Source organism: Mytilus californianus, unplaced genomic scaffold (assembly GCF_021869535.1).
Source record: "Mytilus californianus isolate M0D057914Y unplaced genomic scaffold, xbMytCali1.0.p SCAF_14, whole genome shotgun sequence".
In the NCBI taxonomy this organism is placed as follows: Eukaryota; Metazoa; Mollusca; class Bivalvia; order Mytilida; family Mytilidae; genus Mytilus; species Mytilus californianus.
In genome coordinates, this window is record NW_026262626.1 from 5106012 (window position 1) to 5250190 (window position 144179).

At 41.6% G+C, this 144179-nt stretch overlaps 2 protein-coding genes and 1 long non-coding RNA gene across 3 annotated transcripts; all 3 read left to right on the top strand.

Moving 5' to 3' along the window:
- Nucleotides 1–18376: 18376 nt before the first annotated feature.
- LOC127724875 (serine-rich adhesin for platelets-like) lies at nt 18377–106949 on the top strand (the record flags this gene model as incomplete). The annotated part of the gene is made up of 24 exons (XM_052231880.1): nt 18377–19580; nt 74415–78218; nt 78543–81760; nt 82648–82947; nt 86336–86531; nt 87020–87246; nt 88410–88626; nt 89741–89983; nt 90607–90729; nt 91483–91674; nt 92574–92816; nt 93274–93472; nt 94107–94276; nt 94559–94732; nt 95914–96039; nt 96500–96588; nt 97481–97551; nt 99994–100202; nt 100866–100977; nt 101413–101598; nt 102019–102233; nt 102791–102837; nt 103846–103896; nt 104757–106949. Coding segments are annotated over 24 exons (11628 nt in total), but the record flags the coding sequence as incomplete, so codon positions are not given.
- Nucleotides 106950–107363: 414 nt separating this feature from the next.
- On the top strand, nt 107364–109121 carry LOC127724066 (uncharacterized). Its single transcript, XR_007992316.1, has 2 exons — nt 107364–108309; nt 108985–109121. It is a non-coding gene; the product is annotated as an uncharacterized LOC127724066 (long non-coding RNA).
- A 12093-nt stretch (nt 109122–121214) lies between these two features.
- LOC127724067 (uncharacterized) lies at nt 121215–140117 on the top strand. The gene is made up of 14 exons (XM_052230856.1): nt 121215–121309; nt 127070–127162; nt 127842–127973; nt 128707–128779; nt 128938–129048; nt 130018–130137; nt 131441–131520; nt 132261–132325; nt 133054–133194; nt 134146–134218; nt 135531–135655; nt 136186–136242; nt 138105–138270; nt 140002–140117. The coding sequence occupies exons 1-14, from the start codon at nt 121266–121268 to the stop codon at nt 140084–140086; spliced, it is 1365 nt and encodes a 454-aa protein (XP_052086816.1). The 5' UTR covers nt 121215–121265; the 3' UTR covers nt 140087–140117.
- Nucleotides 140118–144179: the final 4062 nt, after the last annotated feature.

The window sequence follows — 144179 nt, forward strand, 5'->3', positions numbered from 1 at the left end:
AACCGTGTCTCAGACTACTGGCACAACAGTGTCAAGCACCGAAGGTACAACCGTGTCTCAGACTACTGGCACAACAGTGTCAAGCACCGAAGGTACAACTGTTCCTCAAACTACTGGCACTACAGTATCAAGCACCGAAGGTACAACCGTGTCTCAAACTTCTGGCACTACAGTATCAAGCACCGAAGGAACCACTGTCTCACAGACTACTGGAACTACAGCTGAGACAACAACAGGCACAATTGAAACTACGACCTCGCCAGTTACAAGCACCGAAGGTACAACCGTGTCTCAAACTTCTGGCACTACAGTATCAAGCACCGAAGGAACCACTGTCTCACAGAATACTGGAACTACAGCTGAGACAACAACAGGCACAATTGAAACTACGACCTCGCCAGTTACAAGCACCGAAGGTACAACCGTGTCTCAAACTTCTGGCACAGTATCAAGCACCGAAGGTACCACTGTCTCACAGACTACTGGAACTACAGCTGAGACAACGACAGGCACAATCGCAACTACCATCTCGCCAGTGACAAGCACCGAAGGTACAACCGTGTCTCAGACTACTGGCACAACAGTGTCAAGCACCGAAGGTACAACCGTGTCTCAGACTACTGGCACAACAGTGTCAAGCACCGAAGGTACAACTGTTCCTCAAACTACTGGCACTACAGTATCAAGCACCGAAGGTACAACCGTCTCTCAGACTACTGGCACAACAGTGTCAACCACCGAAGGTACAACTGTTCCTCAAACTACTGGCACTACAGCTGAGACAACAACAGGCACAATTGAAACTACGACCTCGCCAGTTACAAACACCGAAGGTACAACCGTGTCTCAAACTTCTGGCACTACAGTATCAAGCACCGAAGGAACCACTGTCTCACAGACTACTGGAACTACAGCTGAGACAACAACAGGCACAATTGAAACTACGACCTCGCCAGTTACAAGCACCGAAGGTACAACCGTGTCTCAAACTTCTGGCACTACAGTATCAAGCACCGAAGGTACCACTGTCTCACAGACTACTGGAACTACAGCTGAGACAACGACAGGCACAATCGCAACTACCATCTCGCCAGTGACAAGCACTGAAGGTACAACCGTGTCTCAGACTACTGGCACTAAAGTATCAAGTACCGAAGGTACCACTGTCTCACAGACTACTGGAACTACAGCTGAGACAACGACAGGCACAATCGCAACTACCATCTCGCCAGTGACAAGCACCGAAGGTACAACCGTGTCTCAGACTACTGGCACAACAGTGTCAAGCACCGAAGGTACAACTGTTCCTCAAACTACTGGCACTACAGTATCAAGCACTGAAGGTACAACCGTCTCTCAGACTATGGGCACAACAGTGTCAAGCACCGAAGGTACAACTGTTCCTCAAACTACTGGCACTACAGCTGAGACAACAACAGGCACAACTGAAACTACGACCTCGCCAGTTACAAGCACCGAAGGTACAACCGTGTCTCAAACTTCTGGCACTACAGTAACAAGCACCGAAGGTACCACTGTCTCACAAACTACTGGAACTACAGCTGAGACAACGACAGGCACAATCGCAACTACCATCTCGCCAGTGACAAGCACCGAAGGTACAACCGTGTCTCAGACTACTGGCACAACAGTGTCAAGCACCGAAGGTACAACTGTTCCTCAAACTACTGGCACTACAATATCAAGCACCGAAGGTACAACCGTGTCTCAAACTTCTGGCACTACAGTATCAAGCACCGAAGGAACCACTGTCTCACAGACTACTGGAACTACAGCTGAGACAACGACAGGCACAATCGCAACTACCATCTCGCCAGTGACAAGGACTGAAGGTACAACCGTGTCTCAGACTTCTGGCACTACAGTATCAAGCACCGAAGGTATCACTGTCTCACAAACTACTGGAACTACAGCTGAGACAACGACAGGCACAATCGCAACTACCATCTCGCCAGTGACAAGCACCGAAGGTACAACCGTGTCTCAGACTACTGGCACAACAGTGACAAGCACCGAAGGTACAACTGTTCCTCAAACTACTGGCACTACAGTATCAAGCACCGAAGGTACAACCGTCTCTCAGACTACTGACACAACAGTGTCAAGCACCGAAGGTACAACTGTTCCTCAAACTACTGGCACTACAGCTGAGACAACAACAGGCACAACTGAAACTACGACCTCGCCAGTTACAAGCACCGAAGGTACAACCGTTTCTCAAACTTCTGGCACTACAGTATCAAGCACCGAAGGAACCACTGTCTCACAGACTACTGGAACTACAGCTGAGACAACGACAGGCACAATCGCAACTACAATCTCGCCAGTGACAAGCACTGAAGGTACAACCGTGTCTCAGACTTCTGGCACTACAGTATCAAGCAACAAAGGTACCACTGTCTCACAAACTACTGGAACTACAGCTGAGACAACGACAGGCACAATCGCAACTACCATCTCGCCAGTGACAAGCACCGAAGGTACAACCGTGTCTCAGACTACTGGCACAACAGTGTCAAGCACCGAAGGTACAACCGTGTCTCAGACTACTGGCACAACAGTGTCAAGCACCGAAGGTACAACTGTTCCTCAAACTACTGGCACTACAGTATCAAGCACCGAAGGTACAACCGTGTCTCAAACTTCTGGCACTACAGTATCAAGCACCGAAGGAACCACTGTCTCACAGACTACTGGAACTACAGCTGAGACAACAACAGGCACAATTGAAACTACGACCTCGCCAGTTACAAGCACCGAAGGTACAACCGTGTCTCAAACTTCTGGCACTACAGTATCAAGCACCGAAGGAACCACTGTCTCACAGAATACTGGAACTACAGCTGAGACAACAACAGGCACAATTGAAACTACGACCTCGCCAGTAACAAGCACCGAAGGTACAACCGTGTCTCAAACTTCTGGCACAGTATCAAGCACCGAAGGTACCACTGTCTCACAGACTACTGGAACTACAGCTGAGACAACGACAGGCACAATCGCAACTACCATCTCGCCAGTGACAAGCACCGAAGGTACAACCGTGTCTCAGACTACTGGCACAACAGTGTCAAGCACCGAAGGTACAACCGTGTCTCAGACTACTGGCACAACAGTGTCAAGCACCGAAGGTACAACTGTTCCTCAAACTACTGGCACTACAGTATCAAGCACCGAAGGTACAACCGTCTCTCAGACTACTGGCACAACAGTGTCAACCACCGAAGGTACAACTGTTCCTCAAACTACTGGCACTACAGCTGAGACAACAACAGGCACAATTGAAACTACGACCTCGCCAGTTACAAACACCGAAGGTACAACCGTGTCTCAAACTTCTGGCACTACAGTATCAAGCACCGAAGGAACCACTGTCTCACAGACTACTGGAACTACAGCTGAGACAACAACAGGCACAATTGAAACTACGACCTCGCCAGTTACAAGCACCGAAGGTACAACCGTGTCTCAAACTTCTGGCACTACAGTATCAAGCACCGAAGGTACCACTGTCTCACAGACTACTGGAACTACAGCTGAGACAACGACAGGCACAATCGCAACTACCATCTCGCCAGTGACAAGCACTGAAGGTACAACCGTGTCTCAGACTACTGGCACTAAAGTATCAAGTACCGAAGGTACCACTGTCTCACAGACTACTGGAACTACAGCTGAGACAACGACAGGCACAATCGCAACTACCATCTCGCCAGTGACAAGCACCGAAGGTACAACCGTGTCTCAGACTACTGGCACAACAGTGTCAAGCACCGAAGGTACAACTGTTCCTCAAACTACTGGCACTACAGTATCAAGCACCGAAGGTACAACCGTCTCTCAGACTACTGGCACAACAGTGTCAAGCACCGAAGGTACAACTGTTCCTCAAACTACTGGCACTACAGCTGAGACAACAACAGGCACAACTGAAACTACGACCTCGCCAGTTACAAGCACCGAAGGTACAACCGTGTCTCAAACTTCTGGCACTACAGTATCAAGCACCGAAGGAACCACTGTCTCACAGACTACTGGAACTACAGCTGAGACAACGACAGGCACAATCGCAACTACCATCTCGCCAGTGACAAGCACTGAAGGTACAACCGTGTCTCAGACTTCTGGCACTACAGTAACAAGCACCGAAGGTACCACTGTCTCACAAACTACTGGAACTACAGCTGAGACAACGACAGGCACAATCGCAACTACCATCTCGCCAGTGACAAGCACCGAAGGTACAACCGTGTCTCAGACTACTGGCACAACAGTGTCAAGCACCGAAGGTACAACTGTTCCTCAAACTACTGGCACTACAATATCAAGCACCGAAGGTACAACCGTGTCTCAAACTTCTGGCACTACAGTATCAAGCACCGAAGGAACCACTGTCTCACAGACTACTGGAACTACAGCTGAGACAACGACAGGCACAATCGCAACTACCATCTCGCCAGTGACAAGGACTGAAGGTACAACCGTGTCTCAGACTTCTGGCACTACAGTATCAAGCACCGAAGGTATCACTGTCTCACAAACTACTGGAACTACAGCTGAGACAACGACAGGCACAATCGCAACTACCATCTCGCCAGTGACAAGCACCGAAGGTACAACCGTGTCTCAGACTACTGGCACAACAGTGACAAGCACCGAAGGTACAACTGTTCCTCAAACTACTGGCACTGCAGTATCAAGCACCGAAGGTACAACCGTCTCTCAGACTACTGGCACAACAGTGTCAAGCACCGAAGGTACAACTGTTCCTCAAACTACTGGCACTACAGCTGAGACAACAACAGGCACAACTGAAACTACGACCTCGCCAGTTACAAGCACCGAAGGTACAACCGTGTCTCAAACTTCTGGCACTACAGTATCAAGCACCGAAGGAACCACTGTCTCACAGACTACTGGAACTACAGCTCAGACAACGACAGGCACAATCGCAACTACCATCTCGCCAGTGACAAGCACTGAAGGTACAACCGTGTCTCAGACTTCTGGCACTACAGTAACAAGCACCGAAGGTACCACTGTCTCACAAACTACTGGAACTACAGCTGAGACAACGACAGGCACAATCGCAACTACCATCTTGCCAGTGACAAGCACCGAAGGTACAACCGTGTCTCAGACTACTGGCACAACAGTGTCAAGCACCGACGGTACAACTGTTCCTCAAACTACTGGCACTACAGTATCAAGCACCGAAGGTACAACCGTATCTCAAACTTCTGGCACTACAGTATCAAGCACCGAAGGAACCACTGTCTCACAGACTACTGGAACTACAGCTGAGACAACAACAGGCACAATTGAAACTACGACCTCGCCAGTTACAAGCACCGAAGGTACAACCGTGTCTCAAACTTCTGGCACTACAGTATCAAGCACCGAAGGTACCACTGTCTCACAGACTACTGGAACTACAGCTGAGACAACGACAGGCACAATCGCAACTACCATCTCGCCAGTGACAAGCACTGAAGGTACAACCGTGTCTCAGACTACTGGCACAACAGTGTCAAGCACCGAAGGTACAACTGTTCCTCAAACTACTGGCACTACAGTATCAAGCACCGAAGGTACAACCGTCTCTCAGACTACTGGCACAACAGTGTCAAGCACCGAAGGTACAACTGTTCCTCAAACTACTGGCACTACAGCTGAGACAACAACAGGCACAACTGAAACTACGACTTCGCCAGTTACAAGCACCGAAGGTACAACCGTGTCTCAAACTTCTGGCACTACAGTATCAAGCACCGAAGGAACCACTGTCTCACAGACTACTGGAACTACAGCTGAGACAACGACAGGCACAATCGTAACTACCATCTCGCCAGTGACAAGCACTGAAGGTACAACCGTGTCTCAGACTTCTGGCACTACAGTAACAAGCACCGAAGGTACCACTGTCTCACAAACTACTGGAACTACAGCTGAGACAACGACAGGCACAATCGCAACTACCATCTCGCCAGTGACAAGCACCGAAGGTACAACCGTGTCTCAGACTACTGGCACAACAGTGTCAAGCACCGAAGGTACAACTGTTCCTCAAACTACTGGCACTGAAGTATCAAGCACCGAAGGTACAACCGTGTCTCAAACTTCTGGCACTACAGTATCAAGCACCGAAGGAACCACTGTCTCACAGACTACTGGAACTACAGCTGAGACAACAACAGGCACAATTGAAACTACGACCTCGCAAGTTACAAGCACCGAAGGTACAACCGTGTCTCAAACTTCTGGCACTACAGTATCAAGCACCGAAGGTACCACTGTCTCACAGACTACTGGAACTACAGCTGAGACAACGACAGGCACAATCGCAACTACCATCTCGCCAGTGACAAGCACTGAAGGTACAACCGTGTCTCAAACTACTGGCACTAAAGTATCAAGTACCGAAGGTACCACTGTCTCACAGACTACTGGAACTACAGCTGAGACAACGACAGGCACAATCGCAACTACCATCTCGCCAGTGACAAGCACCGAAGGTACAACCGTGTCTCAGACTACTGGCACAACAGTGTCAAGCACCGAAGGTACAACTGTTCCTCAAACTACTGGCACTACAGTATCAAGCACCGAAGGTACAACCGTCTCTCAGACTACTGGCACAACAGTGTCAAGCACCGAAGGTACAACTGTTCCTCAAACTACTGGCACTACAGCTGAGACAACAACAGGCACAACTGAAACTACGACCTCGCCAGTTACAAGCACCGAAGGTACAACCGTGTCTCAAACTTCTGGCACTACAGTATCAAGCACCGAAGGAACCACTGTCTCACAGACTACTGGAACTACAGCTGAGACAACGACAGGCACAATCGCAACTACCATCTCGCCAGTGACAAGCACTGAAGGTACAACCGTGTCTCAGACTTCTGGCACTACAGTAACAAGCACCGAAGGTACCACTGTCTCACAAACTACTGGAACTACAGCTGAGACAACGACAGGCACAATCGCAACTACCATCTCGCCAGTGACAAGCACCGAAGGTACAACCGTGTCTCAGACTACTGGCACAACAGTGTCAAGCACCGAAGGTACAACTGTTCCTCAAACTACTGGCACTACAGTATCAAGCACCGAAGGTACAACCGTGTCTCAAACTTCTGGCACTACAGTATCAAGCACCGAAGGAACCACTGTCTCACAGACTACTGGAACTACAGCTGAGACAACAACAGGCACAATTGAAACTACGACCTCGCAAGTTACAAGCACCGAAGGTACAACCGTGTCTCAAACTTCTGGCACTACAGTATCAAGCACCGAAAGTACCACTGTCTCACAGACTACTGGAACTACAGCTGAGACAACGACAGGCACAATCGCAACTACCATCTCGCCAGTGACAAGCACTGAAGGTACAACCGTGTCTCAAACTACTGGCACTAAAGTATCAAGTACCGAAGGTACCACTGTCTCACAGACTACTGGAACTACAGCTGAGACAACGACAGGCACAATCGCAACTACCATCTCGCCAGTGACAAGCACCGAAGGTACAACCGTGTCTCAGACTACTGGCACAACAGTGTCAAGCACCGAAGGTACAACCGTGTCTCAGACTACTGGCACAACAGTGTCAAGCACCGAAGGTACAACTGTTCCTCAAACTACTGGCACTACAGTATCAAGCACCGAAGGTACAACCGTCTCTCAGACTACTGGCACAACAGTGTCAAGCACCGAAGGTACAACTGTTCCTCAAACTACTGGCACTACAGCTGAGACAACAACAGGCACAACTGAAACTACGACCTCGCCAGTTACAAGCACCGAAGGTACAACCGTGTCTCAAACTTCTGGCACTACAGTATCAAGCACCGAAGGAACCACTGTCTCACAGACTACTGGAACTACAGCTGAGACAACGACAGGCACAATCGCAACTACCATCTCGCCAGTGACAAGCACTGAAGGTACAACCGTGTCTCAGACTTCTGGCACTACAGTAACAAGCACCGAAGGTACCACTGTCTCACAAACTACTGGAACTACAGCTGAGACAACGACAGGCACAATCGCAACTACCATCTCGCCAGTGACAAGCACCGAAGGTACAACCGTGTCTCAGACTACTGGCACAACAGTGTCAAGCACCGAAGGTACAACTGTTCCTCAAACTACTGGCACTACAGTATCAAGCACCGAAGGTAAAACCGTGTCTCAAACTTCTGGCACTACAGTATCAAGCACCGAAGGAACCACTGTCTCACAGACTACTGGAACTACAGCTGAGACAACAACAGGCACAATTGAAACTACGACCTCGCAAGTTACAAGCACCGAAGGTACAACCGTGTCTCAAACTTCTGGCACTACAGTATCAAGCACCGAAGGTACCACTGTCTCACAGACTACTGGAACTACAGCTGAGACAACGACAGGCACAATCGCAACTACCATCTCGCCAGTGACAAGCACTGAAGGTACAACCGTGTCTCAAACTACTGGCACTAAAGTATCAAGTACCGAAGGTACCACTGTCTCACAGACTACTGGAACTACAGCTGAGACAACGACAGGCACAATCGCAACTACCATCTCGCCAGTGACAAGCACCGAAGGTACAACCGTGTCTGAGACTACTGGCACAACAGTGTCAAGCACCGAAGGTACAACTGTTCCTCAAACTACTGGCACTACAGTATCAAGCACCGAAGGTACAACCGTCTCTCAGACTACTGGCACAACAGTGTCAAGCACCGAAGGTACAACTGTTCCTCAAACTACTGGCACTACAGCTGAGACAACAACAGGCACAACTGAAACTACGACCTCGCCAGTTACAAGCACCGAAGGTACAACCGTGTCTCAAACTTCTGGCACTACAGTATCAAGCACCGAAGGAACCACTGTCTCACAGACTACTGGAACTACAGCTGAGACAACGACAGGCACAATCGCAACTACCATCTCGCCAGTGACAAGCACTGAAGGTACAACCGTGTCTCAGACTTCTGGCACTACAGTAACAAGCACCGAAGGTACCACTGTCTCACAAACTACTGGAACTACAGCTGAGACAACGACAGGCACAATCGCAACTACCATCTCGCCAGTGACAAGCACCGAAGGTACAACCGTGTCTCAGACTACTGGCACAACAGTGTCAAGCACCGAAGGTACAACTGTTCCTCAAACTACTGGCACTACAGTATCAAGCACCGAAGGTACAACCGTCTCTCAGACTACTGGCACAACAGTGTCAAGCACCGAAGGTACAACTGTTCCTCAAACTACTGGCACTACAGCTGAGACAACAACAGGCACAACTGAAACTACGACCTCGCCAGTTACAAGCACCGAAGGTACAACCGTGTCTCAAACTTCTGGCACTACAGTATCAAGCACCGAAGGAACCACTGTCTCACAGACTACTGGAACTACAGCTGAGACAACGACAGGCACAATCGCAACTACCATCTCGCCAGTGACAAGCACTGAAGGTACAACCGTGTCTCAGACTTCTGGCACTACAGTAACAAGCACCGAAGGTACCACTGTCTCACAAACTACTGGAACTACAGCTGAGACAACGACAGGCACAATCGCAACTACCATCTCGCCAGTGACAAGCACCGAAGGTACAACCGTGTCTCAGACTACTGGCACAACAGTGTCAAGCACCGAAGGTACAACTGTTCCTCAAACTACTGGCACTACAGTATCAAGCACCGAAGGTAAAACCGTGTCTCAAACTTCTGGCACTACAGTATCAAGCACCGAAGGAACCACTGTCTCACAGACTACTGGAACTACAGCTGAGACAACAACAGGCACAATTGAAACTACGACCTCGCCAGTTACAAGCACCGAAGGTACAACCGTGTCTCAAACTTCTGGCACTACAGTATCAAGCACCGAAGGTACCACTGTCTCACAGACTACTGGAACTACAGCTGAGACAACGACAGGCACAATCGCAACTACCATCTCGCCAGTGACAAGCACTGAAGGTACAACCGTGTCTCAAACTACTGGCACTAAAGTATCAAGTACCGAAGGTACCACTGTCTCACAGACTACTGGAACTACAGCTGAGACAACGACAGGCACAATCGCAACTACCATCTCGCCAGTGACAAGCACCGAAGGTACAACCGTGTCTGAGACTACTGGCACAACAGTGTCAAGCACCGAAGGTACAACTGTTCCTCAAACTACTGGCACTACAGTATCAAGCACCGAAGGTACAACCGTCTCTCAGACTACTGGCACAACAGTGTCAAGCACCGAAGGTACAACTGTTCCTCAAACTACTGGCACTACAGCTGAGACAACAACAGGCACAACTGAAACTACGACCTCGCCAGTTACAAGCACCGAAGGTACAACCGTGTCTCAAACTTCTGGCACTACAGTATCAAGCACCGAAGGAACCACTGTCTCACAGACTACTGGAACTACAGCTGAGACAACGACAGGCACAATCGCAACTACCATCTCGCCAGTGACAAGCACTGAAGGTACAACCGTGTCTCAGACTTCTGGCACTACAGTAACAAGCACCGAAGGTACCACTGTCTCACAAACTACTGGAACTACAGCTGAGACAACGACAGGCACAATCGCAACTACCATCTCGCCAGTGACAAGCACCGAAGGTACAACTGTTCCTCAAACTACTGGCACTACAGTATCAAGCACCGAAGGTACAACCGTGTCTCAAACTTCTGGCACTACAGTATCAAGCAGCGAAGGAACCACTGTCTCACAGACTACTGGAACTACAACTGAGACAACAACAGGCACAATTGAAACTACGACCTCGCAAGTTACAAGCACCGAAGGTACAACCGTGTCTCAAACTTCTGGCACTACAGTATCAAGCACCGAAGGTACCACTGTCTCACAGACTACTGGAACTACAGCTGAGACAACGACAGGCACAATCGCAACTACCATCTCGCCAGTGACAAGCACTGAAGGTACAACCGTGTCTCAAACTACTGGCACTAAAGTATCAAGTACCGAAGGTACCACTGTCTCACAGACTACTGGAACTACAGCTGAGACAACGACAGGCACAATCGCAACTACCATCTCGCCAGTGACAAGCACCGAAGGTACAACCGTGTCTCAGACTACTGGCACAACAGTGTCAAGCACCGAAGGTACAACTGTTCCTCAAACTACTGGCACTACAGTATCAAGCACCGAAGGTACAACCGTCTCTCAGACTACTGGCACAACAGTGTCAAGCACCGAAGGTACAACTGTTCCTCAAACTACTGGCACTACAGCTGAGACAACAACAGGCACAACTGAAACTACGACCTCGCCAGTTACAAGCACCGAAGGTACAACCGTGTCTCAAACTTCTGGCACTACAGTATCAAGCACCGAAGGAACCACTGTCTCACAGACTACTGGAACTACAGCTGAGACAACGACAGGCACAATCGCAACTACCATCTCGCCAGTGACAAGCACTGAAGGTACAACCGTGTCTCAGACTTCTGGCACTACAGTAACAAGCACCGAAGGTACCACTGTCTCACAAACTACTGGAACTACAGCTGAGACAACGACAGGCACAATCGCAACTACCATCTCGCCAGTGACAAGCACCGAAGGTACAACCGTGTCTCAGACTACTGGCACAACAGTGTCAAGCACCAAAGGTACAACTGTGTCTCAGACTTCTGGCACTACAGTATCAAGCACCGAAGGTACCACTGTCTCACAGAGAACTGGAACTACAGCTGAGACAACGACAGGCACAATCGCAACCACCATCTCGCCAGTGACAAGCACCGAAGGTACAACCGTGTCTCAGACTACTGGCACAACAGTGTCAAGCACCGAAGGTACAACCGTGTCTCAGACTACTGGCACAACAGTGTCAAGCACCGAAGGTACAACTGTTCCTCAAACTACTGGCACTACAGTATCAAGCACCGAAGGTACAACCGTGTCTCAAACTTCTGGCACTAGAGTATCAAGCACCGAAGGAACCACTGTCTCACAGACTACTGGAACTACAGCTGAGACAACAACAGGCACAATTGAAACTACGACCTCGCCAGTTACAAGCACCGAAGGAACAACCATGTCTCAAACTTCTGGCACTACAGTATCAAGCACCGAAGGAACCACTGTCTCACAGAATACTGGAACTACAGCTGAGACAACAACAGGCACAATTGAAACTACGACCTCGCCAGTTACAAGCACCGAAGGTACAACCGTGTCTCAAACTTCTGGCACTACAGTATCAAGCACCGAAGGTACCACTGTCTCACAGACTACTGGAACTACAGCTGAGACAACGACAGGCACAATCGCAACTACCATCTCGCCAGTGACAAGCACCGAAGGTACAACCGTGTCTCAGACTACTGGCACAACAGTGTCAAGCACCGAAGGTACAACCGTGTCTCAGACTACTGGCACAACAGTGTCAAGCACCGAAGGTACAACTGTTACTCAAACTACTGGCACTACAGTATCAAGCACCGAAGGTACAACCGTCTCTCAGACTACTGGCACAACAGTGTCAACCACCGAAGGTACAACTGTTCCTCAAACTACTGGAACTACAGCTGAGACAACGACAGGCACAATCGCAACTACCATCTCGCCAGTGACAAGCACCGAAGGTACAACCGTGTCTCAGACTTCTGGCACTACAGTAACAAGCACCGAAGGTACCACTGTCTCACAAAATACTGGAACTACAGCTGAGACAACGACAGGCACAATCGCAACTACCATCTCGCCAGTGACAAGCACCAAAGGTACAACCGTGTCTCAGACTACTGGCACAACAGTGTCAAGCACCGACGGTACAACTGTTCCTCAAACTACTGGCACTACAGTATCAAGCACCGAAGGTACAACCGTGTCTCAAACTTCTGGCACTACAGTATCAAGCACCGAAGGAACCACTGTCTCACAGACTACTGGAACTACAGCTGAGACAACAACAGGCACAATTGAAACTACGACCTCGCCAGTTACAAGCACCGAAGGAACAACCATGTCTCAAACTTCTGGCACTACAGTATCAAGCACCGAAGGAACCACTGTCTCACAGAATACTGGAACTACAGCTGAGACAACAACAGGCACAATTGAAACTACGACCTCGCCAGTTACAAGCACCGAAGGTACAACCGTGTCTCAAACTTCTGGCACTACAGTATCAAGCACCGAAGGTACCACTGTCTCACAGACTACTGGAACTACAGCTGAGACAACGACAGGCACAATCGCAACTACCATCTCGCCAGTGACAAGCACCGAAGGTACAACCGTGTCTCAGACTACTGGCACAACAGTGTCAAGCACCGAAGGTACAACCGTGTCTCAGACTACTGGCACAACAGTGTCAAGCACCGAAGGTACAACTGTTACTCAAACTACTGGCACTACAGTATCAAGCACCGAAGGTACAACCGTCTCTCAGACTACTGGCACAACAGTGTCAACCACCGAAGGTACAACTGTTCCTCAAACTACTGGAACTACAGCTGAGACAACGACAGGCACAATCGCAACTACCATCTCGCCAGTGACAAGCACCGAAGGTACAACCGTGTCTCAGACTTCTGGCACTACAGTTACAAGCACCGAAGGTACCACTGTCTCACAAAATACTGGAACTACAGCTGAGACAACGACAGGCACAATCGCAACTACCATCTCGCCAGTGACAAGCACCGAAGGTACAACCGTGTCTCAGACTACTGGCACAACAGTGTCAAGCACCGACGGTACAACTGTTCCTCAAACTACTGGCACTACAGTATCAAGCACCGAAGGTACAACCGTGTCTCAAACTTCTGGCACTACAGTATCAAGCACCGAAGGAACCACTGTCTCACAGACTACTGGAACTACAGCTGAGACAACAACAGGCACAATTGAAAATACGACCTCGCCAGTTACAAGCACCGAAGGTACAACCGTGTCTCAAACTTCTGGCACTACAGTATCAAGCACCAAAGGTACCACTGTCTCACAGACTACTGGAACTACAGCTGAGACAACGACAGGCACAATCGCAACTACCATCTCGCCAGTGACAAGCACTGAAGGTACAACCGTGTCTCAGACTACTGGCACAACAGTGTCAAGCACCGAAGGTACAACTGTTCCTCAAACTACTGGCACTACAGTATCAAGCACCGAAGGTACAACCGTCTCACAGACTACTGGCACAACAGTGTCAAGCACCGAAGGTACAACTGTTCCTCAAATTACTGGCACTACAGCTGAGACAACAACAGGCACAACTGAAACTACGACCTCGCCAGTTACAAGCACCGAAGGTACAACCGCGTCTCAAACTTCTGGCACTACAGTTTCAAGCACCGAAGGTACCACTGTCTCACAGACTACTGGAACTACAGCTGAGACAACGACAGGCACAATCGCAACTACCATCTCGCCAGTGACAAAAACTGAAGGTACAACCGTGTCTCAGACTTCTGGCACTACAGTATCAAGCACCGAAGGTACCACTGTCTCACAAACTACTGGAACTACAGCTGAGACAACGACAGGCACAATCGCAACTACCATCTCGCCAGTGACAAGCACCGAAGGTACAACCGTGTCTCAGACTACTGGCAGAACAGTGACAAGCACCGAAGGTACAACTGTTCCTCAAACTACTGGCACTACAGTATCAAGCACCGAAGGTACAACCGTCTCTCAGACTACTGGCACAACAGTGTCAAGCACCGAAGGTACAACTGTTCCTCAAACTACTGCCACTACAGCTGAGACAACAACAGGCACAACTGAAACTACGACCTCGCCAGCTACAAGCACCGAAGGTACAACCGTGTCTCAAACTTCTGGCACTACAGTATCAAGCACCGAAGGAACCACTGTCTCACAGACTACTGGAACTACAGCTGAGACAACGACAGGCACAATCGCAACTACCATCTCGCCAGTGACAAGCACTGAAGGTACAACCGTGTCTCAGACTTCTGGCACTACAGTAACAAGCACCGAAGGTACCACTGTCTCACAAACTACTGGAACTACAGCTGAGACAACGACAGGCACAATCGCAACTACCATCTCGCCAGTGACAAGCACCGAAGGTACAACCGTGTCTCAGACTACTGGCACAACAGTGTCAAGCACCGAAGGTACAACTGTTCCTCAAACTACTGGCACTACAATATCAAGCACCGAAGGTACAACCGTGTCTCAAACTTCTGGCACTACAGTATCAAGCACCGAAGGAACCACTGTCTCACAGAATACTGGAACTACAGCTGAGACAACAACAGGCACAATTGAAACTACGACCTCGCCAGTTACAAGCACCGAAGGTACAACCGTGTCTCAAACTTCTGGCACTACAGTATCAAGCACCGAAGGTACCACTGTCTCACAGACTACTGGAACTACAGCTGAGACAACGACAGGCACAATCGCAACTACCATCTCGCCAGTGACAAGCGCTGAAGGTACAACCGTGTCTCAGACTTCTGGCACTACAGTATCAAGCACCGAAGGTACCACTGTCTCACAAACTACTGGAACTACAGCTGAGACAACGACAGGCACAATCGCAACTACCATCTCGCCAGTGACAAGCACCGAAGGTACAACCGTGTCTCAGACTACTGGCACAACAGTGACAAGCACCGAAGGTACAACTGTTCCTCAAACTACTGGCACTACAGTATCAAGCACCGAAGGTACAACCGTCTCTCAGACTACTGGCAAAACAGTGTCAAGCACCGAAGGTACAACTGTTCCTCAAACTACTGGCACTACAGCTGAGACAACAACAGGCACAACTGAAACTACGACCTCGCCAGTTACAAGCACCGAAGGTACAACCGTGTCTCAAACTTCTGGCACTACAGTATTAAGCACCGAAGGAACCACTGTCTCACAGACTACTGGAACTACAGCTGAGACAACGACAGGCACAATCGCAACTACCATCTCGCCAGTGACAAGCACTGAAGGTACAACCGTGTCTCAGACTTCTGGCACTACAGTAACAAGCACCGAAGGTACCACTGTCTCACAAACTACTGGAACTACAGCTGAGACAACGACAGGCACAATCGCAACTACCATCTCGCCAGTGACAAGCACCGAAGGTACAACCGTGTCTCAGACTACTGGCACAACAGTGTCAAGCACCGGCGGTACAACTGTTCCTCAAACTACTGGCACTACAATATCAAACACCGAAGGTACAACCGTGTCTCAAACTTCTGGCACTACAGTATCAAGCACCGAAGGAACCACTGTCTCACAGACTACTGGAACTACAGCTGAGACAACAACAGGCACAATTGAAACTACGACCTCGCCAGTTACAAGTACCGAAGGTACAACCGTGTCTCAAACTTCTGGCACTACAGTATCAAGCACCGAAGGTACCACTGTCTCACAGACTACTGGAACTACAGCTGAGACAACGACAGGCACAATCGCAGCTACCATCTCGCCAGTGACAAGCGCTGAAGGTACAACCGTGTCTCAGACTTCTGGCACTACAGTATCAAGCACTGAAGGTACCACTGTTTCACAAACTACTGGAACTACAGCTGAGACAACGACAGGCACAATCGCAACTACCATCTCGCCAGTGACAAGCACCGAAGGTACAACCGTGTCTCAGACTACTGGCACAACAGTGACAAGCACCGAAGGTACAACTGTTCCTCAAACTACTGGCACTACAGTATCAAGCACCGAAGGTACAACCGTCTCTCAGACTACTGGCACAACAGTGTCAAGCACCGAAGGTACAACTGTTCCTCAAACTACTGGCACTACAGCTGAGACAACAACAGGCACAACTGAAACTACGACCTCGCCAGTTACAAGCACCGAAGGTACAACCGTGTCTCAAACTTCTGGCACTACAGTATCAAGCACCGAAGGAACCACTGTCTCACAGACTACTGGAACTACAGCTGAGACAACGACAGGCACAATCGCAACTACAATCTCGCCAGTGACAAGCACTGAAGGTACAACCGTGTCTCAGACTTCTGGCACTACAGTATCAAGCACCGAAGGTACCACTGTCTCACAAACTACTGGAACTACAGCTGAGACAACGACAGGCACAATCGCAACTACCATCTCGCCAGTGACAAGCACCGAAGGTACAACCGTGTCTCAGACTACTGGCACAACAGTGTCAAGCACCGAAGGTACAACTGTGTCTCAGACTTCTGGCACTACAGTATCAAGCACCAAAGGTACCACTGTCTCACAGAGAACTAGAACTACAGCTGAGACAACGACAGGCACAATCGCAACTACCATCTCGCCAGTGACAAGCACCGAAGGTACAACCGTGTCTCAGACTACTGGCACAAAAGTGTCAAGCACCGAAGGTACAACCGTGTCTCAGACTACTGGCACAACAGTGTCAAGCACCGAAGGTACAACTGTTCCTCAAACTACTGGCACTACAGTATCAAGCACCGAAGGTACAACCGTGTCTCAAACTTCTGGCACTACAGTATCAAGCACCGAAGGAACCACTGTCTCACAGAATACTGGAACTACAGCTGAGACAACAACAGGCACAATTGAAACTACGACCTCGCCAGTTACAAGCACCGAAGGTACAACCGTGTCTCAAACTTCTGGCACTACAGTATCAAGCACCGAAGGTACCACTGTCTCACAGACTACTGGAACTACAGCTGAGACAACGACAGGCACGATCGCAACTACCATCTCGCCAGTGACAAGCACCGAAGGTACAACCGTGTCTCAGACTACTGGCACAACAGTGTCAAGCACCGAAGGTACAACCGTGTCTCAGACTACTGTCACAACAGTGACAAGCACCGAAGGTACAACTGTTCCTCAAACTACTGGCACTACAGTATCAAGCACCGAAGGTACAACCGTCTCTCAGACTACTGGCACAACAGTGTCAAGCACCGAAGGTACAACTGTTCCTCAAACTACTGGCACTACAGCTGAGACAACAACAGGCACAACTGAAACTACGACCTCGCCAGTTACAAGCACCGAAGGTACAACCGTGTCTCAAACTTCTGGCACTACAGTATCAAGCACCGAAGGAACCACTGTCTCACAGACTACTGGAACTACAACTGAGACAACGACAGGCACAATCGCAACTACCATCTCGCCAGTGACAAGCACTGAAGGTACAACCGTGTCTCAGACTTCTGGCACTACAGTAACAAGCACCGAAGGTACCACTGTCTCACAGACTACTGGAACTACAGCTGAGACAACGACAGGCACAATCGCAACTACCATCTCGCCAGTGACAAGCACCGAAGGTACAACCGTGTCTCAGACTACTGGCACAACAGTGTCAAGCACCGGCGGTACAACTGTTCCTCAAACTACTGCCACTACAATATCAAGCACCGAAGGTACAACCGTGTCTCAAACTTCTGGCACTACAGTATCAAGCACCGAAGGAACCACTGTCTCACAGACTACTGGAACTACAGCTGAGACAACAACAGGCACAATTGAAACTACGACCTCGACAGTTACAAGCACCGAAGGTACAACCGTGTCTCAAACTTCTGGCACTACAGTATCAAGCACCGAAGGAACCACTGTCTCACAGAATACTGGAACTACAGCTGAGACAACAACAGGCACAATTGAAACTACGACCTCGCCAGTTACAAGCACCGAAGGTACAACCGTGTCTCAAACTTCTGGCACTACAGTTTCAAGCACCGAAGGTACCACTGTCTCACAGACTACTGGAACTACAGCTGAGACAACGACAGGCACAATCGCAACTACCATCTCGCCAGTGACAAGCGCTGAAGGTACAACCGTGTCTCAGACTTCTGGCACTACAGTATCAAGCACTGAAGGTACCACTGTTTCACAAACTACTGGAACTACAGCTGAGACAACGACAGGCACAATCGCAACTACCATCTCGCCAGTGACAAGCACCGAAGGTACAACCGTGTCTCAGACTACTGGCACAACAGTGACAAGCACCGAAGGTACAACTGTTCCTCAAACTACTGGCACTACAGTATCAAGCACCGAAGGTACAACCGTCTCTCAGACTACTGGCACAACAGTGTCAAGCACCGAAGGTACAACTGTTCCTCAAACTACTGGCACTACAGCTGAGACAACAACAGGCACAACTGAAACTACGACCTCGCCAGTTACAAGCACCGAAGGTACAACCGTGTCTCAAACTTCTGGCACTACAGTATCAAGCACCGAAGGAACCACTGTCTCACAGACTACTGGAACTACAGCTGAGACAACGACAGGCACAATCGCAACTACAATCTCGCCAGTGACAAGCACTGAAGGTACAACCGTGTCTCAGACTTCTGGCACTACAGTATCAAGCACCGAAGGTACCACTGTCTCACAAACTACTGGAACTACAGCTGAGACAACGACAGGCACAATCGCAACTACCATCTCGCCAGTGACAAGCACCGAAGGTACAACCGTGTCTCAGACTACTGGCACAACAGTGTCAAGCACCGAAGGTACAACTGTGTCTCAGACTTCTGGCACTACAGTATCAAGCACCAAAGGTACCACTGTCTCACAGAGAACTAGAACTACAGCTGAGACAACGACAGGCACAATCGCAACTACCATCTCGCCAGTGACAAGCACCGAAGGTACAACCGTGTCTCAGACTACTGGCACAAAAGTGTCAAGCACCGAAGGTACAACCGTGTCTCAGACTACTGGCACAACAGTGTCAAGCACCGAAGGTACAACTGTTCCTCAAACTACTGGCACTACAGTATCAAGCACCGAAGGTACAACCGTGTCTCAAACTTCTGGCACTACAGTATCAAGCACCGAAGGAACCACTGTCTCACAGAATACTGGAACTACAGCTGAGACAACAACAGGCACAATTGAAACTACGACCTCGCCAGTTACAAGCACCGAAGGTACAACCGTGTCTCAAACTTCTGGCACTACAGTATCAAGCACCGAAGGTACCACTGTCTCACAGACTACTGGAACTACAGCTGAGACAACGACAGGCACAATCGCAACTACCATCTCGCCAGTGACAAGCACCGAAGGTACAACCGTGTCTCAGACTACTGGCACAACAGTGTCAAGCACCGAAGGTACAACCGTGTCTCAGACTACTGTCACAACAGTGTCAAGCACCGAAGGTACAACTGTTCCTCAAACTACTGGCACTACAGTATCAAGCACCGAAGGTACAACCGTCTCTCAGACTACTGGCACAACAGTGTCAACCACCGAAGGTACAACTGTTCCTCAAACTACTGGCACTACAGCTGAGACAACAACAGGCACAATTGAAACTACGACCTCGCCAGTTACAAACACCGAAGGTACAACCGTGTCTCAAACTTCTGGCACTACAGTATCAAGCACCGAAGGAACCACTGTCTCACAGACTACTGGAACTACAGCTGAGACAACGACAGGCACAATCGCAACTACCATCTCGCCAGTGACAAGCACTGAAGGTACAACCGTGTCTCAGACTTCTGGCACTACAGTAACAAGCACCGAAGGTACCACTGTCTCACAAAATACTGGAACTACAGCTGAGACAACGACAGGCACAATCGCAACTACCATCTCGCCAGTGACAAGCACCGAAGGTACAACCGTGTCTCAGACTACTGGCACAACAGTGTCAAGCACCGACGGTACAACTGTTCCTCAAACTACTGGCACTACAGTATCAAGCACCGAAGGTACAACCGTGTCTCAAACTTCTGGCACTACAGTATCAAGCACCGAAGGAACCACTGTCTCACAGACTACTGGAACTACAGCTGAGACAACAACAGGCACAATTGAAACTACGACCTCGCCAGTTACAAGCACCGAAGGTACAACCGTGTCTCAAACTTCTGGCACTACAGTATCAAGCACCAAAGGTACCACTGTCTCACAGACTACTGGAACTACAGCTGAGACAACGACAGGCACAATCGCAACTACCATCTCGCCAGTGACAAGCACTGAAGGTACAACCGTGTCTCAGACTACTGGCACAACAGTGTCAAGCACCGAAGGTACAACTGTTCCTCAAACTACTGGCACTACAGTATCAAGCACCGAAGGTACAACCGTCTCTCAGACTACTGGCACAACAGTGTCAAGCACCGAAGGTACAACTGTTCCTCAAATTACTGGCACTACAGCTGAGACAACAACAGGCACAACTGAAACTACGACCTCGCCAGTTACAAGCACCGAAGGTACAACCGCGTCTCAAACTTCTGGCACTACCGTTTCAAGCACCGAAGGTACCACTGTCTCACAGACTACTGGAACTACAGCTGAGACAACGACAGGCACAATCGCAACTACCATCTCGCCAGTGACAAGCACTGAAGGTACAACCGTGTCTCAGACTTCTGGCACTACAGTATCAAGCACCGAAGGTATCACTGTCTCACAAACTACTGGAACTACAGCTGAGACAACGACAGGCACAATCGCAACTACCATCTCGCCAGTGACAAGCACCGAAGGTACAACCGTGTCTCAGACTACTGGCACAACAGTGACAAGCACCGAAGGTACAACTGTTCCTCAAACTACTGGCACTACAGTATCAAGCACCGAAGGTACAACCGTCTCTCAGACTACTGGCACAACAGTGTCAAGCACCGAAGGTACAACTGTTCCTCAAACTACTGGCACTACAGCTGAGACAACAACAGGCACAACTGAAACTACGACCTCGCCAGTTACAAGCACCGAAGGTACAACCGTGTCTCAAACTTCTGGCACTACAGTATCAAGCACCGAAGGAACCACTGTCTCACAGACTACTGGAACTACAGCTGAGACAACGACAGGCACAATCGCAACTACCATCTCGCCAGTGACAAGCACTGAAGGTACAACCGTGTCGCAGACTTCTGGCACTACAGTAACAAGCACCGAAGGTACCACTGTCTCACAAACTACTGGAACTACAGCTGAGACAACGACAGGCACAATCGCAACTACCATCTCGCCAGTGACAAGCACCGAAGGTACAACCGTGTCTCAGACTACTGGCACAACAGTGTCAAGCACCGAAGGTACAACTGTTCCTCAAACTACTGGCACTACAATATCAAGCACCGAAGGTACAACCGTGTCTCAAACTTCTGGCACTACAGTATCAAGCACCGAAGGAACCACTGTCTCACAGAATACTGGAACTACAGCTGAGACAACGACAGGCACAATCGCAACTACCATCTCGCCAGTGACAAGCACCGAAGGTACAACCGTGTCTCAGACTACTGGCACAACAGTGTCAAGCACCGAAGGTACAACTGTGTCTCAGACTTCTGGCACTACAGTATCAAGCACCGAAGGTACCACTGTCTCACAGAGAACTGGAACTACAGCTGAGACAACGACAGGCACAATCGCAACTACCATCTCGCCAGTGACAAGCACCGAAGGTACAACCGTGTCTCAGACTACTGGCACAAAAGTGTCAAGCACCGAAGGTACAACCGTGTCTCAGACTACTGGCACAACAGTGTCAAGCACCGAAGGTACAACTGTTCCTCAAACTACTGGCACTACAGTATCAAACACCGAAGGTACAACCGTGTCTCAAACTTCTGGCACTACAGTATCAAGCACCGAAGGAACCACTGTCTCACAGAATACTGGAACTACAGCTGAGACAACAACAGGCACAATTGAAACTACGACCTCGCCAGTTACAAGCACCGAAGGTACAACCGTGTCTCAAACTTCTGGCACTACAGTATCAAGCACCGAAGGTACCACTGTCTCACAGACTACTGGAACTACAGCTGAGACAACGACAGGCACAATCGCAACTACCATCTCGCCAGTGACAAGCACTGAAGGTACAACCGTGTCTCAGACTTCTGGCACTACAGTATCAAGCACCGAAGGTACCACTGTCTCACAGACTACTGGAATTACAGCTGAGACAACGACAGGCACAATCGCAACTACCATCTCGCCAGTGACAAGCACCGAAGGTACAACCGTGTCTCAGACTACTGGCACAACAGTGTCAAGCACCGAAGGTACAACCGTGTCTCAGACTACTGGCACAACAGTGTCAAGCACCGAAGGTACAACTGTTCCTCAAACTACTGGCACTACAGTATCAAGCACCGAAGGTACAACCGTCTCTCAGACTACTGGCACAACAGTGTCAACCACCGAAGGTACAACTGTTCCTCAAACTACTGGCACTACAGCTGAGACAACAACAGGCACAATTAAAACTACGACCTCGCCAGTTACAAACACCGAAGGTACAACCGTGTCTCAAACTTCTGGCACTACAGTATCAAGCACCGAAGGTACAACCGTGTCTCAAACTTCTGGCACTACAGTATCAAGCACCGAAGCAACCACTGTCTCACAGAATACTGGAACTACAGCTGAGACAACAACAGGCACAATTGAAACTACGACCTCGACAGTTACAAGCACCGAAGGTACAACCGTGTCTCAAACTTCTGGCACTACAGTATCAAGCACCGAAGGTACAACCGTCTCTCAGACTACTGGCACAACAGTGTCAACCACCGAAGGTACAACTGTTCCTCAAACTACTGGCACTACAGCTGAGACAACAACAGGCACAATTGAAACTACGACCTCGCCTGTTACAAACACCGAAGGTACAACCGTGTCTCAAACTTCTGGCACTACAGTATCAAGCACCGAAGGAACCACTGTCTCACAGACTACTGGAACTACAGCTGAGACAACAACAGGCACAATTGAAACTACGACCTCGCCAGTTACAAGCACCGAAGGTACAACCGTGTCTCAAACTTCTGGCACTACAGTATCAAGCACCGAAGGTACCACTGTCTCACAGACTACTGGAACTACAGCTGAGACAACGACAGGCACAATCGCAACTACCATCTCGCCAGTGATAAGAACTGAAGGTACAACCGTGTCTCAGACTACTGGCACAACAGTGTCAAGGACCGAAGGTACAACTGTTCCTCAAACTACTGGCACTACAGTATCAATCACCGAAGGTACAACCGTCTCTCAGACTACTGGCACAACAGTGTCAAGCACCGAAGGTACAACTGTTCCTCAAACTACTGGCACTACAGCTGAGACAACAACAGGCACAACTGAAACTACGACCTCGCCAGTTACAAGCACCGAAGGTACAACCGTGTCTCAAACTTCTGGCACTACAGTATCAAGCACCGAAGGAACCACTGTCTCACAGACTACTGGAACTACAGCTGAGACAACGACAGGCACAATCGCAACTACAATCTCTCCAGTGACAAGCACTGAAGGTACAACCGTGTCTCAGACTTCTGGCACTACAGTATCAAGCACCGAAGGTACCACTGTCTCACAAACTACTGGAACTACAGCTGAGACAACGACAGACACAATCGCAACTACCATCTCGCCAGTGACAAGCACCGAAGGTACAACCGTGTCTCAGACTACTGGCACAACAGTGTCAAGCACCGAAGGTACAACTGTGTCTCAGACTTCTGGCACTACAGTATCAAGCACCGAAGGTACCACTGTCTCACAGAGAACTGGAACTACAGCTGAGACAACGACAGGCACAATCGCAACTACCATCTCGCCAGTGACAAGCACCGAAGGTACAACCGTGTCTCAGACTACTGGCACAAAAGTGTCAAGCACCGAAGGTACAACCGTGTCTCAGACTACTGGCACAACAGTGTCAAGCACCGAAGGTACAACTGTTCCTCAAACTACTGGCACTACAGTATCAAGCACCGAAGGTACAACCGTGTCTCAAACTTCTGGCACTACAGTATCAAGCACCGAAGGAACCACTGTCTCACAGAATACTGGAACTACAGCTGAGACAACAACAGGCACAATTGAAACTACGACCTCGCCAGTGACAAGCACCGAAGGTACAACCGTGTCTCAAACTTCTGGCACTACAGTATCAAGCACCGAAGGTACCACTGTCTCACAGACTACTGGAATTACAGCTGAGACAACGACAGGCACAATCGCAACTACCATCTCGCCAGTGACAAGCACCGAAGGTACAACCGTGTCTCAGACTACTGGCACAACAGTGTCAAGCACCGAAGGTACAACCGTGTCTCAGACTACTGGCACAACAGTGTCAAGAACCGAAGGTACAACTGTTCCTCAAACTACTGTCACTACAGTATCAAGCACCGAAGGTACAACCGTCTCTCAGACTACTGGCACAACAGTGTCAACCACCGAAGGTACAACTGTTCCTCAAACTACTGGCACTACACCTGAGACAACAACAGGCAAAATTGAAACTACGACCTCGCCAGTTACAAGCACCGAAGGTACAACCGTGTCTCAAACTTCTGGCACTACAGTATCAAGCACCGAAGGAACCACTGTCTCACAGAATACTGATACTACAGCTGAGACAACAACAGGCACAATTGAAACTACGACCTCGCCAGTTACAAGCACCGAAGGTACAACCGTGTCTCAAACTTCTGGCACTACAGTATCAAACACCGAAGGTACCACTGTCTCACAGACTACTGGAACTACAGCTGAGACAACGACAGGCACAATCGCAACTACCATCTCGCCAGTGACAAGCACAGAAGGTACAACCGCGTCTCAGACTTCTGGCACTACAGTATCAAGCACCGAAGGTACCACTGTCTCACAGACTACTGGAATTACAGCTGAGACAACGACAGGCACAATCGCAACTACCATCTCGACAGTGACAAGCACCGAAGGTACAACCGTGTCTCAGAATACTGGCACAACAGTGTCAAGCACCGAAGGTACAACCGTGTCTCAGACTACTGGCACAACAGTGTCAAGCACCGAAGGTACAACTGTTCCTCAAACTACTGGCACTACAGTATCAAGCACCGAAGGTACAACCGTGTCTCAGACTACTGGCACAACAGTGTCAAGCACCGAAGGTACAACTGTGTCTCAGACTTCTGGCACTACAGTATCAAGCACCGAAGGTACCACTGTCTCACAGAGAACTGGAACTACAGCTGAGACAACGACAGGCACAATCGCAACTACCATCTCGCCAGTGACAAGCACCGAAGGTACAACCGTGTCTCAGACTACTGGCACAAAAGTGTCAAGCACCGAAGGTACAACCGTGTCTCAGACTACTGGCACAACAGTGTCAAGCACCGAAGGTACAACTGTTCCTCAAACTACTGGTACTACAGTATCAAGCACCGAAGGTACAACCGTGTCTCAAACTTCTGGCACTACAGTATCAAGCACCGAAGGAACCACTGTCTCACAGAATACTGGAACTACAGCTGAGACAACAACAGGCACAATTGAAACTACGACCTCGCCAGTTACAAGCACAGAAGGTACAACCGCGTCTCAGACTTCTGGCACTACAGTATCAAGCACAGAAGGTACCACTGTCTCACAGACTACTGGAATTACAGCTGAGACAACGACAGGCACAATCTTAACTACCATCTCGACAGTGACAAGCACCGAAGGTACAACCGTGTCTCAGACTACTGGCACAACAGTGTCAAGCACCGAAGGTACAACCGTGTCTCAGACTACTGGCACTACAGTATCAAGCACCGAAGGTACCACTGTCTCACAGACTACTGGAATTACAGCTGAGACAACGACAGGCACAATCGCAACTACCATCTCGACAGTGACAAGCACCGAAGGTACAACCGTGTCTCAGAATACTGGCACAACAGTGTCAAGCACCGAAGGTACAACCGTGTCTCAGACTACTGGCACAACAGTGTCAAGCACCGAAGGTACAACTGTTCCTCAAACTACTGGCACTACAGTATCAAGCACCGAAGGTACAACCGTCTCTCAGACTACTGGCACAACAGTGTCAACCACCGAAGGTACAACTGTTCCTCAAACTACTGGCACTACAGCTGAGACAACAACAGGCACAATTGAAACTACGACCTCGCCAGTTACAAGCACCGAAGGTACAACCGTGTCTCAAACTTCTGGCACTACAGTATCAAGCACCGAAGGAACCACTGTCTCACAGACTACTGGAACTACAGCTGAGACAACGACAGGCACAATCGCAACTACAATCTCGCCAGTGACAAGCACTGAAGGTACAACCGTGTCTCAGACTTCTGGCACTACAGTATCAAGCACCGAAGGTACCACTGTCTCACAAACTACTGGAACTACAGCTGAGACAACGACAGGCACAATCGCAACTACCATCTCGCCAGTGACAAGCACCGAAGGTACAACCGTGTCTCAGACTACTGGCACAACAGTGTCAAGCACCGAAGGTACAACTGTGTCTCAGACTTCTGGCACTACAGTATCAAGCACCGAAGGTACCACTGTCTCACAGAGAACTGGAACTACAGCTGAGACAACGACAGGCACAATCGCAACTACCATCTCGCCAGTGACAAGCACAGAAGGTACAACCGTGTCTCAGACTACTGGCACAAAAGTGTCAAGCACCGAAGGTACAACCGTGTCTCAGACTACTGGCACAACAGTGTCAAGCACCGAAGGTACAACTGTTCCTCAAACTACTGGTACTACAGTATCAAGCACCGAAGGTACAACCGTGTCTCAAACTTCTGGCACTACAGTATCAAGCACCGAAGGAACCACTGTCTCACAGAATACTGGAACTACAGCTGAGACAACAACAGGCACAATTGAAACTACGACCTCGCCAGTTACAAGCACAGAAGGTACAACCGCGTCTCAGACTTCTGGCACTACAGTATCAAGCACAGAAGGTACCACTGTCTCACAGACTACTGGAATTACAGCTGAGACAACGACAGGCACAATCGCAACTACCATCTCGACAGTGACAAGCACCGAAGGTACAACCGTGTCTCAGACTACTGGCACAACAGTGTCAAGCACCGAAGGTACAACCGTGTCTCAGACTACTGGCACAACAGCGTCAAGCACCGAAGGTACAACTGTTCCTAAAACTACTGGCACTACAGTATCAAGCACCGAAGGTACAACCGTCTCTCAGACTACTGGCACAACAGTGTCAACCACCGAAGGTACAACTGTTCCTCAAACTACTGGCACTACAGCTGAGACAACAACAGGCACAATTGAAACTACGACCTCGCCAGTTACAAACACCGAAGGTACAACCGTGTCTCAAACTTCAGGCACTACAGTATCAAGCACCGAAGGTACAACCGTGTCTCAAACTTCTGGCACTACAGTATCAAGCACCGAAGCAACCACTGTCTCACAGAATACTGGAACTACAGCTGAGACAACAACAGGCACAATTGAAACTACGACCTCGCCAGTTACAAGCACCGAAGGTACAACCGTGTCTCAAACTTCTGGCACTACAGTATCAAGCACCGAAGGTACCACTGTCTCACAGACTACTGGAACTACAGCTGAGACAACGACAGGCACAATCGCAACTACCATCTCGCCAGTGACAAGCACTGAAGGTACAACCGTGTCTCAGACTTCTGGCACTACAGTATCAAGCACCGAAGGTACCACTGTCTCACAGACTACTGGAATTACAGCTGAGACAACGACAGGCACAATCGCAACTACCATCTCGCCAGTGATAAGCACCGAAGGTACAACCGTGTCTCAGACTACTGGCACAACAGTGTCAAGCACCGAAGGTACAACCGTGTCTCAGACTACTGGCACAACAGTGTCAAGCACCGAAGGTACAACTGTTCCTCAAACTACTGGCACTACAGTATCAAGCACCGAAGGTACAACCGTCTCTCAGACTACTGGCACAACAGTGTCAACCACCGAAGGTACAACTGTTCCTCAAACTACTGGCACTACAGCTGAGACAACAACAGGCACAATTGAAACTACGACCTCGCCAGTTACAAACACCGAAGGTACAACCGTGTCTCAAACTTCTGGCACTACAGTATCAAGCACCGAAGGAACCACTGTCTCACAGACTACTGGAACTACAGCTGAGACAACAACAGGCACAATTGAAACTACGACCTCGCCAGTTACAAGCACCGAAGGTACAACCGTGTCTCAAACTTCTGGCACTACAGTATCAAGCACCGAAGGTACCACTGTCTCACAGACTACTGGAAATACAGCTGAGACAACGACAGGCACAATCGCAACTACCATCTCGCCAGTGATAAGCACTGAAGGTACAACCGTGTCTCAGACTACTGGCACAACAGTGTCAAGGACCGAAGGTACAACTGTTCCTCAAACTACTGGCACTACAGTATCAAGCACCGAAGGTACAACCGTCTCTCAGACTACTGGCACAACAGTGTCACGCACCGAAGGTACAACTGTTCCTCAAACTACTGGCACTACAGCTGAGACAACAACAGGCACAACTGAAACTACGACCTCGCCAGTTACAAGCACCGAAGGTACAACCGTGTCTCAAACTTCTGGCACTACAGTATCAAGCACCGAAGGAACCACTGTCTCACAGACTACTGGAACTACAACTGAGACAACGACAGGCACAATCGCAACTACAATCTCGCCAGTGACAAGCACTGAAGGTACAACCGTGTCTCAGACTTCTGGCACTACAGTATCAAGCACCGAAGGAACCACTGTCTCACAGACTACTGGAACTACAGCTGAGACAACGACAGGCACAATCGCAACTACCATCTCGCCAGTGACAAGCACCGAAGGTACAACCGTGTCTCAGACTACTGGCACAACAGTGTCAAGCACCGAAGGTACAACTGTGTCTCAGACTTCTGGCACTACAGTATTAAGCACCAAAGGTACCACTGTCTCACAGAGAACTAGAACTACAGCTGAGACAACGACAGGCACAATCGCAACTACCATCTCGCCAGTGACAAGCACCGAAGGTACAACCGTGTCTCAGACTACTGGCACAAAAGTGTCAAGCACCGAAGGTACAACCGTGTCTCAGACTACTGGCACAACAGTGTCAAGCACCGAAGGTACAACTGTTCCTCAAACTACTGGCACTACAGTATCAAGCACCGAAGGTACAACCGTGTCTCAAACTTCTGGCACTACAGTATCAAGCACCGAAGGAACCACTGTCTCACAGAATACTGGAACTACAGCTGAGACAACAACAGGCACAATTGAAACTACGACCTCGCCAGTTACAAGCACCGAAGGTACAACCGTGTCTCAAACTTCTGGCACTACAGTATCAAGCACCGAAGGTACCACTGTCTCACAGACTACTGGAACTACAGCTGAGACAACGACAGGCACAATCGCAACTACCATCTCGCCAGTGACAAGCACCGAAGGTACAACCGTGTCTCAGACTACTGGCACAACAGTGTCAAGCACCGAAGGTACAACCGTGTCTCAGACTACTGGCACAACAGTGTCAAGCACCGAAGGTACAACTGTTCCTCAAACTACTGGCACTACAGTATCAAGCACCGAAGGTACAACCGTCTCTCAGACTACTGGCACAACAGTGTCAACCACCGAAGGTACAACTGTTCCTCAAACTACTGGCACTACAGCTGAGACAACAACAGGCACAATTGAAACTACGACCTCGCCAGTTACAAACACCGAAGGTACAACCGTGTCTCAAACTTCTGGCACTACAGTATCAAGCACCGAAGGAACCACTGTCTCACAGACTACTGGAACTACAGCTGAGACAACGACAGGCACAATCGCAACTACCATCTCGCCAGTGACAAGCACTGAAGGTACAACCGTGTCTCAGACTTCTGGCACTACAGTAATAAGCACCGAAGGTACCACTGTCTCACAAAATACTGGAACTACAGCTGAGACAACGACAGGCACAATCGCAACTACCATCTCGCCAGTGACAAGCACCGAAGGTACAACCGTGTCTCAGACTACTGGCACAACAGTGTCAAGCACCGACGGTACAACTGTTCCTCAAACTACTGGCACTACAGTATCAAGCACCGAAGGTACAACCGTGTCTCAAACTTCTGGCACTACAGTATCAAGCACCGAAGGAACCACTGTCTCACAGACTACTGGAACTACAGCTGAGACAACAACAGGCACAATTGAAACTACGACCTCGCCAGTTACAAGCACCGAAGGTACAACCGTGTCTCAAACTTCTGGCACTACAGTATCAAGCACCAAAGGTACCACTGTCTCACAGACTACTGGAACTACAGCTGAGACAACGACAGGCACAATCGCAACTACCATCTCGCCAGTGACAAGCACTGAAGGTACAACCGTGTCTCAGACTACTGGCACAACAGTGTCAAGGACCGAAGGTACAACTGTTCCTCAAACTACTGGCACTACAGTATCAAGCACCGAAGGTACAACCGTCTCTCAGACTACTGGCACAACAGTGTCAAGCACCGAAGGTACAACTGTTCCTCAAATTACTGGCACTACAGCTGAGACAACAACAGGCACAACTGAAACTACGACCTCGCCAGTTACAAGCACCGAAGGTACAACCGCGTCTCAAACTTCTGGCACTACAGTTTCAAGCACCGAAGGTACCACTGTCTCACAGACTACTGGAACTACAGCTGAGACAACGACAGGCACAATCGCAACTACCATCTCGCCAGTGACAAGCACTGAAGGTACAACCGTGTCTCAGACTTCTGGCACTACAGTATCAAGCACCGAAGGTACCACTGTCTCACAAACTACTGGAACTACAGCTGAGACAACGACAGGCACAATCGCAACTACCATCTCGCCAGTGACAAGCACCGAAGGTACAACCGTGTCTCAGACTACTGGCACAACAGTGACAAGCACCGAAGGTACAACTGTTCCTCAAACTACTGGCACTACAGTATCAAGCACCGAAGGTACAACCGTCTCTCAGACTACTGGCACAACAGTGTCAAGCACCGAAGGTACCACTGTTCCTCAAACTACTGGCACTACAGCTGAGACAACGACAGGCACAATCGCAACTACCATCTCGCCAGTGACAAGCACTGAAGGTACAACCGTGTCTCAGACTTCTGGCACTACAGTAACAAGCACCGAAGGTACCACTGTCTCACAAACTACTGGAACTACAGCTGAGACAACGACAGGCACAATCGCAACTACCATCTCGCCAGTGACAAGCACCGAAGGTACAACCGTGTCTCAGACTACTGGCACAACAGTGTCAAGCACCGAAGGTACAACTGTTCCTCAAACTACTGGCACTACAATATCAAGCACCGAAGGTACAACCGTGTCTCAAACTTCTGGCACTACAGTATCAAGCACCGAAGGAACCACTGTCTCACAGAATACTGGAACTACAGCTGAGACAACAACAGGCACAATTGAAACTACGACCTCGCCAGTTACAAGCACCGAAGGTACAACCGTGTCTCAAACTTCTGGCACTACAGTATCAAGCACCGAAGGTACCACTGTCTCACAGACTACTGGAACTACAGCTGAGACAACGACAGGCACAATCGCAACTACCATCTCGCCAGTGACAAGCGCTGAAGGTACAACCGTGTCTCAGACTTCTGACACTACAGTATCAAGCACCGAAGGTACCACTGTCTCACAAACTACTGGAACTACAGCTGAGACAACGACAGGCACAATCGCAACTACCATCTCGCCAGTGACAAGCACCGAAGGTACAACCGTGTCTCAGACTACTGGCACAACAGTGACAAGCACCGAAGGTACAACTGTTCCTCAAACTACTGGCACTACAGTATCAAGCACCGAAGGTACAACCGTGTCTCAAACTTCTGGCACTACAGTATCAAGCACCGAAGGAACCACTGTCTCACAGAATACTGGAACTACAGCTGAGACAACAACAGGCACAATTGAAACTACGACCTCGCCAGTTACAAGCACCGAAGGTACAACCGTGTCTCAAACTTCTGGCACTACAGTATCAAGCACCGAAGGTACCACTGTCTCACAGACTACTGGAACTACAGCTGAGACAACGACAGGCACAATCGCAACTACCATCTCGCCAGTGACAAGCACCGAAGGTACAACCGTGTCTCAGACTACTGGCACAACAGTGTCAAGCACCGAAGGTACAACCGTGTCTCAGACTACTGGCACAACAGTGTCAAGCACCGAAGGTACAACTGTTCCTCAAACTACTGGCACTACAGTATCAAGCACCGAAGGTACAACCGTCTCTCAGACCACTGGCACAACAGTGTCAACCACCGAAGGTACAACTGTTCCTCAAACTACTGGCACTACAGCTGAGACAACAACAGGCACAATTGAAACTACGACCTCGCCAGTTACAAACACCGAAGGTACAACCGTGTCTAAAACTTCTGGCACTACAGTATCAAGCACCGAAGGAACCACTGTCTCACAGACTACTGGAACTACAGCTGAGACAACGACAGGCACAATCGCAACTACCATCTCGCCAGTGACAAGCACCGAAGGTACAACCGTGTCTCAGACTACTGGCACAACAGTGACAAGCACCGAAGGTACAACTGTTCCTCAAACTACTGGCACTACAGTATCAAGCACCGAAGGTACAACCGTCTCTCAGACTACTGGCACAACAGTGTCAAGCACCGAAGGTACCACTGTTCCTCAAACTACTGGCACTACAGCTGAGACAACGACAGGCACAATCGCAACTACCATCTCGCCAGTGACAAGCACTGAAGGTACAACCGTGTCTCAGACTTCTGGCACTACAGTAACAAGCACCGAAGGTACCACTGTCTCACAAACTACTGGAACTACAGCTGAGACAACGACAGGCACAATCGCAACTACCATCTCGCCAGTGACAAGCACCGAAGGTACAACCGTGTCTCAGACTACTGGCACAACAGTGTCAAGCACCGAAGGTACAACTGTTCCTCAAACTACTGGCACTACAATATCAAGCACCGAAGGTACAACCGTGTCTCAAACTTCTGGCACTACAGTATCAAGCACCGAAGGAACCACTGTCTCACAGAATACTGGAACTACAGCTGAGACAACAACAGGCACAATTGAAACTACGACCTCGCCAGTTACAAGCACCGAAGGTACAACCGTGTCTCAAACTTCTGGCACTACAGTATCAAGCACCGAAGGTACCACTGTCTCACAGACTACTGGAACTACAGCTGAGACAACGACAGGCACAATCGCAACTACCATCTCGCCAGTGACAAGCGCTGAAGGTACAACCGTGTCTCAGACTTCTGACACTACAGTATCAAGCACCGAAGGTACCACTGTCTCACAAACTACTGGAACTACAGCTGAGACAACGACAGGCACAATCGCAACTACCATCTCGCCAGTGACAAGCACCGAAGGTACAACCGTGTCTCAGACTACTGGCACAACAGTGACAAGCACCGAAGGTACAACTGTTCCTCAAACTACTGGCACTACAGTATCAAGCACCGAAGGTACAACCGTGTCTCAAACTTCTGGCACTACAGTATCAAGCACCGAAGGAACCACTGTCTCACAGAATACTGGAACTACAGCTGAGACAACAACAGGCACAATTGAAACTACGACCTCGCCAGTTACAAGCACCGAAGGTACAACCGTGTCTCAAACTTCTGGCACTACAGTATCAAGCACCGAAGGTACCACTGTCTCACAGACTACTGGAACTACAGCTGAGACAACGACAGGCACAATCGCAACTACCATCTCGCCAGTGACAAGCACCGAAGGTACAACCGTGTCTCAGACTACTGGCACAACAGTGTCAAGCACCGAAGGTACAACCGTGTCTCAGACTACTGGCACAACAGTGTCAAGCACCGAAGGTACAACTGTTCCTCAAACTACTGGCACTACAGTATCAAGCACCGAAGGTACAACCGTCTCTCAGACTACTGGCACAACAGTGTCAACCACCGAAGGTACAACTGTTCCTCAAACTACTGGCACTACAGCTGAGACAACAACAGGCACAATTGAAACTACGACCTCGCCAGTTACAAACACCGAAGGTACAACCGTGTCTCAAACTTCTGGCACTACAGTATCAAGCACCGAAGGAACCACTGTCTCACAGACTACTGGAACTACAGCTGAGACAACGACAGGCACAATCGCAACTACCATCTCGCCAGTGACAAGCACTGAAGGTACAACCGTGTCTCAGACTTCTGGCACTACAGTAACAAGCACCGAAGGTACCACTGTCTCACAAAATACTGGAACTACAGCTGAGACAACGACAGGCACAATCGCAACTACCATCTCGCCAGTGACAAGCACCGAAGGTACAACCGTGTCTCAGACTACTGGCACAACAGTGTCAAGCACCGACGGTACAACTGTTCCTCAAACTACTGGCACTACAGTATCAAGCACCGAAGGTACAACCGTGTCTCAAACTTCTGGCACTACAGTATCAAGCACCGAAGGAACCACTGTCTCACAGACTACTGGAACTACAGCTGAGACAACAACAGGCACAATTGAAACTACGACCTCGCCAGTTACAAGCACCGAAGGTACAACCGTGTCTCAAACTTCTGGCACTACAGTATCAAGCACCAAAGGTACCACTGTCTCACAGACTACTGGAACTACAGCTGAGACAACGACAGGCACAATCGCAACTACCATCTCGCCAGTGACAAGCACTGAAGGTACAACCGTGTCTCAGACTACTGGCACAACAGTGTCAAGGACCGAAGGTACAACTGTTCCTCAAACTACTGGCACTACAGTATCAAGCACCGAAGGTACAACCGTCTCTCAGACTACTGGCACAACAGTGTCAAGCACCGAAGGTACAACTGTTCCTCAAATTACTGGCACTACAGCTGAGACAACAACAGGCACAACTGAAACTACGACCTCGCCAGTTACAAGCACCGAAGGTACAACCGCGTCTCAAACTTCTGGCACTACAGTTTCAAGCACCGAAGGTACCACTGTCTCACAGACTACTGGAACTACAGCTGAGACAACGACAGGCACAATCGCAACTACCATCTCGCCAGTGACAAGCACTGAAGGTACAACCGTGTCTCAGACTTCTGGCACTACAGTATCAAGCACCGAAGGTACCACTGTCTCACAAACTACTGGAACTACAGCTGAGACAACGACAGGCACAATCGCAACTACCATCTCGCCAGTGACAAGCACCGAAGGTACAACCGTGTCTCAGACTACTGGCACAACAGTGACAAGCACCGAAGGTACAACTGTTCCTCAAACTACTGGCACTACAGTATCAAGCACCGAAGGTACAACCGTCTCTCAGACTACTGGCACAACAGTGTCAAGCACCGAAGGTACCACTGTTCCTCAAACTACTGGCACTACAGCTGAGACAACGACAGGCACAATCGCAACTACCATCTCGCCAGTGACAAGCACTGAAGGTACAACCGTGTCTCAGACTTCTGGCACTACAGTAACAAGCACCGAAGGTACCACTGTCTCACAAACTACTGGAACTACAGCTGAGACAACGACAGGCACAATCGCAACTACCATCTCGCCAGTGACAAGCACCGAAGGTACAACCGTGTCTCAGACTACTGGCACAACAGTGTCAAGCACCGAAGGTACAACTGTTCCTCAAACTACTGGCACTACAATATCAAGCACCGAAGGTACAACCGTGTCTCAAACTTCTGGCACTACAGTATCAAGCACCGAAGGAACCACTGTCTCACAGAATACTGGAACTACAGCTGAGACAACAACAGGCACAATTGAAACTACGACCTCGCCAGTTACAAGCACCGAAGGTACAACCGTGTCTCAAACTTCTGGCACTACAGTATCAAGCACCGAAGGTACCACTGTCTCACAGACTACTGGAACTACAGCTGAGACAACGACAGGCACAATCGCAACTACCATCTCGCCAGTGACAAGCGCTGAAGGTACAACCGTGTCTCAGACTTCTGACACTACAGTATCAAGCACCGAAGGTACCACTGTCTCACAAACTACTGGAACTACAGCTGAGACAACGACAGGCACAATCGCAACTACCATCTCGCCAGTGACAAGCACCGAAGGTACAACCGTGTCTCAGACTACTGGCACAACAGTGACAAGCACCGAAGGTACAACTGTTCCTCAAACTACTGGCACTACAGTATCAAGCACCGAAGGTACAACCGTGTCTCAAACTTCTGGCACTACAGTATCAAGCACCGAAGGAACCACTGTCTCACAGAATACTGGAACTACAGCTGAGACAACAACAGGCACAATTGAAACTACGACCTCGCCAGTTACAAGCACCGAAGGTACAACCGTGTCTCAAACTTCTGGCACTACAGTATCAAGCACCGAAGGTACCACTGTCTCACAGACTACTGGAACTACAGCTGAGACAACGACAGGCACAATCGCAACTACCATCTCGCCAGTGACAAGCACCGAAGGTACAACCGTGTCTCAGACTACTGGCACAACAGTGTCAAGCACCGAAGGTACAACCGTGTCTCAGACTACTGGCACAACAGTGTCAAGCACCGAAGGTACAACTGTTCCTCAAACTACTGGCACTACAGTATCAAGCACCGAAGGTACAACCGTCTCTCAGACCACTGGCACAACAGTGTCAACCACCGAAGGTACAACTGTTCCTCAAACTACTGGCACTACAGCTGAGACAACAACAGGCACAATTGAAACTACGACCTCGCCAGTTACAAACACCGAAGGTACAACCGTGTCTCAAACTTCTGGCACTACAGTATCAAGCACCGAAGGAACCACTGTCTCACAGACTACTGGAACTACAGCTGAGACAACGACAGGCACAATCGCAACTACCATCTCGCCAGTGACAAGCACCGAAGGTACAACCGTGTCTCAGACTACTGGCACAACAGTGACAAGCACCGAAGGTACAACTGTTCCTCAAACTACTGGCACTACAGTATCAAGCACCGAAGGTACAACCGTCTCTCAGACTACTGGCACAACAGTGTCAAGCACCGAAGGTACCACTGTTCCTCAAACTACTGGCACTACAGCTGAGACAACGACAGGCACAATCGCAACTACCATCTCGCCAGTGACAAGCACTGAAGGTACAACCGTGTCTCAGACTTCTGGCACTACAGTAACAAGCACCGAAGGTACCACTGTCTCACAAACTACTGGAACTACAGCTGAGACAACGACAGGCACAATCGCAACTACCATCTCGCCAGTGACAAGCACCGAAGGTACAACCGTGTCTCAGACTACTGGCACAACAGTGTCAAGCACCGAAGGTACAACTGTTCCTCAAACTACTGGCACTACAATATCAAGCACCGAAGGTACAACCGTGTCTCAAACTTCTGGCACTACAGTATCAAGCACCGAAGGAACCACTGTCTCACAGAATACTGGAACTACAGCTGAGACAACAACAGGCACAATTGAAACTACGACCTCGCCAGTTACAAGCACCGAAGGTACAACCGTGTCTCAAACTTCTGGCACTACAGTATCAAGCACCGAAGGTACCACTGTCTCACAGACTACTGGAACTACAGCTGAGACAACGACAGGCACAATCGCAACTACCATCTCGCCAGTGACAAGCGCTGAAGGTACAACCGTGTCTCAGACTTCTGACACTACAGTATCAAGCACCGAAGGTACCACTGTCTCACAAACTACTGGAACTACAGCTGAGACAACGACAGGCACAATCGCAACTACCATCTCGCCAGTGACAAGCACCGAAGGTACAACCGTGTCTCAGACTACTGGCACAACAGTGACAAGCACCGAAGGTACAACTGTTCCTCAAACTACTGGCACTACAGTATCAAGCACCGAAGGTACAACCGTGTCTCAAACTTCTGGCACTACAGTATCAAGCACCGAAGGAACCACTGTCTCACAGAATACTGGAACTACAGCTGAGACAACAACAGGCACAATTGAAACTACGACCTCGCCAGTTACAAGCACCGAAGGTACAACCGTGTCTCAAACTTCTGGCACTACAGTATCAAGCACCGAAGGTACCACTGTCTCACAGACTACTGGAACTACAGCTGAGACAACGACAGGCACAATCGCAACTACCATCTCGCCAGTGACAAGCACCGAAGGTACAACCGTGTCTCAGACTACTGGCACAACAGTGTCAAGCACCGAAGGTACAACCGTGTCTCAGACTACTGGCACAACAGTGTCAAGCACCGAAGGTACAACTGTTCCTCAAACTACTGGCACTACAGTATCAAGCACCGAAGGTACAACCGTCTCTCAGACCACTGGCACAACAGTGTCAACCACCGAAGGTACAACTGTTCCTCAAACTACTGGCACTACAGCTGAGACAACAACAGGCACAATTGAAACTACGACCTCGCCAGTTACAAACACCGAAGGTACAACCGTGTCTCAAACTTCTGGCACTACAGTATCAAGCACCGAAGGAACCACTGTCTCACAGACTACTGGAACTACAGCTGAGACAACGACAGGCACAAACGCAACTACCATCTCGCCAGTGACAAGCACTGAAGGTACAACCGTGTCTCAGACTTCTGGCACTACAGTAACAAGCACCGAAGGTACCACTGTCTCACAAAATACTGGAACTACAGCTGAGACAACGACAGGCACAATCGCAACTACCATCTCGCCAGTGACAAGCACCGAAGGTACAACCGTGTCTCAGACTACTGGCACAACAGTGTCAAGCACCGACGGTACAACTGTTCCTCAAACTACTGGCACTACAGTATCAAGCACCGAAGGTACAACCGTGTCTCAAACTTCTGGCACTACAGTATCAAGCACCGAAGGAACCACTGTCTCACAGACTACTGGAACTACAGCTGAGACAACAACAGGCACAATTGAAACTACGACCTCGCCAGTTACAAGCACCGAAGGTACAACCGTGTCTCAAACTTCTGGCACTACAGTATCAAGCACCAAAGGTACCACTGTCTCACAGACTACTGGAACTACAGCTGAGACAACGACAGGCACAATCGCAACTACCATCTCGCCAGTGACAAGCACTGAAGGTACAACCGTGTCTCAGACTACTGGCACAACAGTGTCAAGCACCGAAGGTACAACTGTTCCTCAAACTACTGGCACTACAGTATCAAGCACCGAAGGTACAACCGTCTCTCAGACTACTGGCACAACAGTGTCAAGCACCGAAGGTACAACTGTTCCTCAAATTACTGGCACTACAGCTGAGACAACAACAGGCACAACTGAAACTACGACCTCGCCAGTTACAAGCACCGAAGGTACAACCGCGTCTCAAACTTCTGGCACTACCGTTTCAAGCACCGAAGGTACCACTGTCTCACAGACTACTGGAACTACAGCTGAGACAACGACAGGCACAATCGCAACTACCATCTCGCCAGTGACAAGCACTGAAGGTACAACCGTGTCTCAGACTTCTGGCACTACAGTATCAAGCACCGAAGGTACCACTGTCTCACAAACTACTGGAACTACAGCTGAGACAACGACAGGCACAATCGCAACTACCATCTCGCCAGTGACAAGCACCGAAGGTACAACCGTGTCTCAGACTACTGGCACAACAGTGACAAGCACCGAAGGTACAACTGTTCCTCAAACTACTGGCACTACAGTATCAAGCACCGAAGGTACAACCGTCTCTCAGACTACTGGCACAACAGTGTCAAGCACCGAAGGTACAACTGTTCCTCAAACTACTGGCACTACAGCTGAGACAACAACAGTCACAACTGAAACTACGACCTCGCCAGTTACAAGCACCGAAGGTACAACCGTGTCTCAAACTTCTGGCACTACAGTATCAAGCACCGAAGGAACCACTGTCTCACAGACTACTGGAACTACAGCTGAGACAACGACAGGCACAATCGCAACTACCATCTCGCCAGTGACAAGCACTGAAGGTACAACCGTGTCTCAGACTTCTGGCACTACAGTAACAAGCACCGAAGGTACCACTGTCTCACAAACTACTGGAACTACAGCTGAGACAACGACAGGCACAATCGCAACTACCATCTCGCCAGTGACAAGCACCGAAGGTACAACCGTGTCTCAGACTACTGGCACAACAGTGTCAAGCACCGAAGGTACAACTGTTCCTCAAACTACTGGCACTACAATATCAAGCACCGAAGGTACAACCGTGTCTCAAACTTCTGGCACTACAGTATCAAGCACCGAAGGAACCACTGTCTCACAGAATACTGGAACTACAGCTGAGACAACGACAGGCACAATCGCAACTACCATCTCGCCAGTGACAAGCACCGAAGGTACAACCGTGTCTCAGACTACTGGCACAACAGTGTCAAGCACCGAAGGTACAACTGTGTCTCAGACTTCTGGCACTACAGTATCAAGCACCGAAGGTACCACTGTCTCACAGAGAACTGGAACTACAGCTGAGACAACGACAGGCACAATTGCAACTACCATCTCGCCAGTGACAAGCACCGAAGGTACAACCGTGTCTCAGACTACTGGCACAAAATTGTCAAGCACCAAAGGTACAACCGTGTCTCAGACTACTGGCACAACAGTGTCAAGCACCGAAGGTACAACTGTGTCTCAGACTTCTGGCACTACAGTATCAAGCACCAAAGGTACCACTGTCTCACAGAGAACTAGAACTACAGCTGAGACAACGACAGGCACAATCGCAACTACCATCTCGCCAGTGACAAGCACCGAAGGTACAACCGTGTCTCAGACTACTGGCACAAAAGTGTCAAGCACCGAAGGTACAACCGTGTCTCAGACTACTGGCACAACAGTGTCAAGCACCGAAGGTACAACTGTTCCTCAAACTACTGGCACTACAGTATCAAGCACCGAAGGTACAACCGTGTCTCAAACTTCTGGCACTACAGTATCAAGCACCGAAGGAACCACTGTCTCACAGAATACTGGAACTACAGCTAAGACAACAACAGGCACAATTGAAACTACGACTTCGCCAGTTACAAGCACCGAAGGTACAACCGTGTCTCAAACTTCTGGCACTACAGTATCAAGCACCGAAGGTACCACTGTCTCACAGACTACTGGAACTACAGCTGAGACAACGACAGGCACAATCGCAACTACCATCTCGCCAGTGACAAGCACCGAAGGTACAACCGTGTCTCAGACTACTGGCACAACAGTGTCAAGCACCGAAGGTACAACCGTGTCTCAGACTACTGGCACAACAGTGTCAAGCACCGAAGGTACAACTGTTCCTCAAACTACTGGCACTACAGTATCAAGCACCGAAGGTACAACCGTCTCTCAGACTACTGGCACAACAGTGTCAACCACCGAAGGTACAACTGTTCCTCAAACTACTGGCACTACAGCTGAGACAACAACAGGCACAATTGAAACTACGACATCGCCAGTTACAAACACCGAAGGTACAACCGTGTCTCAAACTTCTGGCACTACAGTATCAAGCATCGAAGGAACCACTGTCTCACAGACTACTGGAACTACAGCTGAGACAACAACAGGCACAATTGAAACTACGACCTCGCCAGTTACAAGCACCAAAGGTACAACCGTGTCTCAAACTTCTGGCACTACAGTATCAAGCACCGAAGGTACCACTGTCTCACAGACTACTGGAACTACAGCTGAGACAACGACAGGCACAATCGCAACTACCATCTCGCCAGTGACAAGCACTGAAGGTACAACCGTGTCTCAGACTACTGGCACTAAAGTATCAAGTACCGAAGGTACCACTGTCTCACAGACTACTGGAACTACAGCTGAAACAACGACAGGCACAATCGCAACTACCATCTCGCCAGTGACAAGCACCGAAGGTACAACCGTGTCTCAGACTACTGGCACAACAGTGTCAAGCACCGAAGGTACAACTGTTCCTCAAACTACTGGCACTACAGTATCAAGCACCGAAGGTACAACCGTCTCTCAGACTACTGGCACAACAGTGTCAAGCACCGAAGGTACAACTGTTCCTCAAACTACTGGCACTACAGCTGAGACAACAACAGGCACAACTGAAACTACGACCTCGCCAGTTACAAGCACCGAAGGTACAACCGTGTCTCAAACTTCTGGCACTACAGTATCAAGCACCGAAGGAACCACTGTCTCACAGACTACTGGAACTACAGCTGAGACAACGACAGGCACAATCGCAACTACCATCTCGCCAGTGACAAGCACTGAAGGTACAACCGTGTCTCAGACTTCTGGCACTACAGTATCAAGCACCGAAGGTACCACTGTCTCACAAACTACTGGAACTACAGCTGAGACAACGACAGGCACAATCACAACTACCATCTCGCCAGTGACAAGCACCGAAGGTACAACCGTGTCTCAGACTACTGGCACAACAGTGTCAAGCACCGAAAGTACAACTGTTCCTCAAACTACTGGCACTACAGTATCAAGCACCGAAGGTACAACCGTGTCTCAAACTTCTGGCACTACAGTATCAAGCACCGAAGGAACCACTGTCTCACAGAATACTGGAACTACAGCTGAGACAACAACAGGCACAATTGAAACTACGACCTCGCCAGTTACAAGCACCGAAGGTACAACCGTGTCTCAAACTTCTGACACTACAGTATCAAGCACCGAAGGTACCACTGTCTCACAAACTACTGGAACTACAGCTGAGACAACGACAGGCACAATCGCAACTACCATCTCGCCAGTGACAAGCACTGAAGGTACAACCGTGTCTCAGACTTCTGGCACTACAGTATCAAGCACCGAAGGTACCACTGTCTCACAAACTACTGGAACTACAGCTGAGACAACGACAGGCACAATCGCAACTACCATCTCGCCAGTGACAAGCACCGAAGGTACAACCGTGTCTCAGACTACTGGCACAACAGTGTCAAGCACCGAAGGTACAACCGTGTCTCAGACTACTGGCACAACAGTGTCAAGCACCGAAGGTACAACTGTTCCTCAAACTACTGGCACTACAGTATCAAGCACCGAAGGTACAACCGTGTCTCAGACTACTGGCACAACAGTGTCAAGCACCGAAGGTACAACTGTTCCTCAAACTACTGGCACTACAGCTGAGACAACAACAGGCACAACTGAAACTACGACCTCGCCAGTTACAAGCACCGAAGGAACAACCCTGTCTCAAACTACTGGCACTACAGTATCAAGCACCGAAGGTACAACCGTGTCTCAAACTTCTGGCACTGCAGTATCAAGCACCGAAGGAACCACTGTCTCACAGACTACTGGAACTACAGCTGAGACAACAACAGGCACAATTGAAACTACGACCTCGCCAGTTACAAGCACCGAAGGTACAACCGTGTCTCAAACTTCTGGCACTACAGTATCAAGCACCGAAGGTTCCACTGTCTCACAGACTACTGGAACTACAGCTGAGACAACGACAGGCACAATCGCAACTACCATCTCGCCAGTGACAAGCACCGAAGGTACAACAGTGTCTCAGACTACTGGCACAACAGTGTCAAGCACCGAAGGTACAACCGTGTCTCAGATTACTGGCACAACAGTCTCAAGCACCGAAGGTACAACTGTTCCTCAAACTACTGGCACTACAGTATCAAGCACCGAAGGTACAACCGTCTCTCAGACTACTGGCACAACAGTGTCAACCACCGAAGGTACAACTGTTCCTCAAACTACTGGCACTACAGCTGAGACAACAACAGGCACAATTGAATCTACGACCTCGCCAGTTACAAGCACCGAAGATACAACCGTGTCTCAAACTTCTGGCACTACAGTATCAAGCACCGAAGGTACCACTGTCTCACAGACTACTGGAACTACAGCTGAGACAACGACAGGCACAATCGCAACTACCATCTCGCCAGTGACAAGCACTGAAGGTACAACCGTGTCTCAGACTACTGGCACTAAAGTATCAAGTACCGAAGGTACCACTGTCTCACAGACTACTGGAACTACAGCTGAAACAACGACAGGCACAATCGCAACTACCATCTCGCCAGTGACAAGCACCGAAGGTACAACCGTGTCTCAGACTACTGGCACAACAGTGTCAAGCACCGAAGGTACAACTGTTCCTCAAACTACTGGCACTACAGTATCAAGCACCGAAGGTACAACCGTCTCTCAGACTACTGGCACAACAGTGTCAAGCACCGAAGGTACAACTGTTCCTCAAACTCCTGGCACTACAGCTGAGACAACAACAGGCACAACTGAAACTACGACCTCGCCAGTTACAAGCACCGAAGATACAACCGTGTCTCAAACTTCTGGCACTACAGTATCAAGCACCGAAGGAACCACTGTCTCACAGACTACTGGAACTACAGCTGAGACAACAACAGGCGCAATTGAAACTACGACCTCGCCAGTTACAAGCACCGAAGGTACAACCGTGTCTCAAACTTCTGGCACTACAGTATCAAGCACCGAAGGTACCACTGTCTCACAGACTACTGGAACTACAGCTGAGACAACGACAGGCACAATCGCAACTACCATCTCGCCAGTGACAAGCACTGAAGGTACAACCGTGTCTCAGACTACTGGCACTAAAGTATCAAGTACCGAAGGTACCACTGTCTCACAGACTACTGGAACTACAGCTGAGACAACGACAGGCACAATCGCAACTACCATCTCGCCAGTGACAAGTACTGAAGGTACAACCGTGTCTCAGACTTCTGGCACTACAGTATCAAGCACCGAAGGTACCACTGTCTCACAAACTACTGGAACTACAGCTGAGACAACGACAGGCACAATCGCAACTACCATCTCGCCAGTGACAAGCACCGAAGGTACAACAGTGTCTCAGACTACTGGCACAACAGTGTCAAGCACCGAAGGTACAACTGTTCCTCAAACTACTGGCACTACAGTATCAAGCACCGAAGGTACAACCGTGTCTCAAACTTCTGGCACTACAGTATCAAGCACCGAAGGAACCACTGTCTCACAGAATACTGGAACTACAGCTGAGACAACAACAGGCACAATTGAAACTACGACCTCGCCAGTTACAAGCACCGAAGGTACAACCGTGTCTCAAACTTCTGGCACTACAGTATCAAGCACCGAAGGTACCACTGTCTCACAGACTACTGGAACTACAGCTGAGACAACGACAGGCACAATCGCAACTACCATCTCGCCAGTGACAAGCACTGAAGGTACAACCGTGTCTCAGACTTCTGGCACTACAGTATCAAGCACCGAAGGTACCACTGTCTCACAAACTACTGGAACTACAGCTGAGACAACGACAGGCACAATCGCAACTACCATCTCGCCAGTGACAAGCACCGAAGGTACAACCGTGCCTCAGACTACTGGCACAACAGTGTCAAGCACCGAAGGTACAACTGTGTCTCAGACTACTGGCACAACAGTGTCAAGCACCGAAGGTACAACTGTTCCTCAAACTACTGGCACTACAGTATCAAGCACCGAAGGTACAACTGTCTCTCAGACTACTGGCACAACAGTGTCAAGCACCGAAGGTACAACTGTTCCTCAAACTACTGGCACTACAGCTGAGACAACAACAGGCACAACTGAAACTACGACCTCGCCAGTTACAAGCACCGAAGATACAACCGTGTCTCAAACTTCTGGCACTACAGTATCAAGCACCGAAGGAACCACTGTCTCACAGACTACTGGAACTACAGCTGAGACAACAACAGGCACAATTGAAACTACGACCTCGCCAGTTACAAGCACCGAAGGTACAACCGTGTCTCAAACTTCTGGCACTACAGTATCAAGCACCGAAGGTACCACTGTCTCACAGACTACTGGAACTACAGCTGAGACAACGACAGGCACAATCGCAACTACCATCTCGCCAGTGACAAGCACTGAAGGTACAACCGTGTCTCAGACTACTGGCACTAAAGTATCAAGTACCGAAGGTACCACTGTCTCACAGACTACTGGAACTACAGCTGAGACAACGACAGGCACAATCGCAACTACCATCTCGCCAGTGACAAGCACTGAAGGTACAACCGTGTCTCAGACTTCTGGCACTACAGTATCAAGCACCGAAGGTACCACTGTCTCACAAACTACTGGAACTACAACTGAGACAACGACAGGCACAATCGCAACTACCATCTCGCCAGTGACAAGCACCGAAGGTACAACCGTGTCTCAGACTACTGGCACAACAGTGTCAAGCACCGAAGGTACAACTGTTCCTCAAACTACTGGCACTACAGTATCAAGCACCGAAGGTACAACCGTGTCTCAAACTTCTGGCACTACAGTATCAAGCACCGAAGGAACCACTGTCTCACAGAATACTGGAACTACAGCTGAGACAACAACAGGCACAATTGAAACTACGACCTCGCCAGTTACAAGCACCGAAGGTACAACCGTGTCTCAAACTTCTGGCACTACAGTATCAAGCACCGAAGGTACCACTGTCTCACAGACTACTGGAACTACAGCTGATACAACGACAGGCACAATCGCAACTACCATCTCGCCAGTGACAAGCACTGAAGGTACAACCGTGTCTCAGACTTCTGGCACTACAGTATCAAGCACCGAAGGTACCACTGTCTCACAAACTACTGGAACTACAGCTGAGACAACGACAGGCACAATCGCAACTACCATCTCGCCAGTGACAAGCACCGAAGGTACAACCGTGCCTCAGACTACTGGCACAACAGTGTCAAGCACCGAAGGTACAACTGTTCCTCAAACTCCTGGCACTACAGCTGAGACAACAACAGGCACAACTGAAACTACGACCTCGCCAGTTACAAGCACCGAAGGAACAACCGTGTCTCAAACTACTGGCACTACAGTATCAAGCACCGAAGGTACAACCGTGTCTCAAACTTCTGGCACTACAGTATCAAGCACCGAAGGAACCACTGTCTCACAGACTACTGGAACTACAGCTGAGACAACAACAGGCACAATTGAAACTACGACCTCGCCAGTTACAAGCACCGAAGGTACAACCGTGTCTCAAACTTCTGGCACTACAGTATCAAGCACCGAAGGTACCACTGTCTCACAGACTACTGGAACTACAGCTGAGACAACGACAGGCACAATCGCAACTACCATCTCGCCAGTGACAAGCACTGAAGGTACAACCGTGTCTCAGACTACTGGCACTAAAGTATCAAGTACCGAAGGTACCACTGTCTCACAGACTACTGGAACTACAGCTGAAACAACGACAGGCACAATCGCAACTACCATCTCGCCAGTGACAAGCACCGAAGGTACAACCGTGTCTCAGACTACTGGCACAACAGTGTCAAGCACCGAAGGTACAACTGTTCCTCAAACTACTGGCACTACAGTATCAAGCACCGAAGGTACAACCGTCTCTCAGACTACTGGCACAACAGTGTCAAGCACCGAAGGTACAACTGTTCCTCAAACTACTGGCACTACAGCTGAGACAACAACAGGCACAACTGAAACTACGACCTCGCCAGTTACAAGCACCGAAGATACAACCGTGTCTCAAACTTCTGGCACTACAGTATCAAGCACCGAAGGAACCACTGTCTCACAGACTACTGGAACTACAGCTGAGACAACAACAGGCGCAATTGAAACTACGACCTCGCCAGTTACAAGCACCGAAGGTACAACCGTGTCTCAAACTTCTGGCACTACAGTATCAAGCACCGAAGGTACCACTGTCTCACAGACTACTGGAACTACAGCTGAGACAACGACAGGCACAATCGCAACTACCATCTCGCCAGTGACAAGCACTGAAGGTACAACCGTGTCTCAGACTACTGGCACTAAAGTATCAAGTATCGAAGGTACCACTGTCTCACAGACTACTGGAACTACAGCTGAGACAACGACAGGCACAATCGCAACTACGATCTCGCCAGTGACAAGTAATCAAGGTACAACCGTGTCTCAGACTTCTGGCACTACAGTATCAAGCACCGAAGGTACCACTGTCTCACAAACTACTGGAACTACAGCTGAGACAACGACAGGCACAATCGCAACTACCATCTCGCCAGTGACAAGCACCGAAGGTACAACCGTGTCTCAGACTACTGGCACAACAGTGTCAAGCACCGAAGGTACAACTGTTCCTCAAACTACTGGCACTACAGTATCAAGCACCGAAGGTACAACCGTGTCTCAAACTTCTGGCACTACAGTATCAAGCACCGAAGGAACCACTGTCTCACAGAATACTGGAACTACAGCTGAGACAACAACAGGCACAATTGAAACTACGACCTCGCCAGTTACAAGCACCGAAGGTACAACCGTGTCTCAAACTTCTGGCACTACAGTATCAAGCACCGAAGGTACCACTGTCTCACAGACTACTGGAACTACAGCTGAGACAACGACAGGCACAATCGCAACTACCATCTCGCCAGTGACAAGCACTGAAGGTACAACCGTGTCTCAGACTTCTGGCACTACAGTATCAAGCACCGAAGGTACCACTGTCTCACAAACTACTGGAACTACAGCTGAGACAACGACAGGCACAATCGCAACTACCATCTCGCCAGTGACAAGCACCGAAGGTACAACCGTGCCTCAGACTACTGGCACAACAGTGTCAAGCACCGAAGGTACAACTGTGTCTCAGACTACTGGCACAACAGTGTCAAGCACCGAAGGTACAACTGTTCCTCAAACTACTGGCACTACAGTATCAAGCACCGAAGGTACAACTGTCTCTCAGACTACTGGCACAACAGTGTCAAGCACCGAAGGTACAACTGTTCCTCAAACTACTGGCACTACAGCTGAGACAACAACAGGCACAACTGAAACTACGACCTCGCCAGTTACAAGCACCGAAGATACAACCGTGTCTCAAACTTCTGGCACTACAGTATCAAGCACCGAAGGAACCACTGTCTCACAGACTACTGGAACTACAGCTGAGACAACAACAGGCACAATTGAAACTACGACCTCGCCAGTTACAAGCACCGAAGGTACAACCGTGTCTCAAACTTCTGGCACTACAGTATCAAGCACCGAAGGTACCACTGTCTCACAGACTACTGGAACTACAGCTGAGACAACGACAGGCACAATCGCAACTACCATCTCGCCAGTGACAAGCACTGAAGGTACAACCGTGTCTCAGACTACTGGCACTAAAGTATCAAGTACCGAAGGTACCACTGTCTCACAGACTACTGGAACTACAGCTGAGACAACGACAGGCACAATCGCAACTACCATCTCGCCAGTGACAAGCACTGAAGGTACAACCGTGTCTCAGACTTCTGGCAATACAGTATCAAGCACCGAAGGTACCACTGTCTCACAAACTACTGGAACTACAGCTGAGACAACGACAGGCACAATCGCAACTACCATCTCGCCAGTGACAAGCACCGAAGGTACAACCGTGTCTCAGACTACTGGCACAACAGTGTCAAGCACCGAAGGTACAACCGTGTCTCAAACTTCTGGCACTACAGTATCAAGCACCGAAGGAACCACTGTCTCACAGAATACTGGAACTACAGCTGAGACAACAACAGGCACAATTGAAACTACGACCTCGCCAGTTACAAGCACCGAAGGTACAACCGTGTCTCAAACTTCTGGCACTACAGTATCAAGCACCGAAGGTACCACTGTCTCACAGACTACTGGAACTACAGCTGATACAACGACAGGCACAATCGCAACTACCATCTCGCCAGTGACAAGCACTGAAGGTACAACCGTGTCTCAGACTTCTGGCACTACAGTATCAAGCACAGAAGGTACCACTGTCTCACAAACTACTGGAACTACAGCTGAGACAACGACAGGCACAATCGCAACTACCATCTCGCCAGTGACAAGCACCGAAGGTACAACCGTGCCTCAGACTACTGGCACAACAGTGTCAAGCACCGAAGGTACAACCGTGTCTCAGACTACTGGCACAACAGTGTCAAGCACCGAAGGTACAACTGTTCCTCAAACTACTGGCACTACAGTATCAAGCACCGAAGGTACAACCGTCTCTCAGACTACTGGCACAACAGTGTCAAGCACCGAAGGTACAACTGTTCCTCAAACTACTGGCACTACAGCTGAGACAACAACAGGCACAACTGAAACTACGACCTCGCCAGTTACAAGCACCGAAGGAACAACCGTGTCTCAAACTACTGGCACTACAGTATCAAGCACCGAAGGTACAACCGTGTCTCAAACTTCTGGCACTACAGTATCAAGCACCGAAGGAACCACTGTCTCACAGACTACTGGAACTACAGCTGAGACAACAACAGGCACAATTGAAACTACGACCTCGCCAGTTACAAGCACCGAAGGTACAACCGTGTCTCAAACTTCTGGCACTACAGTATCAAGCACCGAAGGTACCACTGTCTCACAGACTACTGGAACTACAGCTGAGACAACGACAGGCACAATCGCAACTACCATCTCCCCAGTGACAAGCACTGAAGGTACAACCGTGTCTCAGACTTCTGGCACTACAGTATCAAGCACCGAAGGTACCACTGTCTCACAGACTACTGGAACTACAGCTGAGACAACGACAGGCACAATCGCAACTACCATCTCACCAATGACAAGCACCGAAGGTACAACCGTGTCTCAGACTACTGGCACAACAGTGTCAAGCACCGAAGGTACAACTGTTCCTCAAACTACTGGCACTACAGTATCAAGCACCAAAGGTACAACCGTCTCTCAGACTACTGGCACAACAGTGTCAACCACCGAAGGTACAACTGTTCCTCAAACAACTGGCACTACAGCTGAGACAACAACAGGCACAATTGAAACTACGACCTCGCCAGTTACAAGCACCGAAGGTACAACCGTGTCTCAAACTTCTGGCACTACAGTATCAAGCACCGAAGGAACCACTGTCTCACAGACTACTGGAACTACAGCTGAGACAACAACAGGCACAATTGAAACTACGACCTCGCCAGTTACAAGCACCGAAGGTACAACCGTGTCTCAAACTTCTGGCACTACAGTATCAAGCACCGAAGGAACCACTGTCTCACAGACTACTGGAACTACAGCTGAGACAACGACAGGCACAATCGCAACAACCATCTCGCCAGTGACAAGCACTGAAGGTACAACCGTGTCTCAGACTACTGGCACTAAAGTATCAAGTACCGAAGGTACCACTGTCTCACAGACTACTGGAACTACAGCTGAAACAACAACAGGCAGAATCGCAACTACCATCTCGCCAGTGACAAGCACCGAAGGTACAACCGTGTCTCAGACTACTGGCACAACAGTGTCAAGCACCGAAGGTACAACTGTTCCTCAAACTACTGGCACTACAGTATCAAGCACCGAAGGTACAACCGTCTCTCAGACTACTGGCACAACAGTGTCAAGCACCGAAGGTACAACTGTTCCTCAAACTACTGGCACTACAGCTGAGACAACAACAGGCACAACTGAAACTACGACCTCGCCAGTTACAAGCACCGAAGATACAACCGTGTCTCAAACTTCTGGCACTACAGTATCAAGCACCGAAGGAACCACTGTCTCAGAGACTACTGGAACTACAGCTGAAACAACAACAGGCACAATTGAAACTATCACCTCGCCAGTTACAAGCACCGAAGGTACAACCGTGTCCCAAACTTCTGGCACTACAGTATCAAGCACCGAAGGTACCACTGTCTCACAGACTACTGGAACTACAGCTGAGACAACGACAGGCACAATCGCAACTACCATCTCGCCAGTGACAAGCACTGAAGGTACAACCGTGTCTCAGACTACTGGCACTAAAGTATCAAGTACCGAAGGTACCACTGTCTCACAGACTACTGGAACTACAGCTGAGACAACGACAGGCACAATCGCAACTACATTCTCGCCAGTGACAAGCACTGAAGGTACAACCGTGTCTCAGACTTCTGGCACTACAGTATCAAGCACCGAAGGTACCACTGTCTCACAAACTACTGGAACTACAGCTGAGACAACGACAGGCACAATCGCAACTACCATCTCGCCAGTGACAAGCACCGAAGGTACAACCGTGTCTCAGACTACTGGCACAACAGTGTCAAGCACCGAAGGTACAACTGTTCCTCAAACTACTGGCACTACAGTATCAAGCACCGAAGGTACAACCGTGTCTCAAACTTCTGGCACTACAGTATCAAGCACCGAAGGAACCACTGTCTCACAGAATACTGGAACTACAGCTGAGACAACAACAGGCAAAATTGAAACTACGACCTCGCCAGTTACAAGCAACGAAGGTACAACCGTGTCTCAAACTTCTGGCACTACAGTATCAAGCACCGAAGGTACCACTGTCTCACAAACTACTGGAACTACAGCTGAGACAACGACAGGCACAATCGCAACTACCATCTCGCCAGTGACAAGCACCGAAGGTACAACCGTGCCTCAGACTACTGGCACAACAGTGTCAAGCACCGAAGGTACAACCGTGTCTCAGACTACTGGCACAACAGTGTCAAGCACCGAAGGTACAACTGTTCCTCAAACTACTGGCACTACAGTATCAAGCACCGAAGGTACAACCGTCTCTCAGACTACTGGCACAACAGTGTCAAGCACCGAAGGTACAACTGTTCCTCAAACTACTGGCACTACAGCTGAGACAACAACAGGCACAACTGAAACTACGACCTCGCCAGTTACAAGCACCGAAGGAACAACCGTGTCTCAAACTACTGGCACTACAGTATCAAGCACCGAAGGTACAACCGTGTCTCAAACTTCTGGCACTACAGTATCAAGCACCGAAGGAACCACTGTCTCACAGACTACTGGAACTACAGCTGAGACAACAACAGGCACAATTGAAACTACGACCTCGCCAGTTACAAGCACCGAAGGTACAACCGTGTCTCAAACTTCTGGCACTACAGTATCAAGCACCGAAGGTACCACTGTCTCACAGACTACTGGAACTACAGCTGAGACAACGACAGGCACAATCGCAACTACCATCTCGCCAGTGACAAGCACTGAAGGTACAACCGTGTCTCAGACTTCTGGCACTACAGTATCAAGCACCGAAGGTACCACTGTCTCACAGACTACTGGAACTACAGCTGAGACAACGACAGGCACAATCGCAACTACCATCTCACCAGTGACAAGCACCGAAGGTACAACCGTGTCTCAGACTACTGGCACAACAGTGTCAAGCACCGAAGGTACAACTGTTCCTAAAACTACTGGCACTACAGTATCAAGCACCGAAGGTACAACCGTCTCTCAGACTACTGGCACAACAGTGTCAACCACCGAAGGTACAACTGTTCCTCAAACAACTGGCACTACAGCTGAGACAACAACAGGCACAATTGAAACTACGACCTCGCCAGTTACAAGCACCGAAGGTACAACCGTGTCTCAAACTTCTGGCACTACAGTATCAAGCACCGAAGGAACCACTGTCTCACAGACTACTGGAACTACAGCTGAGACAACAACAGGCACAATTGAAACTACGACCTCGCCAGTTACAAGCACCGAAGGTACAACCGTGTCTCAAACTTCTGGCACTACAGTATCAAGCACCGAAGGTACCACTGTCTCACAGACTACTGGAACTACAGCTGAGACAACGACAGGCACAATCGCAACTACATTCTCGCCAGTGACAAGCACTGAAGGTACAACCGTGTCTCAGACTTCTGGCACTACAGTATCAAGCACCGAAGGTACCACTGTCTCACAAACTACTGGAACTACAGCTGAGACAACGACAGGCACAATCGCAACTACCATCTCGCCAGTGACAAGCACCGAAGGTACAACCGTGTCTCAGACTACTGGCACAACAGTGTCAAGCACCGAAGGTACAACTGTTCCTCAAACTACTGGCACTACAGTATCAAGCACCGAAGGTACAACCGTGTCTCAAACTTCTGGCACTACAGTATCAAGCACCGAAGGAACCACTGTCTCACAGAATACTGGAACTACAGCTGAGACAACAACAGGCAAAATTGAAACTACGACCTCGCCAGTTACAAGCACCGAAGGTACAACCGTGTCTCAAACTTCTGGCACTACAGTATCAAGCACCGAAGGTACCACTGTCTCACAGACTACTGGAACTACAGCTGAGACAACGACAGGCACAATCGCAACTACCATCTCGCCAGTGACAAGCACTGAAGGTACAACCGTGTCTCAGACTTCTGGCACTACAGTATCAAGCACCGAAGGTACCACTGTCTCACAAACTACTGGAACTACAGCTGAGACAACGACAGGCACAATCGCAACTACCATCTCGCCAGTGACAAGCACCGAAGGTACAACCGTGCCTCAGACTACTGGCACAACAGTGTCAAGCACCGAAGGTACAACCGTGTCTCAGACTACTGGCACAACAGTGTCAAGCACCGAAGGTACAACTGTTCCTCAAACTACTGGCACTACAGTATCAAGCACCGAAGGTACAACCGTCTCTCAGACTACTGGCACAACAGTGTCAAGCACCGAAGGTACAACTGTTCCTCAAACTACTGGCACTACAGCTGAGACAACAACAGGCACAACTGAAACTACGACCTCGCCAGTGACAAGCACCGAAGGAACAACCGTGTCTCAAACTACTGGCACTACAGTATCAAGCACCGAAGGTACAACCGTGTCTCAAACTTCTGGCACTACAGTATCAAGCACCGAAGGAACCACTGTCTCACAGACTACTGGAACTACAGCTGAGACAACAACAGGCACAATTGAAACTACGACCTCGCCAGTTACAAGCACCGAAGGTACAACCGTGTCTCAAACTTCTGGCACTACAGTATCAAGCACCGAAGGTACCACTGTCTCACAGACTACTGGAACTACAGCTGAGACAACGACAGGCACAATCACAACTACCATCTCGCCAGTGACAAGCACTGAAGGTACAACCGTGTCTCAGACTTCTGGCACTACAGTATCAAGCACCGAAGGTACCACTGTCTCACAGACTACTGGAACTACAGCTGAGACAACGACAGGCACAATCGCAACTACCATCTCACCAGTGACAAGCACCGAAGGTACAACCGTGTCTCAGACTACTGGCACAACAGTGTCAAGCACCGAAGGTACAACTGTTCCTAAAACTACTGGCACTACAGTATCAAGCACCGAAGGTACAACCGTCTCTCAGACTACTGGCACAACAGTGTCAACCACCGAAGGTACAACTGTTCCTCAAACAACTGGCACTACAGCTGAGACAACAACAGGCACAATTGAAACTACGACCTCGCCAGTTACAAGCACCGAAGGTACAACCGTGTCTCAAACTTCTGGCACTACAGTATCAAGCACCGAAGGAACCACTGTCTCACAGACTACTGGAACTACAGCTGAGACAACAACAGGCTCAATTGAAACTACGACCTCGCCAGTTACAAGCACCGAAGGTACAACCGTGTCTCAAACTTCTGGCACTACAGTATCAAGCACCGAAGGTACCACTGTCTCACAGACTACTGGAAATACAGCTGAGACAACGACAGGCACAATCGCAACTACCATCTCGCCAGTGACAAGCACTGAAGGTACAACCGTGTCTCAGACTTCTGGCACTACAGTATCAAGCACCGAAGATACCACTGTCTCACAAACTACTGGAACTACAGCTGAGACAACGACAGGCACAATCGCAACTACCATCTCGCCAGTGACAAGCACCGAAGGTACAACCGTGTCTCAGACTACTGGCACAACAGTGTCAAGCACCGAAGGTACAACTGTGTCTCAGACTTCTGGCACTACAGTATCAAGCACCGAAGGAACCACTGTCTCACAGAGAACTGGAATTACAGCTGAGACAACGACAGGCACAATCGCAACTACCATCTCGCCAGTGACAAGCACCGAAGGTACAACCGTGTCTCAGACTACTGGCACAACAGTGTCAAGCACCGAAGGTACAACTGTTCCTCAAACTACTGGCACTACAGTATCAAGCACCGAAGGTACAACCGTGTCTCAAACTTCTGGCACTACAGTATCTAGCACCGAAGGAACCACTGTCTCACAGACTACTGGAACTACAGCTGAGACAACAACAGGATCAATTGAAACTACGACCTCGCCAGTTACAAGCACCAAAGGTACAACCGTGTCTCAAACTTCTGGCACTACAGTATCAAGCACCGAAGGTACCACTGTCTCACAGACTACTGGAACTACAGCTGAGACAACAACAGGCACAATCGCAACTACTATCTCGCCAGTGACAAGCACTGAAGGTACAACCGTGTCTCAGACTTCTGGCACTACAGTATCAAGCACCGAAGGTACCACTGTCTCACAGACTACTGGAACTACAGCTGAGACAACGACAGGCACAATCGCAACTACCATCTCGCCAGTGACAAGCACCGAAGGTACAACCGTGTCTCAGACTACTGGCACAACAGTGCCAAGCACCGAAGGTACAACTGTTCCTCAAACTACTGGCACTACAGTATCAAGCACCGAAGGTACAACCGTCTCTCAGATTACTGGCACAACAGTGTCAACCACCGAAGGTACAACTGTTCCTCAAACAACTGGCACTACAGCTGAGACAACAACAGGCACAATTGAAACTACGACCTCGCCAGTCACAAGCACCGAAGGTACAACCGTGTCTCAAACTTCTGGCACTACAGTATCAAGCACCGAAGGTACCACTGTCTCACAGACTACTGGAACTACAGCTGAGACAACGACAGGCACAATCGCAACTACCATCTCGCCAGTGACAAGCACTGAAGGTACAACCGTGTCTCAGACTACTGGCACTAAAGTATCAAGTACCGAAGGTACCACTGTCTCACAAACTACTGGAACTACAGCTGAGACAACGACAGGCACAATCGCAACTACCATCTCGCCAGTGACAAGCACCGAAGGTACAACCGTGTCTCAGACTACTGGCACAACAGTGTCAAGCACCGAAGGTACAACTGTTCCTCAAACTACTGGCACTACAGTATCAAGCACCGAAGGTACAACCGTCTCTCAGACTACTGGCACAACAGTGTCAAGCACCGAAGGTACAACTGTTTTTCAAACTACTGGCACTACAGCTGAGACAACAACAGGCACAACTGAAACTACGACCTCGACAGTTACAAGCACCGAAGGTACAACCGTGTCTCAAACTTCTGGCACTACAGTATCAAGCACCGAAGGAACCACTGTCTCACAGACTACAGCTGAGACAACGACAGGCACAGTCGCAACTACCATCTCGCCAGTGACAAGCACTGAAGGTACAACCGTGTCTCAGACTTCTGGCACTACAGTATCAAGCACCGAAGGTACCACTGTCTCACAGACTACTGGAACTACAGCTGAGACAACGACAGGCACAGTCGCAACTACCATCTCGCCAGTGACAAGCACTGAAGGTACAACTGTGTCTCAGACTTCTGGCACTACAGTATCAAGCACCGAAGGTACCACTGTCTCACAGAGAACTGGAACTACAGCTGAGACAACGACAGGCACAATCGCAACTACCATCTCGCCAGTGACAAGCACCGAAGGTACAACCGTGTCTCAGACTACTGGCACAACAGTGTCAAGCACCGAAGGTACAACTGTTCCTCAAACTACTGGCACTACAGTATCAAGCACCGAAGGTACAACCGTGTCTCAAACTTCTAGCACTACAGTATCAAGCACCGAAGGAACCACTGTCTCACAGACTACTGGAACTACAGCTGAGACAACAACAGGATCAATTGAAACTACGACCTCGCCAGTTACAAGCACCAAAGGTACAACCGTGTCTCAAACTTCTGGCACTACAGTATCAAGCACCGAAGGTACCACTGTCTCACAGACTACTGGAACTACAGCTGAGACAACAACAGGCACAATCGCAACTACTATCTCGCCAGTGACAAGCACTGAAGGTACAACCGTGTCTCAGACTTCTGGCACTACAGTATCAAGCACCGAAGGTACCACTGTCTCACAGACTACTGGAACTACAGCTGAGACAACGACAGGCACAATCGCAACTACCATCTCGCCAGTGACAAGCACCGAAGGTACAACCGTGTCTCAGACTACTGGCACAACAGTGTCAAGCACCGAAGGTACAACTGTTCCTCAAACTACTGGCACTACAGTATCAAGCACCGAAGGTACAACCGTCTCTCAGATTACTGGCACAACAGTGTCAACCACCGAAGGTACAACTGTTCCTCAAACAACTGGCACTACAGCTGAGACAACAACAGGCACAATTGAAACTACGACCTCGCCAGTCACAAGCACCGAAGGTACAACCGTGTCTCAAACTTCTGGCACTACAGTATCAAGCACCGAAGGTACCACTGTCTCACAGACTACTGGAACTACAGCTGAGACAACGACAGGCACAATCGCAACTACCATCTCGCCAGTGACAAGCACTGAAGGTTCAACCGTGTCTCAGACTACTGGCACTAAAGTATCAAGTACCGAAGGTACCACTGTCTCACAAACTACTGGAACTACAGCTGAGACAACGACAGGCACAATCGCAACTACCATCTCGCCAGTGAAAAGCACCGAAGGTACAACCGTGTCTCAGACTACTGGCACAACAGTGTCAAGCACCGAAGGTACAACTGTTCCTCAAACTACTGGCACTACAGTATCAAGCACCGAAGGTACAACCGTCTCTCAGACTACTGGCACAACAGTGTCAAGCACCGAAGGTACAACTGTTTTTCAAACTACTGGCACTACAGCTGAGACAACAACAGGCACAACTGAAACTACGACCTCGACAGTTACAAGCACCGAAGGTACAACCGTGTCTCAAACTTCTGGCACTACAGTATCAAGCACCGAAGGAACCACTGTCTCACAGACTACTGGAACTACAGCTGAGACAACGACAGGCACAGTCGCAACTACCATCTCGCCAGTGACAAGCACTGAAGGTACAACCGTGTCTCAGACTTCTGGCACTACAGTATCAAGCACCGAAGGTACCACTGTCTCACAGACTACTGGAACTACAGCTGAGACAACGACAGGCACAGTCGCAACTACCATCTCGCCAGTGACAAGCACTGAAGGTACAACTGTGTCTCAGACTTCTGGCACTACAGTATCAAGCACCGAAGGTACCACTGTCTCACAGAGAACTGGAACTACAGCTGAGACAACGACAGGCACAATCGCAACTACCATCTCGCCAGTGACAAGCACCGAGGGTACAACCGTGTCTCAGACTACTGGCACAACAGTGTCAAGCACCGAAGGTACAACCGTGTCTCAGACTACTGGCATAACAGTGTCAAGCACCGAAGGTACAACTGTTCCTCAAACTACTGGCACTACAGTATCAAGCACCGAAGGTACAACCGTGTCTCAAACTTCTGGCACTACAGTATCAAGCACCGAAGGAAGAACTGTCTCACAGACTACTGGAACTACAGCTGAGACAACAACAGGCACAATTGAAACTACGACCTCGCCAGTTACAAGCACCGAAGGTACAACCGTGTCTCAAACTTCTAGCACTACAGTATCAAGCACCGAAGGTACCACTGTCTCACAGACTACTGGAACTACAGCTGAGACAACGACAGGCACAATCGCAACTACCATCTCGCCAGTGACAAGCACTGAAGGTACAACCGTGTCTCAGACATCTGGCACTACAGTATCAAGCACCGAAGGTACCACTGTCTCACAGACTACTGGAACTACAGCTGAGACAACGACAGGCACAATCGCAACTACCATCTCGCCAGTGACAAGCACCGAAGGTACAACCGTGTCTCAGACTGCTGGCACAACAGTGTCAAGCACCGAGGGTACAACTGTTCCTCAAACTACTGGCACTACAGTATCAAGCACCGAAGGTACAACCGTCTCTCAGACTACTGGCACAACAGTGTCAAGCACCGAAGGTACAACTGTTCCTCAAACTACTGGCACTACAGTATCAAGCACCGAAGGTACAACCGTGTCTCAAACTTCTGGCACTACAGTATCAAGCACCGAAGGTACCACTGTCTCACAGACTACTGGAACTACAGCTGAGACAACGACAGGCACAATCGCAACTACCATCTCGCCAGTGACAAGCACTGAAGGTACAACCGTGTCTCAGACTTCTGGCACTACAGTATCAAGCACCGAAGGTACCACTGTCTCACAGACTACTGGAACTACAGCTGAGACAACGACAGGCTCAATCGCAACTACCATCTCGCCAGTGACAAGCACCGAAAGTACAACCGTGTCTAAGACTACTGGCACAACAGTGTCAAGCACCGAAGGTACAACCGTGTCTCAGACTACTGGCACTACAGTATCAAGCACCGAAGGTACAACTGTTCCTCTAACTACTGGCACTACAGTATCAAGCACCGAAGGTTCAACCGTCTCTCAGACTACTGGCACAACAGTGTCAACCACCGAAGGTACAACTGTTCCTCAAACAACTGGCACTACAGCTGAGACAACAACAGGCACAATTGAAACTACGACCTCGCCAGTTACAAGCACCGAAGGTACAACCGTGTCTCAAACTTCTGGCACTACAGAATCAAGCACCGAAGGAACCACTGAAGGTACCACCGAAGGTACAACTGTTCCTCAAACTACTGGCACTACAGTATCAAACACCGAAGGTACAACCGTGTCTCAAACTTCTGGCACTACAGTATCAAGCACCGAAGGAACCACTGTCTCACAGACTACTGGAACTACAGCTGAGACAACAACAGGCACAATTGAAACTACGACCTCGCCAGTTACAAGCACCGAAGGTACAACCGTGTCTCAAACTTCTGGCACTACAGTATCAAGCACCGAAGGTACCACTGTCTCACAGACTACTGGAACTACAGCTGAGACAACGACAGGCACAATCGCAACTACCATCTCGCCAGTGACAAGCACTGAAGGTACAACCGTGTCTCAGACTAATGGCACTAAAGTATCAAGTACCGAAGGTACCACTGTCTCACAGACTACTGGAACTACAACTGAGACAACGACAGGCACAATCGCAACTACCATCTCGCCAGTGACAAGCACCGAAGGTACAACCGTGTCTCAGACTACTGGCACAACAGTGTCAAGCACCGAAGGTACAACTGTTCCTCAAACAACTGGCACTACAGTATCAAGCACCGAAAGTACAACCGTCTTTCAGACTACTGGCACAACAGTGTCAAGCACCGAAGGTACAACTGTTCCTCAAACTACTGGCACTACAGCTGAGACAACAACAGGCACAACTGAAACTACGACCTCGCCAGTTACAAGCACCGAAGGTACAACCGTGTCTCAAACTTCTGGCAATACAGTATCAAGCACCGAAGGAACCACTGTCTCACAGACTACTGGAACTACAGCTGAGACAACGACAGGCATAATCGCAACTACCATCTCGCCAGTGACAAGCACTGAAGGTACAACCGTGTCTCAGACTTCTGGCACTACAGTATCAAGCACCGAAGGTACCACTGTCTCACAAACTACTGGAACTACAGCTGAGACAACGACAGGCACAATCGCAACTACCATCTCGCCAGTGACAAGCACCGAAGGTACAACCGTGTCTCCGACTACTGGCACAACAGTGTCAAGCACCGAAGGTACAACTGTTCCTCAAACTACTGGCACTACAGTATCAAGCACCGAAGGTACAACCGTCTCTCAGACTACTGGCACAACAGTGTCAAGCACCGAAGGTACAACTATTCCTCAAACTACTGGCACTACAGCTGAGACAACAACAGGCACAACTGAAACTACGACCTCGCCAGTTACAAGCACCGAAGGTACAACCGTGTCTCAAACTTCTGGCACTACAGTATCAAGCACCGAAGGAACCACTGTCTCACAGACTACTGGAACTACAGCTGAGACAACGACAGGCACAGTCGCAACTACCATCTCGCCAGTGACAAGCACTGAAGGTACAACCGTGTCTCAGACTTCTGGCACTACAGTATCAAGCACCGAAGGTACCACTGTCTCACAGACTACTGGAACTACAGCTGAGACAACGACAGGCACAATCGCAACTACCATCTCGCCAGTGACAAGCACCGAAGGTACAACCGTGTCTCAGACTACTGGCACAACAGTGTCAAGCACCGAAGGTACAACTGTGTCTCAGACTTCTGGCACTACAGTATCAAGCACCGAAGGTACCACTGTCTCACAGAGAACTGGAACTACAGCTGAGACAACGACAGGCACAATCGCAACTACCATCTCGCCAGTTACAAGCACCGAAGGTACAACCGTGTCTCAGACTACTGGCACCACAGTGTCAAGCACCGAAGGTACAACCGTGTCTCAGACTAATGGCACAACAGTGTCAAGCACCGAAGGTACAACTGTTCCTCAAACTACTGGCACTACAGTATCAAGCACCGAAGGTACAACCGTGTCTCAGACTTCTGGCACTACAGTATCAAGCACCGAAGGAACCACTGTCTCAGAGACTACTGGAACTACAGCTGAGACAACAACAGGCACAATTGAAACTACGACCTCGCCAGTTTCAAGCACCGAAAGTACAACCGTGTCTCAAACTTCTGGCACTACAGTATCAAGCACCGAAGGTACCACTGTCTCACAGACTACTAAAACTACAGCTGAGACAACGACAGGCACAATCGCACCTACCATCTCGCCAGTGACAAGCACCGAGGGTACAACCGTGTCTCAGACTATTGGCACAACAGTGTCAAGCACCGAAGGTACAACCGTGTCTCAGACTACTGGCACAACAGTGTCAAGCACCGAAGGTACATTTTTTCCTCAAACTACTGGCACTACAGTATCAAGCACCGAAGGTACAACCGTGTCTCAAACTTCTGGCACTACAGTATCAAGCACCGAAGGTACCACTGTCTCACAGACTACTGGAACTACAGCTGAGACAACGACAGGCACAATCGCAACTACCATCTCGCCAGTGACAAGCACTGAAGGTACAATCGTGTCTCAGACTTCTGGCACTACAGTATCAAGCACCGAAGGTACCACTGTCTCACAGACTACTGGAACTACAGCTGAGACAACGACAGGCACAATCGCAACTACCATCTCGCCAGTGACAAGCACCGAAGGTACAACCGTGTCTCAGACTTCTGGCACTACAGTATCAAGCACCGAAGGTACCACTGTCTCACAGACTACTAGAACTACAGCTGAGACAACGACAGGCACAATCGCAACTACCATCTCGCCAGTGACAAGCACCGAAGGTACAACCGTGTCTCAGACTACTGGGACAACAGTCTCAAGCACCGAAGGTACAACTGTTCCTCAAACTACTGGCACTACAGTATCAAGCACCGAAGGTACAACCGTCTCTCAGACTACTGGCACAACAGTGTCAACCACCGAAGGTACAACTGTTCCTCAAACAACTGGGACTACAGCTGAGACAACAACACGCACAATTGAAACTACGACCTCGCCAGTTACAAGCACCGAAGGTACAACCGTGTCTCAAACTTCTGGCACTACAGTATCAAGCACAGAAGGAACCACTGTCTCACAGACTACTGGAACTACAGCTGAGACAACGACAGGCACAATTGAAACTACGACCTCGCCAGTTACAAGCACCGAAGGTACAACCGTGTCTCAAACTTCTGGCACTACAGTATCAAGCACCGAAGGTACCACTGTCTCACAGACTACTGGAACTACAGCTGAGACAACGACAGGCACAATCGCAACTACCATCTCGCCAGTGACAAGCACTGAAGGTACAACCGTGTCTCAGACTTCTGGCACTACAGTATCAAGCACCGAAGGTACCACTGTCTCACAGACTACTGGAACTACAGCTGAGACAACGACAGGCACAATCGCAACTACCATCTCGCCAGTGACAAGCACCGAAGGTACAACCGTGTCTCAAACTTCTGGCACAACAGTGTCAAGCACCGAAGGTACAACCGTGTCTCAGACTATTGGCACAACAGTGTCAAGCACCGAAGGTACAACTGTTCCTCACACTACTGGCACTACAGTATCAAGCACCGAAGGTACAACCGTCTCTCAGACTACTGGCACAACAGTGTCAAGCACCGAAGGTACAACTGTTCCTCAAACAACTGGCACTACAGCTGATACAACAACAGGCACAATTCAAACTACGACCTCGCCAGTTACAAGCACCGAAGGTACAACCGTGTCTCAAACTTCTGGCACTACAGTATCAAGCACCGAAGGAACCACTGTCTCACAGACTACTGGAACTACAGCTGAGACAACAACAGGCACAATTGAAACTACGACCTCGCCAGTTACAAGCACCGAAGGTACAACCGTGTCTCAAACTTCTGGCACTACAGTATCAAGCACCGAAGGTACCACTGTCTCACAGACTACTGGAACTACAGCTGAGACAACGACAGGCACAATCGCAACTACCATCTCGCCAGTGACAAGCACTGAAGGTACAACCGTGTCTCAGACTACTGGCACTAAAGTATCAAGTACCGAAGGTACCACTGTCTCACAGACTACTGGAACTACAGCTGAGACAACGACAGACACAATCGCAACTACCATCTCGCCAGTGACAAGCACCGAAGGTACAACCGAGTCTCAAACTTCTGGCACTACAGTATCAAGCACCGAAGGAACCACTGTCTCACAGACTACTGGAACTACAGCTGAGACAACGACAGGCACATTCGCAACTACCATCTCGCCAGTGACAAGCACTGAAGGTACAACCGTGTCTCAGACTTCTGGCACTACAGTATCAAGCACCGAAGGTACCACTGTCTCACAGACTACTGGAACTACAGCTGAGACAACGACAGGCACAATCGCAACTACCATCTCGCCAGTGACAAGCACCGAAGGTACAACCGTGTCTCAGACTACTGGCACAACAGTGTCAAGCACCGAAGGTACAACTGTTCCTCACACTACTGGCACTACAGTATCAAGTACCGAAGGTACAACCGTCTCTCAGACTACTGGCACAACAGTGTCAAGCACCGAAGGTACAACTGTTCCTAAAACAACTGGCACTACAGCTGAGACAAAAACAGGAACAATTCAAACTACGACCTCGCCAGTTACAAGCACCGAAGGAACAACCGTGATTCAAACTTCTGGCACTACAGTATCAAGCACCGAAGGAACCACTGTATCACAGACTACTGGAACTATAGCTGAGACAACAACAGGCACAATTGAAACTACGACCTCGCCAGTTACAAGCACCGAAGGTACAACCGTGTCTCAAACTTCTGGCACTACAGTATCAAGCACCGAAGGTACCACTGTCTCACAGACTACTGGAACTACAGCTGAGACAACGACAGGCACAATCGCAACTACCATCTCGCCAGTGACAAGCACTGAAGGTACAACCGTGTCTCAGACTTCTGGCACTACAGTATCAAGCACCGAAGGTACCACTGTCTCACAGACTACTGGAACTACAGCTGAGACAACGACAGGCACAATCGCAACTACCATCTCGCCAGTGACAAGCACCGAAGGTACAACCGTGTCTAAGACTACTGGCACAACAGTGTCAAGCACCGAAGGTACAACCGTGTCTCAGACTACTGGCACTACAGTATCAAGCACCGAAGGTACAACGGTTCCTCTAACTACTGGCACTACAGTATCAAGCACCGAAGGTAAAACCGTCTCTCAGACTACTGGCACAACAGTGTCAACCACCGAAGGTTCAACTGTTCCTCAAACAACTGGCACTACAGCTGAGACAACAACAGGCACAATTGAAACTACGACCTCGCCAGTTACAAGCACCGAAGGTACAACCGTGTCTCAAACTTCTGGCACTACAGTATCAAGCACCGAAGGAACCACTGAAGGTACCACCGAAGGTACAACTGTTCCTCAAACTACTGGCACTACAGTATCAAGCACCGAAGGTACAACCGTGTCTCAAACTTCTGGCACTACAGTACCAAGCACCGAAGGAACCACTGTCTCACAGACTACTGGAACTACAGCTGAGACAACAACAGGCATAATTGAAACTACGACCTCGCCAGTTACAAGCACCGAAGGTACAACCGTGTCTCAAACTTCTGGCACTACAGTATCAAGCACCGAAGGTACCACTGTCTCACAGACTACTGGAACTACAGCTGAGACAACGACAGGCACAATCGCAACTACCATCTCGCCAGTGACAAGCACTGAAGGTACAACCGTGTCTCAGACTACTGGCACTAAAGTATCAAGTACCGAAGGTACCACTGTCTCACAGACTACTGGAACTACAGCTGAGACAACGACAGGCACAATCGCAACTACCATCTCGCCAGTGACAAGCACCGAAGGTACAACCGTGTCTCAGACTACTGGCACAACAGTGTCAAGCACCGAAGGTACAACTGTTCCTCAAACAACTGGCACTACAGTATCAAGCACCGAAAGTACAACCGTCTCTCAGACTACTGGCACAACAGTGTCAAGCACCGAAGGTACAACTGTTCCTCAAACTACTGGCACTACAGCTGAGACAACAACAGGCACAACTGAAACTACGACCTCGCCAGTTACAAGCACCGAAGGTACAACCGTGTCTCAAACTTCTGGCACTACAGTATCAAGCACCGAAGGAACCACTGTCTCACAGACTACTGGAACTACAGCTGAGACAACGACAGGCATAATCGCAACTACCATCTCGCCAGTGACAAGCACTGAAGGTACAACCGTGTCTCAGACTTCTGGCACTACAGTATCAAGCACCGAAGGTACCACTGTCTCACAAACTACTGGAACTACAGCTGAGACAACGACAGGCACAATCGCAACTACCATCTCGCCAGTGACAAGCACCGAAGGTACAACCGTGTCTCAGACTACTGGCACAACAGTGTCAAGCACCGAAGGTACAACTGTTCCTCAAACTACTGGCACTACAGTATCAAGCACCGAAGGTACAACCGTCTCTCAGACTACTGGCACAACAGTGTCAAACACCGAAGGTACAACTGTTCCTCAAACTACTGGCATTACAGCTGAGACAACAACAGGCACAACTGAAACTACGATCTCGCCAGTGACAAGCACTGAAGGTACAACCGTGTCTCAGACTTCTGGCACTACAGTATCAAGCACCGAAGGTACCACTGTCTCACAGACTACTGGAACTACAGCTGAGACAACGACAGGCACAATCGCAACTACCATCTCGCCAGTGACAAGCACCGAAGGTACAACCGTGTCTCAGACTACTGGCACAACAGTGTCAAGCACCGAAGGTACAACTGTGTCTCAGACTTCTGGCACTACAGTATCAAGCACCGAAGGTACCACTGTCTCACAGAGAACTGGAACTACAGCTGAGACAACGACAGGCACAATCGCAACTACCATCTCGCCAGTTACAAGCACCGAAGGTACAACCGTGTCTCAGACTACTGGCACCACAGTGTCAAGCACCGAAGGTACAACCGTGTCTCAGACTAATGGCACAACAGTGTCAAGCACCGAAGGTACAACTGTTCCTCAAACTACTGGCACTACAGTATCAAGCACCGAAGGTACAACCGTGTCTCAGACTTCTGGCACTACAGTATCAAGCACCGAAGGTACCACTGTCTCACAAACTACTGGAACTACAGCTGAGACAACAACAGGCACAATCGCAACTACCATCTCGCCAGTGACAAGCACCGAAGGTACAACCGTGTCTCAGACTACTGGCACAACAGTGTCAAGCACCGAAGGTACAACTGTTCCTCAAACTACCATCTCGCCAGTATCAAGCACCGAAGGTACAACCGTCTCTCAGACTACTGGCACAACAGTGTCAACCACCGAAGATACAACTGTTCCTCAAACAACTGGAACTACAGCTGAGACAACAACAGGCACAATTGAAACTACGACCTCGCCAGTTACAAGCACCGAAGGTACAACCGTGTCTCAATCTTCTGGCACTACAGTATCAAGCACCGAAGGTACCACTGTCTCACAGACTACTGGAACTACAGCTGAGACAACGACAGGCACAATCGCAACTACCATGTCGCCAGTGACAAGCACTGAAGGTACAACCGTGTCTCAGACTTCTGGCACTACAGTATCAAGCACCGAAGGTACCACTGTCTCACAGACTACTGGAACTACAGCTGAGACAACGACAGGCACAATCGCAACTACCATCTCGCCAGTGACAAGCACCGAAGGTACAACCGTGTCTCAGACTACTGGCATAACAGTGTCAAGCACCGAGGGTACAACTGTTCCTCAAACTACTGGCACTACAGTATCAAGCACCGAAGGTACAACCGTCTCTCAGACTACTGGCACAACAGTGTCAAGCACCGAAGGTACAACTGTTCCTCAAACAACTGGCACTACAGCTGAGACAACAACAGGCACAACTGAAACTACGACCTCGCCAGTTACAAGCACCGAAGGTACAACCGTGTCTCAAACTTCTGGCACTACAGTATCAAGCACCGAAGGAACCACTGTCTCACAGACTACTGGCACTACAGCTGAGACAACAACAGGCACAACTGAAACTACGACCTCGCCAGTTACAAGCACCGAAGGTACAACCGTAACTCAAACTTCTGGCACTACAGTATCAAGCACCGAAGGAACCACTGTCTCACAGACTACTGGAACTACAGCTGAGACAACGACAGGCACAGTCGCAACTACCATCTCGCCAGTGACAAGCACTGAAGGTACAACCGTGTCTCAGATTTCTGGCACTACAGTATCAAGCACCGAAGGTACCACTGTCTCACAGACTACTGGAACTACAGCTGAGACAACGACAGGCACAATCGCAACTACCATCTCGCCAGTGACAAGCACTGAAGGTACAACCGTGTCTCAGACTTCTGGCACTACAGTATCAAGCACCGAAGGTACCACTGTCTCACAGACTACTGGAACTACAGCTGAGACAACGACAGGCACAATCGCAACTACCATCTCGCCAGTGACAAGCACCGAAGGTACAACCGTGTCTCAGACTACTGGCATAACAGTGTCAAGCACCGAGGGTACAACTGTTCCTCAAACTACTGGCACTACAGTATCAAGCACCGAAGGTACAACCGTCTCTCAGACTACTGGCACAACAGTGTCAAGCACCGAAGGTACAACTGTTCCTCAAACAACTGGCACTACAGCTGAGACAACAACAGGCACAACTGAAACTACGACCTCGCCAGTTACAAGCACCGAAGGTACAACTGTGTCTCAAACTTCTGGCACTACAGTATCAAGCACCGAAGGAACCACTGTCTCACAGACTACTGGAACTACAGCTGAGACAACGACAGGCACAGTCGCAACTACCATCTCGCCAGTGACAAGCACTGAAGGTACAACCGTGTCTCAGACTTCTGGCACTACAGTATCAAGCACCGAAGGTACCACTGTCTCACAGACTACTGGAACTACAGCTGAGACAACGACAGGCACAATCGCAACTACCATCTCGCCAGTGACAAGCACCGAAGGTACAACCGTGTCTCAGACTACTGGCACAACAGTGTCAAGCACCGAAGGAACAACTGTGTCTCAGACTTCTGGCACTACAGTATCAAACACCGAAGGTACCACTGTTTCACAAAGAAAAGGAACTACAGCTGAGACAACGACAGGCACAATCGCAACTACCATCTCGCAAGTTACAAGCACCGAAGGTACAACCGTGTCTCAGACTACTGGCACCACAGTGTCAAGCACCGAAGGTACAACCGTGTCTCAGACTAATGGCACAACAGTGTCAAGCACCGAAGGTACAACTGTTCCTCAAACTACTGGCACTACAGTATCAAGCACCGAAGGTACAACCGTGTCTCAGACTTCTGGCACTACAGTATCAAGCACCGAAGGTACCACTGTCTCACAAACTACTGGAACTACAGCTGAGAAAACAACAGGCACAATCGCAACTACCATCTCGCCAGTGACAAGCACCGAAGGTACAACCTTGTCTCAGACTACTGGCACAACAGTGTCAAGCACCGAAGGTACAACTGTTCCTCAAACTACCATCTCGCCAGTATCAAGCACCGAAGGTACAACCGTCTCTCAGACTACTGGCACAACAGTGTCAACCACCGAAGGTACAACTGTTCCTCAAACAACTGGAACTACAGCTGAGACAACAACAGGCACAATTGAAACTACGACCTCGCCAGTTACAAGCACCGAAGGTACAACCGTGTCTCAAACTTCTGGCACTACAGTATCAAGCACCGAAGGTACCACTGTCTCACAGACTACTGGAACTACAGCTGAGACAACGACAGGCACAATCGCAACTACCATCTCGCCAGTGACAAGCACTGAAGGTACAACCGTGTCTCAGACTTCTGGCACTACAGTAACAAGCACCGAAGGTACCACTGTCTCACAGACTACTGGAACTACAGCTGAGACAACGACAGGCACAATCGCAACTACCATCTCGCCAGTGACAAGCACCGAAGGTACAACCGTGTCTCAGACTACTGGCATAACAGTGTCAAGCACCGAGGGTACAACTGTTCCTCAAACTACTGGCACTACAGTATCAAGCACCGAAGGTACAACCGTCTCTCAGACTACTGGCACAACAGTGTCAAGCACCGAAGGTACAACTGTTCCTCAAACAACTGGCACTACAGCTGAGACAACAACAGGCACAACTGAAACTACGACCTCGCCAGTTACAAGCACCGAAGGTACAACCGTGTCTCAAACTTCTGGCACTACAGTATCAAGCACCGAAGGAACCACTGTCTCACAGACTACTGGAACTACAGCTGAGACAACGACAGGCACAGTCGCAACTACCATCTCGCCAGTGACAAGCACTGAAGGTACAACCGTGTCTCAGACTTCTGGCACTACAGTATCAAGCACCGAAGGTACCACTGTCTCACAGACTACTGGAACTACAGCTGAGACAACGACAGGCACAATCGCAACTACCATCTCGCCAGTGACAAGCACCGAAGGTACAACCGTGTCTCAGACTACTGGCACTACAGTATCAAGCACCGAAGGTACAACCGTGTCTCAGACTAATGGCACAACAGTGTCAAGCACCGAAGGTACAACTGTTCCTCAAACTACTGGCACTACAGTATCAAGCACCGAAGGTACAACCGTGTCTCAAACTTCTGGCACTACAGTATCAAGCACCGAAGGAACCACTGTCTCACAGACTACTGGAACTACAGCTGAGACAACAACAGGCACAATTGAAACTACGACCTCGCCAGTTACAAGCACCGAAGGTACAATCGTGTCTCAAACTTCTGGCACTACAGTATCAAGCACCGAAGGTACTACTGTCTCACAGACTACTGGAACTACAGCTGAGACAACGACAGGCTCAATTGCAACTACCATCTCGCCAGTGACAAGCACTGAAGATACAACCGTGTCTCAGACTTCTGGCACTACAGTATCAAGCACCGAAGGTACCATTGTCTCACAGACTACTGGAACTACAGCTGAGACAACGACAGGCACAATCGCAACTACCATCTCGCCAGTGACAAGCACCGAAGGTACAACCGTGTCTCAGACTACTGGCACAATAGTGGCAAGCACCGAGGGTACAAATGTTCCTCAAACTACTGGCACTACAGTATCAAGCACCGAAGGTACAACCGTCTCTCAGACTACTGGCACAACAGTGTCAAGCACCGAAGGTACAACTGTTCCTCACACTACTGGCACTACAGTATCAAGCACCGAAGGTACAACCGTGTCTCAAACTTCTGGCACTACAGTATCAAGCACCGAAGGAACCACTGTCTCACAGACTACAGCTGAGACAACAACAGGCACAATTGAAACTACGACCTCGCCAGTTACAAGCACCGAAGGTACAACCGTGTCTCAAACTTCTGGCACTACAGTATCAAGCACCGAAGGTACCACTGTCTCACAGACTACTGGAACTACAGCTGAGACAACGACAGGCACAATCGCAACTACCATCTCGCCAGTGACAAGCACTGAAGGTACAACCGTGTCTCAGACTTCTGGCACTACAGTATCAAGCACTGAAGGTACCACTGTCTCACAGAGAACTGGAACTACAGCTGAGACAACGACAGGCACAATCGCAACTACCATCTCGCCAGTGACAAGCACCGAAGGTACAACCGTGTCTCAGACTACTGGCACCATTGTGTCAAGCACCGAAGGTACAACCGTGTCTCAGACTACTGGCACAACAGTGTCAAGCACCGAAGGTACAACTGTTCCTCAAACTATTGGCACTACAGTATCAAGCACCGAAGGTACAACCGTGTCTCAAACTTCTGGCACTACAGTATCAAGCACCGAAGGAACCACTGTCTCACAGTCTACTGGAACTACAGCTGAGACAACAACAGGCACAATTGAAACTACGACCTCGCCAGTTACAAGCACCGAAGGTACAACCGTGTCTCAAACTTCTGGCACTACAGTATCAAGCACCGAAGGTACCACGAGCTCACAGACTACTGGAACTACAGCTGAGACAACGACAGGCACAATCGCAACTACCATCTCGCCAGTGACAAGCACTGAAGGTACAACCGTGTCTCAGACTTCTGGCACTACAGTATCAAGCACCGAAGGTACCACTGTCTCACAGACTACTGGAACTACAGCTGAGACAACGACAGGCACAATCGCAACTACCATCTCGCCAGTGACAAGCACCGAAGGTACAACCGTGTCTCAGACTACTGGCACAACAGTGTCAAGCACCGAAGGTACAACTGTTCCTCAAACTACTGGCACTACAGTATCAAGCACCGAAGGTACAACCGTCTCTCAGACTACTGGCACAACAGTGTCAAGCACCGAAGGTACAACTGTTCCTCAAACTACTGGCACTACAGCTGAGACAACAACAGGCACAATTGAAACTACGACCTCGCCAGTTACAAGCACCGAAGGTACAACCCTGTCTCAAACTTCTGGCACTACAGTATCAAGCACCGAAGGAACCACTGTCTCACAGACTACCGGAACTACAGCTGAGACAACGACAGGCACAATCGCAACTACCATCTCGCCAGTGACAAGCACTGAAGGTACAACCGTGTCTCAGACTTCTGGCACTACAGTATCAAGCACCGAAGGTACTACTGTCTCACAGACTACTGGAACTACAGCTGAGACAACGACAGGCACAATCGCAACTACCATCTCGCCAGTGACAAGCACCGAAGGTACAACCGTGTCTCAAACTTCTGGCACAACAGTGTCAAGCACCGAAGGTACAACCGTGTCTCAGACTACTGGCACAACAGTGTCAAGCACCGAAGGTACAACTGTTCCTCACACTACTGGCACTACAGTATCAAGCACCGAAGGTACAACCGTCTCTCAGACTACTGGCACAACAGTGTCAAGCACCGAAGGTACAACTGTTCCTCAAACAACTGGCACTACAGCTGAGACAACAACAGGCACAATTCAAACTACGACCTCGCCAGTTACAAGCACCGAAGGAACAACCGTGATTCAAACTTCTGGCACTACAGTATCAAGCACCGAAGGAACCACTGTATCACAGACTACTGGAACTATAGCTGAGACAACAAATGGCACAATTGAAACTACGACCTCGCCAGTTACAAGCACCAAAGGTACAACCGTGTCTCAAACTTCTGGCACTACAGTATCAAGCACCGAAGGTACCACTGTCTCACAGACTACTGGAACTACAGCTGAGACAACGACAGGCACAATCGCAACTACCATCTCGCCAGTGACAAGCACTGAAGGTACAACCGTGTCTCAGACTTCTGCCACTACAGTATCAAGCACCGAAGGTACCACTGTCTCACAGACTACTGGAACTACAGCTGAGACAACGACAGGCACAATCGCAACTACCATCTCGCCAGTGACAAGCACCGAAGGTACAACCGTGTCTCAGACTACTGGCACAACAGTGTCAAGCACCGAAGGTACAACTGTGTCTCAGACTTCTGGCACTACAGTATCAAGCACCGAAGGTACCACTGTCTCACAGAGAACTGGAACTACAGCTGAGACAACGACAAGCACAATCGCAACTACCATCTCGCCAGTGACAAGCACCGAAGGTACAACCGTGTCTCAGACTACTGGCACAACAGTGTCAAGCACCGAAGGTACAACCGTGTCTCAGACTACTGGCACAACAGTGTCAAGCACCGAAGGTACAACTGTTCCTCAAACTACTGGCACTACAGTATCAAGCACCGAAGGTACAACCGTGTCTCAAACTTCTGGCACTACAGTATCAAGCACCGAAGGAACCACTGTCTCACAGACTACTGGAACTACAGCTGAGACAACAACAGGCACAATTGAAACTACGACCTCGTCAGTTACAAGCACCGAAGGTACAACCGTGTCTCAAACTTCTGGCACTACAGTATCAAGCACCGAAGGTACCACTGTCTCACAGACTACTGGAACAACAGCTGAGACAACGACAGGCACAATCGCAACTACCATCTCGCCAGTGACAAGCACTGAAGGTAAAACCGTGTCTCAGACTTCTGGCACTACAGAATCAAGTACCGAAGGTACCACTGTCTCACAGACTACTGAAACTACAGCTGAGACAACGACAGGCACAATCGCAACTACCATCTCGTCAGTGACAAGCACCGAAGGTACAACCGTGTCTCAAACTTCTGCCACAACAGTGTCAAGCACCGAAGGTACAACCGTGTCTCAGACTACTGGCACAACAGTGTCAAGCACCGAAGGTACAACTGTTCCTAAAACTACTGGCACTACAGTATCAAGCACCGAAGGTACAACCGTCTCTCAGACTACTGGCACAACAGTGTCAAGCACCGAAGGTACAACTGTTCCTCAAACAACTGGCACTACAGCTGAGACAACAACAGGCACAATTCAAACTACGACCTCGCCAGTTACAAGCACCGAAGGAACAACCGTGATTCAAACTTCTGGCACAACAGTATCAAGCACCGAAGGAACCACTGTATCACAGACTACTGGAACTATAGCTGAGACAACAACAGGCACAATTGAAAGTACGACATCGCCAGTTACAAGCACCAAAGATACAACCGTGTCTCAAACTTCTGGCACTACAGTATCAAGCACCGAAGGTACCACTGTCTCACAGACTACTGGAACTACAGCTGAGACAACGACAGGCACAATCGCAACTACCATCTCGCCAGTGACAAGCACTGAAGGTACAACCGTGTCTCAGACTTCTGCCACTACAGTATCAAGCACCGAAGGTACCATTGTCTCACAGACTACTGGAACTACAGCTGAGACAACGACAGGCACAATCGCAACTACCATCTCGCCAGTGACAAGCACCGAAGGTACAACCGTGTCTCAGACTACTGGCACAACAGTGTCAAGCACCGAAGGTACAACTGTGTCTCAGACTTCTGGCACTACAGTATCAAGCACCGAAGGTACCACAGTCTCACAGACTACTGGAACTACAGCTGAGACAACGACAGGCACAATCGCAACTACCATCTCGCCAGTGACAAGCACCGAAGGTACAACCGTGTCTCAGACTTCTGCCACTACAGTATCAAGCACCGAAGGTACCATTGTCTCACAGACTACTGGAACTACAGCTGAGACAACGACAGGCACAATCGCAACTACCATCTCGCCAGTGACAACCACCGAAGGTACAACTGTGTCTCAGACTTCTGGCACTACAGTATCAAGCACCGAAGGTACCACTGTCTCACAGACTACTGGAACTACAGCTGAGACAACGACAGGCACAATCGCAACTACCATCTCGCCAGTGACAAGCACCGAAGGTACAACCGTGTCTCAGACTTCTGCCACTACAGTATCAAGCACCGAAGGTACCATTGTCTCACAGACTACTGGAACTACAGCTGAGACAACGACAGGCACAATCACAACTACCATCTCGCCAGTGACAACCACCGAAGGTACAACCGTGTCTCAGACTACTGGCACAACAGTGTCAAGCACCGAAGGTACAACCGTGTCTCAGACTACTGTCACAACAGTGTCAAGCACCGAAGGTACAACTGTTCCTCAAACTACTGGCACTACAGTATCAAGCACCGAAGGTACAACCGTGTCTCAAACTTCTGGCACTACAGTATCAAGCACCGAAGGAACCACTGTCTCACAGACTACTGGAACTACAGCTGAGACAACAACAGGCACAATTGAAACTACGACCTCGCCAGTTACAAGCACCGAAGGTACAACCGTGTCTCAAACTTCTGGCACTACAGTATCAAGCACCGAAGGTACCACTGTCTCACAGACTACTGGAACTACAGCTGAGACAACGACAGGCACAATCGCAACTACCATCTCGCCAGTGACAAGCACTGAAGGTACAACCGTGTCTCAGGCTTCTGGAACTACAGTATCAAGCACCGAAGGTACAACCGTCTCTCAGACTACTGGCATAAAAGTGTCAAGCACCGAAGGTACAACCGTCTCTCAAACTTCTGGCACTACAGTATCAAGCACCGAAGGTACCACTGTCTCACAGACTACTGGAACTACAGCTGAGACAACGACAGGCACAATCGCAACTACCATCTCGCCAGTGACAAGCACTGAAGGTACAACCGTGTCTCAGGCTTCTGGAACTACAGTATCAAGCACCGAAGGTACAACCGTCTCTCAGACTACTGGCATAAAAGTGTCAAGCACCGAAGGTACAACCGTCTCTCAAACTTCTGGCACTACAGTATCAAGCACCGAAGGTACCACTGTCTCACAGACTACTGGAACTACAGCTGAGACAACGACAGGAACAATCGCAACTACCATCTCGCCAGTGACCAGCACAGAAGGTACAACCGTTTCTAGGACTACTGGCACTACAGTATCAATCACCGAAGGTACCACTGTCTCACAGACTTCTGGAACTACAGCTGAGACAACGACAGCCACAATCGCAACTACCATCTCGCCAGTGACAAGCACTGAAGGTACAACCGTGTCTCAGGCTTCTGGAACTACAGTATCAAGCACCGAAGGTACAACCGTCTCTCAGACTACTGGCATAAAAGTGTCAAGCACCGAAGGTACAACCGTCTCTCAAACTTCTGGCACTACAGTATCAAGCACCGAAGGTACCACTGTCTCACAGACTACTGGAACTACAGCTGAGACAACGACAGGAACAATCGCAACTACCATCTCGCCAGTGACCAGCACAGAAGGTACAACCGTTTCTAGGACTACTGGCACTACAGTATCAATCACCGAAGGTACCACTGTCTCACAGACTTCTGGAACTACAGCTGAGACAACGACAGGCACAATCGCAACTACCATCTCGCCAGTGACAAGCACTGAAGGTACAACCGTGTCTCAGACTTCTGGCACTACAGTATCAAGCACCGAAGGTAAAACCGTCTCTCAGACTACTGGCACAACAGTGTCAAGCACCAAAGGTACAACTGTTCCTCAAACTACTGGCACTACACCTGAGACAACAACAGGCACAATTGAAACAACGACCTCGCCAGTTACAAGCACCGTAGGTACAACCGTGTCTCAAACTTCTGGCACTACAGTATCAAGCACCGAAGGGACCACTGTCTCACAGACTACTAAAACTACAGCTGAGACAACGACAGACACAATCGCAACTACCATCTCGCCAGTGACAAGCACTGAAGGTACAACCGTGTCTCAGACTTCTGGCACTACAGTATCAAGCACCGAAGGTACAACCGTCTCGCAGACTACTGGCACAACAGTGTCAAGCACCGAAGGTACAACTGTTCCTCAAACTACTGGCACTACACCTGAGACAACAACCGGCACAATTGAAACTACGACCTCGCCAGTTACAAGCACCGAAGGTACAACCGTGTCTCAAACTTCTGGCACTACAGTATCAAGCACCGAAGGTACCACTGTCTCACAAACTACTGGAACTACAGCTGAGACAACAACAGGCACAATCGCAACTACCACCTCGCGAGTGACTAGCACAGAAGGTACAACCGTGTCTAGGACTACTGGCACTACAGTATCAATCACCGAAGGTACCACTGTCTCACAGACTTCTGGAACTACAGCTGAGACAACGACAGGCACAATCGCAACTACCATCTCGCCAGTGACAAGCACTGAAGGTACAACCGTGTCTCAGACTTCTGGCACTACAGTATCAAGCACCGAAGGTACAACCGTCTCTCAGACTACTGGCACAACAGTGTCAAGCACCGAAGGTACAACTGTTACTCAAACTACTGGAACTACACCTGAGACAACAACAGGCACAATTGAAACTACGACCTCGCCAGTTACAAGCACCGTAGGTACAACCGTGTCTCAAACTTCTGGCACTAAAGTATCAAGCACCGAAGGTACCACTGTCTCACAGACTACTGGAACTACAGCTGAGACAACGACAGGCACAATCGCAACTACCATCTCGCCAGTGAAAAGCACTGAAGGTACAACCGTGTCTCAGACTTCTGGCACTACAGTATCAAGCACCGAAGGTGCAACCGTCTCTCAGACTACTGGCACAACAGTGTCACGCACCGAAGGTACAACTGTTCCTCAAACTACTGGCACTACACCTGAGACAACAACCGGCACAATTGAAACTACGATCTCGCCAGTTACAAGCACCGAAGGTACAACCGTGTCTCAAACTTCTGGCACTACAGTATCAAGCACCGAAGGTACCACTGTCTCACAAACTACTGGAACTACAGCTGAGACAACGACAGGCACAATCGCAACTACCATCTCGCCAGTGACAAGCACTGAAGGTACAACCGTCTCTCAGACTTCTGGCACTACAGTATCAATCACCGAAGGTACAACCGTCTCGCAGACTACTGGCACCACAGTATCAAGCACAGAAGTGACCACTCTCTCACAGACTTCTGGAAACACAGCTGAGACAACGACAGGCACAATCACAACTACCATCTCGCCAGTGACAAGCGCTGAAGGTACAACCGTGTCTCAGACTTCTGGCACTACAGTATCAAGCACCGAAGGTACAACCGTCTCTCAGACTACTGGCACAACAGTGTCAAGCACCGAAGGTACAACTGTTCCTCAAACTACTGGCACTACATCTGAGACAACAACAGGCACAATTGAAACTACGACCTCGCCAGTTACAAGCACCGTAGGTACAACCGTGTCTCAAACTTCTAGCACTACAGTATCAAGCACCGAAGGTACCACTGTCTCACAGACTACTGGAACTACAGCTGAGTCAACGACAGGCACAATCGCAACTACCATCTCGCCAGTGACAAGCACTGAAGGTACAACCGTGTCTCAGACTTCTGGCACTACAGTATCAAGCACCGAAGGTACAACCGTCTCGCAGACTACTGGCACAACAGTGTCAAGCACCGAAGGCACAACTGTTCCTCAAACTACTGGCACTACACCTGAGACAACAACCGGCACAATTGAAACTACGACCTCGCCAGTTACAAGCACCGAAGGTACAACCGTGTCTCAAACTTCTGGCACTACAGTATCAAGCACCGAAGGTACCACTGTCTCTCAGACTACTGGCACAACAGTGTCAAGCACCGAAGGTACAACTGTTCCTCAAACTACTGGCACTACAGCTGAGACAACAACAGGCACAATTGAAACTACGACCTCGCCAGTTACAAGCACCGAAGGTAAAACCGTGTCTCAAACTTCTGGCACTACAGTATCAAGCACCGAAGGTACCACTGTCTCACAGACTACTGGAACTACAGCTGAGACAACGACAGGCACAATCGCAACTACCATCTCGCCAGTGACAAGCACTGAAGGTACAACCGTGTCTCAGACTTCTGGCACTACAGTCGATACAACAACAGGCACAGTCGCAACTACAACCTCGCCAGTGATAAGCACCGAAGGTACAACCGTGTCTCAAACTACTGGCACTACAGTATCAAGCACCGAAGGTACCACTGTCTCACAGACTACTGGAACTACAGCTGAGACAATGACAGGCACAATCGTAACAACCACCTCGTCAGTGACAAGCACCAAAGGTACAATCGTGTCTCAAACTTCTGGCACAGCAGTGTCAAGCACCGAAGGTACAACTGTCTCACAGACTACTGGCACTACAGTCGATACAACAACAGGCACAGTCGCAACTACAACCTCGCCAGTAACCAGCACAGAAAGCACAACCGTCTCTCAGACTACTGGCACAACAGTGTCGAGCTCCAAAGGTACAACTGTTCCTCAAACTACTGGCACTACAGCTGGGACAACAACAGGCACAATCGAAACTACGACCTCGCCAGTTACAAGCACCGAAGGTACAACCGTGTCTCAAATTTCTGGCACTACAGTTTCAAGCACCGAAAGTACAACTGTCTCACAGACTACTGGCACTACAGTCGATACAACAACAGGCACAGTCGCAACTACAACCTCGCCAGTGACCAGCACAAAAGGTACAACCGTGTCTCAGACTACTGGCACAACAGTATCAAGCACAGAAGGTACCACTGTCTCACAGACTACTGGAACTACAGCTGAGACAACGACAGCCACAATCGAAACTACGACCTCGCCAGTTACAAGCACAGAAGGTACAACCGTGTCTCGAACTTCTGGCACTACAGTTTCAAGCACCGAAGGTACAACTGTCTCACAGACTACTGGCACTACAGTCGATACAACAACAGGCACAGTTGCAACTACAACCTCGCCAGTGGCCAGCACAGAAGGTACAACCGTGTCTCAGACTACTGGTACTACAGTATCAAGCACCAATGAACCGTTTGGGTCAGCAATAATATTTTCGGTTGCAGTGGCTAGCGGTGATGACATTGTATCAGATTCTGTTGATATAGAAGGTGCAGTTCCTGGATTTGATGATCAGTATCAGTGCATTCATGTAGGTATTATTTGAGGATAGGTATATTTGTTTGATATGAGTTTTTTTTTAGTAAGGATCGAAATCATGGAAATCATGTAAACTTTTTAAATTACAACGAAATAAATATATTGAACAATAAAGTAAGAACTTTTTTTATGTTTTATAACAGATTAAATATTTTTAAATCAGAATTTTTCAGTATGTTTGGTCTTCAAATAACTATTTCAATTTTTACTAAACTTCCAAACAAAAATTAATTAATGTCCAGAGGTAAATGAAAATTTCAGGGAAAATATCTTGAAAAAAATTATTCCTGGAAAAATTAGGAATTGATTGACTGTTAATTTCCTGACTTTGTACAAACACAGATGAAAATAATTAGTGAATGAAACCCTTCACTTGTAATATGACAATCATTGCAAGTTCAAGTTAATGCATCTAGGAGTTAAATAAATGTCTTAGTATACAATGTCTGTATAGATTGTACATACTCATAGTCAAATAGATGCCGCAAAGCAAAAAAAAATTCTTTCTGTGGAAATAATACATTTTTTGGAACAAATCTTGGTCTTTTGGGAGTAGGGTAAATATGTGCAAACATGGTTTAGACAGTCTCATATGTACACTTAGATGGTCTTAGTAGACCCAACCCAAAAGTGTAAGCAGAACATTTAAAAAAAATATATATTTCTATTAAAGTCAATGTTATTCTAAATATTATTTAGTGTTTTTGTAACTATCGATCTACAGTCTTTGTTCTGATTTTTATTATTTTATTCAAACATATTTTTTTTTAATGGTCTTTCTTTAATCCATGCAATTGGTATGGACTTTTTCATCTTCCTTTCTCTAAACATTCTTTGTAAATGACTTTCCAATAAACAGTTTACATTTTATGGGAATAGGTCAGTACCAATGGGTTAGTGACGCTAGGTAACAACACAGTTGGCTACACTCCACAGAACTCTACCTCTATAGAAATAGCAGACACAATTATGTTGGAACCATACTGGACTGATTTGGACACTACAAACTTAACAGATACATCAGTATATTACACAGTTTACAACAATCTACAACCAACTACAAATTTGACTGTTAAATGGAGACCTTTCTTAGATCCAACATTTAAACCAACATGGGCAGTGGAGGTTTCCTGGAATGTTGTTGCGCCTTTTCCAGCTGAAGAAAATGATGGGATTGAGGTAATATTGAATAAAAAATATAATAAACTCCCATGTATAATTTTTTTTTAAATATATATTTCCATATAAAAACTGAACATTTTGGGGGATACCCTTAAAATCACATGATCACCATAATCAACAATTGACAGTTATTGACCTGGCTTAGTAATGCAATTTGCTGGTAATGAATGAATTGAAACCAGGTATTACAATTAATGCTAACCAGTGGCGGATCCAGGGGGGGGGGGGTTCCGGGGGTTGGAACCCCCCCTTTTTTGGACGATCAATGCATTTGAATGGGGACATATGGTTGGAACCCTCCTTTATCCTGGGTTGGGAACCCCCCTTTTTAAAATGGCTGGATCCGCCCCTGCTAACCCTCCTACATATAAAAATCACTTATTTTTCAGTCCATACTAATGGGTACACCACTTCAAATGTGTAACATCAGCAGAGCCACAGGGGGGTTCTCCAGGGTTTGAAAAAATTGCTATATTTTTTACTGAAACCCTTTTCACAATGGATCCCCTTATAACCACCCTTTTAGAAAAAAAATCTGGAATAACCTGCCAGCATAAACTTGCAAGGAATATAACATGAACTTGATTCAACATATAGCATTAAATTTGACACTGAGCATTAAACAGCAAATCATCATCAACCTCAAGTTTTTTAGGATGATGTCTTGGATCTTACCTATTTAACGTGTTTAATCTTCCTCTCCTAATGAATAAACAAATATGTTGACACCATATGGAGTTATAGATTTTACCTCTTAGTTTTGGCATTGTGTCTTTATTGCTTTTATTAATTTACATCTTACGCAATTACTCAATATGCTGACTGAGACTCAAATGATAAGTAAGGAAATAAGAGGATTGCTATTTTGATCTTGTTTGCAGTTTCATTTTTACTTGTTGCTAGGCAGGCTTATTTATTTTCAATGTTGCACCCAATTATCTCAGGCATTTTATTAGGTAGAATGTTCTTTTTCATCTTGAGTTTAGGGAAGATCCGGCCAGCATATTCATTTCCAAAATCCTCCTACCCTCCCCCTTTTTAAAAAAACCAAATGGTCATCTAACCATTATTTGAATTCGAATTACGAATGATAATCATGATCATATGTGATGTGTTTTCTAATATTTACTTACTGATAAACGTCAAGACATTGTGTAGTAATCCAATTAATCTTAATGATAATGTGCAACAAACACCTGCATGCAGACGAAGAGAGATCCATCTTTGAGGGCCTGGGAGGTCAGACAGGTTTGTGTACTCACGTGGGCTCTAATATATAAATATTGCGATAATATTCCTGCACAGGCTCTTTTCATGGACATCAAATATTTTTTAGAGACAACGTGTCTGCTCTGAGCGTGTCTGCCTACTAGTTTAATATCACTCATAAAACGGTTGTTTCGTTCCCCATTCATACCGTGCTCTTTGTCATCTAAAAGGCAGTGATATACAAGATTTTGATACACTTTGCATTTATTTACAGGGGCGGATCCAGAACCTCGATGTCTTTGGGGCACCATAAAACCAAAATAAAAATATTTTTTAGAGATGTAAGGTTTATTTTTAAACAAATTTTTGGTTTTTATTTGCAAAATAAGAGGGAAAAGAACTACGACATTCAGTTTAAAAAAAAACTCTTTTATGATATTAAAAAAAATTGTTGTTGAATAAAGTCACAAAAAAGACAGTTTAGAAAAAAATACATTCACAAGAATTGGTTATGTGAGTATTTTGTTATGAAGACATATCCCATATATATCGATACCAACATTCTTGACACTAAACATAAATTTGTACCTATTCCTTAAAAAAAGATTTTAATTGGTACTTTCTTTCCTGATCAGAAGATTTCACCTGGTAATTGATCTTAATCTGTAATATTGTATTAAAAAAACAATAAAAATATTCGTACTATTCCAATCAACGAGGGGCCTGATGGGGGGGGTCTCATCACGATTCACGAGTTGATTTTTTTGTCAATCACAATTCACAGAAAATAAATTTCCATGATCACGGATCACGAATATAAAAAAAAAATAAATCTGTAGAAAAACGGATCACGATAGCGAAATTTTTTTTGGTGACCTGGACTGGGGGGGAGTGGGGGCACGTGCCCCCTGTGCCACCCCTCTAAATCTGCCACTGATTTAGGTTGCTTATATGTGCGTATAACAACCAGCTCTGTCATGTTTACATTCTTTACAATCTTGTCAGATTTTTATGAAAAAAAAACAAATATCTCAAAGTTTTAGGGGACGACCATTTGATTATTTAAAAAGCTTGGCAAGCCTCGCGCTTTAAACAGGAAAATTTAACTGTCTTGAGTGGAGAAATATCGTACCACACTTGTTGCAGTGGTGGAATCTATATTTCTTTTATATACATGTGATTCTCATTTTTAACTTTTTAACTTTTTGTTGATATTTAATTATCAAAATAAAAGATCAAAGAGATTTGTATTTGGTAATGAACTTGTTTAATGACTTCTTTTTCCAGGAAGAATGCAAAGTAGTTTTTAATTTATCATGATGATTATAATACATCAAAGTGATTGGTGCATTAATTCTTTTCACTCATCATGCTCATGCAACACAACTTTTTTGAAAATATAACATTATGAATGTTTTTACAATTTTTTAGAAGAAACTAATCACATTTTTTGTTTATTTATTTCTAGCTAGCATATGCAGAAAAGTCATGACATCTTGTATCTTAATTTAATACTTCCATGATTATATATACATTTACAAAATCTAAATAACCAACAATACTGATACAATTTACTGAAAGACAATACTGGAATAAAATTTTATACCAGTACTGTTAACAATACCGGTATACCAGTATTGTGATCGCCAAAGTCAGGTAATCCAAATCTGAAAATAATTAATTTTGCACTAGACAGGATGAAAGTGAACATTCTGCAACACAAAATGCAGGAAACAAATGTGTTATTCATTTTAATTAATTTCCGCTGCAAACATGAAAAGCAGCGAAAAAAAATTAATCATGGATATCTACAGTACTTACAGATGAAAATAAATTATGAATCCGGGAAAATAGGGATATGCTGGACAAAATCAATTGTCCAGACGTTCAGAAAATAAGTTATAAAGGAAGTAGGAAATTAGGGAGTAGGGATAGGGAACAGTGGAAGTGGGAATCAGAGATCCCCCTGTCCACTCCTTTATCATGTTTATTACTTTGACACACAGTGTCCAGAATCATTTTCATTATACACTTGTCTGCAAGTTTCTCTAATGTCAACACACTGTATATATATAATTATAATTTATATGCTAAATCTGGCATTAACCTGAACTATTCCTAATGCCCTTTATTGTTTTAAGAATATATTTCAGATGTTATTTATTTTCCACTTCAGAATACAACATTTCAAGCAATTATTTTTACTGATGGTGATAAAACCTATGTAATCTACAATTACAATGGAACATCCCTGCCATATGATGGTGCAAGGAACCCATTTATTGGTTTGAAAGCCCCAAATGTCAGTATTCAACACCCGTTATCTGGAACTCCAGATGCTGGAAATGTATTTGATCTACCTGGAAATACAGGTAAGTTTGTAGGCTCCTTATGAAAAAAGAAGGTAAGTTTGTTGGCTCCTTATGAAAAAAGTAGGTACATTTGTTGGCTCCTTATGAAAAAAGTAGGTAAGTTTGTTGGCTCCTTATGAAAAAAGTAGGTAAGTTTGTTGGCTCCTTATGAAAAAAGTAGGAAAGTTTATTGGCTCCTTATGAAAAAAGGAGGTAAGTTTGTTGGCTCCTTATGAAAAAGTAGGTAAATTTGTTGGCTCCTTATGAAAAAAGAAGGTAAATTTGTTGGCTTCTTATGAAAAAAGTTATACAGTGCTCTAAGAAAATAAAAACCAAATATATGATTTTAACAAAATAATATGACCATTTAGAAACAACATTGATTGTAGGTTGTTTGCTTAACATCAAGTAATAACTATACTTCATGTATGCAATTTTTCAGTAAAATACCAATTAATTATTATTTATGTGGTATCATAATTTGTAACTGTTCTGTTTCATTTATACAGGTGAAAAAGGAATTTGGATTTTTCCTTTGTTCGATGAAAAAAACCCACCTCGTAATTATGCAGCTACTTGTAGAAAATGGAAGAAGCAGCAAGCCAAAGATATCATTTCTCCCAACCCATCCTGTCCATGTACATATTCACAGGCACTTCTTGATAAAAGATTACGTATGGATACAACAACATCTTGTGCAGAACTGATTTCACCTACACCACAAGGATATGGTGTGGTAAGACATAAGTTTTATATTTTGTACGAGACTACAGTTATACCATGTCTAAAGTCAAGAATATATATCTGCAAATCCTCAATATCTACTACAATCTTGATATTAAAAATAAAATTTCAATGTAAAATGAGAAGAGACTACTCAATCTCCAAATAAAACATCATTTTTTAGGAAAAATTTATTTGTACATGCAATACAAACAAGGTAAACATGTTTAACCCCTCCACATTCTTTGTGAGTCTGTTCCAAGTCAGTTGCCTTTAGCTCAGTGGTTGTCGTTGGTTTATGTCTGTCATGTTTGTTTTTTGTAAATTGTTTTGTTATAAATTAGGCCGTTAGTTTTCTTAATCGAATTGCTTCACATTTTTCATGTCTGGGCCTTTTATAGCCGACTGTTTGGTATGGGTTTTTCTCATTGTTGAAGGTCATACGATTGCCTATTATTGCTTACATTCACTTCATTTGAACTTTGGTGGATAGTTGTCTCATTGGCAATCATAACACATATTTTTATATAAATCAGTTAAAAATCAATCTGGAATTTTTAAATAGACAACTTTCCAATTTGTGCATTTTCCTATACATTTCTGATGTCACCATGCTTATGTTATTATGTCACAATAATAGTACATTGTTCAATAATGTCATTTTTACCAGCATTATTTATTCATAAAAAAGAACTTAAAATTGGTCAATGAGAAAATACAGTGTTCTCTGTAGGACCTTTTAGCATCATGGTAACTAAGGTTATGCTATACTATTTGAACCTGTTAATATCTGAAATGATTTTACTATAGAATGTGTTATGGTTGTGCGATTCTATGATTTCTATTAACAAGATGGTATTTCAAAATTCAAGTAATGAAATTTGTGTTGAGAGTGCTCGTAAATCACCCACATTTACTCGGAAAAATTCATGACCAATTTTGATTTTGAAAGGAATCACCTTGTGTTTACTGTAAAATAAATCACTTGAGGTGTTAATTGTCCTGGTTTTGGGTTCATTGAACTCTTGAGTACAATAAGCGTACTCAGACTCGGAATTCAACTATAAATCAAAATACTGGATTTAGTGTTTCGAGCACAAATTTTGTACTCCCGAGTACTGAGTAAAGTGTTATGACCGAGAGACCTGGTATTAAACAGACTATCTTTTATTTCAGCTGTGTTGCTATGATAAAGTATCAACTGGAGCATTATTAACTGGACTTAGAGGAACTAGCAAAGTTTATCGCTATCACCCACGACTTTCTCCCACAGAACATCAAACGAATGACCTTGATGCAGAAACAGCATGTTGTCAACTAGATAAAAGTTGTGACTGTTACTATCAATACAGGCCTTCTCCGACATGTGTAAACTACACTTCCCTTACCTGTGGTAAGTTTCTTATATTTATGTTCCCTATGATTGTGTATAGTCTGGAAGAAGAGTTGTAACTCATTCTATCTTCTGCTCAGCTGACATATCTTGCTTCTGGTGACTTAACCAAAGATTTACCTTAGCAGTTTTGGTCTTAACATCTGACATTTTTAAAAGAGCTGTAGATAAAATGAGAATAGAACTAACCTTGGAATGTTATGTTTTTTAGTTTTCTTTAGTGTTTTTTTTTTTAGACTTAGGTCTTACTTTAAATAAGCTGGTGCAAAAGGGGAGAGTAATATGTAAGTTTACACATTGTCCTAGTTTTTACTAGTTTTTATATATTTGCCACTGGACAGTAAGCAACAATCAATCAATCTAATTTTGATAGAATTATGGTCCTTGAACTTAAAAAAGTTTTTAAAATTGTACAAGACAAAGTTCTTAAAATTGAGAATGGAAATGGGGAATGTGTCAAAGAGACAACAACCCGACCACAGAACAGACAACAGCAGAAGGTCACCAACAGGTCTTCAATGCAGCGAGAAACTCCCGCACCCGGAGGCGTCCTTCAGCTGGCCCCTAAACAAATATATATACTAGTTCAGTGATAATGAACGCCATACTAAACTCCAAATTGTACACAAGAAACTAAAAATTGCTTTTTTATGTCTGCAAACATTGCTTTGAATTCCTGTATTTAAAGGGAAAAATGATATTCAAAATTTTGTTTGTGAAATAAACTTATCATACAAGGCAATGTTGAAATTACACCATAACTCATTCTTCTGTTAACATATTTTTCTTATAACTGGTATATACAATTGACTTTTTGAAAAGCATTATTTAAACATTTGATAGGTTTTCAAATGAACATTGCTCAGCTGACATATCTTGCTCCTGGTGATTTAACCAAAGATTTACCTTAGCAGTTTTGGTCTCAACATCTGACATTTTTAAAAGAGCTGTATCTAAAATGAGAATAAAACTAACCTCTTGCAAGAAAATAAGTTGATATGTGTAAAGTGTTTAAATAAAAATAAAATCACAAATATTATATGTTCTTTTATGATGGAGCAGAATAAATTTATGTTTTGATGTTGTCGTTATAAATTGCATTTTTTTGTAACAGCTCATGTATATGGAACTCCACATATTACAACATTTGATGGCTTAGACTACACATTCAGTAACAAGGGAGAGTTTGTACTGGCTTATAGTCCAACAGGCATCCAGGTTCAAGGTAGACTGGAACATCCCTGGCTTAATGGAGCTCCCACAGAACAGAACACAAACACAACAGTTTACACAGCCTTTGCTATACATGAGGCTGGATCATCTAATATAACAATTATGTTTAATGAGAAGAGGACAGGTAATATTTTGATACATTTAAGAGTTTTCATATGCTTTAATTCTTTTTTTATTTTAACAGCTCTAGTTGTTTAAAGTTCTAAAAATATTATGACATCTTATCTTCCATAATTATAGACTTTTGTGATGAGTATATATCTTCAACTGGAATCATACTAAAAAAATCTTATTTCGCATTTAAAAAGTCTCCTTTTTAATTTTTACTATTTGAAATATAAAGCAGGATTGAAATTAATGACGAGTTACATTTCCTTGGGCCTGACCAATTTATGCAAAATATATAGGTTGAGAAACTAAGATATTCATGGAATTACTTTGAAGACATCAGATTGCTTCTACCATAATAACTAATAACTGCTATTATATTATGGCCTAATTCCAAATTTTGTATGATTGACATATAATTGATATTCTTAGAGTAAAAAAAATATGATTAACTGCAATAGAAGGTAAATAGTGTTAAACTGTAGATGTGTAGCCAACTACATGTACCTCATCAGACAAATATGCCACATCGGACAAGCCCATGTTAAAATAACAGTTTGTACTCCAATGCTAATCCGATATTAAACAACATGTGAAATAGAAATCAGTGCATCATTTTTATTTTTCCATCACAAACAGGTATAGAAATAATAGTTGATGGTACAAGGATAACAAACCAGTTATCACAGGGAACAGTATATGACTTCAACGGTGGAGCAATCAGACAGGATGGGGAATGTTATGTAGTCACATATAATTCAGGTCAGTAAATATTGACATAAACATTGTAACTGATATTTTGAGTATATACTGTAATGTGGTGTCTACATGTATGTCTGTTTTTCATGAAGTTCTGGATGGAGTTTACAGAATAGAGAATAATGGGCAAAAAGTGCAGATTAAAGGGCAAAAAAATAAAGAACATAGAAAAATTAGGCAAAAAAAAAAGAATAGAGAATAATGGGGTGCTAAAATATAAAAAATAGATATAATGGGCAAGATAAATTAAGAATAGGGAAAATGGTCGAAAAATTAAAGATTAAAGAAATGAGTGACCACTGACCACCATCCAGACCCTCATCCTTAAATCCTCTGGTTCCTGTCATCAGATTATCATTTTAGCTACACAAATTGCTAAAACAATAATCACATTTTTTTAATTGGTCAAAATAACCTTGGTTGTTTATCTATGGAAAAAACAGGAATAATATTTTTCCTCAACCAGTGAAAAAAATCCTTATGGGTTAGAGAGATAGAAATATAAGTAAACTATATTTCACCTAATTTAAAATGTCTGGTATGATCAAGTTAATCTTTCAAATATTAAGTATTGATTTTTGTTTTAAATTTGATTATAACCTGACTATTAATTTGATATCTTCTTCTGCTAAAAGGATTGCTGTAAGTTGTTCAACTGGAAATTTTAAAATACGATACCCAAAAAGTACGAAATATTTCTTTTATTGAAGTGTGCAAGTATAGTTTTATTTTTAAAACAGAAAAGTTCTTTTTCAGGTTTTGCAGCAGAATTTTGTCACGCTGACAAAACTATACAGATGACCCTATGTTCAGAACCACATCTATTGGATGGAGTGACTGGGTTATTAGGAACTGCTAATAACAACCAAACCGATGATATTCAAACACCATCTGGAACATTACCAACCAACCAATCAGACCCTGGTTTATTCCTGGTTCTGTCACAATGTGAGTACCAGCTTGGTTGAGTTTTAAAACAGGCTAATTGACACTTCTTTATTGTTTGTCCTATTGACCATGGTGACCTACATTTCTTTGAGATCAGACAAAGCGATATAATTAGCTAAGAAGTGTTAATTCATCAATTTCATGTAATGCCTAAAAGTAAAAAAACAAAAGATTTGATATAAAATCTTTGTTGTAAACAATGAAGTTACCAAATAAGGTGCACTGTAAAACTAGGTCACCTTGTTGAACTTTGGTGTAAGCATGAATTGCTATGGTTGAGTTTTTCATTTGAGTGTTTCCTGGCAAAAGTTGCCTTGAGGCAGCACCGCTCATGCACCTCACTTTACCTCTAAACATTGCCTGTCAGACGCTGGACAATGCCTTGAGGTGTTCCTGATAATGGTGGTGTTCAGTTAAAACGAACTGCATATACTGTCCCATCTTATTGTAGTATAATAATGCATAAAATTGAGAATGGAAATGGGGAATGTGCCAAAGAGACAACAACCCGACCATAGAGCAGACAACAGCCGAAGGCCACCAATGGGTCTTCAATGCAGCGAGAAACTGTCGCACCCGGAGGCGTCCTTCAGCTGGCCCCTAAACAAATATGTATATTTATTTTAGCTACTTCTTGTTTCAGGAAAATAGAAAATAACAATGTAAAGGCAAAATATTGAGTGTATAAGTAACAGGCAATTCAAGGGGATAAGTTGTTGCTTGCAACCGCTCCATTTCTTTTATTAGGTTATGTGGTTTTACTTTGATAAACTTGGTGGTTGTATACTTTTACTTTTGAGCATCTATTTATATTTTTTATTTTAAAGTTACAACATGTACCAACCCTCCACAACATTTGTTTTGTCATATGGTGATAAATTTTTTTTTTTCTTTTGCAGGGGCTGTAACTCCTGAAACATCAAGATTCTGGTATAACAATGGATATTCAAATGAAAATTATACTCAGGATAATTATATTCCAATTTTCCAAGAGGATATTTCCGATGCAACCATTGCACAAGTTAATGACACTTGTGGAGACAATAAGTTATGTCAATATGACACTATTGTGCTAGGAACTATCGTGGGAGCTAACACAAAACAAGAATATGAAAATGTAAAGAATAAAGATAAAATAAAAGGTAGTCAAGCAGAAGTTAAGCTAAATGAAAAGAATATTGGTTCATTATTTAAGTAACAGAAATAAAATTGACAAGGAAATGTTGGTTCATAGTTTTATCAGTATGATAATTTATAGAAAATGTGCATTTTTCACTATTTGTTGTTTCATATTTGAAAGCGTAAGTTTTTGTTAAGATTAAGAATTATTTAACCTTTTTTTAGAAAGCTACTGTGGAAATGAGTGAAAAGCACTTATATTTTTTCTTATTTAAAACCTTTCTTATCTTTTACAGACTGAATCAGTCAATTTCAATTTAAAGGTTTTCAGCATGCAGTAAAAGTCATAACTAAATGTCATATTTTAAGAAGTACATAAAAACCAAATTTCAATGTTATCTGATCAATATTTAACTTCCCACCTCTTTTTTTGTACATAACTTTCTTAGATATTACATTGTAATTTTAATTCCATTTCAGATAATTATGTTCCACCCCCTGAAGGTACACAAGTTGTAAATGTAACAATAAATGACCAGATAACATTTGAAATACAAAAACCCATACCAGGGATGTCCATCAACTGCCAGCTACCACTTAATGCAACATGTTCAGAAGAAACTAACACCTCTGTCACAGTCACATGGACTCCAACTGATTTTGATCCGGCTATTCTCAAGTATGTCAATATATAAATAACAATTCTCCTGTTGTATTTTAACTAGTGTTTATTTGCACTTCCCCTGTAATCAATTCTTTCTTTTATAAAAGATGAAACTTCAGTTGAAATCTTTACCTAATTGTGCTACTGCCCTTAATTTAACAAAATGTTTACTTAATTGGATGCGCATTTTTATCAATCTCTTGCTATGCTATTACAAAATAAACTTAAGTTTGAATATAGTGTATTCTATATGTGAAAGAAAGGCAGGAGATACCAAAGATATATTCAAACTCATAAGTTGAAGACAAACTGCCAATGCCATGACAAAAAATGAAAAACCTCGAAAAGACAAAGAACAGTTTAAAAAGCACAATGCAGAAAACCAAAGACTGAGAGGCAAGAACTCCACTAAAACCAGGGATGACCTCAGGTGCTCCACAAGGGTAAGCAAATTCTGCTCCAGATGTGGCCCCCGCCGTGTTGCACATGTAGGTACAAATTTGGTTATAATTTTAATGCGATGATGTCACATTCGAGGAAAAGAAGGCGGAAATAGTGGTTTCAACAATTGTAATATATCAGTCGTCTTCTTGTGACATGATTTATTATTGTCTTGTCTTAAATTTTTATTTTACTTCTTTGATTGTAGGTTTGTTGGAGAGGATACACTAGGAGGTATTAGCCAGGCATTAGGTATTGTGATTAATATATGTGACTGTAACAACCATGGGACATGTGACTTTGACAAACTTTTGTATGACCAGAATCCTAACAGTTACTTCCGCAAGGTCAAGTGTACCTGTGAAGAAGGCTGGACAGGTAATGGGTCTCATTTATGTTATTATTTTTAACCATCGGAACGAAAAAAAAGAATCTTAAATCAATTATTTAGTATTGTTAAAAAATGTTACCTGATAATATAAAGCAACAGAATTTCTTGAGTTGTTTCTAATAATATTTGGGGAAAAAAGGGGGAATACTGATTAAGACTCTCATCATCAGTAAATTGATTTAATCTTTAAGACATTTGAAGTAAAAGAAATAAATTTAACTTTGTTTTTAATTTTGTCATTCATTACTTAAATACAAACTTGATTACAGGTACACATTGTGGCCTTGACTTTAACGGATGTGAAGGGGCACCTTGTGAGTCACGAGGGACAACTTGTGAAGATTTGAGTCCTGCTAACCACAGGGCAAATAAATACCCATACAAATGCAAAGTTTGTGGGCAAGGATACAAAACAGGAGGAATCAACAATACTAAATGTTATGGTAAGCATAACATTTTAAATTGTTTTATTCAATAGATGGTTGATAAGTGTTTTTTCATTACACACAAAATTCTAATAGGAAAATATCAATAAACAATTTTATTAAATAATAATAATGATTGATTGATTGATTGATTGGTGTTTGACGCCACTGTCAACACTATTGTGCTATTTTGCGCCAGTCAGTTTTTATTGGTGGAGGAAGCCAAAGTGCCCAGAGAGAACCACAGACCTTTGGTAGGAAAACTGACAATTCTAGTCAATTAAGATTGGAGTCAAGTGCACCTGCCACTTGCAGGATTCGAACTCACAAACTCAGTGTTGATAGGCTAGTGATACAGTAGTTAACTGCTTAAACCAATGGACCACAGAGGCCACTATATTAAATAGTAATAACTATTAACTTATAATCTACTAATATATTAGTTATCATTTCAAATGGTCAACTAGATTGGTTATGTCTTTCTAGTTATAATGGCTTTGCACATACACATACACATTGAAAACAGAAAAAAGGAGAAATGAAAGGAAGCACCAAAAAAATAGTTACAACTATCATATTCGTCTTTAAGTCTTTACTTTGTACAAAGGTCTGCCTCTGTAATTCTCATTCATAGCACTTTTAAAATGTGTGGACTCACACACAAATAATTGATTATTGTATCTATGTATAAAATATTTGGATTATTAGACAGCAACCCAAAGCAACACTTTTACACATAATCAAATGACACCTAGAGGTCAACTTATTGTCTTAAACAAAAGACAAAGGTCTATGCAATATATGAGCTGCGTCGGATAGAAATCGACCTTATGCGAATGAATATCAATACATCTGTTAACCTATTTCAGGTTGAAAAATCTTTATGCAAAGTCTGTAAATGTTTGATGATTGAGTTGATATAAGAACCCTACAAAACAGACCAAAGTTCATCTTTTATTTCATATTTGAATATTCCAAAATCAATCAAAGTCTTATACATGTACATGTATACGTGCACTTGTATAAGGTCGATTTCTATCCTATGCAGCTCATATCTAGCTTTAAAATGTCATAAATTTAAAAATGTTTTATGAGAGTATCAAAGATCATGTCACAAATATCATGTACCCTAAATGACAAAAAAACATTAAAGTGTAACAAAAGAGGACTGCTATGTATTTATTATTGTTTTATAACAGATGTTAATGAATGTAAGAAAGACAAAGGCATTTGTGGTATACACAACTGTAAGAATGAAAAAGGAAAACACCAATGTTTGTGTTCAAAAGGCTTCTTGACCAATGAGAATGGTGAATGTGCACCAGGTATGATTATAAACTTGAAGTGGCCTGAAATTAAACCGTTTTGTCTGATATGAATAACAATAAAAGAAAGTTTTTCTATGATTGGAAACCATTACACAACAACCTTATATCTCATTTTAACCTAATTGAATGTTTGAAAAAATTTCTAAGTTTCTGTTTTATTCTGTTTTTATTTTTTGGCAGGGGTAGAAGCTTGGGGATAAAATTTGGAGTATGATTATCATACTCAGACTCAGTATTCAACCAATCAAAATGTTGGATTTAGTGTTTTAACACAAGTTTTGTTCTTAAGAGTATTGAATATAGTTTTATGATCGATGGCCCAGGTGTTCAACGTTTTTTCAAAGTTAACAAATGACATAGGATTTACATCATAGTATTTTGAAGTTTTGAATTTAAGTATCTTGAAATGCATAAGAAATGTTAAACATCAGGTTAATTAAATTGACATATTTTACAGAACCAAAGCCTTTAGATAAAGATGTGGAGTTAGAAGTTTCTCTTGATGGTAAATTTACCGGATCTGATAATAAGAGTATTTCTGAGGCGGTAAGTATTTCTTTATGTATGAATATTTTTTTGAAATGATCACAATGAATATATTATTCAAAATAAGGGGCAATATATATTCAGAATCATTCATGATATTGTTTGTTGATGGTCATGCTTTGAGGTCTTAGTTTACTAAATCAAAAATAAAAGTTGGTTAAACAAGTTATTTAAGAACCACAAAATTAATAACATTAACGGTACCAAATTTATTGTGCCAGATGCGCATTTCAAAAATCAATTCCTCTTCAGTGATGATAGAGGCCAAAATAGTTGAAATCTAAAACCTTATACTAATGTTGAAGAGCTGATGAAACCAAACAGGACTAAAAGTTAAGACAAAACCAGAAGGAAGCAGAGCTATGAATAAGAGAGATACATTTTTTAATTTAAAATGATTTCCAACATTTTATAACAGTAAATTTCAATAAAACAACAAGTATCGAACAAAGTACAAACCATCAGAATTTGTCAACAAAAATATGTATCACCAAAATACAATTTTTTCCAAAGTCATAAAAAAATTGGTACCAATGAAAGTAGATGAATCCACAGTATATTAAATTTTGAGTTATTGAGGTGAAACAAAACTACTCTGGATAGTGAAAGAATAGTCAAAGTGAGGTCCATTTACTTTAGTTGTGATAGGGCAAATGTTGTACCAGGACAAATTTCAAAATGATTCCAAGAGGTGTATTTTATAGTGAAAAGGATAGGTCTAGGTATAGATGTAGTATAGAAATTTGATACAGTGCTAAAGGTCACAAGAGTAGTAGTAATTATACTGTACCAATGATAAGTTGTTTCGTGTACATCTGCACCTGTTACTTTTTCTTTTAATATGCATAGGTAACTTGCATTTCAATTTATAATTGATCTGTTTCTATTTCAGTTGGCAAAAATATTTGGAAATGTAACCGGGTTAGACTTTAGTTCAGTGGACATACCACCTGAAGCTGTCATGTAAGTTGTTTTCATTTTTGTCTCGACTGCGAGACATAGGGATTGCATTTCCGGCGACGGTGACGTCTCCGGCGTCAACAATTATTAAGTTTTCTGCTTAAGTTAGTTTGATAGGAACTACTTGTGATAGATTAATGATATTTTGTATGAAGTTGCATTACTATCAGTTCATATCAGTTTGATGACTATTTCGAGGCACTGTCCACTAGATCATGGTCCAGTGACTGAATTAATAAGCAATATTGCTGTCCATCAGATTGTTTTTTTCTGAATTCTATGCCGATAGGCGAGACATATCTCTGTGACAACAGATTATTACCATTAATAATGTATACTTATTTTTCATTCTTTAACAAAGAAAAAATTACACAATGTTTTTACTATGAATATACTCTTCTGGCAAATTATTACTTCTCTTTTATCATAAATTTCAAAGCATTCCCAGGGAAAAGTTCTCTAAGTATTAAAGATATACTGTTTAAAAATAAGGAGGTGTGGTGTGATTGCCAATGAGACAACTATCAACCAGAATTCAAATGATGTTGATATTCCTGTGTTTGTCTGTTTTAACAGAATAGCATGTGAAACAATTCAAACAAGAAAATTAACAACCTTGTTTATACAGTACAATTTACAAAAAAACAAATATGACGGTCGAACCAACGACAACCACTGAATTTAAGTCTTCTGACTTGGGACAGGTACATAAAGATGTGGCAGGTTTAAACATGTTTGTAAGCTAGGAAAACATTTATATAGGAAAATTTGGTATTTTTTTCGCTGAAGTTCTTACTCAACATGCTAGTTCCCCAGTTTTTACCTCAAAAAGGATCTTTTTACATTCAAAATAAGGAGATGTGGGTTTGATTTCCAATCAGACAACTATTCATAAAGACCAAAGTAAAAGATGTTTGTTTGTTTTATTTATTTCATAAATGGAAATAAATTGTTCCTTTTGCCCTATATTTATCTTTTCTTCCACCATATTTAGAATTCCTTTATGTATAAGCCTTGAATTACATTAACTTAAAGTACTTTTGGAATTGATATATTTTTAAGGTATCCAATGTTTGGGGTTTTGTTTGTCAGAACAATTTTTAGGCATATATTTTCAATGTTTTATTAAATTATATTTTTGATATTACAGTTAACTCTCGTTGTCTCGAAATTTCGGATGAGTCGAAGTTTTCACGTGGTCCCGAACTTTGTTCCATATAAATGTATGTAATTCGACTCCTGATGAGTCGAAATTGGATGAGTCGAAATTTCGGTTGAGTCGAACTAAATTTATGATCCCAAGGTTAACAAAAGCATTCAAAATTCATTATTTATCTCGAACTAATACACATATGTCAAAACATGACCTCCGGCATTTAAATAGATTGAAGAGTTAATCTGACAATACACGTGTAATTAAATTTCCAGTCACTGACCACTGTATTGATTTATGACATGCTATTTCCACGAGTGTTTACCTAAGATTATCTTTTATAGAATTTTTATAAATAATTAGTGATACATTGTTAATGTTCATGAAAAAGTATTTAAAATGTTTTTTTTTTTTTTTTTTTTTTTAACACTCAAATTGATACTTTATTGCACAACTTGCTGTTAACAATAACACTTGATGTACAGCATTCCATCAAGTATCCCTGTTAATAGTGCCACCGAATATCCAGGGAGAATATTCAGTAGAATTAACAAAAAAAAAAAATTCTATCAATATCTTAATAAATAAATTGCTATTACAAATAGCTGTTTTAAATAGTCTACTACAAAATATGTTTATTTTTTTCTATATAAAATACTATATATTCATGTAACATTACACATATTATTTAAAATGTTAACAAAACAATTAATTGTGATTTACACTAATGAGCTTGGGTGTGTATAAAGTAAGGATTATGACTTCCGTTGATGATCACCTAAAAACTACTCAATCGGCGTCTTTAATCTTGTTGTATTTTCTTTTGAAAAGAAAGAGTGAGATAAAACAAAATGAAGAGAAATCTAAATTTTCTAAAATCTCTTGTATCCGAGAATAAACAGTTTTGTCAACTATAAACGACCTGAATAACGAAACTATCGATTGGAAATTACTCTCTCGGGTAAAAGCCATAGGAAAAAATTGTAACTGAAACAATTGAATAAGTAAAAATAATGTTATTATAATAATGAAAGACCATGACATACAAATACATCGATCCGATACCAGAATATCGATCCCCTTCCCATATTCACCCGGATTTATTTTAGCTTTACCAAGCGAAGCAAGAGTTGTGTCCCTTGTTCTGTCAAACTTCCGGTTTTCGTTTGAGTCAAACTACGTGTATCTCGAAATATTTCTCTGGTCCGGCTGACTTCGAGATAACGAGAGTCGACTGTATTATATAATATAGATATTTTGTTTGACAATTTTGTTTCCAATATTTTTCACAGATTTGATCCAACAACAAATAAAACAACAGTGAACTTTAATGTGACCTTGAATTCCCCAGTTAAACCTAAAGATGAACAGCTGATAGCTGGAGCAATGAGTTCTGTTGTTTTACAAAATAGACCATTAGTGGTTGATAATACTTCTGTCCCAGTCTTACAGGATTCACCATACATTTTCATTCAGAAACCAGATGGAACTCAGGTCAAAGGTGAGAAAACAGTACATTCTGTAAGTTATTATTGTCTCAGCTGAATATGAACAATGGTGTCAGAGCTAGAGTTTTAAAATATAACTTTATTGGTGATATCAGCAATTTACAAATACCTTAATATCTTGTACCTGCTTTGTGTTAGGTGAGCAAGATATTTATGGAGGTTGATTATGATGAGACCTTTTCACCTGACCTTGACCTCAGTTTGGTCAGTGAGATCTAGTGGTCAGGTTAAGATGTCAGGTTAATAACAATCCATGATATGTCAACAAAATTTGGTATGTGGGTTGGTTGTGTGGAGCACAAGTGTATGTATATTTCTGGCATACATCATATGACTTTGAACTAATTTTTACCCTCCAGTTAGTGGCAGTATTATGATTTACGAATTCTGTCTGTTCCTCAGGAAGTAATTAATGATGTCACGAATATTTATTGTTGAATTGTATATTTTAGATGCTGTTGTTGATTTGAGTTAATCAGGATTCTGTAATTAATGATTAATTTTTATGGATTTGGGAAAGAATGCTTGATTTTTCGAGAATTTTGGATTCAGCATTCATTTTTACAGAAATCGGGATGACACCCCTCTTACCTTCCCTCTTAAATAACTACAATGATTTGACTCTGTATGCTAATTATCTCACTATTTGATTATAGTTCCACTTGGAATAAACAGTACAACAGATGGGTGTGCCATATACAGAGCCAGTGATACATGTAGAAATGGTCAACCCTGTGAAGTTGATGAAAATAATGAGCCAAAATGTGTGTAAGTACTTGTGAAGTTATTATCATTATAATGATGAAGAATAGTCTGATTTTCATTTTGGTTATTTGCTTAAAATGCTTCATGTGGTGGTGTTTTAACTAGTTTTTTTAATGGATTTTTAACCCTTCCTTTTTCATCTAGAGCTCTACATGGAAAAACATTAAAAATTATTTTAAAAAAAACAGGAATAGTTATAACAATACTAGATAATTATGATACAATAAAAGATAAAATGTTTAAATAAAAAGAAAATGTTTAAAGCTTTATTGTATTTCTATGAAAATGATTTTGAATGTTTGCAACCAAAAGTAAATCTCTTACCAACTAATAAAATAATCAATATTTTAAAGATGGGTGTCCTCCATAAATGGTGTGTATGATGTTCAAATTATCATTGTCAGTTTACTTTTATGTGCAGAATTTTATTTTTTTTAGCTGTGGAGAAGGCTATGCTGGAGATTATTGTCAGTATGCAGCTGAGCCTGTAGATACTAGAGAAAAAGAAGTCCTTGAAATTGGGGTACCAATCCTTGCTGCCGCTGCTGGTCTAGCGGCCGCTACATGTCTGATCCTGGCTCTCAGACGGGGTTCTAAAGGAAAGGAAGAGGCATCTCAGGCGAGGTAAAATGTAGTTACTGAATAAGAAAAAAGATGATTGTAATGGGAAAATAATCTTTATTATCTAGACCTGATTTCTGTCCATCTCAGCATAAAATACATCTTAACTGTTAAAAACATATGTTGCTGATGTATTCAGTTTTTAAGACTTTTCTCCAGGATCAGTTTGATTTATTCATTGAAAAAAGGAGGAAGATATCAAAGGGACAATAAAAAATCATAAAACAGACAACCCCTGGGGCAAAAAAAAAGACAAAAGTCAAAAACACTCGACGAAATATACCAAAAGACATTTGAACAGCATGAACCCCCTCAAAAAGAAGATGCTTTTGGGATTTTTTTTCTTCCATATGGTTACTTCCTATCAAAGTTATTGAATTAAGATTATTTTTATTATAATTTGCTATGTTTGTTTAATTTCAGTGATGGAATACCTGTGTTTGGTATGCCCTCAACAATGTATTTACCTCATTATACCAAAGCATTTACACCATTCTCTGCATCTAGTCAATGGGAAGATGAAGAACTATCTGAAGATAGATTATTTGAGTTCCCTATATCATATCCCTATGATAATGAAGAATTAGAACAATATACAAATGACGATGACGATGATAACGTTAGCTTAGATATGGCAGGTAAAAAGAATAAGCTTTAAAATTCATTTGTAGATTCAGGGTTTGAGGAAATGGGAACATTATTATGTCATGGTGGAGCGGAACGATATTTTTTTGACTGTTTAATGCCCAAAAAATTATATTGTTTCAGATCACAAGGGGGACACACCCCTCCACCTAAATCCACCACTGGGATTGTCACTTTATTGTTATTTTATTTTGTAAAAAAAATTCTACTATAGATACACAATTTACTATATGAATAAAATAATGGAACAAGTGTATCCTATATAAATATATATTGCTCAAAGAATTTTTCAAAATTACTTTACATTACTATGAAATGTGGGATTTTTTTTTTTTTTTTTTCTATATCCAGTTATGGCTATAATTTAGTTTTATGTATATTGAAAATTTATTAAACATAAAAACTCTAATAAGGAAACATTGGATTTTTGTTTTGAAGTAACAAACCTGAATAAGAAACTTGGGCAACACAATGGTAGTTTTTCCTTTTTATGATTTTCTACTCTATTTTGCATTAAAACAATTTTAAAATTATGTAATGTATATTGTAGGTATGGATGCAGATTGGTTCAATGATGCACTCACTCATGAACCAGAAGTAAGTTTTATTATTCCATTTGAGCTATATAATCAAGTTGTTGTAAGTTAGATGGTGCCATAAATGAAGCAAGACCTGCCATTTTTCTTCAGAGCATTTTTTAAGTGGGGGTTCATTTGTTCCAATGCCAGTATTTTATGGTGATTTTTGGTTAATGTTTTTCTGTTTCATCTTTTTTTGTCTAACAGCTAAGATATTGTCTGTCTCATTATTATTTTTTGTTTTTTGTTTGGCCTTTTTATATCTTCTTATTTTCTAACACTCCTTAACTATGCAGAAAAGAGAAAAACATGAAATTTTCTTTTAACATCTTGGGTATGTTTCTAAAAATTAATTGTAACCATATTAAGAACCATTAACACAGGTCTTATTTGAATTTGACACATTCAGATTTGTAGTTCTAGAGTTGTGCAAATTAATTTTAAAGGGATTTTTTACTATAGTTAGACAAAATCATTTGACTACTAAACACAATGCCAGAAAGCACTAATCAAAAGTTAAGTTAATATTTGACAAATTTTTAGTGTGGATGTTTTAAATTGAGTTCAAAATACAGAAAGTAAACAAATGTTGAGCTGTAGTTCAATCATTTCTGTATGCCTCTACAAAATAATTTTATTATACTAGTAAACACAATGCAAGAAACCATGATTAAATCCCTGATCTAAATGGAATTTGACAATTTCAAAAGTTTTTTTTCCAGATTAATGGTACATTATAATAAGGAAATAGTGAATTTGAGGTTAGGGTAAAGTTTGAAATATACTTCTTATTTTTTCTTACCAAAATTACTCAGCATGCTAAAATTAGTCATCTGTTCAATGTCAACGAAATGTGCTTCCTTGTTAACTGGAGATGTTGGATCATGATGACTTTCAATGTTTCATTATTGTACCATGTAAGAGCATTCACTACCTGACAACCTGTTAGGTAATTCATATAAGTTCTAGTATGTTATATATTTTATTGAAGAAAGTTAAAATAATGATTTTCTTTCTTGTCTTTCAGTTTAACATTCCTAGGCCAAACCTAGTTTCTGACGAACCAATTTTCCCAAATGTAAGTACATGCATTTAAGTTTTTTGAATTGTTGGTAAAACTATGAGTTGTAAGCTGAAAGGATTGTGAAAGTATGCAAAATAGCAAAGTTGAATTAAAAAGGTTCATTCTGTGGACTCTAATATTCTTAAGTCTATGAAAGTGACACACAACTATACTGTTTGATATCAGTTCAGTTTCATAAAAGAGAGGCAAAAGATACCAGAGGGACATTCAAACTCATAATTCGAAAATAAACTGACAATGCCATGGCTAAAAAATAGAAAACGACCAACAGACAAACAATAGTACACAAAACTCAACATAGAAAACTAAAGACTGAGCAACACAAACCCCACCAAAATGGGGGGGGGAGGGGGGAGGTGATCTCAGGTGCTCCAGAAGGGTGGCAACCGTAGTGTTGCTCATGTTAGTACAAACCCGGTAATAATCTGTTTGATGTATATGAATATTATCGTGAAAGTGTAGAAGAGAAATGTTGATTAAAAATTATGCTTGCTGTTTTTTTTATATGTAATGTGCATTAGTCTTATGCCAACGGATTTTCTGTTACTTGTCAGTTGAATTATTTCTATCAACAGCATATGAAAAATTGCTAAGTGACTAATGTTAATTTTACTTTATTGTAGATTTACCTGACTTCCATTTAAGCAATTTTTTTTAAACCAGAAATTTTTAAATATCTTACTTACATGAATCACTTACAATTAGCAAATAGATTTGGATGTTTGGCCTGCTACATCATTAGGCAACCTTCTATGATTATTGTTATTTTTTATAAGTCCAGTTGTTATTGTTTTTTTTTGTCAGCTAATTTACTTTTTGTTGCTCATCTTTGAATTCTCACAATTCTTTTGTAGTTGTCCTCATAGTACCAAAGATAGAAGAAGAATCAACAAAGACAAGGAAAGACTTACATAGACATGAAATTTTGTAGAACTTTATATGATATTAATAAATTAAATTTGTATTTACATGTATGGAAAAATGAACATTTACTGTAGAATAATTACTAAAAAAAGAAGATATTTCTTTTCAATACATCAAAGTTTCATATCATGCACTGACCATCAAGAGAAATAATTGTTTTTATTATTAAAATTTAAGGAAATGCACTGTTCCGATATATGAATAAAGATAAGCATGGTTTTATGATTGGTTATCAATGAAGGTTATACTAAAATTTTCGAAAATGCAAAAGTTTGATGTAATTTTCTTACAAAACTCATTAAGTTTTTTTTATTAAAAAGGATCTTGGAATTATTAAGTCTGGATCAAAGATGCCTATCAGATATAACACATCATTTTCTTTCATAGCCATTTTTCACATGCGTTTGATTGTTCTATTTTTGCAACTAACATTCTAAAATTTATAAATAAAAAGAAAAGAGGAAAATGAATACTGTTTTTTGTGTTTCTTTTGATGGTCAGTTTTTACCAATAAAAGTGTTCAATACATGGATGCAAAATTAGTTAGAATTTGTGCAATTTATGTCAAAAACTTTAAACATACATGATTATTCAGCATTATCTAATATTTGTACTGAAATTGTTAGCGAATCTTACTATGTCCTTAAATTATTCAATAGAGTTTAGGGTAGATTTTAATGAAATATCAGACCTGAGACACACTGTTCGTATGAAAAAAATTAAGTTGTTACCATGTCGTACAAAAAATAATTATGAGAAGTTGTTTTGAAGAAATTTAAAAAAGGTTAAATGTTTTTAATACAATTTTTTTATGTTTAACAAATAATTTTAGAATGAGAGTATTTTATTTTCCTCCTTATTGAAAACATCTAAAATTTTAAGATAAAAACTCTTTTTACCAAAAAAATCTTATATATATCATGAATTATAGCTGTTATTCCTTGTTAAACCACTTGACCGTTCAATATTGTAAGATGTTTTTGGGAAAGGTCCCATGAGAAATATACTATGATACACCACCAAAAAAGGAAATTGGATACAAAGTATTGAAATAGGTCAATGCTGCCATATATTGACAATGTAGAAACTAAGCAATTTATTTCCAACATAAAATGACTATGATATTATGACATTCCAAAGGTAGAAAAAATAAAGTTAGAGTATTACATGAATTATACTCTTTCAATTTATTAAAGAATCTAAACTCCTTATTGTCTGGAAGCAAGACATTATAAGGTTTTATTGTTATGAGTGATATATGCTCATGGATTGACAAATTATACAGATTTGACTTTATTGTAATAACTTACCATGTTTTTTAGTTAAATACTGAAAAATGATGACATTATTATGCTTTAAAACATTCCTGTCAATATTATCATTTGCTGTTGTTGATAAATTGACTAAGGATTTGACTCAGGATCATGAAAAAAGTGATACTTATTTATATTATCAAGTGTTGATGTTCATATTTGTCTTGTTATGTTGTTGATTGTGTTGATATTTATAAAATATGTTAAAATGTGTGAATGCAATCTTTTATGTATTAAATATCAATGGGGAACCATTTAATTGGCAGATTTATGAAATATTTTAAGTTAAGAAGAAATACCCCATTTATTCCATTTAAAGTGGAATTGGAAAAAAAATATTGGAGTTTATTTTTATACAAGCTTTTTTATATCGAAAATATGTGGGATGAAAATTATTTATAATAGAATTTATTTAATATTTTGGGGTTTATGTTTGTATTGTTATTAAATTATTTTTGTTTTAGTATATTTAATTTCTGACATAGTCATGGGTTTGTTATAATATTTATTTTCTTATTTATTACAAGCATGTATGTGTGAAATATATAAAGATGACACATTTCTTATTTTCCAAACAATTTAATATAGAGTTCCACACTATATTTTCGAAATTCTTTCAGATGCAGAAATTTAGCGTAGAGATTTAAGACAATCTTAATTTATTTTTTTATATTTAAAATTGTATTGAAATTTTAATTGATAAATACAAAATTATTATTTATATGTGCAAATGTTGATTGAGATCCATTATTACAGAGTTAATGCAATCAGCATGCTAAAGAATTTTGAAGCTGTAGTATAGATTTGGCTTCCCTTACAGAAGTGAAAAGTTTGCTGCAATATTGCAACAATATAGCGGCAATATTGCAGCAAACAAATTTGTTTGCAAGAAGTGTTTGCAAGAAAGTTGCAGGTTGTCGCAGCTACCTGCAACATTCTCGCAATGTTACTGCAACAAAATTTGTTTGCAAGAAAATTGCAGCAAGTTTGCTGCAATGTTGCAAGAAAGAATTTATTTGCTAGAAAGTTGCAGGAACCTTTTCTTTTATTATTTAAGGAATGACTTTTTGCAACAACTTTGCAAGAAAAGTTTCTTTAATAATGTCAGACAATCAGATAGTTTGCACCAATATTTCAAGCATTTTAAAATATTACATATGATTATTTGTTTTTAGATTTAAGGTTAAAATAATACACAACATATTGTTTCTTTGAATATTTGGTTATGGATACTTCTAACTATCTAAATTTGTTGTCGTCATACTTTATTTTACTCAGAAATATCTGGATATTTGAATAATTTATTTTAAATAAATCTTCAAATAACAATGCTTATATTTTTAGAATTCCTAAACTGTACATCACATTTATATGATATTTTGTAAGGAAAGAATTTCAAGAATACTTTGGTATTTATTTCAACAAGTTTAATCTAAATAATTGAGTCATAATAATTTTTGTTCTACATGTATTATTATGCCTTTTTGTCACTTTTTTGTGACATTTTTCTATGAACAATATTTTTAATTCTAATATTTTCCATCAAATGAATTTAGCCTCACCTGCAGGTTGCATTTTGTTTAATTTCTAGTATCATTATTTTAAAACTATGTATACACAAATTACCTTTCTCATCTCAATTAGTAATATGAGCTGGTGATAGAAATGTAATGTGCCATCTGGTTTCAATTTATCTCTGTGTAGTGGTAAAGACAGGAAGTACCATAAATTAATGTACACAGAGTTTGAGGCCAAATTAAGGGTAGAGCATTTCTTCTTTGTATATATTTCCATTATAACTTATAACATCAAAGATAAACAAAAATATATATATATAATTATTTTTTTATTATAATATATAACAAATATTCAAGATTTAGGCAATTGATATTTATAATTAGGGGCAAATTTCAAAGGGATCACACTGTCACAATACCCTAAGCAACCTTGATCAACATATTCAAAATTTGAACTGGACATGAACATGCATACAACAAACAAAGATGTCTTCTATCATGAACAAAGTAATACGAATTTTACAATGGATTTAGATCCAAAAGTTCCAATTAATTCTATTGACACTGGATAGTGCATATGATAGCCTTCAGTTGACATGACTCTTGGATTTAGGAAGATTGGTGTTTACACATAATTTGGATAACATCTTTTGGTAAGTACAATGGAGTTGAATGTCCACCATTTTGAATAAGTGCTTGCTCTTACAGTTCAAAATAGTGATATTCAAAGAGTTTTCTTAACTTAATAGAGTTGACAAAAGTATAAGACAATAGATTTATGCACATGAATATTATTAAAATTGTGTAAGACAGGAGATATTTTTTTAAATCTATTTAAGACTATATGTTTTAGAAAGTACATTACTTAAATTGAAACAAGAAATCTTCTAATAAAAGCAGTTTGGTATTAAATTAGAGATCTGTGATTTGACTGCCAATAAGAGGTCTTTCAACAAATGGCAACAATATTTAGCTTTTATATATACACAACTAATCACAAAAATTTTAAAGAATAGACAAGACCAATTATGTTATAGTTCAATGAAAAACAAATATTCAAAAAAGCAATAACAACCTAGTACTGGCATAAGGTTAAATGTATAGTAATATGCAATTTCTAGAAGGACTTGATAACTTTTAGACATATTGACCCTTTAAGTCAAACAAATGCTGGAAAAATTGGTCTGTAATCATCTCTTTATAAAGAGTTATTTTCATTTTACAAGTCCAGAATTTACAATATATAGTAGTAACTTATATCTTTATATCTTTATAATGTTTAGTTATTCTTTTAATGTATGCTAAATTCTTCAACTTTTATTTTGCAGTATTTGAAATCAGAAAATTCAACTTTAAGGACAGTTAGTACAGAGAAACAGAACTAAAGGATACACAGATATGTAACACAACAACCTATAGAGGACAGAGAAAATTTTGTTTTATTATTAAATCATACTTTTTTAAATGCTGTTTTTAATTCCTGTTTTTTCAACTGAAATTGTTGAAAGATTTGCTGCAATATTGCTGCAATATTGCAAGAAATTAATTTTCCTGCAATATTGCTGCAACATTGCAGCTAATGAATTTGCCGCAATATTGCTGCAACAATCATAGCTACTGATTTTCCCGCAAACATTTGCTGCAATATTGCCGCAAATTGTTGCGGCAATATTGCAGCAACTGTTTGCAAGAAAACTAATTTGCATACGAAAAATGAATATTTGCAGCAATATTGCCGCAAATAGTTGCAGCAACATTGCCGCAAATATTTGCAAGAAGCCTTATTTTTCCATAAGGGTTTACTTTTGTTATGATTTTATTTACTAAAATTTAAAAAAATATCCTTTTCATTCAAAGACTTAATTTCATGTTGACCAAAACCTTACATATGTTATATTCCTACAGAGAAGGTGAGGGAGAGTATCCATTTATGACTAACAATTATTCCATTTTCAAATACATTGAACTCCTTGCAGGTAGATGATTCATATAATTACTTTACCTTTCATTGACAGTAGCTTCTCATAATATTACACTTTCATGTACAAAGAGCCTATAGAAACTAATTGTATACACTTCCTAATCAGAAATTTTGGAGTGAAATTTAATTGAAATTAGAATTTTTGTTTTTTTTTTCTGCAGTAGCTTTTGTCATTACAAATGAAGCAATTTACTGCAAATTTTAAAAAAAATGCGTATATCTATTATGATTAGAAAAGAATCCTATTCTGACAGTAAATTTGAATAAGAACTGTATTGTTAATATTTATTTTCCTTACTCTCAGTTATAGATATATCTATAAACTACTCATTATCATAATTGTAGATAAAAGCCATATATTCAAATTGAGTAAATGTTTTTTTTTTTTATTTTTTAAGAATTAATACCTCAGTTTTGAAGTAACTATATGTAAAAGCACAAATCCTTGAATATGTGTAAAAAAAAATTTTGGGGGGTGGGGTCATCAAAACTTGTAGGCAGTCTCGTACGAATACATCATTTAGGGAGTCAATTTCGGTATTTTTTAAATACTTTATTCACTTTTTTCAGTGCAAATAATTTTTTAATTGATAATTTATTAACTAAACTTAGTACAATAACTTTATAAATGTTTTATTATTCTCCATAATAATTGAAAAATGTACTCTTCAACATCTTTACTGTAGGAATATTATGATAATTGTTCAAAATCATAGCTTCTACTCCAGATTCAACAATGAGCTGTATCTGGTGATAGGAATAACGTGATATTGAACATTTATATCACACTTTTTTGGTAAATGAATCATAATTTCAACACAAAAGTAATCATGTAACTGTAAGTTTCGTACAGATATTCTTTTGAAAAAAAGAATATTATTTTCGTAGGTGCCTTCTTTCTATAGAAATTAGAAAGTATATTTAATAAATGTTCTATTCCTATATCAATTTTTATAACTTATTTGAAATCTGCACGGGAATAGGCCAGTAACGTTAATAGCAATAGAATAAGATGGATATGATAAGAAGATTTAAATTAATGATTCATGTATGTAACAAATGGAAAAGAAATTGAAGATCATATTGATTAGATTACTGATTTTTATAACATATTCAAAACAAAATAACAATGTTAACATCTAATGTTAAAATGTTTATGTTATTTGAGGGAAAAATAAATATATTTTCATAATTTTGATTTATATTATTAATTTGCCATACACTTCCAAAGCCAAATGAAATGAAAAAGAAGAAAATCTTGTTTGATGATACCTATGAACTTTAATAACAGTGTGAAGAGGTATACAGTACGGTTTTATGTCATAATTTGAAACAAATCATTGTATCACCTGCACGGTAGATAACCTTGATTTTATTGTTTGAAAAAAATTCTTTCAGAAATTATGATTGTCAACTTGCCCAATGACTTTGCATATGTTTTATTTTACTTGAGGCTGTTGTGATTGTCAGTTCTAATGCCAAATGCTATGGGAGGATTTTGAGAAAAGGAAATTTAAGTGTGGAGTATAATACTATCAATGGTTGAATCCTTAAGCTAATGAGTTTTAAATGCAAAGCAAAATGTGGTGTGTTAAGGGTGTTCTGCAAACAAAAAGAAAAAAAAAACAAAGGGAGCAATAGAAATTCATTGGTCAAAGACAGACACCATCATGACTAAAAGAAAGAAGACAAACATTAGTTTACAGAACACTAGTCAGAAAACTGAAGATTGAGTAAAACCCGAGATTTAACCCAGGTGCTAAGAAAGTATAATAAGTTCTGCTCTAGACGTGGAATTCGTCATGTAAAAATCCGTTGATAAGTCGCATTTGGTACTGTCATAAACTAGGATAATGAAACATATCTGTGGTTGTCTGTGTTGCAGATTTTGCATAAATGAGAGTCGAAAGATTCCAAAGGGATATTTAAACCGGTAAGTCGAAAATAAACTGACAATGCCATGGCAAAAAAAATGAAAAATTATCAAAACACAACAGAAAACTAAAGACTGAGCAACACAAACTTCACAAAAAACTGGGGGTGATATCATAATGATCAACAAAATCACGAAGACACTTGTATATTACACGTAAAGATGACATTACACCCTTGCATTAATAGCTTCTATGTAGGGAGCAACTCTTTCTCAAAGAAATTTATAATAAGAAACACAAGCCACGGAACATTGTATTTACTGGGATCGATATATATTACTTGCATATGCTGTTTAAATGGTAGTACATAAAAATGTTATGTACAAATTTTAATAATTTCTTTTGTTGTAATCTAAAGTTCTCAGCGAACCCTCACTGTAAATTTCTAGATGAAACTTAGAATATTAAGCAGATCTTACTGTTTGTGTGGTACCCTTTATTTCATGTTCAATTGGACAGATGACTTCGAAATAGTCATCAGTTCCTTAGTTATTATGTGTGAGGACATTCGATATAAAGGAATGTGACCTTTAATTATAATGTAATATAAAAATAAGGAGATGAGGTATGATTGCCAATGAGACAACTATCAACCAAAGTTCAAATAAAGTGGATAATACGTTCCTTTCCATTCTTCATCAAAAGCACCCGTATGAAGTCTCCCTAATATGAATAAAGTAAAAAACGTCCGCTAAACGTAAAAAGTATGGTGTTTATGAAACTTGCTAATTTCTGTTTTACATAATTTTGTGTTGGAATCAGAAGTTTTCGTCCATACTCAAACAGATCTTCAGAATTATGTTCAGTATCCACATCTGATTCGCATCGTTCCTAGAGTTGGAAATTTCATGGTGACTCGGAATCCCTCTTTGGTTGCTGAAAAAAAATATCGTCACTTTGGTAGATTTTGTAAATCAACTGCCAATCAGTTCGAAGATCTTCATCTTTTGTTAAAAAAAAATTTAAAAATAGAACAAACTTATATGTTTGTTCAGGTTCCATCTTTATTAGGATTTGGAAGAGAATACGTTCGGTTTCCAGGCGAATTGTCAATACCAAATTTCCTTATCTCGCAGTTCACGTAATGTCATGTACAAACAAGAACGACGAAAAATGTTGCTTGTGGCCTTGTCTACGGGGATAAGAGCATATTTGCCATGAAGTATGACGAGATATTTAGTTAGCGTCAGCTTGGATTTGAAGATACACGAAGATAGACGAAGCATGATGAATTCTGTTCACGGCACCATTTATTATGTTTTAATTCTAATGATCATTTATTGACGAGTGTTTCAACCCCCTCTGCTAGAGTATCAAAGACTACTTTTTCACATATATACCCTCTCCAAAAGAACCAATTGGTATTCTGACGTTGTTTTTGTCATGTTTTCAGTTATAATGTGGTCAGCTTAATCAAATGAGGTAGACTAGGACTATGGAGGTATTATAGATTTTAATATCTATACTAAAACTTTTAAGATATTGCCTAAATTATTTGAATCCAGGCCTTATTTGTTGCCAACAGAAAATTTAAGAAAGGAAGTTTTCTCCAAGTCATCATTTTAAATGTCTTAAAACTCTTAGTTAGGCAATATCCGAGATAATTACTAAAAAGAATAAGTTTTTTTCTATCTCGAAGTGTAGATTATCTTAGAAATTTGACACAATTAAATCATCAGCCTTGTACCTTTAATGCGTTTTTACAACCACTGAGTCGATGTCACTGCTGATAGACGCTTAGTTCGCGAGGGTATCATCAGTGAAGTAGTCAGAACTCCTTTGGTGACATGAAATATTGATGATGCGGTTATTTCTGTAAAATAACTGTTTATAAAACGTTGCATTATTTGAAAGATTAATGTTTTCTACTTTCATAAAGTGACAGCATAAGTCAAATGTGGCACATTTTTTGTAATGTTTTGGTTTCCAATTCTTATTTGATTTGCTCTTCTAACTGTTTTGATTCGAGTGCCACTAACGATTCCAATGAACTTGTCTCGCGTACTAAATTATAAGCCTAGTATCATTTATTGAGTTTTATAATTACTTTTAGTTTGTATTGATTATAATTTGGATCTGTAACCAGGGTTTTCAATAACAATATGTACAACAAATTCAGCATCAAAAAGATAACTTGTTTTTGAGATGCATGATTAAGATGAACATTACTGCGTCTATGCCGAATAGCGGATTTAAAAATATTGATCAAAATCGCCAATCTGCACATGAAAATAATACTATATAAATTTTGTGTGTCTGAAGCGTTTAATTTCTGGTTAATATTCATCGGGAATGCTAAAATCAAAACATTGAACGCCAGAGATGTATAATTAATACGTTGAAACGTTCAGAGATAATTTACAACAAAAAGGACCTCAAGACAATAGCCAAATCTATGATCAATTTTGCCACATGGAGATGAAACCTTAGTTCAACAGTACTCTACCTGAGTAATGGTTTCTGCATTAATGGTCACCTTTCCAAAAAAAAATTACAACGGAAAATATTCACAAAGAGTTGACATTGGCCTTAAAATTCCCTGATAATTATTTTGTTTTAATCTGCTTAATTCTTTTGGACTCAGTTGGGTAGTTGTCTCATCGGAAATCATACCCGTAGACCTCCTTATTTCATATCTATTAGTAATGATGTCATTATGGCGTCATAAATGTGTACTTTCTGAAGCAAATCATAATTTTGACGATGTGTTGGTAAAATTTTGATTCTTTTTGCTTCAAATGACATTGACCACATGCAAGGACTACCATTTGTTTGGGTTTAAAATGTGCATCTCATCCATAAACACTTTTAAATAACAAACTTATTGTGGTTAAAGGGAGTGAATGATGATTTTTAGAAGGAGATATATCTTAAAATTTCATTATACATAATGGTAAACTATCTTACTTTGGATGCTGTCAACATTGTCTTAAACAAACAGTAGACGGAAAACACGTCTGTTTTATCTAAATGTGCATATTTCAGATCAAAAATATTGATTTTACGATATAATAAACTCATCAAAGATACCAGGATTGAAATTTGTATTTGCGCCAGACGCGCGTTTCGTCTACAAAAGACTCATCAGTGACGCTCAAATAAAAAAAAGTTAAAAAGGCCAAATAAAGTACGAAGTTGAAGAGCATTGAGGACCGAAAATTCCTAAAAGTTTTGCCAAACACAGTTAAGGCAATACATTCATGAGGTAGAAAAGCCTTAGTATTTCAAAAATGTAAAGTTTTGTAAACTGTTAATTTATAATTATGACCATATCAATGATAATTCATGTCAACACAGAAGTGCTGACTACTGGGCTGGTGATACCCTTGGAGAATAAAAACTCAACCAGCAGTGGCATCGACCCAGTGGTTGTAAATAAAATCATCATAGATACCAAGATTGAAATTTTGTATTTGCGCCAGACGCGCGTTTCGTCTACAAAAGACTCATCAGTGAAGCTCGAATAAAAAAAAGTTAAAAAGGCCAAATAAAGTACGAAGTTGAAGAGCATTGAGGACCAAAAATTCCTAAAAGTTTTGCCAAATACAGTTAAGGCAATATATTCCTGAGGTAGAAAAGCCTTAGTATTTCAAAATTGTAAAGTTTTGTAGACTGTTTATTTATAATTATGACCATATCAATGATAATTCATGTCAACACAGAAGTGCTGACTATTGGGCTGGCGATACCCTCGGGGAATAAAAACTCCACCAGCAGTGTCATCGACCCAGTGGTTATAAATAAACTCATCATAGATATTACAGTCCTTTTTTTATTAATGTATGCCTACCTTGCCATTCTTCTTTAGATCAAATTATTTGACCGATGGTCAAATCTCATCAATCGATTAAGAAGATAAAACTCAAGGTAATAAACAACGTCTTATCGCATGACCATAAAAAGGTACAAGCGTCTCATGTTATGCATGCATCACCCGCAATGCGAATCCACACTCAGTCAAAATGTAACAGTCGGGAATAGAACAAAACCAGTAAAATTAAAGATTAGAAAAAATATCCTGGTATCTAATAAAGAGCTAAGACTGCGAAAATAGTTCGCCAGTGAGTTGAAACACAAACACATCGTATAGGCCAATTAACCAATTCGCTATGGTAACCATAAAACTCACATAGTGTTGTTCTTCATCATAACTCTGTTCGATATAGTTTTTGTGTAAGGAGCGCACCCCACAATTTCATAACATTTATTACAGTGTGAACATGCACGAGTGTGACGAATTTAAATAAATACACAACAGGGCAGAGGGTGTGTTACTGCTAAGAAATGAATAGTTAACAAATGGAAAGTTGAAATAATAACGTAAGTCATAGATTCTAGCTTAAAGTCGCACATCTTTGTCAATATCGATGCAAAGTTAAATATATTACTCAGACCTTCTAGTTTCGACAGTGTCCTTAGTCTCAAGTTTATAGGGATTTGTACGATACAAACATTCACAGAGATATGGGTAATGGAGTGACAGCACATTTTCAATATATCTGACAGCAAAAATCAAAGAACCTTCAAGATATTTTTACTTTTAGTCTTTGACAAGGTTTTGGGGAAATCTGCTTCATATGTTAACAAAAAAGTTCGGCCAATAAGAGTAAACAATTAGTACCATTGAAAAAGCGAAATACCAATCCACCAAACTCAACAAATATGTTGTCGATCAAAAAGGTCCAGCATTTTGATGATATCATCTTCGTTGAATTTGTTGTGGAAATCAGTGCTGTTCTCAATATAGAAAGATTTTTCATGACCCAAAACAAGGAGTTTGTATCTACATTTCCCATTTTGCAAGAGCTGTGCCTAATTAGACGACGTAGTCGATCTATCTTTCAATTGAGCATGGGGAATATCTTAGAAAAATCAAAGGTTTTGATATCACTGTAAACTGAAGAGATTGTGATTGAAGATTTTGGAGTATATCTTTAAATTTGATAAGCATCCACATCTTATTGACCATGTTGACACTGTTAGTTGAATATACCTCACCACAACATTTCTGAAGGCCATCTTCTGACTAAAGAAAGAATATTAGTCAGAAATTTAGACAAATGTTTAGTCGAAAATCTTGGCGACCGGTCTACATGTCGTATGGGGATTTTTTTGAAGTTAAGATATCAAGTATAAAAATGGGAGCTTTTCATCATCCTTTTTTTATATCACTACCAAAGGAGAGAAGGACGGATTTATGATCTTTTCGTGAATGTGAATTCCAAGTTCTGAAATGAGACATTCCTAATAATGATTTCTGCATATCAAAAACAACATTGCTTGAGACTTATTTTGCTGGAAAACAATATATTTGTCGTGAAGAGAGGATTAGGCATCCACAACCTTGGGCTTCTTGAAAGGGTTAGACACCTGTGTGCTCATTGTGCACCATAGATTTTGAATGCGCTTCTGAACGTATGACTGAACAGCTTTGATCCATTCAGATAAAGTGTCCAGTTTTGGTTTATCTGGATTGCGCTTTATCCATTTTTTTGGCATATTCCTCAACTGCGTCCATCAGTTACCTGAATTTCTTCAAACTGATGAACATGAATTCGAAATTTCAGACTTTTGACTAACAACTCCCCAAGATGTTTATTATTCAATCTGCCAAGGTCTCCACTATAACATGACCAGCGGCATTATATTTGTATGGGGACGATGCACAAGAATAATTGAGAGGTTTTGGATTTACGTTCCTGGGGGTAAAGATCTCTAATACCCTCATGTGGTTGAAAATCATGGATACAATAGGTTTGGTGTAAGTATATGAGATGACAGATGTAGTTTTATCTTTGCAGTAAACCCGTATTGGTTTCTGGACAGATTTTTGGTTGAAAATATTGCTAATATTGATGTCATCCCTTATCAACAGCCCAGTAGTCAGTTAGAACGTTTGGCCCTCAATACTCCCGTCTGGCGTACAAAATTATAAGTCTGGTATCTTTGATGAGTTTATTTAAATCGCAACAATAACTTGATAATTCGGTGTCCAAGAGTTACTATTTATTTGCCACTTTTGATGTTCTCTTAGCTTCTGTTCTTTAAATTATGCCTTAAAGAATTATTATTATGGATTAATATGATGTATTTTTTTAAAGAAAAGATGAAAAATAAAATCTGTATCAGTACAATAATGCAAGTGGGGTCTATTTTACTTATATGAAAAAAAATTATTGATAAATAAAAAGGAAAGAAATTTCAACACGATGCACCTTCTTAAACTGAACTATATGTATTTGAAAGTTAAAAATTCCCCAACTTAGGACCATTAACAAACTATTATAAATACTGAAGTTATGGAAATGAAACTATAGTTACCCTATATGCCACTCTACAATCGTCATTTTCATTTTCAATATCATATAGTTTTTATCAAATCAATAATCTTACGTGTCTTCAGAGGAGTTAGAAAAATAGAAGATCAATGCTTGGACAGAGAAGTGCTCCCCAAAACAGGTAATTTTACTGGTAATCTTGCGGACAAATAAAATTAACCAATATTCTTGGTTAAGTAGGTAAGTGATTAAGTAAGTAAAATTGTATTTGATCAGGCATATTGACAAACACTTGAACATAAGCTTTGATGAGCTTAAAAAAAAATTGCAACTAAAATCTATCTTTAGTTAACATGGTAAATGATATACTAAGTAAAGTAATATTGTCTAGCATTTTTGTAATTACTAAAAAGTAAAATTTAAATTGCAATGCAAGCTATTCATGGCGCATATAATGCATGGTATGGGTTTTGCTCATTGTTGAAGGCCGTACGGTGGCCTATAGTTATTAATTTCTATGTTATTTGGTCTCTGGTGGAGAGTTGACTCATTGGCAACGATACCACATCTTCTTATTTGTATATGAACATGTATCAAATTACCTGCAAGCCGTTCAAAGGCAGTCAGAACTATTCCAGGACTGAGCAAGAGTTATAAAATGGATGAAGATGCTTTCAGTCAGAAAGTGGTCTGGTAAACTATTCCATAGAGAAGCAGCAGCTAAGCTAAACTATGTTTTACCATAGGTGGTAGTTTTAACATGTGGTATTTCCAGGATGTAACTGTATCTAAAATAATATTCATTATGTTTAATATGAAACAATCTTTGTAAACATAAAGGTGCCAAATTGTTAAAATAAATTGTAAGTCGCAAGTACCATTTTCCTGATGCGTAGCACATGTAGGACATGTAGGGTTGAAACCTTTGCGATCGCAAGAAGGATTTCAGAGGATGATAAATAGTCGTCATAGACGAGTATTGATGCTTTTTTTATATTTTCTAAAGTTTTTAAAAAAAATTCTTTGCATTAAAATGCCAAGTCAAACGGCAAAAATTGAAATTGCTCAAAATAAAGATGTGGAAAATTGTGAATTTGTTTAATCTGGTTAAAGATTCAATTATCTTGAGAACATTCAGCTGTTGTTGTATGCCTTTCTATAAAATTTACTTATATTTGCACCAAATTCAATTATTAACTAAAAATAAAATTCGAAGTAACTTGACGGTTTCTTCGCAAGACAATATATTTAGCTGAGTTTGGGTTGACGGATTCGTTGCAAAGTTTTTTTTTACTCTATAGCAATAATCTGAAATTTATCAGGATTTGCCTGCATCTTAATTATTTTCTTTGAACCACTCAATCGGTATTTAAGACGGTCATAATCAGGACTGCTGAAAGACATCTGCAGTCAGAGATAGTACTTCATTATCATAATGCACTGGCTACGATTACGTTGAAAACGTAACAATAACAAAAAAGTTATTGTTAAGTTGGCCACTAATTGCTGCAATGTTAGGTTGGGTTAAGAACCAATTAATTACGAACGTTGCAATAATATTTGTGTCTATGCTGAGACTACTATACGGTAGTTTAGTTTATTTCCTTTTTTTATGGTAGTTTACCGTAACATTGCGTTATTGTTACTTTAGATTTGTTAAACTTTTAACCGACTTCAGTTTTGTTGCTGAATTCTACGATATTATTATTATTATTATTATTATTATTATTATTATTAATATTATTATTATTATTATTATTATCTATGATGATTTTATTAATTAGTTTAAAAGTTTAAAAGTTTTTAAGTATTAATTGTTTTAGTGTTCTTCAAGATAATACTACATTTCATAGTGCCAAAGAATATAGGTAAAAGGTTCGATGAAACGAAGAAAAGTTTTCACTTCTATGTATTTAACTGCACGCTTTCAAAAGCAGATGGAGTACGTCCAAATCAAAGGTAGGTTTTTCCTTCCTATATACATATCAATGGGTCATAATAGCAATACGAATTTTAAATAATTGCATGAATCCATGAAGTAAACTTGAAGTTTAAAGTGACGAAGACTTCCAATTCAGGTGCGGATCCAGTATTTTTAAAAAGGGGGGAGCAAGTCAACGTTTGGAGCGATAAAAAGTCCGATGTATTTATCATATATGAAGCACCATTAGAGGACCCGGGCCCGGGTCCCAGTCCTTCTCCATAAATCCGGTTCTTTGTGTGCGTCGGACTAAAACATGCACCAAAAGCACATACTGAATGTGCTGAAGCTGTCATTATAAATTAAATTCGTTGAACTATAAATGAAAAAAGAAAAAAATAATGCATTTATCTCTTTTATTTTGTTGGAATATTACCGATTAAATTCTCTTAAAACAGGGACTATTATACTAATATATTATGTCCCAGCTCAAAATAGGTCAATATTTGTATAGAAAGCGTTTAAAATCGACGAAAATCGTTCTTAAGTTTGTCTTAAAATCATCAAATCTTCATTTTATAGTACATAGATTTTTCTTAAAAAATCATATGCTGTTGAATTTCCGATTTTATGTGCTTTCGGTACAAATGTTCACCTATTTTGACAAAATTCAATCAGCAATATTTTAGAAAATAAAAGAGATAAATGCCTTTTTTTTTTTTCGATTTTCAGTTACAGCTCAACTAGCCAAAGTTGTATGCAAAATTTTACCAAAATCTGTGATATAGCCCATTTACTGTTCCCTGAGACTACTATAACAAATGTGTTATAGTAGTCTCAGTTGTTCCTTGACCTTGACCGTAGACACAAATATTATTATTACGTTTGTAAATAATCGGTTCTTTACTCAACCCTGCATTCCGGCAATTAGTCTCCAATGTAACAATAACTTTTTTATTATTGTTACATTTCAGTGTAACCGTAGCCCGTGCCTTGTAATTAATATGGTTCCTAACCCAACCTAACATTCCGGCAAATAGTGGCCAACGTAACAATATTTTGTTTTTATTGTTACGTTTTTTTGTTTTTTTTCCAAGCCAGGAATATGAAAGTTGTTTTCCATTCGTTTGATGTGTTTGACCTTTTGATTTTCTCATTTTATAAAGGACTTTCCGTTTTGAATTTCCCTTGAGGTTCGAAATTTTTGTTATTTTACTTTTTTTCAATAGTCGTAGTAGCCATAGCATCATTGGTCGCACCTATAACTATTCCTACACCAAAATGAAGAAACTTCCAAAAGCTTCCCATCAGATATAATACACCTACATAAGAAAAATATTTGTTTCGTTATATGAACCCCATGCGGCGGTGTTTCGTAAATGGAAGGACTTACGTTAAAAAAAAGTAAAAGAAGACCCGACAAAAATAATCGTTACTTTCCCCTCTACAAATTTTGTTCTCTGATCTTTCGTAGTCCAACGTGGGTGCTTCAAGCATGCAAGGTCCTTCAAATAGTGTAATTGTTCCATGGATCAATAGGTAATGTTAAACAATAAACAGAAAATAAGATCTACCACTTTATTTTAAATCAGAGACACGTGTTTCGGCCAAAATTTTTGGTATTGTGTCCGGCGAATTTATCATCTTGACAGGGGTCGTTTCGTAACCGGGTCGATTCGTAACTTAACTAGGTCGTTTCGTACCTGAGACGTTTTGTAACCTTATATCAATATATAATAACAATATATAAGAACAATATGAGTAGTAGGTTACGTAAAAAATAATAAAAAGACTTATTGATGTATGTACAACTGATGTATATATATATATATATATCTATATTTATTTATTAAATAATTGATTGCACATAAATTTACAAGTACAGTTTTGCACACATGCCAATAGAACAGAAAAATTTGAATTGTCCATCATCATTTAGATGTACCCGTCTTTATCAAAGTATTTACAGTACAAATTTCGCGAAAGGCTTCCCAAACTCCGAACACCAAGTTTTTTCTTAGTGTGACACCAGGAAACTCCGACATCCCTCCCTAAATTCTCGGAGAAATTTGGGAGTATTCCCTCCGACTTCCGCGTAAATTCGCTACCTTTTGTTTATTGTATTAGCGACATCTCTCCCAGTCCGGTGTGACGCGGTGTCACACCAGGTAATTAATTGCCCTAATCCTTCTGATCTATACCGGCACGCGACAGTCAAGGTATGTGAGATTACTTATGTAATTAAACAATTGTATTTCCTGTCTATTGATAATCAGGTTATATTTCTGATTGCTTGAAACAAATAAAAGATTTAAAAGTAAAAAAGTTGTTGTTAATTCTTTCAATTACACTGTACATTTAAAAATAGTTTTATTAAAAAAAAACTATATTTGATTTTTACCTCGTTTTTTTTTCTGGTCAGTAAATTAATATTTAATTTACAAAAGAGATATACTTGCGTAAAAATAAACGAAGACTTACACTGAATAAATGTGGGCAGTTTAAAGGAAAATTACATGTCTCAAAGTTTTGTATACAAGTAAAAAAGAAAATATTATTCACTATTCGTTATGCTAATAAGTCCACGCCATTTTCATTTTACGATTACATAATTGCTTGAAATTAAATTAAAGATTTAAAAGCAGAATGTTGTTGTTAATTCTTTCAATTGCATTAAAGTTTTATAACAAAAACTATACTTGATTTTGACATTGTTTAAGTTCATCGGTAAATTATTTTATTTACGAAAAGAGACATACTTGCGTAAAAATAAACGGAAACTAACGCTGAATATAAAAGTGAGCAGTTTAAAGAAAATTACGTGTCTCAAAATTTGTATATGCAAGTAAAAAAGAAAATACTATTCACCATTCGTTATGCTTAATAAGTCTACGGCATTACTTTAGGATAAATAGTTACATTTCGGCTACAACAGGAATACTTCTATAGCTGCATCAACTCGTCGTTGCATAATATTCATTTACGCACAATGAATGTAAACTTGTGTGTTGTATAAAGGACAGTGATTTTAAATTTTTTTAAAAGAAATTAATTGCCGTGGGAAGACGATACACATCTCAGTGATCAACAGTCCGTGGTTGAACTTTGAACTTGACCGCTCACAATATTGAATGCTAAAAATAGTGACATCAATTTTGTCCACGAGATTTTTATTTGGCGGGAAATATTATCACGTAACAGCAAACTCAGGTGACCTTTCTGGATTACCGTGTGAAAATTCATTCGAGGTTTAAATTTGCTTTGGAATGATTGACATTTGTATGCCTTAAGATTGAGGCTCTAGAAGGTCCTTTTACAATTGATTAACCGGAATCTAAAATATAATCCTTTTCTGAATAAACGAACACCAGCCTTTTAATTTTACGTTTCTCAGTCAACACAGGACATAAACCTGGACATTATTTATTCGTCCATGGTCAACAATATACATAAATGGTAGATGAAAACAGGATGCATGTCGTTCAGTTCCTGTTGGGCGTTGGTAGAGATCCTCTGTGAAAATGTGTAGATTGTAAAAATCGGATCCACATTTTTTTTTATTTCAAATGACAATGACATGGGGCAAATACATACAAGAATAATTATCTTATTTTGAATGAAAATGTCACATTTTTATCTGTCAAAGAAAGGAAATTTTAATACCGTGTTTTAAAGCACACAGGTGCAATCAAGATCGATTAAATGTACAAAGGTAATAAATCTGGCTAATCCGATTATGTTGTCACGCGTCATTAATTTTCAGTACATCCGATGGGCAATAAACCAATTAACAGCCACGCGGTGTTGGGAGAGAATCTTTGGAGGAAATTGGGAGTATAATCCGTGATTCGCGGTGTGACACCGCTACACTCCGAAATCCGTGATTAGAGTTCGCGATTACAAACTCTCTGTGCGTACTGTAGTCTTCTGCCATGTGCTTTGATGTCTGACAGCTCGGTTGACGACCCTATGGAGGACATTGATGCAACTGCCACAATTACTTACAAGATATTATACCAAGGTACCAAACGTGGTAAGCATAAGCTTTATTCTAGTGATGGTTTTTCTTTCACTGTTAAAAGGCAGCAAAATGAAAAGACCTGGTGGTGGTGTAGTGTAAGAGGTAAAAATAACAGGTCATACCTGCCAACTTTTGAAAGTCCCCATGGGGGTTTTAGTGCGCGACAACAATTCTTTGCGACATATTTTGCACGTGCTGTTTTGTGGTCTAGAAAAAGTGTCATATTTGTATGATGAGCTTACAAGCCTTTTTCTTAAGCTTATTAGCATGATTCTAGTTATTATTAATATATCAGTAGAAAAGATGAATCTGTAGCTACATTTTTGTAGAAGACCAGGATTTATTTTCTTGTGTTAGGATATTAAATGATTGTTGACGTTTAAAATTTAAAATTATGCACAAAGAAGGACTTTTATCAGGTTGGGAACAACACCCCAAATGAGGGGTAACCCCTCAATGTAAGGACATTAAAAACCAATTTTAAGTGCAAATGAGCATATATCTATCTTATTTGAAGAAACTTTTTCTAAAGAATTATACATCTATCTGGTATTATATGGTCAAAACATGTCCAAGAATTTTGTAATGTTCCTGGATTTTCATCTTCTTTATCATGTTTATTATTAAAAATAATTGGACCTCTCATTTAGAAAAGACTTTAAAGTTGTTCCAAATATAATGAATTTTCCCACTTTTAAGTTAAAAAATCTAAATTTTTCTTTTTTCTTTTTTACAACAGTAAAATGACCCCTTGTCATAATGTCTAGGGGACAGTCCCTCATTTAAGGGATATACCCCTCATTTGGGGTTTTGTTCCGTACCTGTTTGTTTCGTCCTTGTGAAAAATGAAGTACAAAATGTATAGTACATTGTACTTTAAATGATTTGCCCCATTTGGTTATTTAATTGAATACAAAAATGACATATGTTACAGCAAGTGTAATGTCAATAAATTAGTGAATAAACTACTATTTATTATCTTTATGGTAGTACTGCATCATTGAATTTTGTCAATCAGCCATGCTTTTATTCTTAAGCTGTTTAAGAACCTCCTTGCCGATGAAAATTAACCTTCCATGTTCACGATTTTACAATTCTGACTAACACACAGAGCACTATACAAATCCTTGCACAGAGGAATACAACACAAGTTCAAAATCTAGCATGTTAGAATAATCTTAAGAGAAAACATTTTTGATTGGCTTATTAATTTGATCATGAGAAACACAGAATTTGATTGGCTGATCACGATTGTCTTTCCTTGGGAACAGTTCAATATCGGGAACAATCATATTTTTCGTGTAGATTTTCACAAAATCGTGTTTTAGAGGTTTTTTCACGATCCCGATCGTGCAATCGTGACAAAGGGTCAAAATCGTGTAGTACACGCCTAAATCGTGAAAGTTGGCAGGTATGACAGGTGTCCAGCAGCCGTTAGCCAAATAGGTGACAAATTCGTTCCAGGCAAACTACCACATAATCATCCTTCTACACCTGATTCAGTGGTTGCGGCAACAATTTAATCAACTGTCAAAGCACAAGCGGCATTACCAGCCCATGCTTTTACTGGATCACCAGAGATTGTGAAGACAGTTCTAGCAACACATGCTAATGTAAACTCCGCCAACGCCGGTCCACGGCCAGTTCGGGTGAAAAAGGAGGAGGGTTATGCAATTGCATGTAAAAGTGAAAAAAAAAGGAGAAAATAATTATTTTTTTCAGGTCGTGTGCCATAGGTCGTGTGCCATTAATCTACTTAATCACTTTACACCTACTGTAATTACTTTTTATTACCTGTCATTATTTGTCATTAATCCATTTTAAAAAGCTGTCACAGAGCGTAATTACCAATTAGTCAATTAGCTAATAATTAAAAAGATTTAAGAAATTTATAAATCAAAAATATAACAATATTGTTATTATTAGATGAACAATTTGATCATTTTTAAATAATAACTTAAACTTTTTTCATTTAAACTAATTAATTTAAACTAACACTTTATAACCATATAGGGACCTCAGTGGCCGAGTGGTCTAAGTAGTCACTACTGTAATCACTAGCCAGTCAACACTGAGGTTGTGAGTTCGAACCCCGCTCGTGCGGGTGCACTCGACTCCAATCTTAATTGACTAGGATTGTCAGTTTTCCTATCGAAGGTCGGTGGTTTTCTCCGGGCACTCCGGCTTCCTCCACCAATAAAAACTGGCCGCCACCAAATAGCCCAAAAGCGGTGCTTAAAAGTGACGCTAAAACACCAAAAATCAAATCAATCAAGTTATAACCATATATAATTACACCAGGTACGAAACGTCTCAGTTACAAAACAACGTAGTTATGAATCGACCAGGTACGAAACGACATGCATTCCTTGACAGTCGTGTACTTTGCATTTTATAGTTCATGTATCAATTCAAAAATATGTATAATTGATTTCCCTTATGTACCAACTACAGGAAATAGGTTACGACTAAATCTTGGTGGTGTTATTAGTCTATCAGAGGCATTTATGTTGACTAGATTGTACACGAATGATATTTGCTAGCTAAATATATGACCTGTACACTATATAAATTTACAAAACACCAATAAGACTTAATAAATCTGCTTTATTTCTTTAATTCATTACTAAATAAAGTTTCAGCCATGATAAAGTTGACTGTCAAATTTATTGTTCGGTTTCTGGAAGAAAAACCCCATCGATTTTGTTTTGGTTTTTTTAGCCTCCACTGCCATATTGTGAGTCTCACTCTTAGCATGCATTTTAAAATCATACAGACCACCAGAAGCAAATGAAGGTTTCTTGTAGGATTTGACATGGCAGAAAGGATTTTTGATTACTTATAAATCGAACATAAAAACTACTCTCCATAGTTTTCCAATTTGATTACTTCTATTGACAGTAATGAAAAATTCCAGTCATTCTAGTTTAAAATATCCGAATGGGGAATGCATTCATACGTGAGTGGACTTATATGCAGAGATTACGGAATTTTTTTCGTTTGTGTGGGAGACTCTGGCTCAAAACGGGAGGGTTGGCAGGTGTGCATAAGTCACGCTCGAATAAAAAAAGTTAGAAGGCTAAATCAAGTACGAAGTTGAAGAGCATAGAAGACCCAAAATTCAAAACACTTTAAATTACTAAGTAACATAGTGATCGTTTACTCACACAGAGTGATGATCAATGTCGACACAAGGGATTTTTACCTCAGGATAATAAACACTAATGTAAAAAAATTATTTCGTGTTTAATGTTTTATCTTCATGTATATATCAACAGTTGTGAATTTGAGGCAGTATACCATGGGTTATTTGGTGGTTGTACATCAGCACAAAAACAAGCCTTAGCAAGAATCAATGTCTGGAAAAGCAGGTATTAAATTGATAGAATATTATGTGGCAGAATGGGGTAGTAATCAAGTATTTTTAGCACTCAACCCTCCCCCTTTTAATATTGATTAGTGTCATAACATCAGTTACATGTACATAAAAGACTAATACCAGTAGTTAAAATCTGTACAGTAAAAAGACTAGCGCTAGCTTAACTCTCTCATTTGGTATAATTGCCAACTACATCATAGACTCATAGATACAAGTAATGATACAATATTAAAGATTGCCTACAATTTCTAAAAAGGTTCTAACTTGCTTATATTGGAAGTATGCTGTTCTACACTTTATTATCATGATTATTGGCATATTTTTAATAAATGACATATTCTTAAATTTACATATGTAATGTGATATTTATTGTAATAGTACTTGCACATGAGATGTCTATATTTTGATCTTTTAATGAAGTAATATGACAATCAGACATACATACAGTCATATAAAAAAACACATATAAATAAATATTTGAAAACTTGTAAATGTAAAATATAATCTGAAAGCAGTGTCCACCATCTGACATTTTTAAATAAAACTTCTACATGTTAAAGGACAAAGCCAATGAAAACGACACAAGTTCAAAAATTACTTTCTTTTATTAAGATGTATTGTCCAATTTGTTTAATGAGGTACAAAGGTTGTTTTAAGAATTGTTTTTATAGATGTATTCTGCCTGTTGCTGTAGAAAGTACAGAGGCGCTGATTAAAGTTTTTATAAATGAACATGAAGGAAAGAAATCTGGTCAGAATATGGAAGATTCAATCAGGAATGCATACAGTTTAGCCATTATTAGGTAGGTGTTTTACAATTCTTCATTCTTAATAAGATGAGGTATATTCTTTGTTCAAAAACATACACTAAATTTTTTGCATATATGATGAAAAGTATAATAATTTAGTTTTTCATCAGATTTTTAGTTGAAATTAAGACCATGCATATTCATTCCTATTTTTATACCCCCTCCTAAATGTCTAGACAGATATTGACAAAATTTAAGACAGTTGTAGATCACTACCTGTGGATGTGCATGAAGGAATATTATCATGGTCCTATATATTAAAGGGGAGATAATCGAACTGATACATGTGATACACTTCAATATTGCAATGTGTGGTAATAGACTCTTGTAAGAGAGGGACAGAGAAAACGTTATGTGAGTTCACTTTCAGTTATAGTTTATATGTATACATAAAAGAGCACATTATTAATTTAATTTGGTAAATTAGCTTACTTGTTAATACAGGTTATTTACAAAACTGAATAAGGGGAGATAATCCAACTTACTTCAATATTGCAATGTGTGGTAATAGTCTGTTGTAAGAGTGGAGCAGAGATATTTTTTGTGAATTCACTCAAAGTTTAGGTTATATGTTTGTACATATTAACACATTACTGATTTAGAAAAACTAGCTTACATGTTCATTGAGGTTATCCTCAAAACCTAGTAAGTCTTTTTGAAATATTTTTACTTCTAAATTTAAGGCATAGTTCTGGTTGACAGTTGAAAAAATGTTTGTTTTTGTTAGGTTTGTGAATCATATAACAGAAAGAAGCCAAGTGAAGCAGTATATGCAGGCTGTTCATAGACTTGCTGGAGAGGTATGACCAAATTATGCCACACATTATAATTTATAAATTGTAACTAAAAGGTAATCATGGTAATTGATAAATTGGAAATATGATTTAAAACTAAAACAGTTATTGATTAATTAGAAATATACAAATCACAGAAATTACAAAGGACTTTTGTTTTACAGTTGGGAGTTCCAGAATGGATAGTCAATTTAAGACATGATGCTACACATGGTCGTCTGCCATCATTAGATTTACTGAAGACAGCTGCAGACTGGTGTATTCAGTGGTTAAAGGTAATAATTATACATGTATTGAGTCTTAACATATAATTTATTTTTAACCTATCAATGTAAATATAAACTTTTTTTTTATTCCTGTCATATAAGTTATTGTTCTTTTCCAAATTTGAATTATTCTTGTTAAAAATTATGTTATTCAATGATGTTCATATTTTGACTATATTTTTCAAAATTGTTTATTTTGTATAACTTTTTTTCCAATGTCGGTGTTGAAATTTGATATGGACTTGGAATTGTTTAATGTCTTACGAAAATATTTATGTGTTTTAAATGACTCATTTAAAAAAGTTGCAAATGAAAAAAGGAAGAGAAACTTGAATGTACAGAGGATATAAAAGCAATTTAACTCATTGTATACTTCTGTCTTTATTGTGTACAATTACTTCATTGTGTACAATTTACTTCATTGTGTACAATTTACTTCATTGTGTATAATTTACTTCATTGTGCTATAATTTACTTCATTGTGTATAATTCAATTTTAGTGTAAAGATATTTTATTGTGAAAATCATGATATAAACATTACTAATACATGTAATATAAGTTTTTGAAAACAAGTGAATTATCACTTTTCTAAATTCTTCTAAATGATATAATAATAAATGCTGACTTCCAGTCCTTACACAAATCTGTAATGCAGAGATTACATAGATATGACCATTAATTAGAAACAATCTTAAAGCAATAAACAATCTCAAAAAGCTGAAACATTTTATCAAGTTTATACATCCAGGGTAGATTTATTTCTTATAAAACAATCGATTTAGTTTATTTATAACCATCTCAATGAAATTGATTGAAAATGTTAAAAAAAATTGCAGATCCTTGATGAGTATGAACAATTTGTGACAAGAATATGAATGAAAGTCCATACATTAGTAAATTGCTAAAACAAATAAAATTAAACAAAGATAATTATATTGTATTAAAAGTATTTCAAGGTTGGACCATATTTTTAATAGGATGAATATTGGGAAAAGCAGATGGCAGGTATGGCTTTCCAACAAGACCATCCATTGAAAGATAAAGACAGCAAAGTCAAAGATAATATCTCAGATATGCTTAGTAGTTTTAAAATTAAGGTTTGTTTTATTAGTTTGAACATATACTGTTCAGCAACAACTATCATTTTTGTCCATGTAGTCCCTACTCAGTTCACACCATTCAATGGAATATTTATAAGATAGCAATGTTTCTTGAGGAGTAAGTCGGCATAATAGCAAAAGGAGGTCGCTATGCTTTATTGGCCTTGGTTAAGGATTGTGAGTTTATCTCAAATTAAACCATTTTCAACAAAATAAGAATGATTAATTGATTACTACTTGCTTAATGTCCAGTGGAAAATATTTCATGAAAAATAAAAACTTGTTACACATTATGATACTACCGTAGAAAGGCTTGTATAGTCCGCGGTTTTATTCTCCAAAGTTGGACCTTCCAGACGGGGTGCGGAGTATAGAGTACAATAAGCAAGAAATAAGAGACAAATTTCAATTTCGCGGGCGAGGTGGTTTGTTTACGTTCCGCCATCTTTGTTATTTCTATTGTAGAGGGCGCTCTTATCATTTTTCAAACTAATAATTTTAACTCATCCATATTAATAAGTTATTTCTATTCAATATCAAATTTAATACTGATAAATATAAAAACTAAACCTTTCATTACAAATTTCTCGTTTCTTTTCAATGCATTGGTTGAAATAAACTGGTATCTGCTTGATTGAAACGATACAAACATAGTGAAAAAGACAACCGTAAACCAGCTTAGAATTTGTAAACTACAAAACGTAATCGGTTATTGTTCGTTCCGTTTTGGTGTTTCATACTGACTAATATGGTTTGTATTAGCTTAAGACCCTTCAAACATTAATGTGATAGATATATTAAAGACTGTTTTACAAAAGGATGGAACTGTTTTACTTTCAAAGTCGTATTATAGTGATATCTGTTATGTACGGATTTCGACTCTCACCGGTTAATTTCTTCTTTTACACGTGCTTTTTAAACTTCCTGTTTAAACATACACAAGTTTCTAAATTGTTTTTTAAGTGAATTAAACTTATTTTAACAATCATGAAGCGGTCTAGAATCATTTACAAGCAGTTTCAGCTTCTGTTTGATGATGGAAAACAGGTTCTTCCAAGAAAATACCGCAAACGACCGCACAGGATTTGAAATTACCGGAGTTTCATTAGACCTTTTCTAACAGTTGCAAAAAGTTTTTTTACCTAAAATTTCGGGGGGAGAAGGGGGTGCGGACTATGTACCACTGCGAACTATACAAGCCTTTCTACGGTATGTACAAAATGTTGGGATGAACTTTTAGCAGATGAATCACCATCCTTCCACAATGTATTTATAATCTTTAATTGCAAATTAATTTCAGAAGTCACTTACATCAAAGAAAAGGGGAAGTAAGACAACACAAATATTGAAGAATGTGGAAGTAGAATTATTACGCAATAGGTATGTATTTATAGTACTTATTTAGGTTAAGATGCAAATGAATACAATATTTCACTTATTTTAATTCAAGTTTGATGTTCAGATGTTTAAGAAGTTATATTTCAAATGTGTCTTGATTCATATTCAAGTCAAAAGTTCATGTCAACTTTTGAGATAAAAATGAATTCACGTGTACAATTATAGCTCAAATTACCATTATTGTTGTTAACTGGAAATAAAATTGTCTAGAGAATAATTTGCTTCATTTTGTGGTGGGTTTTTGGTCTCAAAATGAATTGAAATTAACTTTTATTTTTTAGTTCCTGTCCAAAGTCAGGAGCCTGTAGTTCAGTGGTTGTCGTTGGTTCATGTCTGTCATATTTATTCTTCGTAAATTGTTTTGTTATAAATTAGGCCTTCAGTTTTCTCAATTGAATTGTTTCATATTTTTATGTCATGGCCTTTTAAAGCCGACTATACGGTATGGATTTTTCTCATTGTTGAAGGCTGTACGGTTGCCTATAATTGCTTACATTCACTTCATTTTAACTTTAGTGGATAGTTGTCTCATTGGCAATGATACCATATCTTCTTATTTTTATATTTATTACTTATCCTGTGAGTAGATTTGTCTAAGAGGTAATGCACAAGTTTTTCTCTTCTCTTTCTTATATTTTACTGCACATTTATTTTTTTTTAATTATTTTAGAAATCTGTTTTGTATTTAATGTAAACTACCAGATTATTTTTCTGTATTTCAGGCAGAAAGCTGTAACATCAATGTCAAAAATTATTGAAAGTCAAGTTAAAAAAAATGTTGATGCAGGTTGGTGTAAATAAACTAATTTTCATGTAAACCATAATTAATCATAGTGCATAAAATGTGCAGACGGTAATCAGATGTTGGAAATTTGAATCTTTCATATTTTCTGCCTTGTGGAAAATGAGAATAGAGGGACAGCACAAATAAAGTACTGTAATTGTAAATTGTAGGGATAAAATCGAGAACACCTCTATATTAAAGAAATTTTACTGAAAATATCGTAAACATGGAAAAGACAAAAGATGGTCATTACCATGATTACCAAGTGCCTGTGTATTTTGTATTGGAAAAATACTGCAGAATTTTCTTGCACATGGAATAGAGAACTAGTCTTAATAGCAGGATGTTCAGTTTTTATATATTATATTATTGCATTGTTGTGATCAACTATATATATATATACAGATTTAAAAAGGACTTCTTCAACCAACATAAAATTCTGAAACCAAAACCCTTTTTTTTAAATATTTTAGTATATTTAATTTGTTTGGTATTTTTTTAGTAAAAAAAGATTTTTTTTATATCAAAAGTTTTAGTCCTAAACTGAAAAAAATGAAAGATATAGAAAATAAAAAAGATGCAGCAGAAAGACATTTTTGTGTATGTTGAATTTTTGCGGTCCCATTGTTATATAATTATTTTTTCTTAACTGAAAATGAATAAAAGGAATCATTTTATGCTGGATACACAGATCTTTGATTGTGTACTTTAAATATTGTTTTTTTTTCCAGAAGACATTTTATCTTTCTGGAAGCCAGTTCTTAAGATTTATCACCAGTGTGGTTTAACATTGTCCATGCTGAAGTGTTTACCTGTTACCGATGGTTTTTGTGGAATTATTTCATCGTTTCTTTACCACCTGGCTGATACAGGTAAGATACTCTAAGCTTAAATCTGCTTGGAGATTAAAAGAAAATCATATTGTTCTACAACGTATAAAAGAACTTTGTTGATTTTACAACTAAAGGGGTGTTTTGGTGACTAAGTTATCTTTATAATTATGCAATGTTAACACTGTTCATCAGTAATATGTTATATGTTTGTTGATAAAATGATCTTATAATGTAAAATTTCCAAAACTTCCATTTTTTGACAACTGACATAACTCACCTTTGGTCTCTGGTGGATTAAAGAATGTCACAATATGTTACAATGATTTTTTTGTGACATTGGAATTAGGTATTCAATAGAACAATTGAAACATTAAAACTTAAATTCTTTTTGATAACTGTGGATTCATTATTATATGTGGGATACCAATTTTTGTGGATATTTCGTTGGTACAGGTGAACCACAAATTTAAATAATCAACGAATTACACCTTTTCAATAGATATGTAGATTTTGGCCAAACCACGAAAATGCATGTTTTCCTCAATATATTAAAGTTTGTACCCACGGATGTAAATGAATCCACAGTATTGGTTTACAATTAAAACATTTTTAATAGTTTTGGTCTTAAAATGAGGAAGGATACTGTGGATTCGTTATTATTTGTGGAGTACAATTCCATGGATTTATTAGATAAAGATAAACCACAAATTTGAATGCGCAACAAAGTTCATATTTTTAAAGGCTTGAATGGTGACTTTGACAAAACCTTGAAAAAACAATTTTTCCCCAATCCACAAAAATTAGTACCCACGAAAAGGAATGAATCCAGAGAAACAGAAATACATGTATTACAAAAAAAAACATAACAGTAAAGCAGACCACATCTTCTTATTTTTATACTGTATTGTTTATGTAGGCAAGTTAGGAATGTGTCTTTATAATATTTACAATTTAAAATTTAGAATGTATTAATATATCATATCATTGCAGGAGGTTTGAACCAAATAGTGGAGTACTTTGATTTTGTATTGAATAGTCTTGACCAATACAGTGTACTGTGTCTGTAAGTATTGGTAGAATTTATAAAATTCTCAGCAGTAGCCAAACTTTTATGTCAATTCTTAGTCTCCAGAAACATATAGCATGCCTTTTACAATTAACGTATTTATTTCAAGAAAAGCGTAGCTGCAAAATTTTATTTCATATTTATCTGCCTTCAAACCTGAAAAGAACGTGTAGTTTCAAAGGAGTTTTAACAGTGTGAAAAGAAGGAAACATTTTCTTATACCAATTATGAAGGTAATTAATACTATTCTCCCATTCCCAACAACTGGAAAAAGAACGGTTAATTGATTGCAATGGTTGTTGAATGCATGTAAGGTCCAGGGACAAATATTTGAAGCACGATCTATTCACGGAGATAGACCTTTATAAAAAGGAAGAAAATTACTAAACATCCAGTGACATATGTTTTTTAGAATATTATTAATTGCGACAGGATAAAAACAGGTACTCTACCAAAATAACAGTAGGAAAAGTTATAGTCATTTCTATTACATTTTGTTTTATTCTCTTCATTATTTACTTTGCGAAGGAGGCGAAGGAATGAGATGGAAGTTAGAGCACTGGTTTAAGCTCCTCCCATTCTTTGCTATTCCAACGAGAAGTGGTCATTGGGGGGACTGGAGAGTGCAATAACTAAAAAATCATTCAGTTAACGCACCCCTCTAAAATTAACAGAAATTAACTCATTCGAAGATCAAAGGAAAAATTACCATTCATGTTACGAAAAAAATTGATTTATTGGCTGGCTGGCTGTCATATATTGAGATGTGAATTCTGTTTTCACAGTATAAGAAAAATTTTAAAATGTGAAACTAGGATAATCGAAAAATCAGTCAAAAGATTAAAATAACACATATAGGAACATGGACAGTCAATATTTAATCATGAAACTAAATTTAAGATTAATTCACCTTTTACAGGGAAAGTAGAAGACATTTACTATTATGGCACCCATCATATTGTCCCATGGTCAATGATTGATATATTGATTGTGTTGTGTTAATTATATTTTGTCAGCTTTTTGTATGAACAGAAATTAAATACATTTATATTGAAGTATAGTATTGGTGTCATGGAATAACTGCTAACTATTATAATATATTAAAAAAATCATAAGATACAAAAGAATGAGCAAAATGCAATTAAACACACCAAAATATCTCACAGATGTTTCATTTCAAGTAATCTCTACATTATAGATTTGTTTTATGCAAAAATGTTACAGCAGTTTACATACAAACACTTAAAAAATCACAATTATTTTCAATCAGAATTAAAATATAAGGGATCATTGATTTATATGTTTTCAGTCTGCAGAAACTTGATCTTAATTACCTGCTACCTGAAAATAAGGCTGATCAGCTGACACAAATAATGGATATCTATTCATCACATGATAATTCCATTCAAAAAGAGGAAATTTACCATGTGACAGGTATGTTTATAAAATAGGTATATTAAAATTAAATCATTTTGGATCGTTTTCCTGCCAAAGATTGTGGTTCCACCTGGGCACTCCTCCTTCTTCCACCAAAAAAGAAACTGACTGCCACAATATAGCCAATAATGCTGAAAATGGCTTTAAACACCAACAATTAATCAATCAATGTATAGATAGAGTATTATGCAAAGGTTAATGCAGAGTTCTTCTGTAAACAGAAATAAAAAAAAAATCCAAACATAACAATCCAAGAAAAACAACAACAAACAACTCATTTTCTAGACACACACAAAATGTGATGGGGTTAAACCAGTTTTGTGTGTAGACAAACCTTCCCTTTTGTCTATCTAGATTACCTGTCATAAATCTAAAACACACAATAAAGAAAACCTGCACAGTGCAACTACTTAAAAGATGACCACTATCTTGAACAAACAAATAAAAACTAAATAGTTAGTATATGTGTGCTCATCTATGAAATAAATCTTTATAACAACTTATGTGAATAATTTTCTTTGTTAAAGATTTGCCAGTAGGTGAAGTAAAAGAAACTAGTTCAGAATCATGGAAATTATTTACAGGTAACTACTTTATATGCCTCTTAATTGGTAAGATTGGAGTGTACTTTTACATGCCTGTAGCTCTGGTAATTCATAACTGTATAAAGTGTATTCAAACTTATGTGAGGGTACATGTTTTGTACATCTAACTTCACTTTTAGATTACCAGCCACAAAATCTTATTTCACATGATATTTACCAAAGATAGACTTATTGTCAGAAATATCATATTGTTTCACAATCAGGGAATAATTATATATTGTGGATACATTTATTTTCGTGGGTTACACCAATTTTCGTGGATTGCAGGAACATTGTATCTTTTGAGGAAATTTGATTTTGTGGTTTTGTACAAGTCTGCATACAAGCTTATAGAAAATTTTGACTTTGTTGAACACTTGAATTCGTGGTTCACATGTAACTACGAAATCCACAGAAATTAGAATCCCAACGAATATTAATGAATTTACAGTAATTGATTTTTAAATCTATATGTTTTGTCCAGAATTATTGCAAACAGGAGTTGTCTACCTTTATTTCAAATTTTCAAATTATTAATCATTCAGTTGAGTTGTATATTTATAATTGGGGAGGGAATCTTTAATTTTACACCTGAATAAAGTGATTTTACATTTAATATTTTAGTATTTTCATGAAGAATACATCAGAAAGAAATAATCTAACATATTTATAATCAGGACTTAATATATTTTGGTTATTTTTGTTGTATAAAAACAGAAAGACAGTATAATAATGTCAGAAAAAAACAGCATTCATGATTATTGACAAAGTTCATTGTATGTGTTATAAAACTTTAAAAAAAAGTTTAAAAAAACACACAAAAGACCAAAAACAAGATTAATGAATAATTGGAGATGGGGGATATACTTCAATGAGACAGCCACCAAACAGCAAAAGAGAACCAATAAAGACATCTAGAAGTCTGCATATAGTTTTAGTAGTAGATTTAAAACTTTGATAATATGTCAAATAATATAGACAAGTTGTGAAACCGCCAATTACCTACCAAGATGACAGTTTTCTTCAAATTATTGCTGATTATTCAGTTGAAAATAATTAATTAATTTTGTAAATTTACTGGTAATTCACAAATACTTAAACAATATATTTCATGACATTGTTGTCCCTTGGAGTTAGAAATGGTCATGTTATTGACTTATATGGTGCCAAAGTTCAACAAGTACCGTATAGCGGGTTATTTTCGCGGGTTGTAAATTTTCGCTTATTTTCGCGGATAGAACAAAATCGCCAAAATAAATTCCGCTAATTCCAAAGTGTACATGCAAAGGTATTGATAAAAGTTTTGAATCCGACAAAATAAGAACCGCCAAAATATTTCGTTCACTTTATTTAATGAAAATCGTGAAATTTTACACCCGCGAAAATAACCCGCTATACAGTATCTCTGATAAAAATCCTAAGATTTATAGTGTTGTTTTTTTTTATGTTTCATTCATTTTACCCCGTAATATGATCACACAAAAATGTTCAAATTTACAGTTTTTGCTCGCCACTTATGATAAGTATCTGCAGTTATATAATCTTTAGCATTTGGGAGACGGATTTATAAAAGTTTTTCCAAACTTGTTTCCGAATCCGGTATTTGAATTTCATGTAACATTGTAATACTTTATTGTTGTAATTTTTCATTAATAAATACTGTTTAAACTAATCTTTAGCATGTCTCATTTTCATGGAGGTTATTTGGCCCTGCACCTTCAGTCATGGTTCATTGACTCTGAATGTTTTGCATAGTTTAAATGTTTTAATATTGCCAATAAGATTCAACATTTGCATTATACTATCAAAATTACAAAAAGGTGAGACATATCTCTGTGTCAATAGTTTATTATTTCTTTTAGACCTTGTAAACTGGAATGAGTTTCCTATTGGTTGTATACCAGGTTGTAATATTACATATGACAGTTTAAGGTTAGGAGATACAATACCTGATGACAAAGTAGAAGAGGGTTCAGATCAGAGAACTGTAGATGCCATGGAATACACACAAGACTCCAGTTTTACCATGTAAGTTGTTAAATAACTGCGGCTTTTCTAATTAATATGTGAGAGATTGACAGGAATTGAAATAATGGTGGGCATCCTTGATCTGCAGTTTACTCAATTATTTGGAATAATTATGTTATTTTCTTTACTGCACAGCTGGACATAACACATTTTATTTTACATGCACAAGGTTCAATAATTCATAGAAGACCAAATTTAAAAAAAAAATGAAGCTTGAAACCGATGGATTACTTCAAATTAGAATCAATGATAAACATGATGATTTCAACTTTCCAATTGTGAACTTCCCATTTCTCAGCAGTAACATACACTCTGTCCCATTATACGGCATTTGCATATCTAATTTGACATGTTACGCTCATGCAAGTTCACACTGTACACTGTCAGACTTCCTTAACAGAGATGTGCTCCTTACACAAAAACTGCTCCAACAGAGTAAGGAGGAAGAATGACTTAAATCAACAATACATAAGTTTTATAATCACCAACATCAATTTAGTGACCAATTCAATATGTCTGTGTCTGTACTCACCAGCGACATGTTTTCACAGTCTTAGATCTTTAGATATCTGCGACTCTTTTCACAAAAAATCTTAAGAGTAAAAATACTCGTAAGTCATACACATTTCAGTATAACTTACGATCAATTTTAATCGTAAGATTTTTTGTGAAAAGAGTCGCAGATTTTGTAATTTTCTGTAATTTTACTGATTGTGTTTAAATTTGGATTTGCATGGCTCGGTGTTGCATGCATATCAAAAGATGCTTACCCTGTAGAGGCACACAGTCTCATTCCTTTCGGAGTTCATGCAATTCCCTCAGCTTTTTTTTGTTACCTTGATTTGTCTTATTAATTGATTTATGGAATTTGAACATTGGTAAACTACTTATGCCTAAATTTTACAACAACCATTCAACTATTGAAAATGGCTTCAATGTTAAGTTGTAAAATAAAGACATATCTATTTATATTACAAAAATTTGCTACACATTCATCAAAGAACTAAAATAGGAAAATTCTTTAAGTTTAATAAAAAACAATGAAAACATTACTTTTTAAATTTCATGCGTCCGTAGCACTTTCTGTATGAAAAGCATCAGGAACACTCAAAGCCCATTATTTGAAAATCTTAGGATGTATAAGATCCGAAACAATTGAAGAAATATATGACCAAAAATATCCTAAAAACATAGCCAAAACTTTGCCTGAGGAAAAACTTGTATATAAAACAAGTCTTACGAACTTGAAATAATTAAGGAAAAACATATGAATATAAAATTATATATAAGGAATGAAGAAAAACACCATACACCGAAATGTGTTCATTGATTTACATGTATTGGTTAAAAGAAAATACTCCATTGTCAAAAATTGTCAATTCAAACTGCTTTTCTATTATAAAACAATCAAGAATTTGCTACATTTCAATATATTTATTGAACCCTTTACCAAAAAGAAGTTGATTTCATATTATCAAATGTTAAGATAAAAAAAAATACTTTGAAATTTGTAATATTGAATAACAATACTAATATTTTATATAATGAATGTGTTCACTATGAAAATTACTGATCTAACCATTATTGCTGTCTTATACATAGATATACCCAATTTCTCTTATATATGTCTGTCCCTTTGGTAGTGCTATCTAAAAAAAAATACAAATGTTTATATATGTGTGTGTATTATATAACAGAAGATACACAGTCATAATTTTTTTGTCATTTCAGGTCCACTGTTGAAGATTCATTTCCAAAGAACACTTGGACTCAACAAGAGATGAATAAAATTCAAAATCTCATACAGATTTTATGACACAAAAACTAATAAAATTTTTTAATTCAAAGGTTTTATTTATATGAATATAAGATGTTTGCTACATAAGAAATCAGCCAAACCAAAAAAAAACCCCAGCAAATGATAATATCTGTGAACATTGATGTGGGTATCCTGCTTTTACAGTAAGATGGAATATAAGTTGCAGATTCTATCATTCAACAAAACAGGTCATTTGGTAAAAGACTTTATCCAACTACCACAGGAAGACTTTTGCAAACAAACAATGTTAACAGTACAATTCAAAACTGGATACTGTTTACTATATGCTTGTCAGAACTTTCTTTTCAGGATTCATTTGTTTTACACCAGACAGACATTTCGTCTACAAAAGACTCATCAGTGACCCTCTAATACAAAAAATATAAAAGGCTAAAATTTAAATTGAAGAGCATTTAGGACCAAAATTGAGCAGGATCTGCCTACCCTTCCAAAGCACTTGAGATGACATAGTTTTTGATGGAGTTCATGTTCCTACGTCTTTCTTATTCTATGTAGTATTTTGTGGACTTATTTCTCTACAACTTATGAGTTTTGAATCTCCTTGGTATTTTTTGCTTCTTTTTTACTGGAAAATTAGAATTTGTGTCATAATTGATAATTCAATATCAATTTAGTCAATCACTACTGTCAGACAAAAGAATGATTGGAAATATAGTATCTTATAACTCACGAACTACTTTAACTAGATTTTCCAGAGTCTTGTTCTAGCATTCTGAGTTATGGCCTCTGTCATTAAGGTCATAGCAAGGAAAACAGATTTTGTTGAACTACTTACGATCAATGGGCAGGAAATTGGCCATGTCACAGATTTTGGTGAAAATGATACATACAAATTTTAGCTAGTTCAGCATTTGTGTAGAATGTAGGTAAAATCTTTAAAAAATTTTGTCAAGATTATCTTAAAAATCTCCTTTCCCTAAACCAAGTACATAAATTTAAAAAAAAAGGAAAGAAGATTAGGAGATTTGATGATATAAACCAATTTAAGAATGATCTCAGCAATTGTACATGCTTTCTTTACATATGTTTTGAATGAATTATTGCAATAACATTTCAGAAAATAAATGCATTATTTTTTTCTATTTGGAAGTTTAACATACTGCAGTTGTAGACAAAATCTTTTAAAAATCTGTAAAATAACCCATTTACTGTAACTTGACCTTTATTCTAAGATAAGATACAAATGCTAAGTTTTCACCAATCTATCAAACCATTTTAGAGTTTGTTTGCAGAATGAAATCCTATACTAATGTCAAGAACTGCTGCTTCTATTTTGACTAAATTATTAAATAACCATGAAGACCCTTTATTACAGATAATTCTGATGTACTACAATACTTCACAAAGTAATCATAATTGAGTCGTATTCGAATAAAAAAAGACTATTACAGATAGATTTGGATATTTTGCAATTTGTTGTTTGTAAGTTGTTTAAATTATTCGAAACACTCCAGTTTTGCCAGGCAATGATTTGACACAACTTTTCGGAATTTTTGGTTTTCAATGCTTTTTTGAACTTCGTTATTGATTTGGCCTTCCAACTGTATTTAGGGGCCACGGTGGCCGAGTGGTCTAAGTAGTCGGAACTACTGTATCACTAGCCAGTCAACACTGATGTTGTGAGTTCGAATCCCGCAAGTGGCAGATGCACTCGACTCCAATCTTAATTGACTAGGATTGTCAGTTTTCCTAACGATGGTCGGTTGTTCTCTCCGGACACTCCGGCTTGATTTGAGCTCAGATTATAAATGTTCGAATGACTACAATGTTTTTAAATACACCAAAGGCCTTTTCAGCAGAATCTATAATTTAATTTTAGTAACAAAATCATTTACACTGTTTTTATCTATAATAAGTATATCATCATTCATTGCTTGAACATGAATCCCTGTTGATGTTACGGAAATGAAAACATCTTTTAATATCTCTATGAATATATGTATTCTTCCTTTTTTCCAATATATGTTATTCATTATGACATATCTTTTTCAAATTACAATCTTATTATAAAAAAGGAGAGTATGAAATAAATTATTAAATTGCAGTATTTCAAAACCGAGACTACTGTAATAACAAAAACTCATCAAAGATACCAGGTTTATAATTTGATACTCCCGACTTTAGTTTTGTTTACATGAGAACCAACCGTAGCGCTCAAATCGAGCAAGTCGGAAGGCCAAATCAAGTACGAAGTTGGAGAGCATTAAAAAACAGAAAATCCCGAAATGTTATGCAAAAAAAAAAAAAAAACCAGCTAAGGGGCCTTGGGGTAGAAAGATTAATGTTTCGAATAATTCAACATTTCATAAACATTAAATTTACAGAAACTTACCATATAGATAATATTTCATCAACACAAAAGTGCTGACTACTGGGCTGGTGATACCCTCGTAGACGAAACGTCCACCACCAGTGGTTGACAAAGATACAAGGCTTATATTATTTTACGCCAGACGAGCGTTTCGTCTTCACAAGACTCATCAATTGCGCTAAAATCAAAATAGTTTGAATACATAATCAAATACGAAGTTGAAGAGCATTAAAAACCGAAAATTTCGAAAAGTTGTGCCAAAATAGGCTCAGACAATCTATGCCTGGGGTAGGAAAACCTCACTGTTTAAAACAATCATTTTTTTTTCATAAAGAAAGGCAACAGAAGTATACTGCTATTCGAAATTCATAAATCGATTGAGAAAAAAAGAAATCCGGGTTACAAACTAAAACTGAGGGAAACATCAAATATAAAACAAAGACACAACAGAAACTCAACACTAAAATGCAACACACACAGAAACGAACTATGATATAGCAATGGCCATTTTCCTGACTTGGTACAGCTAATTTACTGAAAACTAATACATCATTTTTAGCTCACCTGGCCCGAAGGGCCAAGTGAGCTTTTCTCATCACTTGGCGTCCGTCGTCCGTCGTCGTCGTTAACTTTTTACATTTTGAACTTCTTCTTGAGAACCACTGAATGGAATGAAACCAAACATGGCATGAATGTTCCTTATGAGGTGCTGACCAAGTGTTGTTACTTTGAAGCCGATCCATAATCCAAGATGGCCGCCAGCAAGGGACTTAGTTTAACATAGGACCCTAAGGGCAATGCATACAAATGTCTTCTTTTAGAGAACCACTGAATGGAATGAAACCAAACATGGCATGAATGTTCCTTATGAGATTCTGACCAAGTGTTGTTAATTTGAAGCCAATCCATCATCCAAGATGGCTGCCAGCGGGGGACTTAGTTTAACATAGGACCCAATGGGAAATACATACAAATGTCTTCTCTTAGAGAACCACTGAATGGAATGAAACCAAACATGGCATGAATGTTCCTTATGAGGTGCTGACCAAGTGTTGTTACTTTGAAGCTGATCCATAATCCAAGATGGCCGCCAGCGGGGGACTTAGTTTAACATAGGACCCTATGGGAAATACATACAAATGTCTTCTTTTAGAGAACCACTGAATGGAATGAAGCCAAACATGGCATGAATGTTCCTTATGAGATGCTGACCAAGTGTTGTTACTTTGAAGCCAATCCATCATCCAAGATAGCCGCCAGCGGGGGACTTAGTTTAACATAGGACCCTATGGGAAATACATACAAATGTCTTCTTTTAGAGAACCACTGAATGGAATGAAACCAAACATGGAATGAATGTTCCTTATGAGGTGCTGACCAAGTGTTGTTACTTCGAAGCCGATCCATAATCCAAGATGGCTGCCAGCGGGGGACTTAGTTTAACATAGGACCCTATGGGAAATATTTACAAATGTCTTCATTTTGAGAATCACTGAATGGAATGAAACCAAACATGGCATAAATGTTCCTTATGAGGTGCTGACCATGTGTTGTTACTTTGAAGCCGATCCATCACCCGAGATGGCCGCCAGAGAGGGAGTTAGTTTAATATAGGACCCTATGGGAAATACATACAAACGCTTCTTTTAGAGAACCACTAAACGGAATGAAATAAAACATGGCATGAATGTTCCTTATGAGGTGCTGACCAAGTGTTGTAACTTTGTAGGCGATCAATCATCCAAAATGGCCGCCAGC

Bases quoted from the DNA above. Each gene is read 5' to 3' on its own strand.
- LOC127724067 (XM_052230856.1), top strand. From the start codon at position 121,266: ATGCAAGGTCCTTCAAATAGTGTAATTGTTCCATGGATCAATAG. The intron at 129,049-130,017 runs GTAATAATTATA...TATTTTTAATAG, and splicing joins GGTGTATTCAGTGGTTAAAG to GATGAATATTGGGAAAAGCA. The intron at 130,138-131,440 runs GTTTGTTTTATT...AATTAATTTCAG, and splicing joins TTAGTAGTTTTAAAATTAAG to AAGTCACTTACATCAAAGAA.